The sequence below is a fragment of the Phaseolus vulgaris genome, chromosome 2, assembly GCF_051622355.1.
Source record: "Phaseolus vulgaris cultivar YP4 chromosome 2, ASM5162235v1, whole genome shotgun sequence".
NCBI lineage: Eukaryota > Viridiplantae > Streptophyta > Magnoliopsida > Fabales > Fabaceae > Phaseolus > Phaseolus vulgaris.
In genome coordinates this window covers 1,274,962-1,392,913 of record NC_143499.1, presented here as the reverse complement: position 1 = coordinate 1,392,913, position 117,952 = coordinate 1,274,962, and the positions used below count along the sequence as shown (strand labels likewise).

At 32.0% G+C, this 117,952-nt stretch overlaps 13 protein-coding genes across 36 annotated transcripts; 6 read left to right on the top strand and 7 right to left on the bottom strand.

Annotated features, from left to right (window-relative positions):
- The first annotated feature begins 4,287 nt into the window (after nucleotides 1-4,287).
- LOC137810031 (protein SHORT-ROOT) lies at nucleotides 4,288-6,939 on the top strand. The gene is made up of 2 exons (XM_068611151.2): nucleotides 4,288-6,624; nucleotides 6,760-6,939. The coding sequence occupies exon 1, from the start codon at nucleotides 5,146-5,148 to the stop codon at nucleotides 6,601-6,603; it is 1,458 nt and encodes a 485-aa protein (XP_068467252.1). The 5' UTR covers nucleotides 4,288-5,145; the 3' UTR covers nucleotides 6,604-6,624; nucleotides 6,760-6,939.
- Nucleotides 6,940-9,163: 2,224 nt separating this feature from the next.
- Nucleotides 9,164-13,299, bottom strand: LOC137810029 (uncharacterized). Its single transcript, XM_068611148.2, has 3 exons — nucleotides 12,845-13,299; nucleotides 11,600-12,215; nucleotides 9,164-10,377 (listed from the first exon to the last, which is right to left on the bottom strand). The coding sequence occupies exons 2-3, from the start codon at nucleotides 12,152-12,154 to the stop codon at nucleotides 9,526-9,528; spliced, it is 1,407 nt and encodes a 468-aa protein (XP_068467249.1). The 5' UTR covers nucleotides 12,155-12,215; nucleotides 12,845-13,299; the 3' UTR covers nucleotides 9,164-9,525.
- Nucleotides 13,300-16,372: 3,073 nt separating this feature from the next.
- On the bottom strand, nucleotides 16,373-19,159 carry LOC137810030 (uncharacterized). Of its 2 annotated transcripts, none has more exons than XM_068611149.2 (9): nucleotides 18,922-19,159; nucleotides 18,588-18,769; nucleotides 18,113-18,388; nucleotides 17,943-18,001; nucleotides 17,800-17,836; nucleotides 17,629-17,700; nucleotides 17,378-17,528; nucleotides 17,112-17,279; nucleotides 16,373-17,028 (listed from the first exon to the last, which is right to left on the bottom strand). In XM_068611149.2, the coding sequence occupies exons 1-9, from the start codon at nucleotides 19,099-19,101 to the stop codon at nucleotides 16,678-16,680; spliced, it is 1,476 nt and encodes a 491-aa protein (XP_068467250.1). In that variant the 5' UTR covers nucleotides 19,102-19,159; the 3' UTR covers nucleotides 16,373-16,677. The 2 variants fall into 2 exon arrangements, with proteins under 2 accessions (XP_068467250.1, XP_068467251.1); XM_068611150.1 differs by having other exon boundaries at nucleotides 18,588-18,753; nucleotides 18,922-19,157.
- Nucleotides 19,160-27,329: 8,170 nt separating this feature from the next.
- On the top strand, nucleotides 27,330-30,417 carry LOC137810033 (ADP-ribosylation factor-like protein 8a). Its single transcript, XM_068611152.2, has 6 exons — nucleotides 27,330-27,792; nucleotides 28,585-28,666; nucleotides 28,755-28,787; nucleotides 28,899-29,020; nucleotides 29,875-30,036; nucleotides 30,185-30,417. Exons 1-6 carry the CDS (start codon nucleotides 27,755-27,757, stop codon nucleotides 30,300-30,302), a joined length of 555 nt encoding a protein of 184 aa, XP_068467253.1. The 5' UTR covers nucleotides 27,330-27,754; the 3' UTR covers nucleotides 30,303-30,417.
- Nucleotides 30,418-31,586: 1,169 nt separating this feature from the next.
- Nucleotides 31,587-36,885, bottom strand: LOC137810028 (telomere repeat-binding factor 2). 4 transcript variants are annotated; one of them, XM_068611146.2, is made up of 7 exons: nucleotides 36,625-36,885; nucleotides 35,657-35,932; nucleotides 35,319-35,548; nucleotides 34,734-34,818; nucleotides 33,249-33,332; nucleotides 32,504-32,853; nucleotides 31,587-31,890 (listed from the first exon to the last, which is right to left on the bottom strand). In XM_068611146.2, coding segments are annotated over exons 2-7 (900 nt in total). In that variant the 5' UTR covers nucleotides 35,807-35,932; nucleotides 36,625-36,885; the 3' UTR covers nucleotides 31,587-31,889. The 4 variants fall into 4 exon arrangements, with proteins under 4 accessions (XP_068467247.1, XP_068467248.1, XP_068467246.1 ...); XM_068611147.2 differs by having other exon boundaries at nucleotides 36,785-36,857; XM_068611145.2 differs by lacking the exon at nucleotides 31,587-31,890 and having other exon boundaries at nucleotides 32,500-32,853; nucleotides 36,785-36,853.
- Nucleotides 36,886-39,534: 2,649 nt separating this feature from the next.
- On the bottom strand, nucleotides 39,535-51,324 carry LOC137810027 (putative amino-acid acetyltransferase NAGS1, chloroplastic). Of its 9 annotated transcripts, XR_016518321.1 has the most exons (11): nucleotides 46,436-46,979; nucleotides 46,211-46,298; nucleotides 45,632-45,840; nucleotides 45,362-45,513; nucleotides 44,298-44,718; nucleotides 44,086-44,183; nucleotides 43,863-43,960; nucleotides 42,937-43,048; nucleotides 42,675-42,834; nucleotides 40,113-40,185; nucleotides 39,535-39,814 (listed from the first exon to the last, which is right to left on the bottom strand). XR_016518321.1 is itself a non-coding variant. In XM_068611140.2 (10 exons), exons 1-10 carry the CDS (start codon nucleotides 51,202-51,204, stop codon nucleotides 39,658-39,660), a joined length of 1,821 nt encoding a protein of 606 aa, XP_068467241.1. In that variant the 5' UTR covers nucleotides 51,205-51,324; the 3' UTR covers nucleotides 39,535-39,657. The 9 variants fall into 9 exon arrangements, 8 of the variants coding, with proteins under 8 accessions (XP_068467241.1, XP_090154157.1, XP_090154158.1 ...); XM_068611140.2 differs by lacking the exons at nucleotides 44,086-44,183; nucleotides 46,436-46,979 and adding an exon at nucleotides 50,854-51,324; XM_090298031.1 differs by lacking the exons at nucleotides 44,086-44,183; nucleotides 46,436-46,979 and adding an exon at nucleotides 50,854-51,303 and having other exon boundaries at nucleotides 45,652-45,840.
- A 3,488-nt stretch (nucleotides 51,325-54,812) lies between these two features.
- Nucleotides 54,813-62,444, bottom strand: LOC137810025 (transmembrane protein (DUF2215)). Of its 6 annotated transcripts, none has more exons than XR_016518320.1 (11): nucleotides 62,277-62,444; nucleotides 61,477-61,699; nucleotides 61,083-61,240; nucleotides 60,710-60,855; nucleotides 59,580-59,642; nucleotides 59,392-59,488; nucleotides 56,457-57,965; nucleotides 56,268-56,371; nucleotides 55,591-55,769; nucleotides 55,194-55,476; nucleotides 54,813-55,120 (listed from the first exon to the last, which is right to left on the bottom strand). XR_016518320.1 is itself a non-coding variant. In XM_068611137.2 (11 exons), the coding sequence occupies exons 1-10, from the start codon at nucleotides 62,377-62,379 to the stop codon at nucleotides 55,226-55,228; spliced, it is 1,482 nt and encodes a 493-aa protein (XP_068467238.1). In that variant the 5' UTR covers nucleotides 62,380-62,444; the 3' UTR covers nucleotides 54,813-55,120; nucleotides 55,194-55,225. The 6 variants fall into 6 exon arrangements, 3 of the variants coding, with proteins under 3 accessions (XP_068467238.1, XP_068467239.1, XP_090154149.1); XR_016518318.1 differs by having other exon boundaries at nucleotides 56,457-56,618; XR_016518319.1 differs by having other exon boundaries at nucleotides 54,813-55,117; nucleotides 56,457-56,618.
- Nucleotides 62,445-67,385: 4,941 nt separating this feature from the next.
- LOC137810022 (heptahelical transmembrane protein 4) lies at nucleotides 67,386-70,635 on the top strand. Of its 3 annotated transcripts, none has more exons than XM_068611131.1 (4): nucleotides 67,386-67,686; nucleotides 67,751-68,009; nucleotides 69,121-69,355; nucleotides 69,781-70,635. In XM_068611131.1, exons 2-4 carry the CDS (start codon nucleotides 67,777-67,779, stop codon nucleotides 70,432-70,434), a joined length of 1,122 nt encoding a protein of 373 aa, XP_068467232.1. In that variant the 5' UTR covers nucleotides 67,386-67,686; nucleotides 67,751-67,776; the 3' UTR covers nucleotides 70,435-70,635. The 3 variants fall into 3 exon arrangements, with proteins under 3 accessions (XP_068467232.1, XP_068467231.1, XP_068467233.1); XM_068611130.1 differs by having other exon boundaries at nucleotides 69,121-69,397; XM_068611132.2 differs by lacking the exons at nucleotides 67,386-67,686; nucleotides 69,121-69,355 and having other exon boundaries at nucleotides 67,868-68,009.
- Nucleotides 70,636-81,698: 11,063 nt separating this feature from the next.
- LOC137810019 (galactomannan galactosyltransferase 1) lies at nucleotides 81,699-85,429 on the top strand. 3 transcript variants are annotated; one of them, XR_016518317.1, is made up of 4 exons: nucleotides 82,061-83,617; nucleotides 84,505-84,657; nucleotides 84,765-84,911; nucleotides 85,006-85,429. XR_016518317.1 is itself a non-coding variant. In XM_068611126.1 (2 exons), the coding sequence occupies exon 1, from the start codon at nucleotides 82,218-82,220 to the stop codon at nucleotides 83,568-83,570; it is 1,353 nt and encodes a 450-aa protein (XP_068467227.1). In that variant the 5' UTR covers nucleotides 81,699-82,217; the 3' UTR covers nucleotides 83,571-83,617; nucleotides 85,006-85,429. The 3 variants fall into 3 exon arrangements, 1 of the variants encoding a protein (XP_068467227.1); XR_016518316.1 differs by having other exon boundaries at nucleotides 82,055-83,617; nucleotides 84,505-84,911; XM_068611126.1 differs by lacking the exons at nucleotides 84,505-84,657; nucleotides 84,765-84,911 and having other exon boundaries at nucleotides 81,699-83,617.
- A 407-nt stretch (nucleotides 85,430-85,836) lies between these two features.
- Nucleotides 85,837-86,831, bottom strand: LOC137810021 (uncharacterized). Of its 2 annotated transcripts, XM_068611128.2 has the most exons (4): nucleotides 86,641-86,831; nucleotides 86,507-86,570; nucleotides 86,252-86,434; nucleotides 85,837-86,155 (listed from the first exon to the last, which is right to left on the bottom strand). In XM_068611128.2, exons 1-4 carry the CDS (start codon nucleotides 86,710-86,712, stop codon nucleotides 85,998-86,000), a joined length of 477 nt encoding a protein of 158 aa, XP_068467229.1. In that variant the 5' UTR covers nucleotides 86,713-86,831; the 3' UTR covers nucleotides 85,837-85,997. The 2 variants fall into 2 exon arrangements, with proteins under 2 accessions (XP_068467229.1, XP_068467228.1); XM_068611127.2 differs by having other exon boundaries at nucleotides 85,837-86,434.
- Nucleotides 86,832-93,543: 6,712 nt separating this feature from the next.
- On the top strand, nucleotides 93,544-94,296 carry LOC150028927 (VQ motif-containing protein). The gene has a single exon (XM_090298022.1). It carries the CDS (start codon nucleotides 93,649-93,651, stop codon nucleotides 94,045-94,047), a length of 399 nt encoding a protein of 132 aa, XP_090154148.1. The 5' UTR covers nucleotides 93,544-93,648; the 3' UTR covers nucleotides 94,048-94,296.
- Nucleotides 94,297-99,663: 5,367 nt separating this feature from the next.
- On the top strand, nucleotides 99,664-102,154 carry LOC137810024 (uncharacterized). The gene is made up of 3 exons (XM_068611136.1): nucleotides 99,664-100,418; nucleotides 100,635-100,822; nucleotides 101,261-102,154. Exons 1-3 carry the CDS (start codon nucleotides 99,866-99,868, stop codon nucleotides 101,948-101,950), a joined length of 1,431 nt encoding a protein of 476 aa, XP_068467237.1. The 5' UTR covers nucleotides 99,664-99,865; the 3' UTR covers nucleotides 101,951-102,154.
- A 2,758-nt stretch (nucleotides 102,155-104,912) lies between these two features.
- Nucleotides 104,913-109,575, bottom strand: LOC137810023 (ACT domain-containing protein ACR1). Of its 2 annotated transcripts, none has more exons than XM_068611133.2 (8): nucleotides 108,944-109,575; nucleotides 108,323-108,452; nucleotides 108,132-108,177; nucleotides 107,188-107,302; nucleotides 106,889-106,956; nucleotides 105,852-106,496; nucleotides 105,556-105,663; nucleotides 104,913-105,475 (listed from the first exon to the last, which is right to left on the bottom strand). In XM_068611133.2, exons 2-8 carry the CDS (start codon nucleotides 108,391-108,393, stop codon nucleotides 105,089-105,091), a joined length of 1,440 nt encoding a protein of 479 aa, XP_068467234.1. In that variant the 5' UTR covers nucleotides 108,394-108,452; nucleotides 108,944-109,575; the 3' UTR covers nucleotides 104,913-105,088. The 2 variants fall into 2 exon arrangements, with proteins under 2 accessions (XP_068467234.1, XP_068467235.1); XM_068611134.2 differs by having other exon boundaries at nucleotides 108,323-108,447; nucleotides 108,944-109,359.
- Between the last annotated feature and the right edge of the window lie 8,377 nt (nucleotides 109,576-117,952).

Sequence of the window (117,952 nt, the reverse complement as noted above, 5' to 3'; positions counted from 1 at the left end):
CAACAACTCAATTTCTTAAATGTTGAGTGTGTAAGTTTATTATACTTATTTGACTAGACAATCTACTTTGTATTTTTATTTGTTATGCATCAATATTATTATTTTTAAAAATTTGTAACTAAAATTTTGACTTGTTTATCTCTCTGAACTTTATCTTCAAACTTTTTGTTAAGTAACAAAATAACCTAAGGTAATAACTTGTCACATTATCCTAAAATTTGATTGGATAATCATATAATTTTATTATAAATTGTTTTAATTATTTGTTAAGTAGTCTAATGTCAATCATAATTTTATATATATATATATATATATTTTTTTTTTTTTGTTAAATTTCTAGATAACATGCCAAATTAGCATAACGTTAACCTTGGGGAAAAATCCATTAAAAAATAAAGGTCACATAGATTTTACAATACAGAGGCTAGGTTAGAGCATTAATATTTCTAATAAAGGCAATGCATACTCAATTAGAGAAATCAACTTAACAAAAGTGTCAGCTGTTATGTATATGACTACTTTAATGATAAAAATGTCTTTTTTATCAATTTCTACATGTTGACTTCTAGCATGTAATATATTTACGTGTGTTAAATTATATATATATATTTACTAAAAAATTGGCTTTTGAAGAAGAATTAGATTGATAGAACAAAAAAAGTAGGCATGTGTAAAATTGAATGAATTAGTTGGTCTGACTAAAAAAAAAGAAATGTGACATATATAACCAGACCAACACGTTTCACAATCTCTGAAATGTTCCGAAATCGACAAAGCTAGAAAGATAACTTTAGCATCATGATCTTAGCTTTGCCATAGAAAGATTGTAAAGGTAAGAGAAGAGGGTTTCACTGCAGTTCAAAAATTCTGCTTTTAGTGAACTCGATTCTCATAAATCTCATTCGTTTGGTTTGTTTCGTAAAGCCTCCACTTTTGCTTACTCATCATCATCATAACAAATAAACACACAAATCTCTCTCCCTACAAAATACCATTTACTTAATTTAGGGACTTTTGATTAACAGAGAATTAGAAAGTAAGGAAATGAAAAGGAAAAGAGAAAAATAATTATTACTGTGAAAAAAATAAAACAAAAATAATCAAAAAATAGATTTTTTCTCGTCGAATGGTTGAAAAAATCGAAAGAGAGTGAAAATCAATAAATTTAATGGAACTTTTTTATATTAATTACAATGTTTTATAATTTTTTTCTTAACATGAAATTTTGTCAAACTTTTCGTTTTTCGTTAAGAGAGTTTTTTTATCTTTTAAAGAATTTCAATAGAAGAGAGGAATCATTCTCCAGAATGCCAATTTAAACATCAGAACGTCTGTTTCTTAGGCTTAATTACTTTTCTATTATTAATTTATTTTTTAAAATTTGATTTTTTATTAATAAAATGTTGAATCAAGTTTTTTTCTATTTCATTTTCTTTCACTCAACTTTTATAAACAAAAAAAGTGTTAGAGCAAGGATAGTAATGACTATTAGTAATTTGTTAAATGTTTAATAATTTTCCAACCATATTTAGAGACAATTTTGTAGGAACACATTTAGTAAACAGTTGTTAAATATTTAAGTGTGTTGTATTAATTTTTTAATTAGAAGTTCTTAGTATTCACTCTTTTAATAGGAGACATTTAATCAATTGTTTTACGGGGCTTTTAAGGAATATTGCATATTCTACGATCGAATCTACGAAACCCAAATTGGTATATTGATTTATTTTTTTGGTATAAGACGACAACGGAAAAAATAAGACAACATTCACCCAACCACATCTGCAGTTGAGAAATTCAGTACCATCACTATGCTACAGTTGTGACTGTTATAAAAAAGAAATCCAAAACAACTTGAATCTTTTGCACAATGGTTTATTTACATAAAAAAACATGTTAAGGTAAAAATTATATACCAAAGTAACACATTATACTCTTTCATGAAAACATATTTAATCGAGTAAATGACTAGTTTGATTCTTAAAAATATATAACGTCGCCACATTAATATTTCAAATTAAGAACATTTTAAATAAGTTTATGAAAGTACAATATGTTAATTACACTCATTTAAAATAAAGAATGCCCTCTTAAATGACAATACTAATTTGTGTTATGAACCAAAATAACAGATAATTTTTTTTTTTTTACAGATTAAGATTGCACACTGTACTTTCAAGACAACGAAATTAATCACTTTAAATATACTTTTTATAGAAATCCTCATAAAATCAATAATTTATGATAAAATGATAACATAAATTTCTTTGAAGTTCTTTTTATATGATATAAACGTGGAGATTTGGGTTTAATCATAAGAAGGTTTATTCATAAGAGAATTTAGTTTTGTGGTTTTGTATAAGGTTGACATATCTTTGAAATATTTTTTTTATTTAATTTATTTGTTTTGATAAAAAGAAGTGGGAAAACTAGATATTGTTACAGTTCATTGGCATGTTAACGGTTGAATAATTAATAATTAATATATGTTTTAGCAAATAATATAGTTTGTGTTTGTGAGATGGAGAATGAGTCCAAAACATGAAATAAGTGAAAGAAAAAGGATTGTAAAAATATTTTGGAGAATGCCCCTGCGTTGCACGGGGTCCTTGAATAGTAATTGTCACATTTCATAACTTGTTTTTTTCTTTCTTAAGATTGTTGAGTCGAAACTGTGGTGCAGAGTGCGTCCCATGTGTTAAACTATCATAGGAAACAGCACAACAACAAAACATCCACCAAATACATCATTAAAATCATCTTTTACAACAATACAAATTAAGAACAACTGCTATTTCAAGAGGAAAGTGAAATAAAATTTATTTTTCTTCAGACATTGTTAAATTAAGTGTGAGTAGTGTATTGATGAAATGAAAGAAATAAAGTATAGTACTTACGATAATTGAATTTTGATTATCTTTGCTACAGTCCAAACGAAAATAAACTAGTATTTTATGGTTGTGGCAGTGACATAGCAACTATAGGCTTTCTTACATGTGTAACAGCTTTTTAATGAAAAGAAAATGGATATGGGGCTCACCTCAACAACAGCAAAAAGAAAGGATAAAAGCCGCCAATTATGCCTTCTTCTGCTGTTCTTTCTACTTTTTTATTTATCTCTTCACTTCTACTAAATTCATCAACCACTTCTTTTCATGGAACTCATAATTTTAATAACATCTTCTCTTTTAACTTTATTAAATTCTTAGAAATGTAATACAAAATTTCACTTGTTTTTAACTGGTTTATTCACTTTATTAAAAATTAACTTTAAGTCTAACTCAATTTCATAAAACTAGTTTATGGGATAAGTTTTGCACCACTTATATTCAATGAATTGTTTTTATCTCTAGTCGATGTAAGACTCGTGCGTGAGACAACATATTATGGGTGATCCAATAACGAGTGACACCGATATCATATTAAGAGATGAACTTTAAGCCTAACTCAACCTTATAAAACCGATTCATGGAATGAGGTTTATCTCACTAATATACAATAAATTGTCCTCATGTGAAATTTCAAACACTTCTTCACATCTAAAGTAGTTGGACTTACCGTTATGGTTGGTTGAATTAAGAATATCTATTAACTATATATATATATATATATAATCAAAGACTAATTAATGACAGTGAATTGGAAAATCCTTATAATGTCGTGGTTGAGGATGAAAGCAAAAACTCCCCACCAATTACTGATAGAGGAAACAAGAAAAAGAAAGGAAAAAGGAAAAGGTTCTTGAAACTCCCTTTCTGTTTATATCAATGGATTTCAGCAGGGCTAATATCTGTCTCATCTTGTCGGGAGCTATGGGATTGGAAGAAAGGAAAAGAACATTAGCGTACAAGGGCGGCATAAAGTGAAGTGATTAAGCTGAGAGAAGTGATTTTTTTTCCCATAATGATTGACGATTAAAGACTTCCGAAACAAGAGCCTCCACATAATAATGAAATGGCATGATTAAGAAAAACCAGTTTCATTACACGGCAAACGCGTTGTCTAATAATAAATTATAGTGTGTAATTAAAGAAAGCAAACGTGAAGCCCCTGGGAACAGTACACAGGATAATCGCAGACGTGGTTTTATAAATAATATAAATTGGGAAGTCAATTTGTGACGAGGGAAGGCTGGGCCACAAATGGAGAAGTAATTTTATTGTAATCTGAGGATTAAGGATTAAAGAGAGTGAGAAGAAGGTAAATATTTGAGGAGAAGAAGGAGAAAGAGAGAGAGAGAGATGGTTATAGTGGTTATATGAAAGGGTGAAAGAGTGGAGATAAAGTGGGAAGGCATGCCCTAGAAGTTAGAGAGAATAATAGTATGATGTGTGGGATTATGTAAATGGTTATAGAAAAAGAGAAAAGTTGGTGAGAGTTTTGGGAAGGATTAGGATTAGGAGTGTGAGTGCGTTATGGTGATGAGAGAAGATAGTGAGTGGGTTTGTTTGTTGTTTGTGTTGACGAAGATGATGATGATGATTCACGCCGGCAGCTTTACCCTCTCATTTCTCTCTCTACCCAATTGGCACTTTGGCACGCCTGCTCCCACTCATCAAATACTCTCTCAAACAATGAAAAGGATCTCTTCTCCCTACCTTTTGCTCACACTTTCTTATTTTTCATCTTTTGTCAGACACAATTCTATTCTAAGCATCACCTAGCCCACAACCCCTACACATTACCTTCTCACACTCTCCATACCCATTTTTATTTTTATTTATCATCAAACAAGCTCCTCCCAATAAAAGAATAACCTAGAAAAGAAACCCAACCCCACCTCCATCTCCCCAGCACATCGATTCCACAAAAAGGAGAGAGAGAGAGAGAAAGAAAGGTTAATTACCACTCCATTCAACTTTTATTTCCACCTCACCCCCTCAAAATTAACCCACATACATAGCATTAACAATTACGTAACTTTGTACACACATAGAGAAGTAAGGTTATTATGTAGTGTATCCAAATCCAATCCATTCACAATTTCCAATTCCACGGCGACACACCAATTCCCACCGTTCAAAATACACGTTACGTCGTCCATTTCTCTTTGGTGGGTTGGTTGGTTGAGGTGGGAGGACGTGAGTGAGTGAGTGAGTGAGTGACCAATTAATATCCATGCGAGTCAAAGGTTAATAACCTTAAATGGATACAACGTTGTTTGGAGTAGTGAGATTCCAACATCAACTACAAGCTCAAGCTCAAGCTCAAGCTGATCAAGATCAATCCCTCAACAACTCCACCACCACCAGCAGCTCTCGATCTTCCAGACAACAAAACTATCCCTGTCCACAAGAAGACGAAGAATGCTTCAACTTTTTCATGGATGAAGAAGACCTATCCTCGTCTTCTTCCAAGCACTACTATCCCTATCAACCCCACCCTCCCTCCACTACACCAACCACCACCACCGACCTCTCCTTCTCTCCCACCCGCGACGCAGCCTTCCCTTTCCAGCTCTCCGGCAAGTGGGCCCACGACATCCTCCTCGAAACCGCACGTGCCGTCTCCGACAAGAACACCACGCGCCTCCAGCAACTGATGTGGATGCTCAACGAACTGGCCTCCCCCTACGGCGACACCGACCAGAAACTGGCCTCCTACTTCCTCCAAGCCTTCTTCAGCCGCATCACTCAAGCCGGGGACCGAACCTATCGAACCTTGGCCTCGGCCTCCGAGAAAACATGCTCCTTCGAATCCACGCGCAAGACGGTGCTGAAGTTCCAAGAGGTCAGTCCCTGGACAACCTTCGGACACGTGGCGTCGAATGGTGCCATCTTGGAAGCCTTGGAAGGCGAGCCCAAACTACACATAGTTGACATCAGCAACACCTATTGCACCCAATGGCCTACGCTCTTCGAAGCCTTGGCCACTCGAAACGACGACACTCCGCACCTCCGTCTAACCTCCCTCGTCACCGCCGCCTCCGCGCACAAGGTCATGAAGGAAATCGGCGCCAGAATGGAGAAATTCGCCAGACTCATGGGCGTGCCCTTTCAATTCAACGTCGTTCATCACTTAGGCCAACTTTCCGACTTCGATTTCAGCGCCTTGGATATCAAAGAGGACGAGGCTTTGGCCATTAACTGTGTCAATACTTTGCATTCGATCTCCGCCCTCGGGAGCCACCGTGAAGCGGTCATATCCTCGTTGAGGAGGCTGCAGCCGAGGATCGTGACGCTGGTGGAGGAAGAGGCGGACTTGGACGTGGGATTGGAGGGGTTGGAGTTCGTGAAGGGGATTGAAGAGTGCTTGAGGTGGTTTAGGGTTTACTTCGAAGCGTTAGAAGAGAGCTTTCCGCGGACGAGCAACGAGCGGTTGATGCTGGAGCGGGCGGCGGGGAGGGAGGTGGTGGACCTGGTGGCATGTTCGGCGGCGGATTCGGTGGAGCGGCGGGAGAGGGCGGGGCGGTGGACGAGGAGGATGCATGGTGGTGGATTCAATACGGTGGCGTTTAGCGAAGAGGTTTGTGATGATGTGCGAGCGTTGTTGAGGAGGTATAGGGAGGGATGGGCAATGGCACAGTGCTCCGACGCCGGAATATTCCTTTCGTGGAAGGACCAGCCGGTGGTGTGGGCCAGTGCATGGAGGTCCTTGACGTAGTGTAGAGGAGAATGACTTGACGTGAGTAATGAGTTGAGGGACTGAATCCCACGTGCTCTCTGTTCTCAAAGCACGTGCCCCTGGCTCAGCTGAGGGTTTTTTTTTTTTTTTTTCTTTTCTTTTTCTTTAAGCTAATTCGTGTCTTTTTTTTTCCAGTTTGGTACGTAAGACAATGGGATTAATCGGAGGGTATGAGGATGATAGCTGCAAGGGGATTTGCCTGTATTATTCAAAAAGGAATCATTCACTTTATTTTCACATTTCCTTTTCATTTTTAAGAATTGTTCTTCTACACACTTTATATATATATATATATGGCTTTATGTTTTCAGTTTATATATCTCTAAGCAACAACAAAATACCATTCAACTATTTTAATTACTTTATTTCAAGCACTCTTATCCCTCTCTCTAGTAAATAAATGTCCAGGGTACAATTCAAAACAAGATCCTGTTGCTTCCTTATTCCAGCAGATAAAATCATAAAGAAATTACATTCAATGAGTGAGAATCACATTTCATGCTTTCTTACTTGTCTCCTAAAATCTGGGACCATTTCCAGCTAAAAAGAACGTTCGTGCGTGACCATTCAATAACTGGGAGAAATAGTAATGAATTGTCAATGATTGTGAAATTCTATATTTCTCTCGTCGAGTATTTTGTTATTAATAACAAATTGCTAACTTATTCTGCTAAAATATAACTTATTGTCGCAATCCAAATTTGTAGGTTCAAGCGTATTGATTATTGACTAAGTTAAAGTATGTGGTAGTTGATAATTGATATAATATATATTATCTAAGCTGGTCCAGATTTGACCAGAGATGAGAAGAAGCATAATTGTTGTGCGTTTAACTAATCGTGAAGGCATGAAACATAATTAGTTAAGAAGAAGAATTGTGTGATAATGTTGTATTTTACAATATATTTAAGATCATCGACAGTGGTTAGACATCCCTGGCCTACCAAAACATTGAATTCATATTGGAAAATGACAATTAGATTGAAAAGAAAATGGGATTTGTATATGTTTTTTTTTTGCGTATGAACATGATTTGATGAGGTAGAAGGATATATTAGGAGTTGAAAGTAAAAGTGAATGAAGATGGAAGCATAAATAAAATGAGGTATAGAATCTTAGGACGGCCACCAAGTTGGGTTATTGGTTGGAATATACATGTCATTAAAAGGTGTATAGTGATTAGTGGGTTTAAAGGTTTTAGTGGCAAGCACGCTGTCTTTGAATTGGTCTTCTTCTTTTTTATTCTCTCTCTCTTTTTCTTTCTTTCTCTTGCTCTCTGAGCCTAAACTATACTAGTATCTATGTATCTATGATCTTTGTATATGGCACCTGTTTTAACTTTAGCCTCTGAATGGCCCCCACAAAACCCTGAGCTCTTTGATGGAGGTAAGAAAGATAAGGGGGGGGCTCATGAGAGACTCCTTTTTCCTAAGAAAGCCAATAAATTGGTAAGTACATAAACAATGAAAAGGAAATAATATGAATAGTGGGTTCATCTTTTTAGGGTTGCATATCTTGAACTACTGATGAGACTTGCCCCCTCCACGTTAACATATCCACTCTCCACTCTTTCTGCATCTTTTTCCTCCCTCATTTTAAAACATTTATAGCTTCTTTCTTTTGGTTTTTTATTAAAGGGAGTTTGATGCTGGCCCATACCTTCTTCTGCAGGTTTAAGCTTTTGTATCCTTTTCTATACCAATGACAATGACAAGCTCATGTCTTTATATTTTTATGGGGCCAACTTCATGTAGAATGCTAACTTCAGTCCTATTAATTTCAAACCCACAGTACTTCAGGATCTCTGTCTCTCCCTATTAATCCCTTTTCCTCTTCAAAATATTCCTATCTCCCGTAATAATGGAAGACACTATTTTTCTCATACACTATACAAAAACTAACAATAAATATCAAACAATTCAAGACCAACCTTCAAACTCAAATTAATAGGATTTATGGCATTTATATCATTCTTCATCTCTGCTGAATAGGAAACATAACAAGGATCAAACTTGCAATTAAATTAAGTTAAATGGATTCATGGCATCTATGTTTTGTGTAGTTCCTCCTACTCATTTTTTCAGCTACATGTATGTGGGCTTTTGGTTGCAACTGTAGTTTTTTGTGTTTTCAGAGTTCACACAGGATGATACGTGTTTGACATATAAGGGCCAGCTACTAGGAACTATATAGAATTGGACCCAGTGTTAGGCCTTCACGTGGCCCTTATTACCATTAACTCGCCACAAAACTTTCTATACTATACCCCTTCCATTTTCTATTAAGAAAAATTCTCGGGCTCTTGGCCGCAATACAAACTGTGAGTGTAACTATACTTCAAATTTGAGCTTCACTTAGATCATAATGATAATGATAGAAACAAACTTGAGTTCCCCTAATCATGTTTTTATAGATCCTAATATTGCGATTAACCTGAAAAATGTTAACCGAAAAAGTGTCCTTTCCGTGAAAGAAAATAATTGAGCTAGAGGTGGATCATCTCATGATGCCATTAAATAACCAATTTATGACATCCACGTGAAACAATTCCAAGCAGGTGGTAACCAAGGACTATAGAGTGGTAAAAAGTACACACGTGAAAGAATAATTTACATAAGTAACAAATAATCACATGATGCCGTGAAACGACTGATCAACAATGCTGGATTATTAGCAAAATTCCAATGAAGTGGGTAATCTTTCTCAGTATAGATGCGCTCCCTCAATCTAATCTCAACTTTCCCTAAGTTAAAGTGAGCATGTTATTGAGACTTAGTTTCCAAGTCCGATAATCCTCAAGAAGTGAGCTTTCCAACAAGTGCTTGTCATGCAACACGGTAAGGTATATATATAACCGTATATCAAATCTTTGTATGTGACAATGTACAAAGAGAAGTTACATTATTTGAAGCTGCTCCAGCCGTGAGGCAGTGTCCATTTTCTGTGCCAATAGATAGACACTCTTGACCACAAAGGGAATTCAAAACTGTAATCCAGAGGCTGATCAACAGATCCTGCCACTATCATTGGCAACCACACATATCTTGAGTCTCTTAAGTCTGCAGGATTCCACCGATCTGCCATGAAAATAAATGAACCGGGGAAGCCAGGTAGAGGTAGCACAAAAGTGCTCTGAGCAAAGAAGGTTGTAAGCCTAAACATTTTGTTTCCTCCAATGCATGGATTCCCAATTGTTTCCCAAGGCCCCAAAATGGACTCAGCTGCATGAGCCAGCGCCTCATTTGGAGCCCATCCTGTGCAGCCGGACGTGATCATGTAATATGTGCCCTGATGCTTGAACAAAGCTGGAGCTTCTCTGTGCTGTCCCACAAGAATTCTTCTCATGACCGATGTCACGTTTAGGTAATCTTCGGTAAGGGGTCCAATGTGCAGTTCACTATTGTCTTCGGAGGAGTAGATTAGATATGCCATGCCATCATCATCTTTGAAAACTGTCATATCCCTGCTTTCATATCCATGGGGTCTTTGGCTACCAAGATAATCAAATGGCCCATCAGGTGTGTCACTGATTGCTACTCCAGCAGCTGCTTTGGTATAGTTGGCGTCATCAATATGCATCCACATCACATACTTTCCGGTCCTCTCATTGTAAATAACTTTTGGCCTCTCAAGCACATTAGATGTGTGCAGATCATGCGTTTCATTTGTCTCCTCTGCTGCCAATACAATCCCCTCATGTTTCCAGGTCCACAAATCCTTCGAAGAATAGCAACCAACTCCAATAATGTCCACCTAGTGCAGAAAGAAGCAAATTACTTGAGTTTGCAGATAATGGAAAGTGAGATTGTAAAGATCATGAAAATTATTTCAAAAACATGCAAACTTAGAGACCATACTGATTTACAGAAAAAACTTTACTTTTCATGAAGTTGAGGGAGAGAAAGCAAAGGCACAGATAAACACAAACCACCATGTGCTGCTAACGATATATCTTTCATATCAGCATCTATTTGGGCGTGGAGAAAAAAATTCTACATGAGAACTGACTAGTGAAACAATATGTCAATTAACATGGTGAATTCCAAAACATGTAAAGGAAATTTCCCTAACTATTGCCATCACCTTAAAGTCTTACCAACTGGATGAGGTAAGGGAACACAATGTGGAAAGTAAAAAGTCTGGATCATTTCATTTCTTTGCTTTTGAATACAGGAGCCAAGTAAATTTCTGACTCTAACTTCAATAAATTGGACTATTGAGGAGAAATTTTTTTAAGGATTACTAAATTGCAGAAAAACTTCAATCTCATGGAAGTATAAACTTTTTACTCAGTGGCAAGAACCATATTCAATAGAAGTAACAATACGAGTTCTGAGCATTGAATATGTAATTTCAGCTGTAGCAGGTTTCATTTTCTATGGAAGGAACCACCAAGAATTCCATCTTCAAATTCAAACTATTACATGAACTGCATCTTAAGGAATCAAAATCCATTAGGTTAAATGTCAGTTAAGATGACCCTTTTTTTAAAATAAAAGCTTTTAAGATCTTTGTATTTGATCAAAACTGAGAAGACTCTTACATTTGTTAATATCTCCAACATTCGTGCAAATGGAAGGACACTTGTACATCCCATTATCATAGACCAACAAGAATACGGAAATTATGAAAACCGTAAGCATATTAAGAACAAAATGAGACCTCTGAAACATGACATTGCTCTGCCAAAGACTGCAATACAATTACTAAGGATGATACTAGGCATGTTCAGAAGCTACAGGAGGCAAAGCAGCATTCGATGCAAATACGAAAATCAAACATGCATCTCTAAGCTACTGAGTTCTGGTTAACCATGCAAACATTGCCCTTACACAAAAGATAATAGCCACTTTCACAACCATTAAATGTTAATAAATTATAATAGTGAAAAATAAGCTACATAATATACTACAGCAAAGACAACAATTATTAATTTACAAACAGAACAGAAGTTGTATTGAAAGAAATGAATTACCCGAGCAGCTCCTTTCTTGTGAATTTGGTAGGTAGGCCCATCTTTATATTCACCGTACCAATAGTATGTTCTTGATTTTTTATCATAGAGAATGCCGCCTCCATGAGCTTGAATAGGATTTCCATCGGTATCCAACCAAATTCTCCCAGGGTAATAGTAATAACTTTCATTCGCAGGAGTCTGTATTGGATCTATAGTCTTCTTATGACCAGGAAAAAACACCTGTCTCAGTTGGGAATTTTCGTCCAGGAATTCATCAATTAGTGTTGTTGTCCGCTTAGGTCTGCGTTTTGCTGCACGAGGGGACCTCTTTCCCTTTGGTGGGGGAATTTGAATATTTTCCTCTTCAACCTCTTGAAGTTCAATGAATTGGGGATGATGGTTCAGGCGCAATGGAGAATCTCCACCAGTTCTATCTGTGTGATGGACATAGGTATATAAATGAAGCAAAAACAAGCATCCTAACAAGCTCAATGCCACAACAGACGTTGAATATCTGCTCCCTGCATTGCAACCTAATGTCGTAGGTTTTCTGTACTTGTTCCTCATCCTCATTTTCTCTTCCTTTTTATCTTCAAAATGAAGCTGCAGTTAACCAAATGCAACCTATGGAAACCTGTTATATAACACGACCAGATATAATAGAAGTCACAAACATAACTTCCCAATACGCTAGCAATTTCACAAATCAAAATCAGTTCAAAATGAAACTGCAAATGATGATGGCAAATATACCTAGCTGGGTTTATCACTTTATCCCCTACACGCTAAGAATTTCATAAATCAAAACAGGTACAAAACAAACTGAAACTGAAAATGATGACACCAATATCTCCTAACTAGGTTTATCACTTCATCCCTTATTTTTTTTTAATTTTCTTCCAGTATCCTCTTTGGAAGACAATCCAGTTCTTGATGTTCAGTTCGGAAAAATTCTATCCCTTTCCAATTTCATGAACTGTAATACCGAAACTAAAGTGCAACCGGTTTCAACGCTTGATTGGTTACAATAAATTACCCACTCTTCCAGGTTTGTTAGAAGTAATTGAAGTTGAAACCACTATCTTTACCCTACTCTGTATCTAAATACTATAACATCTGCCACCAATTAATCATTCAAATCAAGAGTTACATCCTGGTGTGTCAGATCCATTAAGAAGAAAAACCTAATCGGTACACAATAAAAGCAACAGAATAATTAGTAAGCAGGGAACAAAGGCAAAGTGTAAGAATAATGTCTCTGACCTGGTACCACCCGAACTGTGAAACAAGCAAAACACCCCGTCATGCGGTTTCGTTGGTGGATTTTGAGGGTCACAGACACAGTAGCATGACGCAACCACCGAACTAAGCTGAGTCCAAATACGAGGTAAGAGAGAGAAAGCAGAAAAAAAGAAATTAATGAGATGATGTTGGGTAAGAGTAGTTAAGTTCGGATGCAGTTTGGATCTGAGTTTGAGGTTATGACATTGATTTGCAACCAAAGTTGTGCTTCTCTGTGTCTCTTGGTACCGACCCCAGCAACAGTTCTATTCTAGAACTTCTCTTTTACCATAAGTGTGACCATCTTCCACTCTTCCCTTTAACCAATTTCTTCTCTCCGTTTTTATTAATTGTCTCAAATATGGAACCATTTTATGCCATCTATGTTCAATTCTTCACAATAAAACTACATTTTTCTTCTTCCACAGTGACACCTCAGCGTTTCAATTCACTTTTTTTAATAACCTTAGACCAAAACGTGATAATGATTGGTAATCTAACTCCACTCATCTTTTAACTTTTCCGTGCTGTGAACACCACAAGAGATGTTCAATAAATTGAACTTTGGGATGAAAATTTTGTTATTATGGTGAGACGTTGCTACGTGATACTAGCATTAACAATGGTGATAAGCAATAATTAGTAGTCACAGAAATTATAGAGAAGAAACTTTTTCTATTAATCTGAGACTGGCTTGCTTAGATTTAGATTTAAGTGAAGTTTTGCGGTGCAGTGCAAAGGAAAATTTTAAATAATTAGCAAAATACGCGATAACTATACTTATGTCAACTTATTTATACACAACTTTCTCGCCAAATTTAGAGTTCTGTAACGTAACATGTTCGTTAAGGGAGTGTTCATAACATAAAATCACAGTGTGTGTACTATTTTTAACACTATCTCATTCTCGTAAAAAAAATGTATTATTTTTGTCTCGTGATGACTTTTTGGTATTGGTTGAAAACGCACATTTCATGTGCAATTGCTCAAGTCACTTGATTTAAACAGTGTTAACATGAGGTAGTTACGAAAATAATTAAATAATTATTAGAAATTTATAAGGAAGGTATTAAAAACTATGGAATAATATATTGTTAATGTATCTTAATAAAAAGAATCTCCTTAACACGGAGTATTTTTTACCTCATTATAATAATAAATTGTTGTTGATAATTATTTAAATTGTAATGCCTACCAACTATGATATTTTTTTCTTAATTATGCTTGAGTCAAATAAAATAACTCATGGTTGAATAAACTGCTTATTACAAAAATTGAAGAAAGTTAACGAAATTGAAGCCGCGATTATGTCTCTGGACAGAAATTGAAACAGATACCCGGAACAATGTTAATGTTGAGATTTTTTTTTTTATCAATTTAGTAACAATATTTGATAAATTAACATTCTCAGATTATTTAAATATTGATATGGATACAAAATTACTCTTCACTAATTATAATTTAAAAATATTTTATATGCAAAAAAGTTATAATAACTATTCTGGGTTTGATCGTTTTTTATTCTTTAGGAGTTCTATTTCAATGAGAAAATTTTAAGTGTTTTTCTTGAATGAGAATATTTACGGGATTTTTTATTTACTTATCTTCTTTAATATATTATTTTCATTTTCATTTTAAATAAAATTTCAATGCGTTTTAAATTAATTTATAAATAATTAAAAATATTATATATTACCATGTAAATTATTTATCATAAATATTAAATGTAAAATATGTTTTATAATATTTATTTATTATATATTAAATTATAATATATATTGAGTATTATAATTATTTATTTATTATAAATTTTAGTTATGCAAACATCTCATGCATTGTGTAAGCTAAAATATTAGTAAAGATGAAAATAATAGATTAAAACAGTTATGCGAGGAGGAATTGTATTCTATGAAGTTCGGATGCTTCTCTTAAATGGCGTGTCCGTGTCTGATATGAGTATCGGATATTGACACTCGTATGACACATATCTGTAAAATGTCAAATTTAAAAAGTATTTGTTAGATTTCTGACAATTTTAATACGGTTCTAATACAATTTTAAAAAGAAAAAATACATTAATTTTCTAAAAAGTTTAACTTTATTGTATAAATTGTTATTATTATTATAAAAATAAGAAACAAATCTGTGTGAACAAGTCATGAAAAACATTTTTCTGCTTCAAAAAATAATATGGAACATACTTGTGCACATAAATCTTTATTATCAATTTATATAATTCATAATTATATAATATATAGAATTGTGTCTCTGTGTCCTACATTTTAGAGATTTTGCATATCTCTGTGTTCGTGTCCATGTCGTATCAGTGTCTGTGCTACATAGATTGTATATGGATTAAAATAAAATAATAGTAAATTGAGATGGTTAAGAATTTTTTTAGCGAATTGATAAATTAAATTGAATTAAAATTCAGATTAATAAAATTAATTAAAAATATATTTAATATTAGATATTAGAATAAGACACGTATTAAATGATAATGATAAATTTAAATAAATTTGTTGGATAAGCTCTTAAACTTTCTTCTTTTTTAAATAAATTATTCACATTTATGGTGTGAGAATGCATGTCTACTAATTAGGATTTTTTTTCTTAATTATGTTAACTACAATACTTAAAGGAAAATTCATTTACGATAAAATCATAAATCAGTGTCACATGGTTGAATAGAACCCTTACTAAGTAAATTTTATAAAAGCTCATCAAATTGAAATTGTAAAAATCTGTCTCTCAATAAAATTTGAAACCAAAAGCTTAAAACACGTGCCATAGAAGTACGAGATTAAAAATACATTATAGAAAACCAACTGTAACTTTTTAATGGAAATATTACCATGAACACTATCTCATCTCAATCTGCATTTTAAGTTATATTTAGATTGAAATTAAATATTTGATAACTTAGACAAAATTATAATTAAAAATAAATAAAATAAAACGTGTTTTTAATTTATAAATTAAATCAAGTTTGTGACAATACACAATATATAATAATTAACCCGTTAAAAATATTTATTAAAAAGTAAAACAGATACATCACTTATAAAATAATTTTAACTTATAAAGAAGTCAACTACATTTTTCTTTTTCATATCTTTCCTTAAATTGGAATTTATGATAAAATTGGTCCGAATACTTTATGAAATTTTATACAATAAACACTACAAAATTTGAATGAAAAATTACATAAACTATCTCTGCATCTCACCATTAAATAAAATTTCAAGAGTCACCATATATTCTCTGAGGAGTGCTAGTAATTTTTTTATTTGATTTTACGATTTTAATAAATTAGTGAATAATTTTGAAAAATGCCTTGATAACATTTTCATGCTTTTAAAATAAAACTAGTAATGTATAAAAAAAAATAGAGCATTTGTATTGTTAACTTCATATAAGTAGAGCAAAACTCACTTCAAAAATATAAAAAGAGCAATGATATCTTTATGTTTATTCTATAAAACAGTTATAAAGTAGTTGTAATTGATATTTGGAGTGTAAAACAAACTTTATTCAAACATAAAACCAATATACAGTCATTACAATGCAATATATCACTCTTTTTTTATTATTCCAATACAATATTCACACTTCAAACAAATCATTTTCAATTATTTACACTATTGTTCAACTTTTGTCTTCGACCTACATGACTGTTATTTTCTTTGATAATTATTAGGCAGAAATTGGGAAAACCATAAGAAGGAAAAAAAAAAAAGGAAAGCAAAAAACTGCATCTACATGTGATATTCTACCCTTTTAAGTTTGAAAATTAATAAAACTTCTCATCTTGATTATGGCGTCCTAGAATATATAGAAAGTGGTCTTCCCCAGCATTGAAGAGCCTTTGCCACCCAGGTGAATACCAAGACTACCATGATAATGGAGAGAGACAACATAGATGACCACAACAATTTAGTTGAAACTCTAATTGGCTTGCATTGATTTGAGACAATGTCAGCAACTTTGTTCTTCACAACTGTGCATTTTGACAGTTTTTGCAAGTCTGGATATATATCCAGCAAATCCTGGATGGATCTGCTGTAGGCATGAGCCATGTTGTACGAGGTTTCAGGAAGAAATCTTCCCTCTTTTTTGCATTCTTCTCCTGTGCCCTCTTCGTGACAGGTGAACTTTGCAAGAATCTAAACCAAAACGCGTTTTATGAATTATGAGTATGGTGTTGCAAAAGTAACAAGAGTAAAAATACGTTTTAGTGAAGACTTACTTTTGATAAATCACCGATCCTAATGGCATTCTGAGGGCAGCTCTGTGAAACGTAGTTCAGGTTTGAGGATGCAGGGAAAGGGTCACAGATTTTTATGACTCCCATGACTTCTTCATTTTCTTCACTTACTCCTAAGAGCCGATAAATCACCGACATATTAGAATTCAACTGAGACACAAAAACATCATTATATTAGAACATAACAAATTAGAACTGAAACAAATTCATTCCCTTCTAATTCTGAACGAAGAAACCAAATTTTGTACCTCAACTACAACTCTGTGGATGGTGTAGCCAATTTGAGCTATCAATTTCCCAGAGAAAGATTCATTCATGCACGGCAACATCGATCCCAGGCTACTGTTTTGTGGGTTTTTTTCGAAGTCTTCAAAAGCAGAGCATGCATCTTCTGCAAAGCTGCGTGCACAGTTCACACAACGTCGTGAGACTTGAAAAGAGGATTCCGTTACTTGAATCAAAATCTAACTCAACCATGATGAGCGGTTAAGTTACTTACGTGTGAAGGAAAAAATCAAAGCCAGTCAAGAACCAGCACAGGCTTGCTAAGATCCAAAAGCAAAAAATAATGCTGAAAATAATGCAGAAAATATAATTCATACGATGATGTAACGCAGATTGACTACGCTGTTAGTTAAGAAATAACGTGGAAAATGATACTCTGTCTTACATTATAAACCCAGGACGCCAATACAGTAGCATTAGAACTGAGTCAAAAACAGCAAATTGAGCAAAGAATTAATCAATCTCAACCAATAGTTTAAGGAAATTAGCCAGGTATAATATTATAACCAATTGTTCAATGATTAGTACCTATTGCTGCAACCAGTGTCACCAAATTGACAGTTAGAACAACGAAATGCGCCACATACCTATGTCACATTAAGAGTGCGAGATACAAAAAAGTTTAAATTAGTAGAGAGAGCAAGAAACACAATCAGCATATCCAAAATTAAGGATGTTGAAAGGGAAAACGTATATACGAAGTATGAGTGGCCTGGTCGAATGATTGTTCACTTCTGTCAATAAAACGGCGTATCACACGCGAGTTAGTTCTGAGGTCTTGAGTGGTGGAATTCAAACTCGCACATATTTGCGGATTGTACGGAAGCAAAAGAAGCTGCATTTGGTTCGTGGTTTTTATGACTCTGCCAAGGGTCCTAAGAGCATCTTCTCCTATCCCTACCACAGATTCTTTCAGTTTTTCTGTCCTCCGCAGGGTCTTCTGACTCGTTGTAAGGACAAAACTTGAAGCAATTCTGTCAAACCACCCAAATTGCCTCAATCGCAGTTTTGTACAATAATGTTGGTTGTACAATGGACAAACTTATTCTACAATCTAGAAGTATCACTAATGGATTTTTATGTGACAAATTTTCAATGAAGACTGTGATCATGTTGAAACTACAGTAATTTTGGAGAATGTAATAATGTGGCGAGTTAAAAAAGGAGACTTACATGGCGAGAGATGTGAAGAAGAGAAGTAGAAAGAAAATATGGAGACAGTAATGGTCCAAACAAGTTAATGAAGAAGAGCCACCGCATAGACACTTCACTAGAAGGAAAATGGCAAAAACCATGCCACATAGCAACCAAACGCAGGCAAATGCGTATCCATGGACTCCTGTAAATGCGGCAGACTGAAAAGGATCAGAAAGCAAGTGTAGTAAACATACATATGATGATCACACACACGTTATTTGTTTTCTTTAGACTAAAATAAACATATATATAGCACAGGCTTTAAGAAATGGATAATAGAGAAACTGGTTTGAAGTGAAAAAGTACTCACAGCCACGTAATGCTTGTTTCGAACGTCGAAATCTCCATTGTAGTCTTTGAAATGTTGCAAGGGATCGGGTCTATGGAAGGTGTTTTGACGAACGGGGGACCCTGAGGCTAACCATGTTTGTTGAAAGACGAGGAAGAAGAACAAAGGAAGAAATAAGAAGCGGTTGGTTGAGTTGAGCATGGTAGAGTTAGTTTATTTTCTGGTTTTTTAGCGAAGGGGAAAAGAAAAGACGACATTTGGTGGGTCGAAATTGTGACAACTTTTTGAGTGAGAAATGTGACTTCCTAGGTAAGGTAAGAATATTACAGCTTGTGGCATGGTTTAGTGCAACATTTTTGTTAGAGTGAAGGAAGGACAAATGGAAGTGTTAGAGAAGGAGGTAACGAATCAGAAGCCGAAATAGTTGGTTCGTCAAGTGGAAGGAATTAACCGCTTTTAATGGTTTGCATGCATGCATGCATGCTCTGTTACCCTATGTTTATGCATCCTTGTCTTTTATTTCTCTCTATTTTGGGTCCTCTTTTTTCAACTACCTAGTTTCAACTATACACATCACAGAATGAACAAAACAAAGTGGTTTTTTGCATATATACCTTTCTTTCGAATTCGCACCAGACACCCCGGCACCCTTATTTAAATGGATGAAAATTTCTATAAAAATTCTCTTTTATTGTTTTAAATAAATAGCTTGCGTTCTGCTTAAACTTTCACAGAGATGCTTAGAACGAACAACTCAGATTATATATTGGTCTAATTGGATATGTAATAAGAAATACAAGACATATACCATGTTTTAGAAGAAAAATAAATATTTTTATAAATTAAAATGAACTTATGTATTAATTAATTTGTAGAAATATTTTTCATATAACTTATCTACATTATTTTTCTTATTATAATTTTTGTGTATGAAATTTTATTTTATTTTTACCTTTTTTCTAAATATATTTATGAAAAAAAACTTTTGTGAAGGAAGTCATCACACATATATGTTTAAAATAGGATCTTAATACGTTGACATCCAACATTTTTATACACCCACTTTACAACTAACAATACTATTACTTTAATATTTTTTTTGTATTATTTAATTACAAAATTATTCTTGATTATATTTTTTTTCTAAAACCATCACATCAAGAATTGTATACAACTCTGTCAAAACATAATTTTCCTTTAAAATATTGTTTATTTCATAGTGACAATAACTTTAAATTGAGATTCATCTAAACAAAGTCCGTCGCCACAACTCAAACTAAGAGCGGAGACACATGAAAATATATTTCTCTCTTAAGCCTTGTATAATTTTGTAGAAAATGGAACAAATTTCCTTTCTCTTGCTTTGTATTCTTTGTCATAGTTTTCCTTTGTTTTTTAGGCATGTTTAGAACTCATCAAAAGGAAAGGAGAGGCTTCTAGAAAACCTAACTTAGGAAGCAAGCTAGGGTTTCCAAAAGGCATGGATGGCTAGGTTCCACAAGTGGTACTTCTTGATACTCTATTTGAAGTTGTTGTTTGAATCCCTTATTATGTGCAAGTGAAACAAGTTCTAGCTAATGGTAAAAAGGGAACGTGGGGGTTGTTCTTATTTTACCATAAGGTTTTGAATTGGCACCTCCTGATAGGCAATTTGTCTTTTCAAAACTATCACACTAAAAAAAATATTCTTGTAGTAAGCCATATTCCTGGTCAGAAATATAATGAAATCACCTTTTCTATTTCCCAAAATCCCACTAGTAAAAGAGATTCATTTCTTAAAATATCCTATATGTAGGCGGGAATAGGAGAAGGGGACAAATTTATCTTGATGGGAGCAAGAGTAATAATAATGTTTATAATGCTACAACAACATGTATAGTAAAAAAAAAATCATATGAAAAGAAAAAGGAAGATATGAAAGTTAATGTAGCTTCACTTGCAAGCTACCTTCCCTTCCCAATTCCTATTATAAATAGGATTGCGTCCTTATTATATATTCATACTTGATATATGAGTAAAGAAACTCTGAAAATCCATAATTGTTGTTCTCTTTTCTCATTCTCTCTTTTCTAAAATTCAAGAACCTAGAGTCAGGGAAGCCAAGTTTATTCTTCTTCAACCTTGAATGTGCAACTCTTGCACTTCCTCCAATTCAAATTTATTCTTTCTTCATTTGATATCTTCCGGTTCGGTGCAAATCCTCCAAGCTTCCTTCAATCAATTCACCTTGGAATTTCATGGAGCAACTCATCCTTTGCTAGAAGTCATCACACGCATACATTTAAAATAGAACCTTGATATGTTGACATTTAACATTTTTTCTACACTCACTTTACAACTAATAATACTAATGTTTTTTATATTATTTAATTACAATTTTACTTTTTTTAATATATATATTTTTTTTCTAAAACCAATATATCAAGAGATATACACAACTCTCAAAGCATAATTTTCTTTTTAAGTGGTGTTTATTTCAGAATAACAGAAAGTTTAAACGGATAAAGTGCATTTAATTTGGATGATGATATGTTGACACAATCACACTAATAAACATTCACATGACAATGCAATAAATTAATATTTTTATTTAAAATATTATTATAATGAATTGTCAAGTATATATATTTTAATTTTTAGGTGTCATACAAATATTTTCCTATTCAATCATGTCAAGCAAAGATTTAGTGAAATATTATATTTTGTTAATAAAAAATAATATAAACAAAGTTTTAAAATAAAATATTAATATATTTGATTTTTAAGTAAAAAAAATGTGTGTTAAAAGTACACAAAAACATAAATATACAAAAAGAACTGACTAGGATAGAAGAAAAGTGAAAAAAAAACAACATTAATTCTATGAAGGTGCCCACTAAAATAATATAGGGAGTTCATCTTCGAGTAGATAAGATTATTATCACAATAAAGTTTTTTTTCTAACTATTTAATTTAACAAAAACTCATTATTATTATTTTTTTCATTTTCACTATTAACTTAGGAAAATGTCACTTTATTTTCACTTTGGTTCCTAATTTTAAAATTTCGTATTATAAATAGTCAATACTACTTTTTATTATTTTTTTACTTTCTTCTTTTTTATATATATTTTTTAAACAGGAAAAAAAAGTAAAGTAAAACGAAATAGTATTTTATCATTAAAAATTAAAACAGAAAATAAAAAATATTTTCTAAAACCAATGGTTCCTAATATTTGTTTATTGGCTATGATGAAATTGTCAAGAGCCAATTTGGATCCATGTGCCAAAATGTTTTGCATAGATATATAACGTGTATATATATAAAGAAGAGACTTTTTTTTTAGTTCCCACAAAAAGGTATTTCTATAAAAGAAGGTTGAAAAGTATTATATCTATTTTTTCACTCTGACTTATTAGAAATTAGGAGAAGTCACACTGCGGTAAAGAGAAGGATGAAAGATATTTTTTTAAAATAAATAAGTTTACATTTTACTAAAAGCTTACGAACATATATGTCAATTTTGTCTATATATATGTTTGGTAATATATACATGCTTTGAATAAGGGTCTTTCAAGCTAAATAGACGCATTTCACAAATGTGAATGGGGCTATTGAATTTTATCGACTAAATTTTTCCTCACTTCCATACTTTTTCGTACACTTTTTTATTAATAGTTAAAAATTGGTTTTAACACTTAAAAAAAATTTAAATAATTCCAAACAAAACATAATTTTACATTTTTAAATAATCTCGAGCAAGAAGTGTGTCTTTGGTTTAGTGTGTTTGAGGGTGTTAGTGTGGATGAGGGAGTGAGACGGTTTGTTACTACTCATAAAAGTGAGAAGATTTGCGCGGATTACACTGGGCATAAGAGGTACAAATGCAATTTTACTTTCGTACCCTTCCATCCATTCTCAATATATTAAACATAGTGTGGACAGTTCTACATGCATTTTTTAATGGAGTTTCTTCTTTATCGTAATGAGAGTGCTAGCAATAGTGCAAAAGACAATCTTAACCAAAAAGTTGTAGAAGAAAATCTTGACCAAAAAATTATAGACATGTGAACTTTGTTAGTGTTTATTAGTTTATAAATAAAATTAGGTTTGTGAGAATTTTGCTTGCTGTGAAGTTTGTATTGTGAGAAGTTTATATCTCTCTTTCAACCACATATCTCCCTTTTAGTTATAACACTTTCATTTTTATCCAACCGTAATATTTGAGAGACTAATTTGAACGTGTGAGATGATTAGTATTCAACATTTCTCAAATAAGGCCAAATTTATTTTTGAGTTTTGTACTCAATTTTTTACTTTGTTATTTTTTTAAAAAAAATAAAAAAACAAACAAACAAAAATACAATATCACTAATAAAAATACCAAAAAACATATCACAATTAGTGATATTTACCACCAACCACCAGAAGCAATCAACTTCTACTTCTTATAAATGAAAGAAAAATATACCATACTATTTATCAAAGGATGTTTTTATAATTAAAAAGATGTGCAGCTAGAATTTGGCTTTCTATTGAATGGATGAGGCCCAAGAGCGTGGCTTCATTCGTGGACCCAAATTTACCAATGTTCAACTATGCACCGGATCTTCATCTTATCCGAATCATAGCCTAGTTATTTTTGTCGTACTAAAATTAAGTGAAGTCGAACCCAAACTCAATGTTAATCAATGCAGGTTTCACTATGTCGAATACCATTGGTGCGGTGGATATGATTGCTGTGGACCCAAATGACTATGCCAACACAATCATTGTCGAGAACATGTGATTTCCACGACAAATATTATTTATCCAACAATTTATATCATTATTAAAGAAAAAGATGTAGCAGATATAATATATAATGTATAAAATAATGGAGAGAGATAAGAACGTAAAATATTATTCTAATTAGAGGCTTAAATTGGGTCGGTGGTCAGTGTTGTATAGCGATGGTTTAATGGTTTGTAAAATTTGCTTCTCGAAAACGTCGTAAACTTATGGGTGTTTCTTTGGCGTGACCATCCTTTTTACGACAATGTGATTTGGTTTGGTCGCTAATCTATTGGTTCATGCTTTCCTTTATCTGCTTCCTATAATTTGACAAATGATTTATAGTAGTATCGTAGAAGGCATATGTATCATATTTACTATTATATATATTTTGAGTTTCACTTTACGTAAGTTTTTGCTAGATTTGTTATCTATTATGAGGTATGATTATTTCGTGTATATTAATGTTTTATAATGTTAAACATATAAAAAAAAGCGATATACTTTTGTTTTAATTATGGTTTAAATAGTATAAATTAAAATATAAGATAATTTATAATTATTTGTGCAAAATCTACCCTCATTTGGAACTAAAATCAATGTGTACATAAAAAGTATTTAGATTGATTTAAATATTAATTTTTATTAAGATATATTTAATACAAATCTTATATAAAAACATATATGTAATATTTACTATCGGATATTTATTTGAGTTTAAGTCTACATATTGATTCTGAAGTATTTAAAAATTAACAAAATAGAGTCTCTAGAATTAGTTATGCATCATGAGTTATGATTATGTTTTTTAGAATTATATATTAATTTTAATGTTTGATAATTTTATTTGTTGAACGATTTTTTATTGTGATTGTATTTTATATAAGTGCAGAGACGACGTTGTAAGTTAAATAAATCATTATTAACCTACTTATGAATTTTGTATGTAAACTTTTATATACATGTAAATAAGTTATAAATGGATTGATTTTAAATTCAAATTCATATATTTTTTATTTTAAATCTAAACTAATAACTAGATTTAGATTGGATATAGATTGAATAAGCTTTTGAATTTTAAAAAATCAAAATCGAAGAATGTCTCAATTGTATTAAGTTATGAAACAGTAGGTTGAGTTAGACCCAAGTAAGGTAGTACTAGATTGGGCTTAGGTCAAGTCGAATAGATTCGAGCACACATCGAGTCGTCCCAGAAAAAAGTCGAGTTGATTCAGTCTAGACCCAAGTCAAGTCAAGTTAACCATGATCCAGGTTGAGTTCAGTCGACTCATGTCTATGTCAAGTTGATTCAGCTTGGATACACATCAAGTTAAGTCAGCCCAGACCTAGGTCAAGTCTTTTTAGAGTCAGACCAAGTTCAGGTTGAGTCAATTTGTCTCGGACCCAAGTCAAATTGAGTAAGCCCGCCTAGGACGAGTTGAGTTAGAACCAGTCCAAGTCGGCTTAGGACTAGGTCGAGTCGATTTAGAGTCAGCTTGGGCTCAAGTGTAGCTCACGCCCAAGTTAAACCAATTAAGCTCGGTCCCAAATTGAGTTGAGTTAGAGTCAACTCGAGCTGAAGTCCAACTCATCCCTGGATCGAGTTAAGTCGACTCAAGGCCAAGTCAAGTTGAGTTTAGTGAAAGTCAGTATGAGCTCAAGTCTAGCACAAACCCTGGTTGAGCAGAGTCAGTATGGTCAATTCAAGTTGAATCCTTATTGGATTGCGATATCGAGCTTACATCAGGTTGATTCAATGGAGTTGGCCAAGGTCTAGGTAAGACTGAGTCTAATCGACGTGAGTGTAGGTTGGGATCAAGAAGGATTGGGCTAGGTCAGGCCAAGTCGAGTTGAGCCTATTTTTTGGCGGAGACATCGAGCCCATGTTGAGTTGGGGTCATGTTAAGCTAAATTGGGCCAATCCATGTCAGTTCAAGCTAAGTCGACCCATTCCTAGGTCTAGCTAAGTTGGTTTGTCCCCACTTTCAATCAAGTTGTGTTGGACCTAGGTCAGATTAAATTCAATCAAAATTAGGTTATGTCGGGTCAAGATCGACTTGAGTCCAACTAACTATAGGTCAAGTATGACTCATGTGGGATCAAGACGGAATAGGGCAAATCAAGTTGGATTTATGTCCAACTGATACACATATAAGATTGATTACATCAATCACACCTGAAATTTAATCTAATTTACAAAGTGAATTTAATTTAGATATAATCCAATTTAAATTGAATTAAAACAAATCAAAATTAATTTAAGTTAAATTAGATATAAATTTTAAATCTTTAATCTATTTTATTGATTTTTTTTTTCTGGATTTTGAAAAACCCAATCGTTAACACCCCTAATTTTAATGGACGTGTCTTATATCCTGTCTTACAATTTGTATCTAAAAGACTTTATATTAATGTTCTATATTTTTTTTTGTTTTGGTGAAGAATTATAATTAAAAATAAATAAAAAACTATTAAAATTTATATTATTAGAGTAATATAAAATATTATATTTTAAAATAAATCTCCATATTGTTTGGAAATAATATTTTTTTATAATGGATAAGGTTTATAAAAAATAATGTGAATTTCGTAAAACGTACATGAATATTAATAAATAAGGAGAATATTGAAAATATGTAAAGTGTATTCTGGATGCTTTTATAGGGGAATTGTTACTATTATAATTTATCTTATATAACCAACCATACTAAGTTAAGAAAGACACTATTTCTAATCTCAATTAGAAAAAAATAACAAATTTTCTATATATAGTGTGAATATCTTTAACTCATCATATATCAATAAGGCAACGAATAAGCGTGCTATTATCCACGTAAAGAAATTTGATATTGACTAATCATTAAAAAACTTTTATAATTTTATATATAAATTACATTTGTAGAAAAGTTTGAGAAAGAGTGGTGATGTAATTCTTTATACTAATTTGGTTTTCTATTGCACCTCTGTAATCACATGGTGTGAAATTAAATAAAATATATTTGATTAAGTGTTTCAAAGTATTTAATAAGTTTTCAATTATTTATAGTAGAAAAATTTATGTTGATCACTCATATATATATATATATATATATATATATATTAAATAATGAATAATATTATTAACTAACAGATATTTGGTTGTGTCTCGTAAGAAGTTAATTTGGAATTCAATTCTATTTTATTTGATTTTTTATATTAAAAAGTCATATGAATTAATCATAGAAACTATATTTGGTTTGGATTGGTTAAATTTATTATAAAATTCAAACTAAATAAATAAAAGGATAATATTATTTTTATTAAATTAGTATTATTATTATTTAATATCAGAATAAATTAGTTATTTTACTGAAAAAAATAAAAAAAAATTTGAAGCTTATATAAATATTTTTAACAATATTTTTGATAAATCAAATAACATTGATATTTTTCTTGGAAATAAAATTCTCAGATCATTCTCGTTTTTATTGGATGAAATTGGTTAATATTGTATATGTATATGATAAAGACGTATTAAATTTAAATAACAGTATGTGACTTTGATAGAAAATAAGAATATTATTTGAAAATATAGAGATAACGTTTTGGTATGTATTTTAAGTTGAGACAGTGTCCAGCACACAGTTGTGACGATTGGTTATGATAATTTAAGATAGTTATTATTTGGCATTATCCGAAGATGGGTTTCCTAAGAATTTGGGTATGGTTGATTCGTGGCACTGCAACACAGGGTCTAATTAAGGATATAACTGAGTCACAATCTCCTGCATTGCGTAATTATGGAACTCTCCACAATCAACCGATATGATTGACTGAAATATTTGCATCCGTTAGATCTTGGAAAATACTAAACGATAAAATGAGATTATTAAAGATATTATATTGTTGAAGATTAAAGATAAAGTGCGGTTCGTATATTTGGTATATAAGAGTTGTATAGAGAGTGGAAACGGAGGGAAGAAAAGGTTTGAGGGAGAGAAAGGGTGAATTGGATTGCATTTCTTTCTCTCTCTAAGTGCTCGACGAAGAGGGGAATCGTAGATCTCATTTGTTTCTCTCTTTGCATAATTTTGCGATCAGAATTGTTTTCAACAAAAACCAATGGGATTGTGGGAAGCTTTTCTCAATTGGCTTCGCAGGTAATTCTTTTTAACCAAAGTAGTCAAGTTCTTGTTTTTTATCGCATTCATTGGCTCTTTGCATCACTCATCGCCTTTTCATTTTCAGGGTTCTGGTAATTGTGTGTGTGTTTTTTTTTTTTATAATTTTAGTGCGTTGATAGTTTGTAATGTGTATTCTTTATGAATGGCTCTGAGGTTTTGTTATTGTTCAGAGGGAGGACTTGTTTGTGGTCTTATGTTTTCGACTACTGATTTCCAATATTTTTGTATTCAATGTAAATGTTTATATATCATGTGAGTAGTGTTTTCAAGATTTGTAAATGTTTTCACCTTTCATATGCTTCGGGAATCGTTTTGTTTCAAACGAGATATTTTAAATCCTCTAGTTATTGCCTTCTGAATTTTGGATAAGTGTGGGGAACTGCTGGATAGGAAATTTGTGTTCGTGTGTGTATGTATGTAGGATCCTTTTTTTTCCCCAACTAATTGAGAAGAGTATTTTCTTGACATTGTTGGAATAAAGGTAGATATGGAAATCACTGGTGAAAAAATGATGGAAGGTAATTGGTATGGAAGGCAATCACAGAGCACTTCAAAAATACGTTTTTGTGTGAAGCACAACTTTTTTAAATTGCTTTTGATTGCCCTAATATTGCTTTCTCTTTTTAATGACACAAATTTTTACTTTTAGGTTCACTTGGAAGTTGAATTATATATTTTTAGGTTTAGGGTCTATGCACATGATCTGAACTTCGTGAATTACTTTCTTCAAGAAAACATGAGCTTATTATGTTGTAAATTTGTTTGCAGCCTATTCTTCAAGCAGGAGATGGAGTTATCTCTGATAGGACTTCAAAATGCTGGAAAGACTTCCCTTGTAAATGTAGTCGCTGTAAGTACAATAATCACGTTGGCTTTCACTTAGAAAATTTATCTTTGGGGTTGACTCACTGACAATATCTTTTTTTTTTTGTTTATAGACTGGTGGCTATAGTGAGGACATGATCCCTACTGTAAGTGAACCAAATGCTTTCAGTTCTTGCTATCCATTTATTCAATTTTACGGACATTTTCTATGTATCGTGGGCAAATAACATTCTGATCGATTTGCTCTCTGATTTCAGGTGGGATTCAATATGAGGAAAGTGACAAAAGGGAACGTTACAATAAAGTTATGGGATCTTGGAGGGCAGCCTAGATTCCGCAGCATGTGGGAACGTTACTGTCGTGCAGTTTCTGCTATTGTGTATGTAACAAACTTCTTATCTTTTTCTGAATTCTTCTCTCTCCTTATGTGCTTGCGCCCTTGCATGTGTTTCTCTGAGTATAATTTACATGCCTATACTAATACAAGCAACTGATAAGTGTTTAATTTATAATTTTAGAGCTGTATTGGTAATGAACATGTGTGTGTGTACATACAGTGTTCATGTTGTCTAGTGATCAACATGAGGTCTATTCCTGTTTGTTGCAGTTCATAGTTGTTTGCTAATCACAGTGCATAGTCTTGTTTGATGATAAGTGGTGGTTAAGATTATTTCTTCTTCCTTGAATGCGAACAATGTTCTTCATTTATCTATGGCAGCGATGCAAAACCACTTGTTGCTTAGATGACCTAGTAAAGAGCTCCTCCCTGGCGTATTTGTATATATATAATAATAATATTATCTATCCATGAAGGGGTGTAGTTGATACCATTTGTGCCTTCTACAAGCAATATGTCTTAATCAATGTCTTGTCATTAAATATTTTGGTATAATGATCAAATAAATATGTACAGCAAGCAAGGAAGTGTGTAGATTATACCTTCTTGAGACTCTGCGCAGACTTTGATTATCCTTTAATGATCATAGGTCAAAGAGCTAAAACTTTCATCTGTATGCTCTGCTACTGTCTAGTTCTGAAAAGACTTCGTTATATTTCAATGCAATTTTCATTGGTTGTTTCAAAAACTGCTGCTGCTAAGAATTCTCTCTTATATCCATTGTACTTGTATAATTGGATCGCATGCTCCTTGTTTTAAATTTACACTTTGAGCTAGCAGTCTAATGCTGAATCTATTCAACTTAGCAACTTCTCATAATACGATATTTTCTGCAGTTATGTTGTTGATGCTGCCGATTCAGATAATCTTAGCATATCAAGAAGTGAGCTTCATGATTTGCTGAGCAAACCATCATTGAGTGGCATTCCTCTGTTGGTATTGGGGAACAAGATTGACAAACCGGGCGCTCTGTCTAAGCAAGCGTTGACTGACCAAATGTAAGACCTAATATAAGTATGAAGCAATAAAGGAGTAAACTAATTGTAGAAAGTTACAGAATGAAATTGTTTAAGAATTGATTTTCTACTTCAATTTTCTTTCCTATTTGTTTATACTACTTTAGTGCTGAAAAGGACTGTTGTGCAGGGAATTGAAGTCAATCACTGACAGGGAAGTTTGCTGCTTCATGATCTCGTGCAAAAACTCGACCAATATTGACACTGTTATAGACTGGCTTGTAAAGCATTCCAAATCAAAAAGCTGAAAACCTTCTTTCTATTTTGAACTCTAGTGTAATTTATGGTTGACAAATTTCTGGATTTACTAGAGGCATTTGCATGTCTAACTCAGTTGTTGATTAATTTATTTTTCCTTTGTCAGATGCTTTGTAATATAATATCATTCTTGTCCGATAGGTAATCAAACGGGATGACATACATGTGAAGGATTACATTATGAGCAAATCACACTGTGTCATAGGTTTAGCCACATCATTAAAATTCATTTAACTGCGTTCATTGTGCTGTCAGTCTGTTCACTTATTTGTTTCGAAGGTTTAATTAGTTGGAGATTTATTCATAATTTTCGTTGCTCTAATTTCATATTGAATGATGGCTGAAAATGAAAGGTAGGTTTATGCGTTAGTTTATAAACCCAAGCAAATTTCTAACACATTGGTTGAAAAATAGCTGTAAACATCCAGCTCTCTACATATTCTAAACGAAAGTAACTCGACTTCATGTATCATGTTTGGCGAAAAAGCATGATCAGCAAAATACCTCTCAAATATACATTAACTACTATGCCTGATCATTAAGTAATGCTTATCATAAGTGCATCATTCAATCCTCAACTATCGAAAGGTTGTAAACCTTGCTAATCAAGCACCAATAAAGTCTCCTAGAACTGGAGGGAATTTTAGCGAAAGGGGTCAGCTCTTTTACAATTATTGAATTAGGTAAATATTTTTAAAAAATTACATTTTGAAACCAATATTTTTAGAAGTCGTTTTTTAAATCTTTATTTTAGTAAAGTTTCCATTGGTTCACACCTTCACTGTTGAAGTTTTAAATTAAAATATAATAATTCATTTTGTTTTATTTTAAAAGAAGAAATACTTCAAAATTATATTTTCAAATACGACTTTTTTTAAATTGTATTTTTAATCACTATTCGCGTTATTAAAATATGAATATGGGAGCATATATCCCATTATGTCGCTTTTGCCAGTTATACCACCGATATGCGAAACTAACATGCAAAAAAGCCGGATTTTAAAAGTTGTTTTAATAATTTTAACTTAGAAGTAGTATTTAAAGTAAAATTATAAAAATAAAGCTGATTCACACTTTCGAGTTGAAGCAGTAAATTTAGACCACAAAACCAAGCTCTCTGTAGAATACCACCTATCTAAGTTTCACTTCTAACAAATCTCAAAAAGAAGTATTAGTAGAATATAGTTGAAGTAATGAGGCAACAACTTAAAGAAAAGATTTGTGTACAAATGATGACCTACAAGAAAGTGACACTCAATATTGGCACTGGAAAATTCTAATAAAAGTTGTATTCCATTTACTATTAGAGGATGTCTAGCACCCGTTCCATCATAACACTCAATCACTACTTCCACTCTTCCACTAATACTTTGTATTCTAGCCTCATTGTCTTTCTTTAAAATAAGATAAAAAAATAATAAATAATACGCTAAGGACTCCTGACAAAATGTTTCATGGATCAATCCCCGCATATTCCAATTTACAAACCTAAACTATGTACAGTAATTGAACACATGCAGGAAGTCTAGCAGCAGAATTATGAGCTGGTCATATCAGCAATGCAGAAGCTGACACCATCTGTACACATTTGCAAGATCAAACTGTTAGCTAAAAGAACTGACAGAAACCAATTTTCTGCAGGACAATAATAATGTGGTACTAATGAAAGCGAGGAGAAAACCTTTCACTCGTATCGTTTTACTTAACAAAACTGGGATCTTTTCACAAGACACAGGGTTTTGGTTGGCAATTATTATAAGGAAGATTAAGATCACTAGTAATTAGAAACTGGGTCAAAAGAAGGAAGAGATTTTAACTATTAACTAAGACCTTGTCACATGCTATTCTAAGGACAACCCTGGCACAATAATAAAGTTGCCCTTTGTGACTAGTTCGTTGTGATTTCAAATTTGGAAACAGTCTCTGCATTTACTAGGAGAAGGTTGATTACAGTAATCCTCCCCCATACCTTTGGGATGTGAGGAGCCTTCAGGCACGGGGTTTGTTAATTTGGATAGACAATGAGAAATAATGGACAACTACAATAGACATAATAACCACTGTGGGGTTTGTTAAATTGAATAGACAATGGACAATTACAGTAGACATAGTAACCACTGTCCGCAAGCAGGGGAAATGAATCTGTAATAGGCATTAACTAATTTTTCCTGGTAAGAAAAAGGAGGTTTACCAAATGTGAAGCGTCTTGCATTTTAGTGCCTTTATTGCTGCTTTTGCAAACACTCGTGCAGCTTCTGCCTCGGCTTCTGCAGCATCTGCCTCCCTAGCTGCTGCCTCAGCCTCGGCAATGGCAGCTTCCGCTTCAGCAACTGCTTTTGCAGCAGCTGCTGCTGCCTCTTGTGGTGTCACACCCTTCATTTTTGATAGCTCTGCATCAATTTCGGATTTTGAAAGAATGTTGACACCAGTCTTCTCAGTTTTTGGAGAATCTTTGGGCCTCCCTTCCAGTAGTAACAAGGAAGAACATCTTCTTTTCTCAGACATAGTTAAATTTGTTGCAATCCTGTACTTATGCTTTACCTGTCATTACGCGTTAGATATGTCTCACTCAGATCAACTTACCAAATACTGGTTTTAATCACATACCCAATATTTACCTAACAGTAATTTAGTTAATTAAATGGAAATATTTTATCAATTCAAAATTTGAAATAGATTTTTCACACTTGTCAAAGAACTGCTAGATATGCACAGTTCAACTGCTACAAGAGAACAGAATTCTGTTATAACATTGAGTAAATAACGTCAACATGTTAGTAAAGTATCTCTCATTCAACACCAAAAAATTATCCAGGCTGACTCTGCTTCATTACAAAGTTTTTCAAGTAAAAATGCTGCCTATTGAGAAAATAGATTCCAATAATTCAAACAAAATTCTGTCTTTTTAATAAGGATTTAATTAATAGTAAAATCACCTTCATTAATTTTCCACTTGCTACCATGTGCTTCAGTTTTGTTGACAGTAACTTTCTGAGGGTAGGCGTAGAACAGTATTGATCCTGATGAGCACATAATGAATTTTTTTAATTGATACTATTTACAGCATTTAATAATTCTACAAACAAATCAGGTATGTAAAAAAAGAACAATAAATAACAAATTACTATTGGTTGAACTATGTTAAGAATTTGTGAAACATGGGTGGACAAAATAGTTAGTAACTTTTATTGCTTGCCATGTGAGACCACCTATTTGGACCTGGAGTAAAGAAATATTTACAAGCAAAAATCTTTTGATACCCGCAGAAAGAATTCGGAGTTACATGTCATAGCAAGTTGAGATCATTAATAAACAATGAGTATGTTTGGTAAGACCAATAAGCTAATTACAAGTTTATTTGACTAGCTTATAAGCTAGTTTGACCAACACAAAAAATGTTCAGTGAGATACCTCAAAGTAACTTGTTTTAAGAGCTTCTAGCTTATAAGTTAGAGATTCCTTTAGCTAGTTTGCAAGCTAGTTTGACCAGCACAAAAATGTTCAGTAAGATAGCTCAAAATAACTTATTTTAAGAGCTTCTAACTTCCTTTAACTAGTTTGCAGTTTATTTAATTTTCATCTATTACTATTCCTTATATTTTAATACATTACCTATTTTCAAATTTTACATAGATGATTGATTATTGCACAGTTTTTAGTATTTGTTATGAGTTACCTTCTAAATTTTTCTGTAGTTCAAGTTAAAAAAAATTTAACATTACAATTTGCAATTTGAAGTAACCAACGTTTCTTTACATGACGCTATTGGAAGATCACATGCAATGAAAATTATAAAAAAGAAAATCAATACGACAGTAATTTAAATTAAAAAATAAATACAAAATATTTTAAAAATAAATACAAAAGCACTAAAAAGTTTAATAAGAATTTAATTATTTATTAAAAAATCTAAAGTTATAATTATATAATAATATATTTTTGTCTAAAAAACACAAATCTTATTTATACAATAAAATCAATGTAGTTATGTTCATTTACAAGTTGGCTTATCAGATACTAGTTAGTTTTTGCTAAATACACCCAATATATAACTCTATGGACCACAGAGAGAAATACTTCAAAACTTATTTCATGCATTTTGTGTGTGCTGCAAACTTAATTAAGAAAACACGGGTACTGGTACATACATATCCTTTGTCACATAAGTAATAAATCAATCAATGGAAAAGGTCTCTATGGAAAGAGAGATTATTTGATATCAGAGTAATGAACGAAAACAATTTACTCCCTAATTTGTAAATCTATCCATGAGAAATTAACAGGAAGAATAAGCCAAAAACAGAAGAAATTAAATAGTCTTTTAGCATTGAAGTTTACATGCACTAACACTTTGATCATCATTTGTTCCCCGAGATGTTTAGATTCTATGATCATAAGTGAAGGAATTGAAGTACAAATACCTCTATATATGAAGCAATTGCTGCCCTGTCAGAACCCTTTGGCTCCTTCAACTTGATAATAGACTCTAATATAAGAGTATCCAACCTGACATTATTAAAAAGCAAACAGATGCTGTCATTGAAATGCACAATGTCATGATTAACAGTAGTTTCAATATTTCAGCAAAATTACCACAAAATTTGACGGGATGTTGCCATCAGAAGTAACAACAATAGAAGATAACTATTTACCAATAAGCAACTGAATAGTGAATCATATTTTCAGTGTATCTTTGTCTTACTTGTTTCAAAGTCACACCGTGAAATTAAATAAACAAAAATCAATAGAAAATGAAGAATCAAATTACAAGATTCCTCATGGAACATGGAAAATAGCTAATTTCTAGAAACTTGGTTTAATTTTCTATTCATTAAAAAAGTTATATACTAGTGCACTGCATTATGCAATCTTAGAACTAATTACTTGTAAGGGAAGTATAATATAAAATTATACAAGTTTCTTCATACAGTTTTCAAAAAAAGATTAATGCAACTAAGCCGAGTAGACCATTTATTTGTCAAGAGTAAATGGCAGATATATTTAACTGGAAGTTGTTCTGTGGCCTTGATACTTTTTCCTTTGAATTAGGAGATATTCCACCAGAAACTGCCAAAGGCTTGGAATCTGCAGCTCCTCTGTCGCGTTGAACTACAGTACTCAAGGCCATGTGATTATTGTCAATTTTGGGGGATGGTAGTAGGTTCTTTTTAAGAGCAAGCTTTGCCTTCTGCCTTGATCCCCATATTGCCGTCACATTTATGTTCCTCCATTTGTCCTGTTTCACAGTTTAAAGCACACATAATTATACACTAATACAACCCAGTAGGCTCATATCACATTTGCAGTAGTAGTAGTAACATTCTAGGCCCACAAAAAGATTTACCTTGAGATCAACATTAGAACGCATGCGCAGAATGGAACTGAACTCGGGGTCGGTAAGTATGGTGCGCCATTTTCCAGCCCCATGTTTGACAACTCCAGCTTTCAATGCCGCTTCTTCCTCTGCAGTCCACTTTTGCTTAGGAGCACCCATTAAAATAAGTCCGCGACCTTTCTATGAAGCAAAATCTCTGCTTTTGTTTTAGTGGAAGGCTTGGAAGTTGAGTGCTGCCTTCTTCTGCATGTCCATCCACCAACAAAAAACTCTCCCTTAACTTACCTACAAGGCATAAGAGTAAAAAAAAAGATAAATAAAATAACAAGACAATTTCATACTTAAACGCATTTCCTTCTTCAAACATTTGAAAAAAAAAAACAGAACCCAAGATCTTCCTCATCAAGCATTGACTTCAATTCCCAATTAACTTCAATCTCATCCACAAGACATCCAACTTCTGAAAAATGAACAACTCCGGAACACCCAATAACCAGCACTTCATATTATTTATCAGGAGAAATGTTATAAGTTACAACATTGTCAGAAGCATCTAGACCAGGAAAAAAACTGGGCATATTTGTTGCAATGGCAATACAATTAGAACGGTCCTTGCAAAAATAGCTATGCAGCACTGCATATACCCACACAGAAAGAGTTACACAACCAAATACCACCTTTAGTTACCTCTAATTCTACATCTGATTCCATAATTCTCATAACATTAGCAACAGTACGGAATTACCTCCAAGGGTTATTGCATCGCCGCCTCAAATAAAAACCCAAGTGATGCTATTGTTTCGGTTTCAAATTCATTATGCACGCGTAAATTTTACATTAATTAAAGAAACACAATGACCACGAAAAGTGACAACTCTTCAACTCGCACAGGTCACGATTAATGAAATCCGAGTGAATAAAAGTAACAGAGAAAATAATCCGCGATGCATAAACTATATCCGTGCACACTTACTAACCTGGAAATATAGATGGCACAAAATTTAGTTGACTTGGGAGAAAAAAGGAAGAAAATTAAAGAAGAATCAGCGGAGGAAGATGTAAAGCATCGAAGAATCGCGCAAAGATGTGAATTGGGAGACGTTGGAGTACATACACGCAGATAAATAGAATTGGTACCTGCGAGGAACAGGAGAATAACGAGAGAAAAAATAATTGATGTCTTCTGGTTTATTTGTTTTAAGATTGTTTTTTCTCAGACAAAAAACTTGCATTTCCATATTTTTTTAAATTGCTAAAGGATCCCTTTATTTTATGGAAATTTATTTTGAGCTGTCCCGTTCTTTCCCTCTTTTACTTTCCTTTTGGACTGGATCTGGATCCACCCAACTCTATAAAAGATTAACCACCATGGGTGCTCTACTACTCCAGAGTTTAAGCACATTTTAAAGGTGGTTTTTCAATTAAAAAAATATAATAAAAATTGAAGGTAAAGTAAAATGTATTTCTTTATTATTAGTAATTTATTTTATTTATACTTATTATTTTAATTATTTTATTGTAATGAAAAAATATAAATATTAATAAGTCATGTTATAGTTACTTATAAAAGATACAACCGATTATGTAACTTTCTATAGAAATATTTTCATATTTGTATGCAAAATTCAAACTTGCATTGTAGGAATTATTTCCATAACATGATACGATCATTTTAAAATGAAAAAAAAAATGTTTTATCAAATTTAGTTGGCAAGCCCTACAACCAATCACGTCTTAAAAATGATATCTTGGTGACATGATGATATCGCATTGCTAAAATTAGAAGGTCCAAAATCAATATGATATAGTATTTAGTGACTTTAAAGTAAGAAAAAAAAATCATTTTAAAGGATAAACCATCGATTAGATATATATTTGTAATATATAATTATTTAAACATAATTATAATAGTCATTTATCGATTTATTTTTGTTTGTTTACAACTGCAAAAAAGTATATCGATTAAAAAAAAAGTATACATGTTAGAGTTATCAGATATGAATGCATGAGATCTTCTCCTTTTCAACATATCAGCAATTGAAACTCAATAAGGTGTTTCATACTTGTGATGAAAGTTGAAATTTACTCTACTACAACAATTGCAACTCAATAAAGATTTGAAAAGCATAACGTCAACTTGTCCCTTCACTTGGTATTTTTCTAAGTTTAAATGAGTATTATAGAATTCAGTCTTATTGTTGAGAATTTGTTTCAAACCGTATAGTTACATTTCAAAAAAGAATGGTGTTCATTCATGCTAATAGTTATTAGCCAAATTTATAGGTTCATGAAAGGAAAGAAAATTCAATGTACTATGGAACACGAAATCTAACATTTTACACAATATAATGGCAACTTTATAGTTGATCGAAAATCCTATTGGTTGGATTATATAACTTAGGAGATGTTGATCAGAAAAATTTCGAACTCTAAATCTTAAGATAATGAAGGTGCAAATTTTTTTTCTTATATATTGTTCATCTATGTTCAATGTAAAACTCTTAACCCTATATTTGAATTCCTCACTTGAAGAATCAAAATTATACTATAATAACTTATAATTATCCTTCTAGTTGAAAATCACAATTTTACAAATCACACTTGAGAAAAGAAAGAATTATAAGTATATTATTTTAAAATGAGGAGATTAAAACTAAATAAATTAACAATAGAAGTTTACAAAATAAATTCTATAGAAGAAATGGAGGAAAATGTGAGTTTTAATAAGTCGGAAAGACATAGTGAAGTTTTAAGAGGAGTTTTGAAAAGTTGTATTTTAATGAGTCTTTTTTGAAAAAATGTCTAGATCTTATTATGCTTTGAAGATGAATTTGAAAAGAAAAAGAAAGTAAAAAGTGGGGTTGTTTGAACTAAGGAAATAAGAATGAAAAGTGAGGAAGGATGAAGAGAAAGTTTACTAGTAACGTAATAAGTGATTGATATTTTTTTTTTTTAATTAATGAAATTGTAAGATTACTGTATTGGACAAAGTGCTTAGTGCTCAATATTTCTTAATCTCAGGGTGCATGTTAGGACACGTAATGATTAAGTCACGTGCATTGTGGAAAGATAACGTTGCTCCCAAATGTGATTGATACCATTTTTTTTTGCGAGACTTCTCTTAATGTTTTTGTCATCAAAACCGTGTTGAGATGTTTTGAGTTGTTTTTTTAATAAAAATAGTTACCTTTTAACTTGGTATGTCCTATTGGGGCAAATTAATGAAAAGAGGAGATTTGGGAGTCTATTGTTAGGAAGTTCTCATCAAAGTTGGCAGTGTGAAAACATAAGATGTCTTCATTTGTGGCTAGGGTTTGTCGTTTTAATTTGGTTTTATCCATTTTGTTGAGATTAGAGGAAAAGTTGAACCAAAGTAAAGGGAAATGATGAGTTCTCATGATTGTGTTGTGGAATATTTAGTTATGCAAAATGAATGAGATTTTAATTCAGGAACATCATAGACAAGATCCTTTCTTTTGCGTAGTCTTGGTTGAGAGACTACATGGATTCATTTATTTACACAACTAGTCAATGTTGTCTTCCTTGATATTCTGTTTTATATTTAAATGAGATTAGCCTTGTTTTTGTTGAGCTAGGTGTGGTCACTTGGTTTGCTGTACTCAAGTTGCTATAGCTTTGGACATAGGGGTTTTATGTCTCTTTTTCGCTTACTGTATACAGGGATCAAAGTATATTTGTATGGTTACTTTTTTCTTTTTGTTAAGTGTTTCTTAGTTTTATCCAGGAAAAGTAGGGTTTAGGATTTATGTTTTATGGCAGATATTTCTTTCTTTACATGTAAGTTGGTTGTGTAATTTTGTATAGGTATGTCTTATGCCCTTTATCTAATATATTGTTTCTGCTGATAAAAAAGAAGTAGAAACTTAATGCTACAAATGGACGACCTGCCTGAGATATATACTAATAACCCAGATTCCATATTGTTATGTCTATAAAATTTCCTAATATATTGCATCCAATCAATAAGTTAAAGACAACATAAAGTAGTTCTAACTTGAAGCAGATTTTACACGAACAGTAATTCCACTTTTATTTGGTAGAAGTTTCTTCATATAATACTTAGAATTGCGAGAAAGATTGATCATTCTCCTTTTCTTTTCAGGAATATAATCAATTGAACATTCTGAAAATCCACGCCTCACAAACCTGTCAAAAAGTTAGGAATCAATTGCCATAATTTGTATGCATCACAATTCACAACTAATTCTTTCAGGAATTCCATTAACCTATCAACTTTGTAATTCCACTAAGGTACATTTTTGTCAACACAGTTTTTAGAATTGGTAGAAGAAACATGCAAAGACATGCTAAACATTAAATTACTAAAATAGGATAACAAACAATAAGCAGTGTCTAAGAATCAGTGAGTATGCGACAAGCCAAAGTGAAAAATGACATTTATTACAATCGAGGCTTACATGACATGTATTAGGGAGTTACTTACCAATCTGCTGTACGTGTTGTTAGCAGGAAAAGCATATTCAATCCAAGATGCGATGCTTTCATCTCCATATAATCTGCATATATTTTATAGTATAATTAAATAAATCTTGTGAAAACATGTGGCACGCATGATTACAGAGCACCGCCATCAATGATTAAAATCATACAGCTGCCCAATAATATCAAAATCTGAACCCTACACCACTTAATCTTGACACAAACATGTTTAAAATTTCTAACACTTTACTTGAGAGTCCCGAGAACTTAGTGAGTCATACACTATCCACGGATGTATAAAGGAAGGAAATATTTTTTTTTTTATAAAAGCTGAGCAATAGATAAAAGCACCATTGTTTTAACTCTACCCCTCAAGCTAGAGGGTATAGATGGCATGCAGCAAGCATGGAACACATAAATTGAATTCCAAATCTTCCCAAGGATTTAGTTAAAATATATACCAATTGATCACAAAAAATGATAAATTCAGTCAAAATCTTCTTGGACAGCACCTTCTCTTGAACAAAGTAACATTCAATTTCTATATGTTTAATTTTTTCATGACAGGCTGGATTGGAAGCAATATGAGAAGTTTTCTTTATCATCACATTACAATTTCGTTTGAGTTTGGCAGAATTGCAACTCTCGAAGGAATTGTTTAATCAATATAAGTTCACAAGTAATTAATGTCATAACTCTATATTCAGCTTATGCAATGCAACTCTTGAAGGAATTGTTCAATCAATACAAGTTCACAAGTAATTAATGTCATAACTCTATATTCAGCTTCATCAATAGACCGGACAACAACATTTGTTACTTCCACTTCCAAAAATTAATATTTTCACCTATAAATACACAATATTCAGTAGTAGAGCATCTACCTATAGGATATCCTATCCAATCAACATCACAATATCCATAATCCCTTATCTAGAAACCTAACTGTTTCCCTTGTCCTCATAAAATAATCCTTCTCCAAAAAAGGCTGTTTGATACATCTTAAGAATGCATATAACAAAATTTTGATTCAATGAAGGAGAGAAATTAACACGACAAATTCCTCTAGAAGAAATTTTGGACCCATCTGCTAAGGTAACAAGTACCAGTTAAGTGATCAAAAGCACGTAAGTCAAGGATCCATGGACTTTTAGTGGCCATTGATTGAGAAACATTGGTTGTTGAAACACAAGGAGTAGATAATAACTCTAGAAGAATTTTCAGCCTTGGATAGATTTTGTTGTCTTTTCTAGAAAACCATGAAGAAAGTAGCCTTTTTCTTGAGTATGACTCGGCCTCTTGCAATAAGAACACTAAGGACAACCACTTCTACCTCCTTCGACTCCACAACCACCTCTACCTCTAATAGACATCATTGCAAAAGCTTTAACATTTCCAGCTGAATTTTCAATTTTTATTTTGTGGGAACACGAAGTTTGGTAATCAAGTTGTCCATTAAGGGGACTTCATGACCAGTTAAGAGTTGGCCAAGAGCATTATTAAAATCTGAGTGCAAGGTTCCTAGAATCAACGCCATATACAACCTGCCAAGTTTTTTCTCTAGTGCTTCAGCAATAAAAGAAACCATATCATGATTGGTTTGTTTGAGGAAGACTAATGTTTGGGCTGCATCATTCAAACATGGAATATCATGTGTAAATGATTCAAGTTTTCTTCCAAAAGGAGCAAGAGGTTCTAAAGGACGTTGGGTTTTGTAGATTGTCATAGCAAGGCCCAAGAACCAAAGTTCCATAGAGTCAACCCAAGATAGATAATTTCTTTTGTTAAGTTTCTCAGTTGTAATAGCAGAAGTCGCAAAAATAGCCAAAACAAGGTCTGTGAAAGCCATAAAGAGAAAGACCGCCATTTCCCTTTCCTACGGGAAAGACTAGACACACCTGTTTGAGTAGTAGAATGAGGGAGTTGAGATCAAATTTAAGAACAGAAGTGGCCAGTGAACCTTTCTAGGCAGGTGTGATGGTGTTGCGATGGGTGGATGAGGTAGTGTGGGCTTCATACACTAGACAAGGAACTCAACCTCGTTAGAATGTGACTGTGATTTTGACCATGCAACTTGTTGGGTTAGGTTGCACTGGTCGAGGGGCACAAACAATGTTAAACAATGGTTGATGGAAGAGACAATGGATTGTAACTCCTCTACTATCAACTTAAGATTTATAGAACTTAGTGAGTGTTACACTAGTCACTATGTATATATTTTATAAAAAAAAGTGTACATGAGAAGGAAATATAACACAACCTATGACCCTTCGAGATACAATAAAAAAACTTACAAAAGTCAAGCAACAGATACCAGCATCATTGTTTAAACAACTTTAAATTAAAACGTTGCTCCTGTTATGATTTCATTAGCTATAGTTATTACTACCAATAATACATTTACCTAGGAGTTCTAAGGCCAAATTGTTAATATAAAATAATGATGATTACTGGCAGTCCTGATCATAATTTAGGCATACATAACACGGACTTTACACTTCTACTAACTCATGAGGTCTCAATTTGTGTTTACCATCAAATGAGTATACAAATAGAAACAGCATACCAAGCAATTTGTCACCCTGCCCTTGGCCACGACAATCAGGAGATACTGCAATGCAAGCAACCTCTCCGCACTTCTCCTCAAAGTGAGGAAAAAGGGCAGCACAAGCAATTATGTGACCTTCTCTTTCCACAACAACGAATGAATCCAATGTTTGCAAGAGCTATAAACAGACAATGGTTAAATTGTGAGAAATCTTGATAAATTACCACGGTAATGTAACCCACAGTATCCACGACATAAGAAAAGATATAACTAGGAAAACCTCATTATCAGTCCGCTTAACCAATATGCCAGATGCCTCCAAAGGCTGAATAAGTTGTTTTATTCCAGATATATCTTTCACCTCTGCTGTCCGAGTGCCTTCATAAAGGTCACTGCAAATTTTTTATTGAAATATGAGGGAACGAAATAAATGGAAAGGAAAAAAAAGGCTTTATTTAGCATAATACCTTCATGAACAATATGCTGCAGATAGTCTAATGCTAAGTGCATAGGAAGCGCATGAATATCATAGACTTTGGTATTAATTTAATTTTGTAGTGATACAACATATGTCTGTTTGATGAACTTCTCTATAAACACTTCTAAGAGAACAAAGTAAGAAGTAAAAATTAAATAAACTTCTCCATAACCTAAAATTAACTTATGTGTAAATTGATTTGTAGAACTTCTCTCATATTAGCTTCTCTAAAATCAATTTCTAAACTCATGCATAAGCTTGTTTTAGTTTATGGATAAACTTATTTTACCTTTTTCTTCCTTTTTCCCTAGAATTGCTGATGGGGAACTTTACCCAAATAGACCATATCTACTTATAAATATATCAAGTAACACCTATTTATAACTTGTGTACTCTTTAACATTAACATAGTTATTTCAACTAATCCTCCAATCATTTTTAACGAATGGTTCATAGAAGAGAAAAAGGGAGAATGCTCAGAGATGGAGTTCAGATCCAATCCACGTATTTTCAGCCTTATACAATCAGAATCTCAACAAACAGCAATGTGATAATCAGCTACCCATAAGGGGTTATAAATAAACCTGAATCTCACATATGTGGCCTGTATTGCGGCCTCACCATACCTTACCACCTGTTTCTCTTACCAAACAGTTATCAACCCTAAAAAATAATTCAGTCATAGAATAAAAAAACTTAATTCAGAGGATTTCATGAAGATTGCTTACCTAGCCACCATTGTTCCCATCCCGTCTCTTTTAAACAATTCCAACAACAAAACTCCACTAATAGTTCCATCCAGCAAGTGAACTCTTTGAACGCCACCCTGACAAATGGCAGTTGGTATTATTAGCAACATGCATCAACTGCAATTTTCAACCATAATTTACTATTTCAATTCTCAAGAAACGACTTGTCAAAGAATTTTGAAAGTCACTCCAAACCAACCACCTTACAGCAGCAATATTTTAAGAGAGTCAAAGTTCTGAGATCCTTCCATATACGATGTAGTTGACAAACAAATGTACACACAATATGTAACTCCTGGCCTGGTCATGATTTGAGAAATATTTTTATTCTCTCAATTGCCCATATACCAATACAGACTTAAAATAAGCACAAAACAGCACGTGTAATAAAAATAAGGTAATCCGTGAACTCACTCTGCAAACAAAAGCGGCAGCAGCCAACTCTGACAGGTAACCATGCATTCGACTTAACCGCTCTTGACCTCCAATAGCAAAACCTTGCTCACTAGATTCTAAGCCATTTCCAATTTCAAAACCAACACCATTATGGAAGGTTGCATTATGCCATTCTGTAAAACGCCCAATAGGTGGTGATTTGACTATTCCATTCAAATTGTTATATTCAAGAGAGTTGAAACCTTCTTCATCAACAACTTTGACATAGTTAGCAGCTGCTTCACTTTGCTCAGCCCGTTTACGAATTAGCATGTCTGCTTCTTGAAGAGGCAAGAAACGAATTAAGCGTCCATTCTCATCAAGTATTGGACCATCTATCAGGCATATCAACTTGTCTGCTCCTATAGCCAAGGCACAAGCTGTTGCGACTTCATAGGTGCTGGAGGAAAAATAAATAATTAATAAATATCCAGGATTCAAGCTTTTGTCAGATTCAAGCCTAGCAACTCATGTGTCAGCAAGCAAGAGAAGCAGGTGATGCACACATGGTTTTTACTGTCCATTTCTTCTCTTTATTAATATTATATTTTCTGTTTCATTATTAGACCATATCCAAGTACTACAAATTACAAAATAACATACAATAAGGGGGGGAATAGAACTCATTGGTAACACTAGCAGCATTCTGATTGACATACTTGCCAAAAAGTCAGTAGTACCATTAAAAAAAATACTTGCCAAAAAGTCAGTACCATTAATTTCTCAGTATTTGCTCCTCCACATCTCACTTAATAAAACCTTCTATTCAACTCCTCTTACTTTTTCCTTGAGCAACCAAAATACTTTTCTGCTTTTACTTCTATCAAAATCCTCACGAGGCTGCTTTTACAAATCTATTCACAAGTCTAATTCTTAAAAAAAATCCTAGAAGAATTTAATTTTCAGGTGGAATATGGATACTTGAAAGAGACTGAATAATCACAAATTACAATAAACATTAAGATAACAGTTTGTATTTCAGCAAGCAATCGTTTACATTAAATTATAGAAATCAATCATCAGAATAAAGCTTCAAAGCATACTTGCAATTTAATACTTCTCCAGTGCTGGAGTAGCCCAAGTTGGTTAAAATAACTACACAACCACCATCAAGTCTCTCACGCATGCGAGATACGTCTACTTTTTTAACTTCCCCAGTTGACCCAAAATCAATTCCTTTAATCACCCCTCTTCTCTGCCAAAACATAAAAATAACAAGATGTGCTAACACATTAATAAAAACATATAGGGAGGGACAATTTCACAAAGACCACCGTCACTGTATAGCAGTGATCAAATCACAAAACTCAAACCTTGGCTGCAAGAAAGTTACCACTGGCAACACTGACGCCAACTTCATGCCATCGACTATTGTCACCATGTCGACGAATATTGCATATGGAAGGTCCAGGAGAAAGTTTTGCTTCGATCATCAATCGTATTCCCCCAGCGGCTTCCATCGCAGCTTCTAGAGATTCTTCATCAGTTATCCTATATCTACCAACATACTTAGGCTGGCACCCTACGAATACAATAATAAGGTCAATCACTGAGACATTGCTCTAGCTAACAATTTTCCATTTTCTCTTCTTGGGGAAAGGGATAGATTGGGCTTTGCAGGGAACACTACCCAAGGTTAAAATTAACACTGATTTAATCATTTCCACTGGTGTAAGAAAACTAAGCAACCAATTAATTCGACAAAATTTAGCTCCTCTAAAGTAAGGGTAAAGTTAGTATGAGAAAACCACTAAATTATATCCGAACACATTCGTAATTTATGTATGTTCAACATCAAAAGACCGTTTGTTCGTCGACAACTAAGATTACTTAGTTTGCCATTTAAAATGAATTTGCTTACTTTAGAGGAGCCTGATCCTATTTTGACAAACCTCTCTCATTCAGAAGCTTGTCTATCTGCACATGTGTCCCCGGAACAAGAACAAACCGGATTCCTAGGTGATGAAGGAAAGCTATATCCTGCGCCCAGAATTAGAAAACATGCTTTAAGTTTAATGCATACTTACTATATAGGCATAGCTAATAGTTAATGCATCAAAGACAATGCTAACAGTAAACAATCATGGTTCTGTGAAGATAAAATTTGAAATGCGTGCCTTGAGAATAGGATCTAGGAAAGGACTAGAAACAATTTCTCCAGAAATAATGACAACGAAGGTGCTGCCACGATAGGCCCACAAGTAAGGCCAGGCCTCGCGAAAGGATCGCACGAATTGCTTATCTTCCACCGACCCATGATACGCCTCTGCGTCTACACTCCCATAACCATTCGCTCCTTCGCTCAACGCAGTAAGCTTGCTTGAACTTCCCTTCTTTCGGTTACCAAGTGGCCGCGCTTCTGGGTTCCAACGAGCCTTAAATTGCGGGTTTGATTTTGGTGGGTGGAAACATAAATGGTAAGAGGAAGAGTATAGTTTGCAGAAATCAGAGAAGGTGGAAGTGTTCGGAAGGGATGGGCATAAGGAACGTGCCATTGAGAAGAAACTGATTCGACACCGTGCCGGTGATCGCGGTGGCCGTGGCAGAGAAACTCTCAAACTTTAGCCGCCAAGCCACGGAAATTATTGGTCTAGTTCATTCCCATGAAGCGTTTTTTTTTTCTTTATTCCTGTGTCTCGCGACTTTCAAATTTAAACGAATGGAAAACTTACCAGAAGTTTTTCACTCAAATAGTACTTCCTTAGAACGAGGAAATGCAGATATTTACTCTGCAGGAGTGAAACACGAAAAACATAATAATAAATAATAAAAAACACTGAAAACAAAACCATTTACACGTTTAAAACTTTGTTCTCGTTTTAGGTTTTAGGTAAGAATTATTAAGAAAGTTATATATATATATATATATATATATATATATATAATTATTTATAATTTACTTCATTAGTCTTTATTTTAAACTCAAACTATTATTATTTTTATTTAAAATAGGATTACAATTTAAATATAAAGAATATAATTAAAATTATAAAAAAATAATTATTATAAAATAACATAATTAATCATATTATATATATTAAATTATAAATATAAATAATAATAATAAATATACTTTTTAATAATAAAAAATAAAGATAAAAATAAAATTTTTATTTAATATACAAATAATTTTTTATCAAATATTTATAATTATAAATATTTAAATTTAAATATAAATAAATTTATAAATTTATATTTTTATCAATTAAAAAATATAATTTTAATCACACATACATCAATCATAAACTTTTTGTAAATTCGTAAATTTTCTCTACATCTACTACTCTATTTATCTTAATCAAAATAATCTCAATCTCTTTTTATTCAAATCATCTTAAGTTGCTCGTATTCACACCCTAATTCGCACAGCATTAAACTTCCAACAAATTCAAAATGGACTTTCCTTCTTAAATATTAATTTTTTCTTTCTAATTTATGTTTTAACTAATTACTTTCTTTGTTTGAATCAAAACAATACATTTATTAAAAGGTAAGATGAATAAATTTAATAAAACAATTTAAAAGGTAGTATATTTATTATTATTTGTGAAAAAAACTTGCGGAAATGAGAGGGAGTGAGTATGTTTTTAGTCAAAACAACAATGCTAATACTATTAGTCAAGTTAAATATTAAAAATATACTATCTCCTATAATAATAATCTTTAGTCTTTCTTTAAAAAATTTATATGTTGTCATTCTCACAATCCGAAAAAATTATGTAAGAGGTCATATTAGTAAGTTATTATTAATGAGTGAAAAATATTATTTTATATATATATATATATATATATGTTAATGTAACACGATTTATTTCTTTAAAATTGTATTAATGTGGTACGACTTTCTTAAAAATAGTGTAGTTTCTACACGATTTTAATTATAATAATAAGACGTCTAGGGCTAAGACAATTTTGTTTAAAATTTTAATTAAAATCTAGACAATTTTGTTTAAAATTTTAATTTAAGTGGAATCCTTTCAAGGGGAAAAGATTTCAATTGTTTACGTTACTATAAAATAAATTGAAATTCAATTGTTTCGTTCTGTTACAACATTAGTAAAACAATTTCTAAAATGTTTTAAAAACTTTAATTACCACATTCTTTCGAATTTGAAATTCAAATGGTACTGTTTAGTAAATTGTATTTAACATAAAAAGCAAATTTATTATTGATCGAATGCCACGAACTAGATGACAACAAATTTATTGTAGATTCAATACCACTAACTGAGTCAAACATTGGAACATGGTATAGCAATTCATCGAAGTACTTTGTGTTAGGTTATTATATGCAATTGTCACAGCAATCAAAAGAGAAATGTGAAATTCATTTTACCTACATTATTTAATGCCTCCAATATATGTGAAACCTTAACAAACTTTGTCATTCTATATATAGTTTACGAGAAAAAAGGACAGAAAGAGAACGCAATAATAGATATGACATATAGTAATACGATGAAAATTGGAAATACGAAAATAAAATAAAATTGGGATAAGAATAAAAGAAAAAAAATTATGTCACTTTCAGCCGACTTATCTATATACCCTACTTATCTATATAAGTAATACAAAAAATTATCATTTCAATAATAATGGACTAAAATTACTCCCTTTCACATAAATTTTCCTCGCAACCCTCCTTTTTAAAATGATTTAATAATAATACAAAATTATCACTGTTTTATAGTTTCGAACTAATTTATGTAGTATATACTCAATGCTTTCTATTAATGAGAAATAATTAATAACATTAAGTTAAAAAAGACTTTATAATATCTAAAATTGATTGTTAAATATATAAAAGGAAGAATATTATGTTAAAAATTAAAAAAAAAAATTAATATATATTTTAAAGATAGTATTAAAAATTCTATATGAAAAAAAGTAAACCATAACTTATGAAGTCATTGTTTGGATATGAGTTGATTTAGTGTTGAAGCGAATTTGCGAGCAAAAAGTGAATATATCGTTAAAGGTTAGACTTCAAATTTTCCGTTACCTTTCTTATACAACCAACTTTCCCTCTTCCTGCTATTTCTATTTTCTTTTATTAACACTAACATGCATTACCCATTATCAAAGTAATATAATACATTTCACTTTCAAAATAATATGCCTTATCTATTTAATAAAATATTATATTAATAGCAACTTATAAATATCTTATATTAAATAGAGACTTATTTTTTATAAAAACATATTAACCTTAAAAAAATCAGTAAATGATATTTTAATAAATCAATAAATTATATAATTAAATTTTATTTATTTTCCAGTCACATCAATTACATTAACTATCTATAAATTTTTCTTTATTTTCATTTAATTTTAACTCACTTTTCGTACATCCAAAGAATCTCAATTTTATTTTTTTCTACTTTCCTTCACTTTCGTCCAAATGCTAATAAAACATACAAACTCATTCTCGACCACTAATCTGACACCTACATATTAATAGACATTCCTGTTGTATTTGATTTCAATGATTACAATTCATAATTTTATGTGAAAAAATATTACAATTCATTTATTGAAAATAGTAAAGCACACGAATAAAGTTAAAAAAAGGAAATTTTCTATATGAACCTAAACTGAATATAAATTGAAGTTCTCAAAGACATATTTTAAAAAGGAAATTTTGAAAGTGAAAGGAGAATATCAGTGTTGATGATAATAATGGTTTCTCCACATTTATGTTGTCCTGACCTACTTGTATAAATTCAGTTTTAATTTATGTTTATTCAGCTTTAACTGCAAATAAAATGAAAAATAATAATTTTAATAAAGAAAATTTAATACAGGGTGGTAGAGTTGCATCTAAGGGATCGTCATGCATGTAAACTTAAATATATTTTTAAATTAAAATGACATAAAAATAATTTTATATTGTTCTGATTACCTTTTTATTCAAGATCGTATTTACCTCCCTCCTAGTAAAGACACGTCACTTCAACGTGTGATGCCAAATGCGACACGTGGTTCTACCATCTCAGTCTAGGATACAATAATATTTTCTGGAAACTACCTTTTATTTAATAAAGTTTGAGTAATATTTGTTTGCTAACACTAATCTTTTTTATTTTTTAAATTTTCTATAAAAAAGAAGAAGCCAATAATTTAACATATTTGTTTCAAATGGTTACTCATATCTTAACCATGATTAAGACTTTTTAAAAGGAGTTAGATATTTATGCTGCGTCTTCCGAAGAGATTAAAGGGGGATAAAATAAGAGAGAGAGAAATAAAATAATGTCCTTTTTCTTTCATTGATGAGAGAAAAGTGAAAAAATAAACAAGAGTTGACTTCAAGAATCAAAAGTTGAAAAAGAAAACTGTTTTGAACTTGAATTTTTTTTTTCGTTTTTCTGTTTTTTTTCCTATAAAATATCTTACAAAATCAAATATTAATATTTTGTGTGAGCATTGTGGGGGACATTTTCAATAATGAATCAATTGCAGAAAAGAAAAGGGTTTGTTGAGTTGACAGGGATAGAGAGAGAAGAGTGAGAAGAAGAGAGGGGCGATGTGATACCTTGAGAATAGGATCCAAGCAAGGGCTGGCAACAACTTCTGCAGATACGAGCAAAACGAAAACCCTGGCGCTGTGCACCGAAAAGTAGGGCTGAGATTCCCTGAGAACCTTGACGAACTCTTCGTCTTCTTCCGAACTGCCGAAGTCTTCGTCGGCTCGACTCCGGTGACAGCCGCAGCCTCTCCGCGAAAACGCAGTCGTTTTGGTGTTGTGTGGCCGGAAAGTACAAGAACGGCGAGGGAGGGTTGCAGTTGCGAGTGGTGATAGAAGATGGAAGAAGTGGCAGTTAGGAGTGGAGGCATGGGAGAGGAAAGGCACGGATAAGGTTGGCTTGGAAGTGGTGGTGGCCATGGTTGTTGAGCTTCTTCTACCTTTCCCTTTGTATATGATCTCAAGAAGAAGAGACTGAGAATCGATTTTGGTAGTTAGTTAATAATTTATGTGTGTTGTGACGTGACTGTAACCAAGAGCTTTGCCTTTTGAAGCAAATAAAATAAGGACACAGCAGCGCAAAGGTCGACTACGAGCCGCCACGCTACCCTTCCATACAGACTCACACAGGATCAAATACACTAATACTTTAATTTATATATTCGAAATCCACTTTTCATTAATTTTAATTTTAGCTCTTTAATAGTACATATTAATCATATCAAATGAAAAATATATAAATAATGTACTACACATAAACAAAAGGATTCATAATTAATAATTAACGGATGAAAACTGTTAAAACTTATGATGAATATCTTACAAAACTAAGACGTATCGGTGGGGATACATTGGACATCGACACTTGTATGATATTCGTATGATGCGTATTTGTAAAGCGTTTAATTTAAAAAATATTTGTTGAATTTTTTTATAATTCTAGTACGATTTTAACACAATTTTAAAAAAAAATACATTAATTTTTTAAAACTCAAACTTAATTGTATGAATTTTTATTATAATTATAAAAGTAAAAAACAGATCATTTCGAATCAGTCATGAAAAATATTTTTTTCTCCAAAAAAATATTTGTAACATACTTATGCACATAAATCTTTATTATCAATTTATATAATTTATAATTATATAATATATATTTGTGTCTCATGTCTTACCTTTTAGAGATTATACATATTTTCGTATCTGTATTACTATCGTTTGTAGAGATTATACATTTTTTCGTGTCTACAAGTAGTTTGACACTAATATAAGTTAAAATATTGCAATAAAGTAATTATTTTATTGGAATTTTAATATCTTCATTTTCTTTAAAAAGTATTATTTATTTAATTACATAAAATTGCTTATATTTTTAATGATTTGAAGTTCGAAAATTTGAGTTGTAACATCTGGGTCGTGTATGTTGTGTTTGGGTAGGACCATCAATTATTCTATTGTTCTACTTTTTACATAGCCAGTTATTTCAACAAATTAAAGCATCCATGACATGACAAGTTGAAAGCTATTGGAGTAAAGTACTATTCTTTTTTATAAATAATTATATCACTCGATTCAAATTTTGTTTTATTTTATTTTAATACCTATATGCATTTTAACATGAAAATGGAACGACTGAGTTTCACTATTTCACCTTAACATTTTATCTTTATCTTTATTTTATAAATGTAAACTGTTGTCTCGTTTTTAATTTTATTGGAAAATTGTATACTCGTACATGTTCATTTATTATTTTAAATTATTATTTTATATAAAATAAAAATCACAATAAAAAAATATAATATTATTAAGTATTTAATATCAAAATAATATATATTTTTTTCAATATCAAATATTGAAAATAAAATTACAATTATATAAATATCAGTATGAATAATAATTAGATAAAGATCAAATAATTGTAAAAAAAATAGTGAAAATGATTGAGTATAACACTTAGAAATAAGTTCTATGTTGACTCATTGGACATAAGTTTAGTTCTCTCCGACCGTTTGTTAATAACATTAATAAAAAATATATTAAATATAACACTGAAGTCATAAGGATTTTTTTTATTAAATGAATTGTTTTTCCAAATATACTAAAATAGATAAATTTTTACAAAACTATATATATAGATAAGTCATATTTTTTAACTACAACTTCAAAGTGGAGAATTGGTGATTTCAAAATAAAACTCTATATATAATATATAATGTTCTTCTGTTATAAACATTTATTTTTTCATTTTATCTTTATATCAATATTTTATTTTATTATTTTAGAAATATATATTAAGATTTTTTTTTTTGGTATTCACTCTTATTTTTTTTTATTCTATAATCTGAAAACTAAACGTAACTTTCTTAACAACTTCTCATCTTCCTCCTTATATAAAAAACTTTTCACTTTTCTTTTTATCAAAAACTTTTTACCTCTCTCTTAATCTGTTACAATATTAATGTATCTGAAACCTCACTCCCCCTCCTCTCACATCCTTTTCTCTTGGAGACACACTTTCTCACTATTCTTCTTTTCTCTTTACTATAGATACTTACGTAGTCTCATCCTCATTTTTTTTTTCTCTATTTTGTCTGGTTTGTTCCAATTGTCCATCTTCTTTACATGCATTGTGTTTTTTTATATAGTTTTGTATTGGTTTACCGTCGTTGTCATCCAGTACATGAAGTTTGGTCCCTTTGTTGAATTAAGATGAGTGATTTTTCATCCAACACGCTCTCTTCTCCACTTCCCCTCACTCATTGTTTCCTCCACTCTCAAATGCGTTTCAGATATGCACATGGCGTTGGTTTCTTATTTCTTCACTATTTTTCCCCTAAATCCTTTTTCTTTTTATTAAAGACTCAAATGTTTTTTTTTTTCTTATCAAGAACACTAAAATGATTGTTTTATAAACATTTTGTGTTTGAAGATAATTTTTTTAAGCCTTTAAAATTAAAAAAAGATAAATGTTTTATTAAGCTTATTTACATGTTTCTGTTTTGTTCTTAGACTTATACGAAGGTGTAGAAGTCATTAATCTAAAGAGGTAAAGAAAACCCAGAGGAGAAAGCACAAAAATGAAGATGAAAACAAAAGTGCTGATTTATTTATCCCCATTGATAAGAAGGAGATGATTACTGGAAGATGATGCGATCATACATTTGAGATGTAACATTATCAGTGACACTAAAGTTATTAAAATATTATTTCTCATTTGTATATTTAATTGATGGATTTAGTTTTATTAAATCTTATTAAATATATAATAGATACATATAACCTCTTATATTCAATTTTTAATATTAAACATAACTATATATAAATAATAAAATAAAAAATATGGATACACATACACAATAACAACTGTGTTTCCACTAGTTTAAATAAAAGTTGTGTTTCAAATACACTAACCGTATAACTTTAAATGATGATGATGAACTTCGTAAATTTTATAGTGACTTTGTTATACACTAGTGCAAAAAAGGTTAAAAATGATGGCTATTTTAAATGTAAAACAACGACTTTCTAGTTGTTGTTAATCAACGTGTAGTCTTATGTTTTAAAACAAAGAAGATGGCTATTTAGCCACCTTCTTAGATTCAAACGAGGACAACTTTTAACAAAGCCGCCATTTTACACCTCCCTATAAGATGTATATATAATATATGCATTATCAATAATTTATATTAAGTTAGTTGTTAGGTTAGAATAGAAGTGTATGAAAAGGTAACGGTGGTGGTGAAGAGCGACGGCAACGGCAGGAGCGACGACAACGGTGAAGAACCAACGAAAACACAAAGAACAGTGTGCAAGACAATGAACCAGTAGAAATGAGGAAAAACTTTCACAACAATGAGAGAAAAGAAACAAATAAGAGAAATAAAAAAGAAAAGCATTGGTGAAAAAGATGCAGAGAGTTCGAAAGAAACTTACACAATGGATAGCAGGGTGTGGTCCTACTTTTTATTCACATTGTTATGTATATGAATCAAACAAAAAACATCTATACGTACCGGAAGAAGTAAAAATAAAATAAAAAAATGCAAGGTTAAATACTGAGTCATAGAATCTAAGTTTTACTACAAAACGTATTCTTAAAAGTAAAAACGAAGTGAATACATTCTACCCATTTCAAAATTAAAACTACATTTATGAACCGGTATGGTCACCGTTGGATGCAAATTCAAACATTTCCTAGAAACTTCCCAGTAGACAAGAATTGAGAAACCACCAGCGTGGAATGAATATCTATAGTACACCCTACAAAACATTAGTTATCACAAAAATTTACAATATTTAAGTTTGTTATTCTACATTGCTCTTCTGTTTGAACCTTCTGCAAAGAAAAAACAACCGTTAGCCCAAAGGCAAGAAATCCTGTAGGATTTTATCAAGTACTTCGATCAAACCTGTCATGAATTTGTGAAGAACGTTAGGTGCCTCAAGCCCACAACAGCCATCTACGCCCACGATCAGTTTTCGTGTTGGGCGTTACACTTATCCTATCTGCATTGGTGGACAACCATTTACTGAAATCAGGGGATGCAGCAAGTTCTTCCAAGGCTTTTTCAGTTGACTCCTTTGTGAACGCATCCCATTCCGCAGCTGAATATTTTTTTCGCTCCGGCGTGTTGTGTATGATGGACGGGTATAACGCCTCCTTCTGTGTTTTAGGTAGTGTCCTAATGAAACCTGGAAACGTACATGTTTAGCGTGTTAATCACCACTCATCTCAATGTTTTTCTTTTCTCCATTGATCAATCGCGAGAAAAAAGTTGTCAAAAGGTGACACTTTTAAAAGCAAACCTGCAGCAGAAGATTTGCAAGGCGACAAGGTAGGGCTTTTCAGTTGTGAATGAAAAAGTGGAGAGGCCTCTTTGTTTTGCACCTTGTTATACATATGTTCATCGTGTGAATCATCAAAACGTGATGAGTCAGGAACCTGAGATCTCCTTCTGTTTTTCTTGGGTGATTTAAACAAACGCCTGCAAAAATTTTCCACAATCAATACAAACCAAAACTCGAAGAACGTATTTATTGGATCAATAGTCATAAGAAGAAACTCTCATGACGACAAAGTGTAGCAACTCACAATAGGGTATGGGTAAAAACAATTAGAAAATGTAAATCTGCACATATATTTTTATATTTAACAAAATTTGCAACATCCTACTGAAGATTAAAACACAACACGGTTTTAGAAAGGGAAAATGCAACTGGTAGGCCTTGAATTTAGTCTGTAAAAGGCATTGACCTTAGTAAGCTATTTAGGATAACTTCTGAAAACAAGTTACAACTTCGATGAAAACAGTTTAAACCTTACTTCCGCTTCCATTATAGAAACAACTTGAATTGCCATTGACTGATTTGATATTACTTTCGCACTAATAACTGAAATCACTGCCTAATAATGCTAATGTTATACTAACAAATGAATGTTATATATTTGAATTGTACATATAATTAAGAAATTGTGGACTAACCTGCGTAAATGACGAAGGAATCTCACTCTATGCATCCTCTTCAACAAGGAGAGGAGTGATCCACATAATACAGCAAATGTTCCCAACAGGGGATCCATAGAACACTAGAGACAACATCTTATCTTATGTGCTTATCTTGAGCATCAACAACATAATAGAAATGTTGGGGAAGCAAATAAATAAACAAACCTGAAGAATCATAATCACAGCCGAAATCCGTATAGCCCACGCAACAAATTGAGCAGTGTTTATGTCCACCGATCCATCTTCAGTCAAGACAAGCTTGTGGACCACCCAGAACCCCAACCAAGCTCCAACTATTGCAACAAAAGTCAGCAGAAACAGTGCCAACTGCAGTTGACATTGCATAAGTTAAGCGTTGAAAAGATCCTCATATTTGAGTATTTGTACTTTGGACAAATATAACCAACTACACAACATATACAAGAATAGGCAAAAAAAAAAAAAACTAATAAGCAATGAATACCACAGAAACCAGGAAAGAAATGACAAATTAATGAGAAATTGCAATAAAATATTCATTGCGTACAATGGGATCAACTCTAAAGTTGAAGTTGTTGTTCGATAGCTGAATATCCCAAATTCAGAGCCCATCTTAACCATCTAGTTTTTTTTTCAAGATGGATCCAACTTGTATTGCATACAATAATATATTTACTCCCTCGAGATCATTGTACCCACTATCCATAGCATCTTGAGACTCATGACTAAATTGCATCAGGAGGTATACTAAAATTTAAAAATACAATGTTTAATTAGTGACCACCAAATTTCGCTAAGGAAAGGTTGCAAAAGCCTAAATATTTTGAACTGGTATGCAAATAAAAAACACTATGGTAGAAAGGCTTGCTGCATTGGGTACTGTGCACTCACAAACTAAACCCATTGGAGAAATCAATAGTTCTCCCTTGGTAGAGGCAATTTTACAACTTAGGTTATATACTTAGTATTAAATCCAAGTGTTCAGTATCTTTTGTTTTCCTTAGGATTTGAAGATCCACAGACTACATTTTTTCCACATTGACAAACCATTCTCTTTGTGAAGTCTCACATTAGAAATATAGTGTTCTTTCAACACCCCTTCCATCTCCTTTATAAGGAATCAAATTATATATTAAAGCCCTCACTCTTGACTTCTAATCATTCATATCTTTAGCAAGTCACATGCCATCCTTTACATCCAGCATCTCTTTTTTATTCTCATTAATTTTTCTCTCTTAAATGGGAGAAAAAAATGAGATCAATCTGACTTCAAATTTTAGCAAAAGAGGAGGAATGTCACTTGGAAGTAGAAATGGAAGAAGATTACAAACCATAGGTTTCTATGTTTAGATATCTAAGATAAATATTACAAAATGATGGGATCATTGGTAATAACGTGTGATGAGCATAATTTTATTCACATTTTAAAGCTTTTAATCATAGATTCTTGGACGGTAAAAATGAATAAATTCATTGTTTTACCTGAGATTCATATAATTACGTTTATTTTGACCATAACTGTTATTTCTGTTGATTTTGTGTTTTTAGCCAAAGTAGAGAGTCTGCCTAGACGGTCTAGCGGTTACACGCAGTAGACGGTGTGATAATAGCGTCTGACTAGACAGTCTCAAGAAAGTGTTTACCATTGTGAATGAGCCGAATAACACAAAAGTCCAAGTTGCTTCTTTGATAAATCTGAGAAGAATAATAAGATAATAAAATCTACAAAATCTCATAAATAAAATTGGAAGCAAATGTTCAACAAAGATACGAAAAAATAGAGTTATGGTCTTGTTGATAATTCAATTTTTTTCTTTAAGAGGAATTCTTGATTAATTTTGCTTAGTCTTAATCAATTTGTTGTTTGCTTAATTCAAAAGGTACAAGATAAATATCTCACAAGTAGACGTTGAAACCAGTGAGATACTAAATACATCCGGTGGACGCTTGTTTTGCTCATAAGTTACGTTGAATTTGATTGACGCTTGTTTGATTAAGTTTGACACTGTGTGAAGATTGAAAGAGTGAATATCTTAAGAAAATCAATGATGAATTCATTGTCGAATAAACTTGAGAGTCAACATGTTTTCTTTTACTATTTTTCAATTGTCTACTTTATTTTTTTCTGCACAACAATCTCAACCTCCATTTTATTTTCATTGTTATACTATCATCTTTTTTATGTTAGACGGTCTAGCACTACGCTAGACAGTCTTCACTAAAATCATTTTAATTTGATGGCTACATGACAACTATCAATGTGTTACCCACAAAATACAAGTGAGATGACTAAAATGGAGAAAAGCATTGTGGGTTATCATACTATATGATAGTGTATCTTGAGATTTAGAGTGGCAAGAAAAAAAGGTGGGAGTACAAAAAAAGAGCATGTTAAGATGGATCACGCAAGAAAGGACAAGATACAAAATGAAAGTATACAAGAACACATTAATGTGACACCAATCGAAGAAAAGATGAAAAAAATAGTTTAAGGTAATTTCGGGATTCATGTATGAGTAATAGGGCCTGTAATGGATGTGAATGGTTGCAACCACAATGTACAAGCATAGCGCAATGTACGTTCCAATAGTGGAGGGGGGTTGTAATGGCATGAAAGAGCCACCATCATACCGTTAACAACTATGACTTTAATCACATAACTTTATTCCTCCTGGAGTGCACTTTCTAATTCTTATTCCTTTTGCTGAACTGAACTCGGGCATGTTCCTAACATAGTATTAGCAAATTTAATTTGTCTATTATTCCTGTCATAATATGGTGATATAGTTTTATAGATGGCAGGCAACCAAATGCCAACCTTCCTCTATGACCTAAACTCTGGAGCAGTAGTGAGAAATTAAGTTTTTCATTCTTCCATAACTTTTAATTTTTTGGATGAACTAACAAAATTGCAAAAACTGGAAACCCAGCACAATCATTTGTTATGGAATTTCTTTAAGGTCATACACTCGTCGATAGCTAGCCATTCAAATTTACAGACTAAACAAGTGAGACCAACCAACACTACCATAATTCCGAATACATATGAATAAGTGAAAGATATTTTTAACCAGCAGTCTGATGTCTAAGCAAATCAGCAGAAAACATATAGGTGACTTACATACAGGATTATACATCTCTTCATCAATTCCTAACTCTGTAAGTAGGGAACGAACTAAGCCAGGTATGTAACGAAGGAGAAAAGTCCCAAAACCAACCTGATTTAAAATAATACCTGAAATTGTTAATTACGTGATCCACATTGGTTAGTATAAAGAAGGAAGAGAAGTGCATTGAGGATAAACTTACAGCACTTGAATACATGAATATAGCAAGGGAACTCTTGCGACCAGTTGGAAGAAGTTTCATTCCCTGTCAGGTTATAAGAGGCAAATTCCACGTTAATGTCAACAAGAACTTTTCAATAGATACTTAATACAAAAATTAGTTTGCAACTGAGAAGTCAAATTAATATAGAGAGAACAAGAATTTTCACCTCAACATCCACACCACAATATACTTTTTAATTTAGATAGGTATAATCCTCATTAGTTGTTCTACTCTTTTCTTTTACTTTATACTGAACAGAGTTTCCTTCTAATATGAGTCCAACTTTCTTGAGTTGGGAGGAAAATTTAATCACATGAAAAGATCACATCACTCTCTATCTTTCTTTCTCCTCTTTCTTTCACATATTCCCTATTTCTTCACTAGTGGCTCCACTGTGTCATATCTCTATCTGGAGGTAGCACTTCTGTGCACAGCCTCCTTCAACCACCATGTAGACTACCTCCTATGGATTTGCTGGTAACAGGTCTCACCCCATCTCCTCCATCTTACGTTTTCAGATAAAGGGTCTTTGTATTCTTTTTCATAAGCTCACCCCCTTTTTTTGTGTTTCCCTCTGCTTTTTCAATAAATCTTACAAAAAATATTTTGCTGAATCCATGTATCTTGAGAATTTCATATTTTACTTCAAATGAGGTCCATGAATTGACACTAATCATCACATAGTTTCATCTTATTTTCCATTTAAGCTTTATCTTATATCACTTTATTCTAATGTTAAAACAAAATGCTATTAAAACACTAAAAGAAAAATGTAATAAAAGGAAAGAAAATTGGTTTGCTTTTACATTGTAGTCACTTTCTTGATTTAATTAATTTAGATCGTTTTTTTGGAATCATGTGTGATATTGCTTTATTTAATTAATTATGTTGCTATGGCCACTGAGACCACAGAAGATGAAGAAAAAACAAAAGACAGCATCATATAAGATAATCTACAAACAAGGCAAAAGAATAGTTATCTTGAGAGGAAGAATTGAACTTTGAATGTATGATTCACTACTCAACAAAACAAAAAGATTAATCAGAAACAGAAAATGAGATTGGATATAGAAAATTTCAAATTGAAAATTGAGGAACAGAAATGTTACCTGATAAAGAATAATCAATACAACGAGAATTATTCCAACGGCCATTGCACTGCTATAATAAAATACTAATGACTTGCTTATAAATGACGCCAAGCTCATCAGAGTAATACCCAATATTAATAACACAATTCGATATACAAAAAATTCTGCAAAGGAGGGGAAAAAATATTATTAGTGCTGGATGTTACTGTTCTTAAATGTGATCAACAGAACTTAAAAATACTGAAACTCATCTTCATCAATAACAAATTCAACACGCACACTTGGATTAGATTTTCTTTTCTTTACTTCCCCTTCCTAAAAGAGATTTTGAAAAATAAAACAATTATTTTCCAAAAATAAGATGAAACAAACCCGCACAAAGAAGATTTACCTTCTTTGACAGAAACCTCAAAATTTTCCAGTGTGGAGCCAGCAGTCCTTATGTCTAAGATCTTGTGATCAAAAGGAGACATTGATCGAGTCCAAGAACCCTTAGCAACCTTCTCCCACTGGCCATGCGAGCACATCCCGGCTACAAGAGACACATTCCTGAACAAGACGTATAGAAATGACTTATTCCAATGATTATTTTTACAATTCCAGTTTCATAGATGACAAATAGATATAAAACAAAGTGATAGTCCTTGAATAACCAAATGCACAAAGCATAGAATGAATGACTGTTCATCGGGTTCACTCACCAACTAAATACACAATAAGACCCAAGGTCATAGATAGTCTCATACACCACACACGTGTACAATGTATGATGTATAAATACTCACCTATGGAAACAGACCTCTATGTTTGGCAGGCGAACATTTGAGTATGCAGGCAGTGGCAACACATTCACTTTAAAGGAATGTGCAAATTTCCCCAGGCTTTTAAACCTAGGCAATCCATGTATATAAACTCTTTCAACAACCACAGTAGCACCAGGCTTAGAACCAGGAGAATTTCCCACAGGCAAGCCAGGTGATAGCTGCAGTGAGGCATTTTGTGTAAGAGCTGCAAAAGGACATAAGGAGAAAGATAAGTGGAATTTCAACATTTGCATAATTATGATACCAGATAACATTATATATAACATCAAATCCAAAATTCCAACAATATACAAACAACAATCTACGTTACTTGAACGACAAATTCGTACAGAATATTGATATTGATTTTTATGTTGAAAGGAAAAAAAATAAATGTTGTGATCAGATAATCACCAGGAGTTTACAGGTTATCGTAACATAAGAAAGCTTAACCACATAAAATAACTGTGTAGAACGTGTTTTATAGTTTTGTTGGAAAGGGAAACATAGAACAGATATTATTGGCTTGTAGCAGTTCCAAATACAACGTTTCAACATTTTAAACAAATTTAGGGCATCTTTCTTTCCACCTTTCGTTCCCCATCAGTAATGGAGATATTATCCTATGCTATCCAGCCAATATGCTTCAAGTTCAACAATCAAAAGTGTAACCAAACTCTCGGGGAAGAAAAAGCACAACCAAACCAAACCCTATATTCGAATCCATAAAACAAAATAAATATAACAAAATTAATCACGGAGGAAGGAGAAGAATGGCATACACAAGGAATGTTGATCGGCGAATACCAGAACTGCAGAAGCCCAAAGACAAAGCAAGTGAAGAATCCAAGCAGACTGCGGAGTGTGAGAGCCCGCCATTACCATGTCAGGGTTGGCAATTGAGAGAAAAGGAGAATACAAGGCACGTCTTCTAAATCTGCAAAAGGTTGAGGGTAATTCTGCAATTTCATCGAGCATAAATTAACTAACATTTTTTCGGCAATTGCTATTGGTCATCCATGGTTTCTTCTCTCACCTCCTAAAATGGTACAGTTTTGGATTATATATTTTTGAAGGTAATTTTGAAAAAATATATTCTGGAATTGGGATTCTATAATGCATTTTTTAATTGATTTTTAATCTGAATCGTATATTCGAGGACACTCTATAATACGATTTAGAGTAATTTAGAGTAAAGTATCGAGATATATAAGCACGGTGTAATTAGTCTTTAAAATAACTGTAATGTAATGACACTTAAGTTACTAAGGAGGTGTATTTTTTATAAAGAATTTTACATATTTACAAATATTTAAATACTTTAAATATGAATTAATTTTATTTTAAATTATTTAAATAAAAATTATTACATTTTAATTTTATTATTTAAATATAGTATTTCAATTTCTACTAAATATAAAAATTATCATCAAATAACATTCAACGTAGAGATAAAAAAAAATATCTTATAGATATTAATAAAGAATAATTATTAAAAAAATTATTTAAAATATTATTAATATTAACAAAAAATAACTCTTCTCAACGTTGAGGAAAAAAAGTCCAACTTATGTCAGTTAATATGTCACACAGGTATCTTTTGTTAGGTTTAACCTTGCAAAAGTTACAGTGAAACTAATTTCATTATCAATAAAATTTTTAAAAAAAAAACTATAAAAAAAAGGGAAAACGAGGTAGGTTGATGGATATTTCAACCATGAATGTATGGGTGGAATTATAGGAAGATGTCCTAATTTCCATTATATATTTTTTATAATATACAAATATATAACAAAATAAAAACGAGGTAGGTTCATGGATTTTTCAACCATAAATGTATGGAAGGGATTACAAGAAGAGGTTCTAAAGGTCTTAGATTAAAAAGTCTCACTAATGAAATAGTTAATAAAATAAATAAACAACTTATAATAAATGTCGAATAAGACATATATATATATATATATATATATAATATTATATTTGAGGTACAAATAAAACTTCTGAACCATGTATCCTTATGCCTAATAGTTTTTTTTTTACTTTATGTTATTAAGTCTTTATTATCTGTTAATTTTTTATCTTCAATTTTTAATTTATTTAGACGTGATTTAATTTTTTTTTCCTTTACTTTACAAATCGCTCTATTATTTTTTAATAATTTTTTTATAAGAGTTTTTATGTTAAATATCATCATGCAACTTTACATTTTAGACTAATCTTTCAAGTAACAACAATAATCTGCAATCACATGAAAAAAATATAAAAATATGAAGAATTAAATCAAAACTCATATGTTAACAAACGATATTTAAGTAGACTATACATATTCATAAAGAATTTTAAGAACTACCTAGATGAAAACATATTGTACCAATGAAATGATTCTCTATGAATAAATCATAAATTAGTCAACTTATCAACACACACATTCTCTTTATGAAAAATATGAATAACCTTAAACCGGATTTTCCCACAGTAATTAAACACAAGTATTCAATCGATTACAAAACATCTATGGAGCATTAGTCATAACAGTAAAATAATACAAAACAAGACAAAATTACATTCAAGTTAAACATTAGTAAACTTCATCTTTTTTATAATCTAGTTATGTAATTTATATTTTTGTAAATCTTCTTCATTTAATTTTTACACTATTTTAAAGTTATATGTATTGTTTATAATTATTAGTTTTTGTCGATTAAGTTAATTTAAACAATCTTTTTCTATTTATTGTAATTACTTTGTTCTTTAGTTTAGTTTAACTTTTTTTTTCTCTTAAATCTTAAAGTTTTTATCATAAAATTATTAAATAATAAAATTCGGTTATGTTTCACTTATATCTTTTTATCAAAACGACGAAATAATAATAATATAAATATAAATTTTGATTCTTATTTTAACTCATATTAAAATTAGTTGCCTTTCTTGAAATTTATAAAACCTCAAAGAATAATCATAATTTAAATTGAAAATGGTATGTCATTGTTAACCTAAAAGAATAGTATAATACTTATAACCTAAATAAATAAAAAAAGTGACTATCATTTTTTTTCAATATATTTAATATTTATTTATTTTCACCAAAAACAACTTTACAAAATCAAAGACCACAATAATTAAATTCAATTGCAGGTGTCAACCAAATATACGTTATCCTCTTATTCTCCTAAAATGTTTTTGTTTTGCATTATGTGTACAAGTTTTCCAAAATATAGTAAATATTACCAATTAAAATTAGTCTATTAGAAGCAACTCGGTTTCTTTTAGAACTTAAAAAAAAAACGAATAAATAAAAGATATAAAAAATAGTCATAAGATGAGTTTTTTTTTTTTCAACACTCTATCATCAAAACAATATAAATGAAAAATTATAAAGCTAAGTGAAAATAATAATTCACATTGTTTAAAATAATAATAAATAAAGGGAAAAAATGAAATATTTTCCAGAAAATGCACATCACCACCATGAATACCACAAACTTGTCCATCAATCCACACTATAAACAATACCTCAAATATTAGCATGCAAAACGTCAAAAGAAGGTTTTAACATAAAAATTGTACAATTTAATTTTGCAATTACGTAAATAAGCAAAAGAAACATATTATGAGATTGGATAAGTCATATACTCATACAAAACTTCATTTTTTTTTCATTTAATATTAAAGTCATGTTATTTATGCACAATTTTAATATTATTTTTAACAAAAATCTTTATCATTATATGATTTTAGTTTCAAAATTCATCAATGTTAAAATCGTTTTTGTTTATCACAATTTTTTTATAAAATTGTGTTTTCAAAATATGATTTACGAATTTTTCATATAAAATTATATTTTTGGAACACTATTTATTTAATTTCATAATAATTTTTATTATCCATTCTCATAATTACGAGATAAAATGATATTATTTTGATTATAAAAAAACTCAAAAGAAACCTCCTAGCTTAATCTATTGTGTGTGTAGAAATCTGTTATAAGTTTGAAAATGGAATCAGACACAATATATTTGTTACATGGTCAAACATTAATTAACAACAAGTGGATGTTGTTTGTGTCCTTGTAAAATGTGGGTCTATGACAATCCTTGATATAAACATCACTACCTCACCGTTTAACCGTAATCATGAAAGAGAAAGAAAACAAGAACAACGGTCACATTATATATTCGGTCAACAACTATAGTTTCATCAAGCACCACCCATTCCCTATTCAACCCATAGTTTTCATTTGAAATACTCAATTAATTTTCTTCACACCTTCCTTTATAACATTTTCAACTAATTCAGAGTTTTTACTTGTTTGAATTAATTCAGATTTAATATCAATAAATACCTATATTCTCAAATTAAATGAAAAGGGATAATTAATGTTCTTTGATTAAATAAATAAAATATATTTCTCTTAAAGATAAAAACTATTTTCTTTATTATATTTTTTAATTTTTTGAGTACATCATTAATTCAAATGTAGTATTTATTTAAGTATATTTTTTTCTATAATCTTATCTTAATTTTCTTCCAATTTTTATTTTATTTTTTTGTGTAATTTTAATTTTTTTTATTGTCACTTTACATATTTAACAAAATTAATAATCTTAGTAAGTATCCGTCGTTGGGTACTAGAAGCAAAATTGACATGTTTAGAAGAATAAAGACAAATTCAAAAAACTCTATACTAGAATAGAAAAGGTTTTTTTTTTCAAGGAACAAAAGTAATTTGGTTAAAAAATATTCTGAAAATCATTCCACTCTTTTTTTTTTTTTATCTAAACATGTTTTACTTTTAAATTTAATTTTGAAAAGTAAAAGATTGAAAACTTACTGCATCCTGAACAAGACAAATATTAGACATGTGTTGTAATTAATTATTGACAATTAAAACTGTCAATAATTTTCTTAATATACACTATAAAACTTACATTTATTTGTTAATCTTCACATTAAATATTATCTTTACTGTAACTCATCATATTTATTAAATATTTTCTTGACATATTCGTAATTGTAATAATTATACTAAGGTAATCTTCATTTTAAGAATCATTTTATGACATCTTAATTTATTTTTAGTAGATGATAACTAGTTATATCACCTTTAAGATTTTTTTATAAACTTTCTTTTATTTAATTGGAAATATTTTATACAAAATTACTTTTTAATTAATACTTTTAATTGTTGAAGTTTTAAAGATAATAATAATAATAATTTTTTTATGATTAAAGTTTTTATTTAAGATCACGAATCTTAAATTTTGGGTCATTCATTGAATATATTTTACTAAATCCAAATTTTAAACTTATCTTTAAGATGTCATGAGAAAAAAAAATAATTAAAAATGATAATGGTAAAGCTAATATTAATATTATTAATAATAATGAAAATACTAAAAAAAAAAACTAAAAGTAACAATGATTTTTTTAGTTTTAACTATTTATCTTAATTCTAAAATTGATATAATTTATTCTTTTTCTCATTATTTATATATATATATATACATAAAATTGAGGAAAAAAATAAACGTGGTCTTTACAACAACAAAAAGAAAAGTATAAACCAACATTTTTATCCTTTTTCTAAAAGTATATAAAAACAAAGATCATTGACTATCTCCTTTCTTATTATTAATTTTAATACAGACATTAATAAAAGCTAATAATTGTTATTCAATAATTGAATTGCTAAGATTATACTCCATACAAAATTATGAACTATATAAAAAAATTGATATTGATATAACCACCATGTTTAAGTTTAATTTAGTTCCAATTGAATAAGTAACCATGCGTATTAAGTAACGTGACTCATGACGAGTGAGACGTGCAGACATTATCCACACAAAAAAAATAGGACCTAAATAGATTTGAACCGTGCTTAAGTCGGTGTGAGTCCAAACCCGTTGGTGTAATAATATTTTGTGAGGTAATTAATTTGGGGTTTGGAAAGTTGTAGCTGGCGTGGCGCTTTAGGCAAAGGAAATTGTGTGCCTAAACGTAGGAGGCACCACAGCATCTCCTTGAAGAATCTTCCTTCGTAACATCACCTGTTAACGTCCAAATTTCTTGCAACTCTAATCAACTGCGTTTTCCCCAATCACCTTCGTTACATTTCTCGTATCCTCTTTTGTTTTTTCTCCCCTCCCTCCTCACAATTATCGCCATCTCCTCTTTCTTCTTGAATTTCAGGTATCTTTTAATCCTATGTTATTTTTATTTTTTTCGTGTTGGTGTTTAATTGTGTTTGTTTTAGGTTAATTGTCGTGGAATTGACAGAGGATGGGAAGCGAAGATTCGAATTTGATGGAGAACGAAGGGGCGTGTCGCGGAAGGGAAGGGAAAGGGAGGAGGCTGTGGAAGAAGGTGAAGTACCAGCTGGTGGAGTACCACTCTTTGCCCGGTTACTTGAGAGACAACGAGTACATTCTCGGTCACTATCGATCTGAATGGCCCATCAAGCAGGTTCTGCTGAGTATGTTCACCATCCACAATGAAACTCTCAACGTTTGGACGTAAGGATTTCTTAATTCTTGTACATGCGCTGCTTCTGAACATTTGTTTTCGTTCTGGGAATCTGATTTGCTGAATAATATCCCGTCATCGTATGAATAATTCATTATTATACGAGGAAGTCAACCATTTTTTGAATGAGAGATAGATAGAAAAATAAAATAATGAAAAAAATGAAAGAAACGATAATAGATGGAACGATTGAGAATGAAGAGGGATAGAAACAAAATTGGGATGTAAGAGATATAGAAGAGGAAGTATATGCATGAATTATATTACTACATGTATGTTTGTTTCACCGTTCATGGTAACACGAATTCCTGTGTATTTAAGCATAGAAGCAACAAAGGGATTGTTTTGGCAAAAGTAAATTGGAAACACCTCCAACAGTAACCTAGACAAGCATTATAACTCTGCTTCATTTTCCCCAAAAAAGAAAAAGGTTACAGTATCTTTGTTGTTATTAGCTTTCAGAAAGTGATAGCTAGATTGATGTTATGGGCACTCCAGAATGTAGGGCCTTTACGTATCGTCTTCAGCTTTGTTTCAAGTATTAATAGAAGACCCTTTCCTTAAGTATTTGTTATCAATGAGGAAAGGGACTGTAACTGTGAGAGCACAGTTCAATTTGGACTGTTTTATGAGGGAAGCCTAATGTGCTTGGCTCTCACTCTTAGCCCTGTGAGCAGAAAGGCAGTTTCTGCAATCAGAATCCATGATCAACAGTTCACAGAACGTAAATATCAATCATGTCTCTTTTATATTCAAATACTTATTTCCTCTTTTTTGAGATGGAAATATCATGTAAATAAATCTGTCAAATCTTCAAAAATGTTTTAGAAAAAGGTTGTCTATAATTGAATCATATTCGGTTAGCTCTGCCTTTTTCCTATCTGTTTTGTTTTCGTGGTCTTTCCCATGTCTGTCAATTGTTGGTGTTAAATAACTATTGCCTTATAAATTTTTACTTTATATTTTTGTTTCTCATTCTTTGCTTTTTTGTAAGAACATTGGCAACTAGAATTTTGCAACCAATATTTGGATTGAAGATGTATGTTTTTAATTTAGTTCCTAGTTCTCAACCATTAAATGACAAAATGCTATCTTTTGAAGGCATTTGGTCGGGTTCTTCATATTTCTGGCATTGACTGTATACACTGCCATGAAAATTCCGAAGGTTGTAGATCTTAATTCACTACAGCATTTTCCTGACATCCTCATGAAGACCGACCTGCAGAAATTACAATCAGAACTCTTGACGTGTCTCCCTTCCATTCCTGATTTACAAAGACTCAAAGAGGAAATCTCAAATTGGCATATTAAAGAATATCTGTATAATTGTCTGCCTGTAAGATTTTTCAGTAGCAATCATACTGATGTGTGTGTTCTGGTAATTGCTTTACTACTGAATACTTGTATCGTTTCTCTTTTTCCTCTGTGGTTGGGGGAGAGACAGTGAGGGGTTAAACTAGCCCTCTGGTTGATATCTCAGTAGGGTTTATCCTCTCTTTTTCCCTACTTGATGATAGATTCTTTTTACAGATACCCACAATGCTGATTAATAATCAATGTGCCAGTGTACAATTTTTTAATCATATGCTTGAGGAAATTTAAAAAAATAAATTCCTGGACTTAGAAGTTAGACTTGTTTGTTTTACTGAATGATGGATTAATGATGCTAGTTCTTGCATAAATTTCTGCTGTGTTATTTCGCGTAGTTAGACTTGGGATCTAATGCAGGATTGCTTGTTTCTTTGTTGTGATTATGTGCAGCATAGCGTAAAAGAGGACCTGGCGAACATTATAGCACCACTTATAATTAGACCAATTACAAGGTGGCCATTTTTCGCATTTTTAGGGGGTGCCATGTTTTGCTTGCTAGCTAGCAGTGTTTGCCATCTTCTATCTTGTCACTCTGAGCGCATGGCATACATCATGCTCAGGCTTGACTATGCTGGAATTGCGGCCCTGATATCCACCTCTTTCTATCCTCCAGTATATTACTCTTTTATGTGTTATCCTTTTTTCTGCAACCTTTACCTAGGATTTATCACTGTATTGGGTATTGCCACCATCTTGGTTTCTCTGCTTCCAGTGTTCCAAAATCCCGAATTCCGCACCATCCGAGCATCTCTCTTCTTCGGAATGGGTTTGTCCGGTGCAGCACCTATACTACACAAGCTTTATCTATTCTGGGGCCAGCCAGAAGTATTTCACACAACGGGATATGAGATTCTGATGGGTGTTCTCTATGGACTTGGAGCACTGGTTTATGCTACTAGGATTCCAGAACGATGGATGCCTGGGAAATTTGACATTGCCGGACACAGTCACCAATTGTTTCATATATTGGTGGTGGCTGGAGCATACGCTCATTATCGGGCAGGGATAGTTTATCTCAGGTGGCGTGATCTTCAAGGTTGTTGATTTAATAAACATCTATGAACAGAACAGTGGTTGAATACTCTGCTTTGATATTACCAGTAAGTATGTTTAGCATACACCCCTCTAACGATGTGAATTTGTGATTCCAGTAGGGGATCTTTACGCATCCATAGGCATTATGTACACACTTAGAACCCTCAGAACAAATCATTAGTAAGGAATAATAGTTCATTTGCTCTCTCATGGCATTATATTCAGTCAACAACTATAGTTTCATTAAGCACCACCCATTCACTATTCAACCCATAGTTTTCATTTGAAATACTTAATTAATTTTCTTCACATCTCCCTTTATAACACTTTTCAACTAATTCACAGTATTTTAAAACTTGTTTGAATTAATTCAGATTTAATATCAATAAATACCTATATTCTCAAATTAAATGAAAAAGGATAATTAATGTACTTTGATTAAATAAATAAAACATATTTCTCTTAAAGATAAAAAACTATTTTCTTCATTACATTTTTTAATTTTTTGAGTACATCATTAATTCAAATGTAGTATTTATTTAAGTATATTTTTCTATAATTTTATTTCAATTTTTTTTGGTGTAATTTTGATTTTTTATTGTGACTTTACATATTTAACAAAATTATATATCGATGGTGTTACTAATAATTAAAGGTGGTAGGTGGTCATGCATTAGATTTTGGGTAATCTAAATCCAAATATTTGGATTAGATTCATAATCCAAATTCATATTTTTAATAAAAACAATTTGGATCATATTTGGATTGGATTTTAAGTAAAAATTCATATTTTTATAAAAAATAAAATTGTATTTTAAATCAAAAATCATGTTTTCTTAAAAAATTAACATAATATTAATATAATAATATATATCAAAAAGTTAAAATATTATATAAATATTAAAAAAATATAATAAAGTTATAATTTAATAAAACTAAAAAAAATTAAAGATAACATAATATATACATTTTTAATATTAAAATATATCTACCTATAATACTTTAATTAAACTTTGAAAATATTATATTCATTTATTATGTAAAAAATATTGGACAAATAAAATTATAAATAAAATGTATCTAAAATTAGAAAAGTGAATAAGAGGTGAACCAAGAAGGTGCAGGAGATTGAGAGAGAGAGAGAAGAGAAACTAAATTTTAAAAAGTAAATAAGAGGTGTAGGAAAGAGAGAAAACCAGAAACGAGAGAAAGTATAAAAATATGATTTGGATAGAATAGATAATTTGGATTGGAAATCTGGATTTTCTAATTTTAAAGATCCTTATAAACAAAATGGATATCTGCTCTTAAAATATAATAAAATATGGATTAAACTAAAAACTGGATTTAAATAAATAGATTTTTAATGAATTAGTATAGTGCAGAAATGGAACAATTTGATAAAAGTGGATTTTTTGCTTAGCCCTACTAATAATCTTAGTAAACATAGTAAGCAAAATTTACATGTTTAGAAGAATAAAGACAAATTCAAAAAACTCTATACGATAATAGAAAAAGTTTTTTTTCCAAGGAACAAAAGTAATTTGGTTAAAAAGTATTCTGGAAATCATTCCAATCTCTCTTTTTTTTTTTATCTAAACATGTTTTATTTTAAATTTAATTTTGAAAAGTAAAAGAGTGAAAACTTACTGCATCCTAAACAAGAGAAATATTAGACATGTGTTGTAATTAACTCATCATACTTATTAAATATTTTCTTGACATATTGGTGATTGTAATAATTATACTAAGATAATCTTCATTTTAAGAATCATTTTATGACATCTTAATTTATTTTTAGTGGATGATAATTAGTTATATGACGTTTAAGATTTTTTTATAAACTTTATTTTATTTAATTGGAAATATTTTATACAAAATTACATTGTAATTAATACTTTACTTAATTGTTGATGTTTTTAAGATAATAATAATTATTTTTTATGATTAAAGTTTTTATTTAAGATATATAAAAGGATTCTCCTCTTTAACTTTTTTAATTTTTTATTTATTTTATCTTTAAATATTTTATTTTATTTCAATATTATGTTATTTTCTATTTTTTTGAAATTTTAAAATTTAAATTTTTTCAAATCTTAAAGCCTTCTGGAAACATTTTAAATTTTGAAAAAAATATAAATTTTTTAAAATTTCAAACTTTTAAATTTTCAAATTTTCGAATTTTTAAAATTTTAAAATTTTCAAAATGACCTTTATCTTATGGAATTGTAATTGAAGTTTGTGAGCAAATGGAAGGGAAGAACTTAATAAAAGGAGTTCCGGGCACTATCACAACCATCGGTAATTCTCTTTATGTGCATTTCAATTTGTGAAAGACTAATTTGACATTTTTCTTATGAAATTGTGATTGAAACATGTGACCAGAGGTATAAAAATGACTCAACAATAGGAGGCAGAGGGTAAGTGATGAAAGCTTGATCATATGTTTTCTAGAAACAATTTTATGGATTTAAATAAAATCATACAAAACATGACTAAAATATATTCTCATTTTCTCATGTTTTACGGAAAAGTTACTTCCAATATGATTTACTCATTCACAATCTTCAAACATGAAGAAACTCAGTTAGAAAAACTTAGAAAGAGTAAGAATGTAGAAAGAGGAAGACACTTAACCCCAAAACACTATTTCCTGTGGTGTCCTATCATCGTGCTTACACCCCAAGTGCAAGGTTTCAATGCGAAGGAACATTGTTAAGAGCGATGTGTAATATGGATTTGGTGCGTGTTGCATCATTGAAAAAAAGTTGCATGTACTTCTACATCCACGGTAGAGTAGGAAAATGTTCATAGTTTTGTTTGTGAATAGAAAAAATAATGGTTCATTTTGGAATTTGAGTAGGAGGGTTAAGAATAAGAGGGTGATGGTGATAGAGGATATGGAAGGGAAGTAGTTGACAGTGGTGGTAAATGATAGAAACGATTTGACTAAGTATTTATGCGGGTCCAAGGCAAAAAAAAGAGAAACATATTTCATTATATTTTCTTTTTTTATATATGTACCGGTATGGGCGAGGTCGAGGCCCACCTGGCTGCCCGAGGCCGAGTCCACTTGGCCGAGACCAGGGGAACCTGGTTGAGACTTAAGAAGTTTGGCCGGATGACGAGGCCGATGACCCACTTGGCCGAGACCTCAGAAGACTTGGCCGAGACGGCAAAGACCACAAGGATTTGGCCGATGGCCGACCCATACCATGGGAACTTGGCCGATGGCCGAACCCTATTACAATTAACGCTCAAACCGAGATCAGTGAAGCTAATCTATCATCAAGAATTAGGTAATGCAACCCAAAGTGGTATCCACCTCGATAAACGGGCCCAACAAGGTAGGCCCATCACAATAATATAAATAGCGTGCATCCCAAGGAGCAATGTATGTCATTTATTACTGTTCACCTACCTGAGAGCTGACCACCCGCTTTACTGACTTGAGCGTCGGAGTGCCTTCGCAGGTACCCCCACCATCTGGTGTTCAGCCGAAGCCGAGTGCCGAAGGAGAGGCAGGAGGACGAGAAGAATCCCAGCTCACCACCCAGTCACCTGACCGACCGAAAGAAGGAGAAGAAGACTTCAATAGTTCTCTAGGTCCCATCTCCCTAGCAGGAACAATATATAATATTTTTCATGATTAATGTTGATTAAGTCGATGATGAATTTTTGGTTTATTGCTTAATGGTGTCGCATATGTTGTAATGTTAAAAATAAAAAATGCGGATATACCTATATATAAAGGGGATTCCCCTCTTTAACTTTTTTCAATTTTTTCCCTATTTTATCCTTATATTAATATTTGATTTTATTTCATTGTTATGGGTATTGCGTCATTTTCTAATTTTTATTTGAAATTTTTAAATTTTCAAATTTTTTAAATATATTCTCATTTCCTCGTGTTTTATGGAAAAGTTACTTTGAAACTGATTTACTTATTCACAATCTTCAAACAGGGAGAAACTTCAGTTAGAAGAAAGTAGAAAAAGGAAGTAACGTTGAAAGAGGAAGACACTGAACCCAAGACACTATTTTCCATGCGTGTTCCTATTATTGTCGTGCTTACTCCAAGCGCAAGGTTCCAATGTGAAGAAACATTGTTAAGAGCGTGTGTAATTTGGATTCGGTGCATGTTGCATCCTCCGAAAAAAGTTGCATACGTTCCTACATTCACTGGAGAGTGTAGGGAAATGTTGGTAGTTTTGTTTGTGAATAGAAAAAAAAATACACTTATTTTTTTTTCATTTTACTCTTATAACAACCCTTCATTTTATTAAATTATTTTGGGAATTTCGTAATTTCATAGAGAACAGTTTTCAAATTGATTTAAGAAACAATTTTTAATTCCTCTCTACTTGGTCCCTATTGAATTTGAATATCTTCGTATAAACCCACGTAACCACTGGACTTTCCATTTTCATTCTCACTTCCTATTAAGAAGTGGACTTGTCCACTTCGTAATACTTCTTTTTCTCTTTTTATGTTTTGATTAATATTTCTATAACTCTAATTTGACCTTTATATTATGAAATTGTAATTGAAGTTTCTAAGTAAATGGAGGGGAATGACTTAACATATCATTCCATTAATACCTCTTTAGGCGTTGTCTCTATCATTAGAGGGTTTTGCTTTAGTCTGATCCTCATTATTTCATGAATTCTAAAAGAAATGAGTTGAACTTCATTTTCCTAGTAATTCCATTTTGTAATATCTATTGATTGATTTATGCATTACTCTTTAAAAATGGATGTCAAAATGAACGTTTACGACGAGATCTAATATCATTTTTCGCATATCTTCAGAAATTTAGAGTAGGTGAAAATTCTCCTAATTTATTGTCTACCATACGATCTATTATATAAATAGGTAAATGTTCTTTTCCATTATGGATAGCGATTGTATGACCAATCATTGTAGGTAGATGCTTTGGACCAAGTGAATATTATATCTTTTTCCGCTTTTGAGTTAAGGAGAAATTATTATTTTGTACTCATACCGTGTCCATTGAAAAGAATGGAAAAAGTTAGAAGACAAAGCTTTTGGTTCAAGATCTCCATTTTGAGACTTTGGTTCATGTTACCAATGAGAATGAAAGTAATAAAATTAACAAAATGTAATGTTGAAGGAGGGTATAAGAGCAAATACTATACACTAATAATTGTTTTGCATCTATTTTTTTTTTTTTACTTTTACTTTACAAGTCTCATTAATCATATTTATATTTTAGAATTTTTTAAATAATTTCTCCTTTATTATTTTTCTAGATTATATAGCAAAATGAAAAATATAAGTGATAAAAGATTAACACTATAATGAGAAAGACAAACTTGGAGACTAAATATTGCAAATAAAAGATGAAGCATTGAACAAATACTTTACTTCTTTTAAATGACCGAAAAAATGAAAGAAATCTTGAATACTAATATTTATTTGGTGTCTTAGAATTTATTACTACAAAACCATGACATGGTAAATTAATGTTTTCTTCTTTAGTATATATATATATATATATATATTTTATATTTTATTACTAAACTTTTTAAGACTCAAATTCATGGTTAAGTATTATGTTTGGGTATGTAAATTGCATGAGATTTATGTAAATTTAAACAAGAGAATATAAAACAATAACATAAGATAATGTTACAACATAACAAAATAACAAACATACGTTAAAGTTACATATAATTTTCAATAAATAACTTTTATTTTTTTATAAATTAGAAAATTGATAATTTTTTAAATTAAACTATACAAATTTATATTTTATTTATATAAATATTTTTTATTATAAAAAATTATGAATTATTCCCTACACAACATCCCATTATAAATTTAAAGATTGTGAAAAGAATCTCACTTCCACTTTATAATTTTTTTAATGATAAAATATTGTGTTTTCTTAATAAAAATTAATATAAACAAAATTTTAAAATAAAATAGAAATATATTTGATTTATAATTTTTTAATGATAAAATATTGTTTTGTGAAATAATTTTTTTCAATTGAATATTTATTTTAGAAAATAAAATTTAAAACCTTTTAGAGTACTCTATCTGGATTTTTTTTTCTCTCTCTTACTTTTCTTAAAAAAAACATAAGATTTTATATAATTAATTTGACTCTTTTACTATAATATAATTTTAAAATTATTCTATTTTAATAAAAAAAGTATTTTTTAATGCAAATTTATCAATATATTATCACTCTTTCTCCATATATATCACCAATCATCCCACGTGATTTCAAGGTGACTTTTTTTTTTCTTCTATGTTCTTCTCCCCTTCTCTTTTCTCTTACTCCATGATATCTGTGATCAGTCAAATGAAGGCACAATTGTAACAAAGGAAAAAAAAAAAACTCTAGTTTATTCATGTTCCTTCTTTTTTTTTTCATTTACTATTCTTTTAGTTTATCATTATGTTACCGTGTAATCTATATAAATGACTATTTGTTACAATAATAAATAAGAAAAATCAATCATCTTTAAAAAAAACAAACTACGATGATGCAGGTTTATCAAAATAAAACTTCAAAAAAGTTCTGGAGAATTTTTTTTAAAGTTTTTCGATTTTAGAAGACTATAAATTTTATATTTTAGAAAAACATTTTGAAGTGTATTTAAATTATTTTTAAAATGTCAATGTGTAATGTTTATTTTATAATGAAGTCTTTAAAGATAATTAATTCAAAATAATTTTAATTATTTTAAAGAAAGTCTTTTAAAATATATTTTTATAAAAATGTAAGAATTTAAAAAAAATTATGGTTATCATTTTACTGTAATGGAAAGACGTTGAAAGAAATTAGGAAGGTGCATGAAGCAACTGTCCAAAAGTGAATAGAAAAAAGGTTTCTTATTAGGCCCTACGAAGGCACAAAAATGGGCATATGTATTCTACACCACAATATTTTCAAGTTGCACCTCATCAAATTTAAAATTCTAATTTTACTAAAATAAAATATCAATTGTGAGCATTTAATTTTGAGATGTGCATTCTAGGACATTTTTTTATTGTATTTTTTGAGAGTTAAAAGTTAATTTTTTTGTATTCTAAAACAGATATTTCTATTTTAGATTATAATTTAAAATGTATTACTATATAATTAATGCATTTTAGAATGTGCACTTTATAATTTATTTTTAGATTTGGAAATATATTTTAAAGGAAAATTCTTCTAAAACATCCATAGTTTTTCCTACTACTCGTATTTTTAGAAATAACAAAATTGCTTATTTCAAATCTTACTGCAAATTTTATAATATAGAATACAAATTTGATTTTATTTGGGATTTTACTATCTCAAATAATTTTTTTGATTTATATAATAAATTATAAAACTTGGAATACATTTCATTCAAAATTCTAAAATTTATAATACATTAAATTCATTAATTTATATTTTAGATTATACAATCCGTAATATAATTTTTTTTATCCTTAGATGGGGAAGGTGAATGGCTGTAACAACAGTGATACTGGACATGGGAGGTCTTATGGTAGTGACATTAGAGGTGGGAAATATTGCGACGGTGGTGTTGGAGGTGGGAAGCTACTGCAACGGTGAAAGTTGAAGTGGAGATTGTTATGACTAAAAAATGAAAGATGGGTGTTTAGGGTGTAGGTGTTAAAGTAAAAAAAAAAAGTTAAAAATATTATTTTGCTTTTTTTTTGGACATGCAGAAAAAATTGTCCCATTTATACATTTCAGATTGTGTATTATTAAATGTATTAATATATTTCAGATCCTACGTTTCAAAATATATTTTAAAATAAAAAAATACACTGTAGGATGTACAATCCTTAATATTTTTTAAAAGATTCATAAAATTTATATTCCATAATCTGCTATTTATAATACAAAATTGTATTTTCCATAGTGTAATATGGAATACAAATTTCAAAAGGGTAAAATTAAAATTTAAAAAATTTATGAGAGTGCAACTTGAAAAATATGGGGGTACAGAATACAACTGCCTAGATCTGGTGGCTGGAGCGTAGGTTCACGGACCGGCATGATGGAAGTTCATGGTCCCAATAGGCCCGTACTAGGACCACAGACCTACGGTCCACTTGTGGCCCAATATTGTGTACGGATAAGAAGTCAATCAAACGAGGAAGAGTGCTGGAAAATAATACAATCCCTAGGATATCACTTCAACACGATTTTTTATTAATTAAAATTATAAAATTAAAATATACTTATTAAATATAGTGTGTGTTCAACAACTTTTGCGATTTTAATAAATTTTAATTAATAAAAGAGAGTATACTAAAAAACTATTTTTAAGTCATTTTAGTTATTTGACTTAATCTTAATTGCAGTCATCTTTGACAAAATAAAATGAACACACAATCTGCACCAATGTCTCAGTTCAAGTTTTTTTTTTTGTCAAAATCCAATGGCTAAATACTGGCTTATAAAAGATGTTGAGGTTGAATTCCTCAACAAATTTTGTTTTCACCTGCATTAAACTTCAGATTTTGATCATACTTCTTGGTCATTGTTTCATTTTGTAAATACTCTAAACACGAGTATTCATAATTAGTTGTTTTTAGATAGAGATTTTAAATCTATTTATGCAAATAAAATTAATAATAATTTAATTTTTTTTGTAGTTAGCATGAAACACACATTTTTATTATTTGGTTTCCAAAAACATTATATGCTCATTTATCAAATTATCCAGTGTCATGATTTCAATAAGCTAAATTAATTAATAATTTATATTTATATATTATAATCTGTATCCCACATAACTATAATTATTTTAAATAATGAAATATAAGAGACTATGATCAATCATAATAAAAAAATAATAATTATTAAATTATACATAATAATTATTGTATGTAATATTATATTGTATACTCAATTATATATAATTAATTTATAATTATAAAATCAATCTCATGATTAGCTCTTATCTAATTAGATTGAAATTACTAGTATAATATATATATATATATATATATATATAAATAAATAAATAAATAAATAAATAAATAAAAATTTATTAAATTTTTTTACCATCTTCTTACGTGTACAATTTTCTTATAAATTATGATTGTGTAGATCAAATTCCTATAAGTTGTTTAATGTTTACATATAACTTTATTTTTCAGTTCTTTTAAATACTTTTGAGAAAATTCCATATATTATATTTAGCTTATGTTAGTTTTTTCTCCTAGGAATATTAACACGGATTAAAAAAAATTAAAAATTAAAAAATATCAATAAGATTAAATAAAGTATATATAAAATCCATATGAATCAAATTTATATTTTCTTAACCTAGAAGGCTCAAAGTGAATCTGAATTTTCTGTTGGAATCAGTTTAAATTGATGTAATAAGTATTATATGTATTTGGTCTTTAAGACTAAGAAGGTCCTTGAAAGAAGCGCACAAAAAGGGCTTGAAGAGGTGGCCTTTAATTAGTGCATGATTGAAGGCAATTACTTACGTAAAACAATCATTTCATCGCCCTATAAACTGTTACGTATCAAAAAGATTGGCTCGAGGAGACCACGTAGTTACGTTCTTTTTCATCGTAAGAAAAAGGAAACTGAAATGCAGCACAATGTCCCTCACCTTGTACCCAACCACATCACCCTTTCCTCGTTTTTGACCAAACTGAGAACCTCAAAAAGCGACAACAACAACAAAAGATGCACTCATTAATTATTTTATTTGCGCCTTTCATTTATATCTTTTGCAGATATATGAATTGCTCTTCATACTGATTTTCTTGTATAGTCTACCATTTTTCACACACCCTTTTGCACATTGATTCCTTCTTTTATCTAAAAGAGTTATTGTTGACTCATTAAAGTTAAGTCTTAGCTTAAATGCCGGAAGCATCTCATCATTAATGGCATCGCAAAAGATAATGCGATAAGAATTTGCATTATAAAATTGGATATGTAGGATAAAAAGAAAATTTTGTTCGGTTTTGAAAAACAATAGTTAAAAAAAATGATTCTGTTTTTCTCCTATATCAAACACACTAAAGTAGTTACTTTCTTACAAAATACATCAAAAGTGACGTGGTATACTGAAAAAAATATAAAGAATATAAGTCTTTTTTACTTTGATCTGGCAGTAGAAGTTAAATCGCGAGTGTGAGTGCCGCTACAGCAACATGTGATTATAAGAATGTGTATTGTTTTATTTCAACTGTAACCGGTCAATAACCAATACTGTGTCTGGCCCAGAGCAGAAATTCTTGAATTGATTGGAAATACTTGGACCACAGATTAACAGTTGAATTCTTTCCACTCAGAACTGTGAAAAAATATATAAATAAATTTTCTTCCTCGCTAACTTGCATGGTAAAAATGAGAAAACCGACAAAAACAATTTCACGTTGAAGATAACTGTATTCTTGGTGTTTTAACACGTTTGAGATATGGAGCATTGTTGTAAAACATCCTAGGTATATAGTGAGATGATTTATAGTTTTTAAAAAATGCCTAATTACTTTACAGAGAATATTATAATTTGATAATGTATGCGCTTTTACATGAAGTTAGTTGCTTATTCTGTTATGTTTGTGAATGTGAATAGCCTTAACTGTGAGGTAGATAGAGAGGGATACTGGGAGAGGGGAAGTTGGAATGGACTTAAGGAGTTTTTGGCGGGACCAACGTGTCGGTCACATTCCACGTGTCTATAATATGATGAAAGGCACGTGAATTGCAACGAAACAAAGTAAATGTACGTACCCTACTTCGGTAATCCCTTTGAAAGGGAATTAATATCTGCAGCGGAGCAATATGCAAAACAAATAAATGGTGCAATGAACTCGCGTTGAGTCGATCATGTGATAGAATGAATTTAATGTTTGATATCTAGAGTTAATAAAAAGATTTAATTTTTTTTCATAAAAGGAAAGTGTGTTAATCATGGAGATTGACTAAAATTGTAATCAATTTAAAAATAAATTTAAAAATATACTTCAAAACAAGATGATGACAAAGAGGAGAAAGAGGAGAACACTATATCTTATATAAGAGAAAAAAGATAACCTAACAAGAACAACACAAGAACTAAAAACTATTATTTTTGACTGTATGTTTTAATAAGAACACTGGTTAGAATAACTACCATAACCACCATTCTGTGATCTTACATAAGTAGCATTATACCTGGCTTGGGTAAAGAATAAACGCTTTCTACTCCTATAGTCTCTTTAATTTGAAGTCATCAGCTTCAATCACGATAAATTTATAAAACCAGTCAACTTAGCCAAATGGTACTGTACATGATTTAAAGCTTTCACATGTTCATCTCATTATCTCATCTTTCTTCGTCCATCACTATCCTCCATATATACGTGCTTGAATGAAACAGTCATCAGAAAAGAAATTAGAATCTTGAAGATCAGTTTTCTGATTCTTTTTTAATAAAAAGGCAGAATAAAATGTAGATGCGTAACATTAAATTAAATTAGAGCAAAACAAAGTCTGTAAGTTAACGTTTAGAAAAATGTCATTTATTTGTTTGGTTAAGCTCCTTTAGTTGTTTTTACTTTTAACTTTATTTTTCTGAGTTCTCCCATGCCGTAGATGGCGCGCTACCTCTTTCTTATAAACAGCAACAATGCCCATTAAGATAGTCCCAGGGAGTTTCCAATGTTAGAAACCTATAGTATGCGTTACTCTTTTGCTTCCAGTCACAAACTCTGCTAATTTTATTGTAACCAACACCAGTAAAGTGGCCAGAATTCTGCGATATCCCACCAGCACGCACCGTTTCCAGTTTCCACGCTTCACTAAAATGGTAACATCTGACCTCTCTAATCATCATCATCACCACAACCACAATAGCATCAATTCTCCTATGGCGAAGCCCAATTCCCGAAACAAAACCTCCTCTATATTCCTCTCCGACGGTTGCCTCTTCCTTGGAGGAGCATTCTCCGCTCTTATTCTCGTCTGGGGTTTCTCCTCCTTCACCACCTTCCCGAACGACACTCTCAACCTCGAAACCCTTTCCCAAAACGACGCCGCATCACCCCGCACTCCCGACTTAACCTTCGACCCTCCAGACAAAACCTTCTTCGACGACCCGCAAATGGGGTACACCATTGACAAGAAAGTCCGGAACTGGGACGAGAAGCGTGAGGAGTGGCTCAAACTCCATCCTTCGTTCTCTGCCGGAGCAAAAGAAAGGGTTTTGATGATCACCGGGTCGCAGCCGGAGCCTTGCCGGAACCCTATCGGCGACCACCTTCTCCTGCGGTTTTTTAAGAACAAGGTGGACTACTGTCGGCTACACGGGTACGATATCTTGTACAACAACGCACTCTTAGACCCCAAGATGTTCGCGTATTGGGCCAAGTACCCTGTTGTGCGGGCCGCAATGATGGCCCACCCGGAGGCCGAGTGGATCTGGTGGGTTGACTCGGACGCGTTGTTCACCGACATGGAGTTCAAGCTCCCTCTGGAGCGTTACAAGGGGCACAACCTTGTCGTTCACGGGTGGCCCCACCTGATTCACGAGAAAAGAAGCTGGACGGGCCTGAACGCCGGCGTCTTCTTGATCCGAAATTGTCAGTGGTCGTTGGACTTCATGGACTCGTGGGCCAGCATGGGCCCGCAGACGCCCAATTACGAGAAATGGGGAAAGACGCTGCGGTCGACTTTCAAGGACAAGTTCTTCCCGGAGTCGGACGATCAGACGGGCCTGGCGTATCTGATCGCAATCGAGAAGGAGAAATGGGCGGACAAGATTTACCTGGAGAGCGACTACTACTTCGAAGGTTACTGGAAGGAGATAGTGGGAACGCTCCAGAACATCAGCGACAAATACAAGAAGATGGAAGAAGGGGTGCACAGGTTAAGGAGGCGGCACGCCGAGAAGGTGAGCGAGAGCTACGGTGGCATTAGGGAGGAGGATTTGAAGGATGCCGGGTTCGGGTGGCGGAGACCTTTCATCACGCACTTCACCGGATGCCAACCCTGCAGCGGAAAGTATAATGCCATGTATTCTGCAGACGATTGCTGGAACGGAATGCACAAGGCTCTCAATTTCGCCGATAATCAGGTCTTGCGCAATTACGGTTTCCTCCGCCCCGATCTACTCCTTAACTCCGTTTCCACTCTCCCTTTTGATTATCCCCATCCATGACATCATCATCATCATCATCATCATTACGACGATGATCATGACCCCAGGTAATTTTTTAATTAATCCACTAATATTCCTCACCATGTCAACTAATATTCCCTGTGCTGTTACTCTGAACCATTAGTTTCTTTATAATTATAATATTTTATTCCAGTTTAAGTGATAATTCAAATGAAAGGGATCATTTCATTCTTCCCAAATCCCTAAAATCTATTACTTTACTCGGTGCTTTGTTTGTCCCATATTCTTTGGTAATTTTGTCTCCATCACTTTTTATTTTATTTTATTTTGACTAAACAAATGCTCTTTTTTTATTACTATTATCTTGATGCTTGTCATGAAAATTACAACCCAACTATTGGGGTTCTAAATGAATCCATAAACCCACGCTGAAATATCCTCTCAAACCACCGTTGAAACGTGGAAAGCATCCGAGCGAAATCCTCTGTAGTCAACAAGTTTTACATTTTACAGCTTGACTATTCTTCGTATAGTTTTAAACTTTTTCTTAACTATCCTGCAAGTGAAGTATTAATTTTAATACATTGTTATCAATTATTGAAACCAACATAACAGGAGCATCTTGTGAGTATATGAAACTTAGATATGGAACAATTATTATTAGCAGAGTATTATTTTGTAATGAAAAATGGTATTTCATTTTATCTGAACAACATCAGTCGTTGTAGAGATAAAATAGTAGTTTTAGTTAAACAATAACATTAACTGTGACGTATTTTGTAATAGAAATCAACAGTTTTTGCGAAGATACTAGAATTTTGAAATTATAAAAAAATATGATGAAAAATATATTTTGAAACAAAGTAGGTTTAGCGGTAATTGGAATACTGAACCCAGGATTTTCGTAATTGCATTAAAAAAGCGTATTAGCGAGCTGTTCGTGTGGCTATGATGTAAACATTCACCGTTACAGTGTAGGCAAAACAGTAGTGAAAGGTGAATGAAGACAAATTGGAAGAGGTGAACAAATGAAGGAACTTGTGTTTGCGCACACTGACAAGATTTTGATATTATATGGAATGGGGCAATCGAATGAAATGATACCTTGTATCATTGCAACATGCGGGTAGGGTGCCAGTTACATTGTTGATTGTCGCTCAACCACCATGATCTTCAATTATTTAAATCCAAGGAAGTCAATCTACAGTAGCCAACCATGTTTTTTTCCTGCAGTATTGGTTCTGACAATCATGGCATTGGCTAAATGGCCAATTTTACTAATTGTTTGCATAAGTCTGCGCATGCACTGATACAGTTGATAAGCTGATTTTGAAGAACCCTTTCTTTATTTTGAATTTTGAAGCGTTTAAAGTGTGCAAGGTAATTCCAAAAAATGGAAAACCTTACCTTGTTTGTTGTTTGTTGTGGAAACATTTTATCGTGGATCTAATAAATGCTAATTTTGGATCTGCAGTGTGAAGGACCCAGTGAGCTTGGATGCATTTTACTTCGGACCACTAATTAAGATGGATAGATGATCAGCATGAGCATGTGCCTGCGTACAGAGCTTTCTTTCATCGACCTGTATTATTATCGGGGTTGTGGGGTCACACTCACCACATATACCATATAGTACCATACCCACCCATGTCCAATATATTAGTTACTATGGTAACGGATACCGCCACTGAGGTTTACCTCACAGTTTCCCTGTTTTTGTTTCCCTTTCTTTTCCCCTCCCCTTTCCTCACCAGGCTAGTGGCTTGAAATGTTACATATATACAAGTATAGCAAAATAACAGTATTAAGCTTTGTGACGTTGTTATGGCAGATGTTTTAGTGTACCCAATATCAACATGACCCAATAAACGTATGGACTGTGACGTGCATTTTTGGAATATGAGTTTCTTTCTCCGTTAGCAAACCTCTAAACCCATTTCTAAATACACTTTCAGTTATTGGATGGACATCAACAACAATGGAAAAGAAGATCGGAATAGGTGAGAGAATGAAAAATTGAGAGGAATTGCGAAACTTGTAACTGCTAGACGTAAAATCATGCATAAAATAGATTACCATCTTAAACCAGGAGGTCAAGCATGTCACCGAGAACATGCAGGTTAATAAAGGAACCAACATTACAGGACTTTTCCATTTTCACCCCATGGATGCAAGAACTGTAAACCCCATCAAATGCGTCTACCACTTACTCCTCTCGTCATCTATGATCTATTTTATACATTCCCTACATAAATTGAGGGGGTAATAAATGAAATTATGAAGTAAACCACAATCAATCACAGAGTGATGCTGATAACCAAGGAATTTTTTTAGTTACAACGAGATAAATCGTTTTAAGACAGCCATCCAATCGAAAACTACTTCAAAAAATTAACCACTATATTACGGGCTTAACTGTAGTCTAAAAAATGACATCTCTAAGTTATGATTGTTTCCAGCATATACTTATAAACGAGCTTCTTTGAGGTCCTCAGCGGAACTTTGATTTGTGTTCTCCGCACTAGAGGCATTTCCCTTTTGTTTGGCAAGCCTTTTTGCCATCCTCCGCTGCTTCAGTTTCACTGATTTACCACAATCCGCCTCATCACCTAAACCAAGGTGTGCTGCATAAAAGTCAGAGACAACATACATAACGCGATCAGTAACATAACAAGACATTGATAAAAGAATAGCATTTGATCGAACAGGTGGAGCATCACGTGCAACATGGGTGGAGGTCAGAGGCAACAGCGGTCCAATAAGATTTCCGCGATGAACGGCTTCTTCCTTTAGCTTCTTCTTCCGAATTTTCTTTCGCTGAGCCCTGCTGAGCTTCTCCGCGTCCGAGTCACACTCTTCGTTGACGCTGGTCGAGGAATTGTCGTAACCATCATCCAAATTCCCTACATTTTCAACAACGTTTCTTTCAATTCTTACGATTGTTAAAGCATGGTGCCTGCTGTCCAAAATCGTACCTGAAATAGCGTCAGAAGCAGAGTCGTCGATCAAGGGTTCCGCAGGTTCCAACTCTCGTTCGCGCTAGACGACGACAAAAGTATATTGTTAACCTTTGAATTGAAAGAAAATAATGAGAGGCAGAAAGATATACCTGAGGAGAGGAGGGATAGAGCATATTAACGATGGCTTCATTGAACCTGCGTTTTCTGTCATCAGGGTTCATCAAACCAACGTCAAAATTTGAAATTTAATTGCACGCTCGAGAAGATGGATCTGCTATACAGTGTCGAGGGAGGGGTTCCTTTCAAATTAAGGTTAAGTCTTTCACAGTATTTTAGGGTCTATTTTTCTTTAGTACCAAAGTTTTTTAAAATGTTCTTAAAAAATTACGTTGTTAGTATCCAGTACACCAGAGACAACCTAAACACGGACATTAATACGATACGGATACACATACAAAGATACGTATAATTTAATGTAAAACACGGATCTATATATTATATAATTATGAATTATATAAATTGATAATAAAAAATTATATGTATTCTAGATTATTTATTGAAAAAAAATATGTTTTTTAGAACTGGTTCAAAATGATTTGTCTTTTATTTTTATAATTATAATAAAAAATTATACAATAAGTTTGAGTTTTTAGAAAATTAATATTTTTGTTTTTAAAATTATGTTAGAACTGTACTCAAATTGTCAAAAATTTAATAAATATTTATTGAATTTGACACTTCACGAATATGTGTTCTACAAGTGTTATACGTGTGTTGGTGTCCGAGTATCTGACACCATTAACACGCCATTTAATAGAAAAAGTCTGAGCTTCATAGTTAGTAACTTTTTTAACCTATATTTTTCAACAGAATATTATCATCGATGGGGATGGAATGCAGAAACTCTCACAAGGCTTGAAATTTTTTAGTCATATTCATAATGACGTTTCTAAAAATCAATGATACGTACTACATACATTGTAAGATTGTAAAAATGTTTTCTACGAAACATGATTAGTGATATATGAATAAATTATTTATAATAAGAAATTATTAAAAAATCATAAATAAATATAACAATATAAATCACTCTTCTTTAGACTGTAATTTTAAGGATACAGTCATATACAAGTATGGAGATGAAGGGTAAGTTTATTTTGTCTTTTTTAAATAAGTTCTTTAAAAATAGGTTGACACAGACAGTGATCCACCAATCAAAAGTTGGCTAAAATCCTTGACTTGTTTCACTTAAAGGATGAATTGACAAACTGACAGGGAAAAAATGTTATAAAATTAATTTAAATAGAAAAGTTTAAATAAAAAATCTAAAATATATTAATAAGCAAGTCTAAATATTAAATTTTCACAATAAAGAATTAGTTTATAAAATAAATTAACAATTATATATTTTTTAAGAAGACTAAATCTTAAAAAAAATATAATAGAAATCTTAACCTTCGTTTTACACATGTCTTAATCTTAAACAGATAATATGATTTTTATTTTTTATTATTTCAAATGTGGTGGCCTAGTCCAACCTTATCATCTCTAGCAAGAAGGTGGTAAGCAGAAAAAATAGAGTCCAGGCTGCTTCTTCCTGCACCTCTATACCTTCTTCTCTCACCTCCATAGATTTTCATATTTCCAAAACTATTCCTCTGTAATATTCTGGATTACATAATTTGGAAGTCATTTTTTAAATTTGTAATTAGCTTCCGGATTATATAATCCAGAAGTCTTTTTTTCAAATGCATGATTACTTTATGGATTACATAATTTGGAAGTCTTTTTCAACTTCCGGATTATGTAATCCGGAAGTCTTTTTCCAAATGCGTTTCCGGATTACATAATCCAGAAGTTATTCTATGGGGGTAGCACAAGAAGGATAAAAATGTATGTTCAGGTTGTGTATGGAGGGGCCAGAAGAAGATATGGAGGTGAAGGAAGAAACAGTCTAGAGTCCAATGTAAGAAGCCCAGCTGAGCAACTAAGAAATGTAGCTACACAAGACCCATAAATTGCTAAATTTGAAGGCCCTCTAGGTCTTAAACTTCGATTTGTTAAGGTTTTGCTTTCAGTACCCCAATCAATTCTAACCTTCACCTTATTATTCTAGTGAAAGGTTAAAACATTCCCTTTAGTTGTTAAATAAGGTGGATGTTTTAATTCTCTATAGCATAGCAGTTGTTAAAAATAATAATAATAAAAAAAAATAAAATAAGGTGGATGCAGGTCAGAATATATTTCGAATTTATTATTTTATAATAAAATTCTTGATTTTCGTAACATTTTTATGGATTAAGTTTCTTTTAACAACTTTCAATAACAACCGTTTTTTTAATGTTTTTGGATTTATTTTTCAGATGTTTATAGATTTTGTTTCCCATAATCTATTTTTAGGATTATTATTTAAAAGTCAATATTCTGAATTTTATAATTTAAATATTATTACAACTTTCGAATTTTATAATTCGAAATACAAAATTATTATTTTTTTCATAATTTGAAAGTTATTTTAAAATTTTAAAATTCATAATACAAAGATTTCTAAATATATAATTAGAAAATCATTTTTAATTCAAAAAATATATTTCGAATTATAATTCAGAAGTCGATTTTATCTTCGAATTCTAATTGGAAAAATATTTGTACTTTCAAATTCAAATTTTAGAATTTGAAATATGGTGAAAGATATAAGGACTTAAACTTAATTTTTATTTTATTAAGGATAAATATAACTTTTTCACCAAAATATTGTGGTGGAGGAAGAACTATGGAGATGGAGAAAGAAATTTGCTAAAAGTATCATGTACGTTTTATCATTAATATAAGGATTTATTCATCTTCATTTGGGGAAATTGACCACAAAGAATATTTCCGACCCCCTTTTCAACTACATGATAACTTGTTAGATTTTACATCATAACCTTCCAATCTCATTTCACTCCCTTAGTCAAATTGTTGAAACATAAAAGATATATTTATTGCTGTTTTTATTTTCTAATTAACGGAACTATTGTTACTTTTAAGTTATAATATAATGATTAAAAATTATTGAAATCTATTAACTAACTTTATTGAATATAATTAAGTTATTTTAATTAAAACAATGAATTCTTTAATGTTTAAAACAATAAATGGTTTGGATAAGTTAAAACTCATTATCTCCATTTACAAAAGAAAAAGTTAAAAGTCAAAAAGCATGATGTCTGCGCGAATGGCGGATTTGAAAAAAAATTGGTGTAATGACTTGATGTTATTTTGTTGACTCGTCAGAAGAGGACGACAAGATTATGAGCTAAGGAGTGAAGAATAACATAAGATTCAGCACATAAACATTGACTCACATCATTCATATTCATCAAACATGATATGCCATCATCTAATAGTGAAACCTTTGATGCAAAATATAAAATGTTAGATTATTATTCACACATTTTTTGGATTAAGGAAAAAAAAGGGAAATGAAACGGCAATAAAAAGAAAGTTTATGAAAGTTGTAGTTGATTTGATGTGATGAATGTGATTATTGAAAGTTTAATTGATAAAATATAAAATTCTAATTTTATGATTAAAATTAATTTAAAATAAAGTACGATTAGTTATTTATTCATTTAACTATTAAAATATTATTTTTTTGGATTCATTAGAAAAAAAATAATGTAAATTATATCTTGTGGATACATATAAAATTAAATAAAATTTGAATAATAATAAATAAAATATAGTCAACATTGTATTTTTTTTTAAATTTAATAAAATAAATAAAAAATTTAGTATAAATATTAAATATATAATGAATGATGATAAGTTATTTATATCTACTATCCAGATTTGGTTATATCTGTATTATTTGTAAATTTTACCGACAAAAAATTATGAATTATCTAACACTATTAATACATATAAAAATGTATAAAAGAAATTCATAAAATTAAATTATTATTATTTTATTTTATAATTTTATTTTATTATTTTAAGATTTTATTATTATTATTATATTGTTTTTTATTATTATTGTTATTATTTTAAGATTTTATTATTATTATTATTTATAATTTTATAATAGTAATAATAATAATTTTATAAATTTATTTTAATTATTATTATTATAACTTAATTATTATTATTATTATTATTATTATTATATAAATTTATATATATTATTATATTTTATTATTATTTATTTGAAATTATTATTAACACATTATTTTACATTATTATATTATGTAATTATAATTGTTGTGTTATTTTATATGTATAGCATATAATATAACTGATTATCTGTTATATAATCGATTATTTTCTTAACACGTTTGAGTTTATAAATTTAATAATTATTTTCACACAACACCAACACCATACTAGCTAAAGTTTTGTCATTCCATACTCAATTAAAGTTGAAACCACTAATGGAAGCATGTGAAAACTAACATGAATGGCACTAATGGAGAAAAGTAGAGTGTATCAACAAAAAAAACGAGGCACAGTACAATGATGATTAAATCTGTAAAAGCTCTTCAACTTTTCTCTTTTATATATATATATATATGCAAGGATGATTACAGTGAATCTTCCTACAAATCCGTATTCTATGTTCACCTTAAATCAGCAGAAACAAAAAATATTTTTTTATTCTTAAAATAATATTATTTTTGTAAATATTAATATTTTTAAACATGTCTAATACTAAAGTGAGTAACGAAACTTAACATAATTATATCATAACCTTTATTCTTAACATAATATCATTTTAATAAATATTTATATTGTCAAACATGCAGGCCTAATAGCATGAATTGAATTACATTTGACTCAAGTAAAAGAATATGTTAATTCAACTTGAACTTAATTAATGAATTTGGACTTTCTTATGAAATTCACCCTTACCGCACAACTTTAAAATTATGTTTTAATGTTTAATGGAATGTAGAACAAAATAAAACGAGAAAATAAAATAAAACACTATAAAATTTTCAAAGTTCTTTTTGATAATTATTTTTTTCACAAGTAAATCATTTTAAATATTAAGAGCCAACAACTCACATCAGTTGAAATTTAGAGTATACGATCGATTGGAAAAATCTAAAATAATAAAAAAGACTATTGTAGACTTATGTTTGTGGCATATATGTAAAGTTAAACGAAATGGTTGAAAAGGTATTATATAGTTTTCTTATCTTACCTAGATATACGATTATAATCTTACCTAGGTATTATAATGTATAATTGAAAACAAATTTTACCTAAGTTAGTTTTGATTAAATTAAATTTAAATTTCAAGTGAACATTCATACTTACTTAATCACTTGGTTAAGTTCGTGTTCAGTGGAGATCTTTCCTAGGTGTCACCATATATTTGCTAAAATCAAAATCATAAGTAAAGTGTCACCTCTAAAATGGATAAATCTAAAATCTACTCACATCATCAACCAAATATTTGTAATAACTTAGAGAGGTACAACCATTTTGTCAGCATTAGAATCGAAGAAATTGGTTAGGACAGAGATAGGTTGAGCTTAGTGTATGACATACGACATATTTGACTTAACTTTAACAAAAAGTTCAAAAACTCTAGGTTGAAAGAAACAACTAATAAATATGGTAATGTATATTCCTTAACTTGTATTATGCAATATTACAAAATTAAATGTTTAAGAAATTTTATTTATTATATTGCCACAACATATGAAACGAAACAACTCACTCTTTAAACAAAACTTATTACAATTATGACACTTATCATGAGTGTAACACTTTAACTTGGAAATAGGAAGCTATGATTAAAAATATAATAAAATTAAGATTACATTGAAAAATTCATATAAAAATAAATAAATTATAAATATCTCATTGACAGTAACAAAAGGAGTAAAATTCCATGTTTACTCTTCCAATAAAATCACACAAAAAAAATGTAGCATTATAATTTTTTTTTATCAACAATAAAAAATAAATAAATGGGAATCACTTTAGGGATGGTTCAACCCTTTTACAAGAACACATAATCCAACTCCTAACTTGACACTCAAAACAACAAAAGACCAACCAAACCAAGCGCTAACTAGCTTTACTGAATCAGCTGTATACAAGCCAAAGGATCCATAACCCAACAGGGGTAGGAAAAATAAACTACGCGGGACTTTGCAGAAATCCAATACCACACCTTTACTTGCGGCCGGGACAAAAACTTATAACACATCTGCCACTCCTCCATTAAAAACGACCGAGTTCCTATGTTTTCAAAATTCACTCACAATTCCAACCCAAATTACCCCCCAAACATCATTAACCGAAACAGAGCATTATAATCTCTTAATTCATTCCCTTAACTAAACAATCCGTTTGTTTGAACATTTCTACCTTACACGTTGAAATAGTTTTGAATAATGATATATTGACATCATTTTCTTCCACGGAGGTAGAATGATTGTTTTTACTATTAGAGTATAAAACAAATTGTTCAATATTTTATAAAGTAATTTTTTAAATAAGTCATTTGAATAGTTTTTTTTTTAAATATTTATAGCAAAGCTAAATGAAAGTATCTTTTCATTCTACGAATAGTTTGCTTTCAGTTGACAAAAGAGTGACACCGAGTTATGAGAATAGAATCTAAAAACTATTATTTTTCCGGTCGCATAAATTTAATCTAGTAAAACTTTGAAGATGATAGTTATTTTAACACAAACAAATAACAAAAAAAATCACATGATTCACACATATGATTTGAGAAGCATTATTTTTTTAAAAGAATAAATTACATGATTCAAAACAGAACGTGGAAAGAAGACAACCTTGGAGGGTATATTTTATACATAAAATAATAATATAATTAAGATGGTGATCCATCCAACTAAATTATTTTGACCATAGAATGGGATGAGTTAGCATATGCATTAATGATGATATATTCCGCCGACGGTGAAGACAAAAACCATGTCTGAATCCTGAGCTGCCCCATCTTCAAGTCGTTGTCTTTTATTGACATTCCATGCAACAGCGCACGCTCCTTCATCATTCTTACCCTCATCTATAAATACTAGTCCAAAACAAGCAAACCAACAACGTACTCTCTTAGCCACCACCCACACACCTTAATTCAATTTTAATCATCCACAAAGAAAATCAAACCAACCAAGCTAGTGATCTAAGTTATGGAAGCTTATTCAAGCTCTTACCCTGCGTCCAAGTCTCATTCTCTGCTTCATTCTGTGAGGAAGGCACAAGCAAAACCGTGGAAGAAGGCGCCGGTGGCACCACCGGCACCGACGCCGATCAGAGTCTACAAGGTGGATGCTATCAACTTCCGCGACCTTGTTCAGCGGCTTACGGGTGCACCCGAGTTCATCCCTCAGCTTCATCATCAACTTTTCCAAAGCACTCCCCCAAAGACAATGTTGTCAAGCAGAGACAACGTCGTTGCACCATCCTCAACTGTGTCCTCCACTAACTGGGGGCACCAACCTCAAACATTGGAACTGAATTTATCACCATCCACTTCCTATAACTGGTGCTCTGTCCCTCGTACCTTGGAACCGGGTCGGGTTCTCTAGTTATGTTATAACTGTTTTTGTTTTCTTTTCCTTAATTTAAACTATCTCCTTTAGCTATATATGTTCAATCATTTCGTCTGGTGCATATAGCTTTTGTCCACACTTTGTTTCTTTTGGACTTCAGCTATCAAGATCTGGGATCCAGCAGATGCTAGTTACACCTTTTTTTTTCATGATCTACTCTTATGTATAGATGAAATTATTAAAATATAAATTGAATAAAAGTAGAAATGGTTGATATATCACTAATTACAGGAAATATGCAGATTCATGTCACTGGTGTTAAACTGAATTGAAAAGAATAATGGGTCTAAAATCAAGATGGAAGAGAGAATATAATTCATTACAGTTAGTTTTTAATTGATCGAATTCAAGTGTGTTTTGATACACACATACTATATATGAAGTAAAATCGATGAATATTTAACGAATGCAATAAATGCACGTGGCACAGATAAAACACACTAAAAATAAGAAAAAAATGCAAAAGAATGTATTATAGAAAAACTGTTTGCGGATAAGTTACGAATTCAACGTAATCATATATTCTGCTCATTACATATAGATAAACAAAGCACGTGTTGTTCATTGTTAATGTTTTCAAACTTGACGGGCCACATCCAGCCCAATCGAAATCAAAGATTTCTCTAATCCCTCTCTCAAAATATATGATTATTAGTAACATTAAAAAAAAGTACTAAATTAAAAAATATTATTAATATAATTTAGTAACATTTTATCCAATATAACAAATACTCAAGGTTTCTACATACTTTTAGTAACATTTATACTTGTCATTAAAGATATTTATACAAAAGTCACTAAATATTTTTAATAACATTTATTTAATAAAAAATAACATTTTAAAAATATTACTAAATTTTTTAATGAAAAATAATAATATATAAGTATTATTATAATTTTTTTTTCTAATATAGAAGTGACATTTTAAAAATATTACAAAATATTTTTAGTAATATTGTTTTAAAAAAAATAACATTATAAAAATGTTATTAATCATTTATAGTAACTTTTTTAATAAAGAGGTGACATTTTAAAAATATTACTAAATATCTTTAGTAATATTTTTTAATAAAAAATAACATTATAAAAATCTTACCAAAAATCTTTAGTAATTATTTTAATAAATAAATAACATTTTAAAAATGTTACTAAATTTTTTTAATAATATTTTTAAAAAAATAGAGTAACATTGTAAAAATGTTAAAAATATTTAGCAACTTTTTTAATATAGAAATGATATTTAAAAAATGTTACTAAATCTTTTTAATAATATTTTTAATAAAAAGTAACATTATAAAAATATTACTAAAAATATTTAATAATTTATTTATAAGAAAATTATACTGCTTATTTAGATTTGGATTATAACATATGGATTTAATAATTTATTTATATTTAGATGCTTTTATTCTATAAGTAAGTTAGTAATACAAATCTGTAAATACAAACGTTAATACAAACGTTAATAGTATTAAAATCTGTCATGACAAAACCTTCCCTAGCAGCAACAACATTTACAATTAGTTGGATTGGTTACACAAATCAAATGTGATAATATTTTTTCATAATAAAATATATTGACAACTTATTGATGCCTAAATCCTCCACTGGTTTTAGCTGTGATGTAGTACTGTTGGCAAGTGTGTGACTATTAGTCTTAGCTGATTGTACATCATGATTATGTTTTCCTTCATATGTTGTTATTACAACTTTAGATCATGAAGCCCTTTCAACGTGCTTCCGAACATTGCAACCTGGGTTGTCCACCTGTAAAAGCTCCTCTATATCATAAAACCAAGCATCACCTTCTTTTCCAAGACAACCCAAATAAGGTAACAAAACAAAATATGGGAATGGAAGTTGTGAGGGGCAATGTTAGGAGAGATGGGAGATATAAAAAAACCAACAATGAACTTCACATCATGTCTAAGTCAAATGCCTTAAAAAATTGTCTGTTCTTATTAGACTCTGTCACCCATTTGTTAATAGACAAAGATAAGAAATCATCTCTTCTTTCAACCTATCTGAATTCTCAGTTGAAGTTAGGGTGCCTTTTGTGGTCTTCTGTTGATGGTTGTGCTATCCTTTATAAATAATTGTAGTTACGTGATCCTGAAGAGATAACTCAAGCCTTTTCTTGACAGGGCAATTTGGATGTGTGCATTTGTAGTAACTTCGAGAGAAGTCACTACCCTTTACAGGTTTTTGCCCATACTTCCTCTCCAGTTGTAGCCATCATCATTAGGCTTGATGGTTTAGGAGAGTGCAATTTCTATTGAGAGTGAGAAAAACCAAAGGATTTTGTCACCCCAGAAGTTGGCATTGATGGTGGTAGAGGTATCAACTGCCGTGCAGTGGTGGAAATAGTTGTACGAACCTGTGTCAATGAGGTAGCATATTCATTTGGGGGTGAAAGCAATTCATAGACAACTTTCGCAAACATTATGCTAGGCATTCTCATTTTGTATGACGTCGTAGATAAAAACCAATGTTTACAGCAAACAAGTCCACATACTAGCAACCAGAAAGCACAGTCTTCTCTTGTCTATCCATATAGCATTTTACATATGAATAAACCACTGCAAATCCACTAGGCCATTGTCAATGAATCAGGTTCAGAAAAAAAAAGGAAGCTTACATATATAAGTCTTAAAAATGAATATCAATCTCTATAGTATAAACTATTTTAGGTTTTATTCAAGGCAGAAGGGGAAACGAGATAAAGTTTGCATATTAGCATAGAGCAAATACTCAAGCATTATATCATGCAATGTAGTTATAATTTAAACTTCAACTTACTATCAATAACATAAAAACAGATTATAAGCATATAAAGATCTTTATATATAGCTTTAATTAGATGTTTCAATAACATTTCTACTCAGTTTTGAACAACAGTAGTTTTCTCCCACAGCAAACGCTCGCGTATTCCTCTTCAAGTCATGAAAAATTTCCTTAGCATGGTTAAATATTTTTAATGTTATTTTCAGAGTGAAAACACACTTCTAGGAATTAATCACCTTAGAGTCAGCACACTCCGTAATCATGAACACCAATCAATTAAGAACTTGCCAACTCATTTGATCACGAATAAAAATGACATTGCTTACTCGTAAACTGAAAGGAGAGAAAGAGAAGCGTGGAAAGATTATAAGGTAGACGACACCAATTAGTGTTGTCACAAAGTATGTAAGGTGATCCTGATATATATTTTGCAGAAACTTATTGATTTAATCTACCTTGAGTGTCAGTCTAAAATTTCCTATTTTACTTGCAATTTTATAAATTCTCGAATAACACATACTCTTTTTAGTGTTTAGACTGAATATTCGTTTTAGCTTTTAACGTAATATTTATTGAGTCTTAGTTATTTACTTTTTTTTAATGACATAAAGTAATAAAGTTGTTAATTTTATATATTAAATTAGTTAATTATAATTTATAATTAAAACTGAATATATAAATATTTATGATTTAAGTTATAAGATTATGAGGTATATGCACCTTTAAATACATAAAAATAGTAATAATTTAAATTATATATATATAGTAATTTTAATTTTAATATTTTAACCCTATAATATAATTTTAAAAAATAATGTATCCGCCAAATTATAATATTTTAAGCCCTCTTCAGTAAGGCCCTCTTCGCACTATGTCACATAAAAACCTTTTATTTTTTGAAAGTAAACTCATTTATTTTTCACTTTTCTGATTCGTCTAAATATAATATAAGATTAAATATATTTGCAGTTACTATAAAATAAACACATATATACCGATGCTCATAAAAAAAAGTTAGATTTCATCCTAACGAATTCATGGTGATCGAATTGGTAAAGGAGGAGAGAAACGAAGGCAGAAAGCTTAAACGATGCAATATTTTGAAAAACAAAATATCTGTATATTATTTTAAGTCAATGCTAGAAGCAATTACATGAATAAGAATACAAACCCAAAATTGGGCAAATAAGAAAATGATCCAAAGGCCTCCAACAAGAAACTAAAACCCTTCAACTAGGAGTGTGAATAGAAGAAACTCTAAGCTTAAAAATAAATCTCTTCAATTGCTTAGAGGATCTAATGGGTAGATGATGGAAGAGACCTTGTTGCAATCTTTCACGGACCATTTGAAAATCATGAAAGCTGTTATTATGTGCAAGATGTCTCAGAGACTGGTTATCATTGAATAGGTTAACAGTACTTGTAGTGGTGATTTGAAGATATTCTAACAAATAGGAAATCCATTGTATTTTACAAGATGTAGAAACAAAAGCATGATACTCTCTCCTGAAGAAGGTCTGGAGATCGTGCCTTGTTTCTTGGTTTTCCATACTCTTCAAGAAATATGCAAAACCCAGTCGTGGATCATCTAGTCATGAAGCATGAGGCCCGAATCACTAAAAGCCTTCAAATGTACAATAAAAGATTTGAGATAAAAGATACCCTAGGAAATATATGTTTTGATGTATCAAAGAACACACTGCATGGCTTGATGAGATGATATGTAGATGACCTATGAACATATTGACTATGGAACTGCACGACAAAGCAGGTATTTGGTCGTGTAGCAAGTGTCCTATGGTCATTATGTAGGTAGTGATATCATGAATTTTATCTTTTTAGTTGAACAACTTATCACTTTATTTTTGCATGGGTGTGACGACTTGTTTGGCTCCAAGAATGCTAGTATCTTTCAAAATGTCGAGAGCGTATTTCTTCTTACAAATGTGAATTCCTTCATGTGAACGAACAATCTCCAGTCCTAGAAAATACTTCAACTTTCTCACATCTTTAATACGAAAAAATGCATTTAAGGAATCCTTTACAATGGTAATATCATTCAAGTTGTTTCCATCCTTTTTTTCACTCCCTTGACCACTTGACAAAAGCCAGTAAGCATCCCTCTCCATGTCAGTGGTTGTAATTTGGAGCAAACGAAACTTCTCAAATAATATTTTTCAAAACTTAAAAGAGGTGCAATATTTTGAAAAAAAAAAAAGTCTGTATATTATTTGAAGTCAATGCCACTATGTATAAGCAATTACGTAAATAAAAATAAAAATTTAAAATTGGGCCAAATAAAAAAACGGCCCAAAGCCTACAACTAAATACCCAAAACATCCTTTAAAATTTGAATTTATTGATTTTATTTTTACAATTTTATTCTTTGTGAATTAAATAATATTTTTGTGTAAATATTGGCGATGGTTTTCTTGTTTTGATATCCAAACGCGATCGTGGTTAAAAATGACACCATGAGTTTTACAATAAAAATCCAAATAATTAAGTTTTGGAATGTATAAATGTGAGATTCATAGAAGAAATGAATCAAATTTAGAGCACCTTTAACTTTGCATATGATTTATTTGACCAAATTGAAACATCATCCATTCGTTTAAGGTATGATTAAAAATATTTAATTAATTAAAATATGAAGAAATATAAATGTAAACATAATTAATAATGAAAAAATGATATGTTTTTAAAAATTAAAAGACCATATTTCTCTATTTTTAGTATGAAATAGCCAAAATTACGAATTAAAAGAATGAAAATTGTCTTTAATCTTATTTAAAATGAAAAAAGGTTGCAGAGTTGGAAATAAGAATGAATTAGAAAAAGCTAAAGGGAAATTAGAATTAAAAGCAGATGATAAGATTTGGTGGTTTGGGCAGCCTGAAACGGTGTCGCAGAGCATGGTCTTATCTGCTGGTAAAGGAGGGGAAGTCTTGAGCTGGGAGGAAGTGACGATCGAAATTTGGTAAGAGGCTGTAATCAATCAAACCAAACCATGTCGTGGTTTGCAAGAACAATCGCAAACTCACTCAGACTCGACGACGACGATCTCGACGACGACAATAGCGGTAACCTAAAATCCCCTCCGAAGAAACCCGAATCAGAACCCGTTCAACCCGATTCCGCATCCACTCCCAGTCCCACCGCGCGAGGGGTCAAAGAGGATTTCAACGAGATCACCAAATCTTTTTCCCGCCAGATATGGGGCGTCGCCTCCTTCCTCGCTCCGCCGCCTGATCCCCAACCCCAAAATCCCGTCGCCGATCCCAACTCCTCCGACGAAGAAGATATCATCGCCGGAATCCGTAACGATTTCGCCGAGATTGGTGGCAAGTTCAAGAGCGGGATCTCCAAAATTTCTGGCCATAAGACTGTATCTGAATTCACCAAGATTGCTTCGAGCTTCCTTCAGCTTGGATCCCAAGAGGAATACGATCTGGAGGGCGTTGTCGGAGTTACCGAGGACGTGGTTGCCTTTGCCAGAAGCGTAGCTCTGCATCCAGAAACTTGGCTCGATTTTCCTCTTCCTGACGATGCCGATTCTGATGGTATATCGATTTTCTCACTCTTGGTTATGCAAATTCTGTTTACCGTTCCAATCGAAATTTAGAGGTGATTTATTTTTACTTCGTAAACCAATATATAACAGTTATGGCTATTCTCGTAGTTTGCCCTAATAGGCTTCTTAAGATGTTCATGTGTGTATTTTAGATGATGTTCTATCCTGTCTGATATTTCACTATCTCTGGAATTTTGTGGCTTAGATTTTGATTTGTCCGATGCGCAACAAGAGCACGCTCTAGCTGTTGAACATCTGGCACCAAGCTTAGCTGCTCTTAGAATGGAACTGTGCCCCGGATACATGAGTGATGGTAACTTTTGGAAGATTTATTTTGTACTCGTGCATCCTAGACTCGGCAAAAGTGATGCTGATATTTTATCCACCCCCCAAGTGAGTTAAATTTTATTGGCGTTCTGTTTTCAATATTCGTTGTATTTCTATAGTTTGTGTCGGGCAAATGTGAGTTGATGCCTCATAAGTTAAATGATTGTGTTATTTGGTTTCTTTGTTTGTTTGCTTGTCTTAATATGTTTAACTTTTATCGGGTGCTACTAATGACTGAAGCAGAGAAAATTAACATTATTTCGTTGTTCAGAGGGATAAACATGGCATTGGAATCTTATAATGTAATCTTAAAATCTTGTTATGAAAGTTCATTATGAAGTTACAAGTTATGTGTGATCCCTTTGTATTACTACAGAAATGTGTCCAGCATGCTTCAAAATAAACATTGTCATGCTTGTCACATTTGATGTTAGCTATGTGGTAATTTTGGTATTATTTGTATTGCGCTTGCCTTTGTTACTACTAATGGTGGTATGTCTGCAGATTGTGGAAGCTAGAGCAATGTTAACTCAGGCCTTAGACAAAAGAGGTAAAGAAAAGAAAGAATCGGACTTATCTTCAGAAGGCAATATTCCTTCAAAAGAGGAGGAACAACATCTCTTTGTGCCAAACAGTGCCCCACTTGAATCTGCACCTCTTCAGGCATCTGTTGTTGAAGCAGTCCCATCTATGGTTGCCTCTGATGTTGAAATGGAGAAAAATGCCACTCAAAGTGATGTTCCACAAATTATCGTCAAGTCCGTGGTTAAAGAGGAACCGGTAAAACCATCTGCAGAACAATCAGCATCTGGTTCAACCAATAGATTTTTGGATGAAACCTATGAGGACGATGCCGATGATTGGTTGAAAGAGGAGGATAGTTCTGAAATGGTTGGTCCCAGTGGAACTTACATTCAAACTAGTAATGATGAGGATGTGTCATTCAGTGATCTTGAGGAGGACGATGGTGATGTACATGAAAGTAATAAGAAAACTAGATCAGGCTCTGACTCTTCAACAAAAGACTCCCGAGAGCGAGATTGGGTTCAGTTAGGTAGAAGTTCTCCTAATTCTGATAAGGATAGGTTCTCTGTTGAAAGCAAACGTACTGGTTCTGAGAATTCAAGTTCTCGTAATTCTGTGACCAAGGAGTCCAATGATTGGCTTAACGTTGATGACATTGATGTAATATGACAATGCCTTGGAATATGTCCCAGAGGTAAGTTTTTTTTATGTGATTCCCTTATATTTTGTGAATATCTGCATATAGTATGTCTACTCTACGATTGACATTCTGAACGACTGTCTGTAAATAAAACCAGTCTCCACTGGGCATTCTGCTGTGTATGGTTATTTATTGCACCCTACATAAACTTAATCTTCTATTTGATATCTGAATTTCTAGTTGTTTGAGGTTATTAATACTTTTAACTTACCCAACTTGTTTTAAATGGTCATGATGAATATTTATTTAAAAGATGAGAACAACTACACTTTATATATACGGCAGGTGTTATCTATAGCAAAGTTTCTAAGCGTGTAATGCCATAGTCTTACTAGGGCTATTTGGTTTTAAAATAACTAGAATCCTATATGTTTCTTCTGAGGATTAGCTACTAAATCAAAGAACCTTTCATCACCATTACTACAGACATTAAACATACAGCTGCTGTGCCTAAACGTCATATATCTGAAGTCTCACTACTAGTATTTGGTGTTTCTTGTCATGTTGAAGTATCTGTCTTTCCCTCGTAACTTTCATGCTCTTTACACCTTTCTCGGTGTTTTTTTTTTTAATTTTAATCAGAAAATATTAATTGGTTCTGTTCTATTTTATCGGTAGTTTAAATTACTGGATTAGCTATGTTGACTAGTTACAGCCTAAACGGTAGTTGCATACCGTGATGATAAATAATTCAACCTCTTCAATATTAATAAAAGACATGGAAACAAAATTAGGATTGTAAGATTAGTTGTTATTGGACACCTTATACTATATATACTGACATAATTGTTTTTTAGTAAATAATCAATTTGGTCCTTTTAACTCTCTTATTTGGTCCTTAAAGCATTTTATTGAGAAATTTTTTATGTCTTGTACCGCCTATCGTGTTAGTTCTCTGTTTGTGAAACTGTTCTTGAGTCTGTTAAGTGATAGGCTGACTTTGGACTTTTTTTATTTCCCTTCTCAAGTGTTGTATTGTATCTATTTGATCTTTTCTCTCCAAAAACATAAATGTGGATTCCTCAGGATTAGAAGCAACACAATACGAAATTAGTGTCCTAAAGTTGTAGCATTTGGTCTGAGATGCGTTGTTTAGGAATTTATTTTGCTAAGTATATGCATGTTTTCTTTCTTGATTTTCTCATTATTAATTGTTTAACACGAGATACAAGTCAGTAGATTTTGACAAAACTTGGTTTTAATGACCAATAATAACAGTCCAATTTTGTTGTTGTTAAAGTTCATAAACCTTAGGGTGATTATTATACTTAAATATTTTAAGAACTAAGTAAGAGAGAGAATGATAGCTCGATGCTTAAATTAATGGTTTACTCGATTGTTTTGTATTCAAAGTCGACATTACTTTTAGTTAAGGAGCTATATGATTTTAGAAAATATTTTCCACTTTTATTTATTTGTTTATTACAAAATATGATGTATTGTTTTATTTTGTTCTTTGTAAATATTTATAGCAAACAAATTAATGAAAATAATTGTATTCTTTTCTGTGTTTATTTTCTATTTTCACCGTTTTCTATATGAAGTTTTGAAAACAAGAAATAAAATAAAATAAGTGACAATTTTTTTAATTAACAAATGAATACATTTTCTGAAACTAAACGGTTCCTAATTGTTACCAACTTTAGTTATATAGATGAGAGTGGCAATTGTTGAATGTAGTATCAATATTCATTGGAATATTATTGATGATAGCTATGATACTTAACGTAGACTTCGCGCATTGTTAGTTGTGTGGTAGTGTTGCAATAATTTTAACAACTCTTGTCGCAGTTTTTATGGCTGACTGTTATGCAAGTCAGTGTGCAGCTAGACACTAATTAGTATGATATTAATAAATTTCCAGCATACACTTTTTTAGTTGTGTTCATTATTGGGTCCAATTTACCACATTTACCTAGCAATTAGTTATTCTTTAGTGGTTTTTACACGAGTTTTTATAAGTCACAGAATATGTTCGTGCCATTCGTCTCGGTATAAAAGAATTTAGCTGTTGTAAATGTCATCTTGTTTCTTGTTCTCCTTCAAATGTTTCTTGGAACATTTTTCTGAGTCCTCGTCTGTCGTTATTTCTCTAGCCGCACATGCAAGTAGAAATCTGACTTAGATTTTATTTTCGTAGCAAGGGTCAATAAGAGTAGGAGGATGATAGCCAGAACCATTACGTTTTAACGAACTATTGAAAAAAAAGCTGCTGTTTGATTTTCTTCATTAGTCATACCCACGTAACTTCATTAGCGCGTAAAAATAAGACTGCTTGCTTTGGAAATGGTTCGTAAAGGCGGGAATGTCAAATAGTTCAGGTTTGAAGGATTGTGTATATCTTCTCATAACTGAGTTTACTGTTATAATTATGAAGTAATAAATGGTCATTATATGATCAATTTAAATATCGTTACCTACCAAAAAAATTTATAAGTATCAACTCTCTAGAAAAATACAATTTATCCTATTATGCACCCTTAATTCTCATATTATTACACATTTATCATTATTTTTGTATTTTTATTTAAGCATTGAAAAGTTTTTTTTTTATTTAAGTATTGAAAAGTCTTTTTTAGTTAACATTCCTGGAGACCAATTAAAAACATACTTAGTTAAAAACATATTTAGTGAAGAATATCTTCGTGGTTAACAAAGTTATTAGGAATAATGTTTGATATGGATTAGAAATCACGGTGGGATATGCACCTGCCTTATAAAGACAGAAGGGAAACTGTCGAGAAAAGGAGATGAAGGTTGGTTTTGTTGGCTGCTAGGCTATATGTTAAGATACTAACTAATTTGGAAAATTTTATCTTGAGAGTTAAAGATAGTTTTTTTGATAAAAGAAAATACATTGACAATAAGTCGCGCATGAAAGAAAGTTTAATAGTGCCCTTTTTAAATTAAAAAAATATAATTATGAAATGGTTTTGGACATCAATGTGGCTTGGATACTGATATGAGAAGAATATGTACAAAAGGCGTGAAATGAAAACTTTAGCCAGTCACTCACTGTTTGGAAGTAAAAGGAAAAAAGTAAATGAATTAAAAAGAATATTTTGTACAGCGAGATTCTTTGAAGTAGAGGAGAGGAAATAAGGTTGTTAGGATCTAATGGGTCCGAAACCGCTGGAAAGGCGTTCTAATCGAGACCATAGCAAGCTTCCGAGTGAGAATTTTTGCTTGGCTTCCACTGTGTCTTTGCTTTGGTTTATAACAGAGGAGGAGGAGGAGGATGATGATTGATGTAGCCTATGGGGCGACTTGTGATCAATCACCACGGATCCACCCGTCTCTTGTTTCACCAGTTCCACGATATTTGGGTTCACTTCTTCACCTGAACAATCTCTCACAAAGAATGATCCTTCCGCTTTTCCTCCCTCCGTTTCAATCTCCACTCTCGATATGGACAATCCATTTTCACGTAACACCCGCGTCACATTCGATAGTAGCCCCTTTCTATTTTCAGTCAAAATATCCACCCTCAATCCCTGCACCAGTGCACCACTCATACACATTAAAAATCTAACATCTCAATTGTTTTTAAAAAATCTAGGTAGAACATACATACATGCGACACTCTGCGCTCAACTGCAGCGATTAAGCATAAGGTGAGTTTTTGCTTCTCGCTTTCGCTGGGAAAACCTGCACTACCCATGCTGTGCCTTATGTAGTACTCCTATGTATAACAAGAATTCGTATTAGGATAACAGTCCCACTAATCACAAAGTTATTATATTTTTTTTAAATAATTTGTTGAAACTCAGTTGTTAGAAATAAAAAAAATATATTTTTAAATGGAAGAATTTGATCGATAAATTTGTTAGAAAGTATAGTAAGGATGTCACGGGAGAGATTATTACGTACCTGATTAGCCATGGATCTCTTGGAACTGATGGCGGCGTGGAAGACCACATACTGCATGTCCGTTAAAACGCAGACGGTGTCGAACAAGAGCTTAGGACGGTCCCTGCTCCTGACGTTAACCATCAAGTAGCCTTTGTCCTCGCATCTCCCGACAGACACGTGGGTCCCATCACACTCCTTCTTGTGTTCCCCACTACTGTCCCCGTCACACGCACGGCAACTCTCGTAATCCCTGTCCGCGTACATCAGCTGGTGGAGCCGCCGCTCCCTGTGGGTGTGCCCCGCCCCCAACCTCGTCACCCTCACTCTCTTCCTCTCTCCCCTATGCGCCGCCACCACATTCTCCAGCTGCTCCTCCACTAGGCCCAACCGTTTCGGGTCGCTTATGGGCCCACCTTTGGACTCGTCTTCCACCAATATAATACAGGCCACCCTGTCGTTGTGGGTCCATGCAGTTGCAGCGGTAACGATGCAGCCCAGCTCAACCAACATTCCTGATAGCTCTGACAGTAGGCCCGTTCGGTCCATCCCACTCATCTCCATCGCTGTTATCTCCCTTCCCACCACCTCTTCCTCTTCTCCTTTATCACTTCCCCCTTCTCTATCCCTTGAAATCTCCCCTTTACTTCTTGTGGCGCACAGTTCCTGCACCATTCTTATTTTTATTTCAATTTAGTTTCTCAACTTTAACCAATTTCCCTTTAAAATATTTCTTTTAGACTAAATTCATCCCTCTTTCATCACTTCCCTATACTAGTCATAATAAGCTTCTTAACATAAACAAAAATAATGTCTCATCATATATGTATGTCAATCAAAACTTATGTATTCTTTCAAGAGAAGTCTCAATGCTATAGCTAAAATGTAATTTAACTCTTCATCCAAAAATTAAATTATAATTTAGTGATAACATTCAGAGATTCATTTTTGACGATAAAACATGAAGTAAAATGTATTTTTATATTTTTCTAGCAATTTGAAGTGTGGAGTTATTATTTTTCAGTGCGAATAATATTTGTAGAAAGAGACAGAATGACCTGCTGGATGTGGAGCATGAGCGTTTCGTCTGTGAGCTTCTTGCCAGCTTCATCAGTCACGTGGAACACTGAATTTTGCAATAAAGAAAAAGAGCCACAGGGCATGGATCAGAACCGGATTATTGACGTACGTTTGCAGATAATGAGAGTGTCCTACCAAGTTATGGGGCTTGGTGTTACATGACGCATGCATGTTAAAAAAAAGTAATAAGGTATTTAATAATTATACATCATTTGGGTTGATTGCGGAAAATGCAGAAAGCTGAGGAGTAAAAGGGACTGGTGAGGGAGACACTGACCGTCCATAAACCATCCACCATCAGAGGAGATGTATGATTTGGAAATGATGAGATCAAGATCTGTCAACACTTGGACCATCTCCAGTAATATCCCCTTCCTGTTTGCACTGTCAACCTGCGTTTCCACAACACACATTTTAATAAATTAATCTTCATTTTCTTAAAGCAAAATTAATTCAAGGTCTTTTAATTCGCACGCCCAAAACCTTAACCATTTTATTCTTTTTGGTTGATTGCTTCACGCAGGTTCTGCCTCTGATTTCCATGCTACTGTGTTTTTTTTTTTCAATTGTATAATTCATACAAAACATCTTATATGCTTTCTGTAATATTAGTTTTTCTCTCTCTATCGCTCATATCACATCTTATCCCTGTTCATCTCTTGTACACAGAAATTATGCAAATATAACCCGTGACACTTTTCCTAATCGATTACGTCATTTTGATAGAATACGATCAAAATTTAGTTTTCTTGAAGAAGAGGAGCTTTTTCTTCTTATAAGATGACAAAAAGTAGACTCCTTTTATCTTTTTGTCATTCATATCCTCTTGTAATGGTTAAAAAAGTAAGCACGTATCACAATTTGCATTGGCTTTTGGTACCAAGTGTTAGAGCCATGACAACTCAGTTTCTTTGCATCTAATATAATAATATAATATAATAATGATTAGTTATCATACTTAAGCGCCAAGTGGTAATGCGCTGAATGGACATTAATCTACCATCATGTATCATGTTCTTCCCATTTTCCAACAGTAAATAGTCAATGATTATCCGCAGAAGTAGTAATAGTACATCGTAGCTGTGGGTGATGATGTGATCATTGAAAGCCGCAAATGACGAATTGGATTCAAGCATGATTAAACAGTCAATTACTAAAAGAATAAGAGGTTAGATTGATAATTTAATATATGCAATTTGAATGTAGAGAATTAAATCTAACCTTCACCACAGTGCAGTCTCGGCAAGAATCATTATCGATGCACACCCTGCCAACACATAATCAAATAGGTTTAATTCATTAAGTAATCAATCCACAACGATTCGGCTAAGCCAGAAAAACAATGATGTCTGTCTAGTTGAACAAGAGTAAGAAGACAACAAGAAATTGCCAGAGAGGTTGTGCAGCAGTACCTGGGAGGATGTATTCTTTTTATGAGCGATTCAATCTCGCGATCGATGTGGGCGTGGTACCATATTTCCATTCTTTCTTTATCAACTATTTGAGTTTGGAGGCAACTGGGAAATAACCCCAGAACCTGAGCTGGTATCAGTATAATAAAGATTCACAGGCTGTTAACTTAAAAAGTTTATCCGTGAAAAAGAAAAATAAAACTTGTTTAGAAACTTTAGGATAAAGAAATCACGTTTAAGAGGTTGAAAAAATAATAGCTTTCAAAAAACGTTAAAAATCAAGTGTAGGAGGTAACACCAAACAAGAGAATCCCAACATGTATAGATTAGAAGCTTTCAAAGGAATGAAAAAAAGCGCGTGTATATATGAATCTGTGATAAAAAGAGAACGTGGGTATAAGGAGCGCTGTATATATATATTGTTTCCAAAGCGATAACACAGAAGTTACGACATGTATCATAAGAAATGATTTGTTAAAAAGGAAAAGGAAGTTGTGTGGAAATTGAGAGGGTTTGCCATTGATGGTAGCAGCAAAGGTTTGAAAAAGTGATAGATAAAATTGTTTGCATTATAAGGAATTTAAAAAGAGATGAGAAATGTGATAGGATTAGGGCGATTACCTGGTGTAGAGGAAGGGATAGCAGCAGGTGAAATTCATGGAGTGGAGGTTTCGGTTGAGAAAGAATTGGAGAGAGAAGAGGATGAAAGAACGGGCCAAATCCTGATATTTTCTATCTTTAGCAGTGCGGTCTGTATTAGGAAAACCAAGTGCTTTCAGTTTTCACACGTAGTGGTATAAGCTAAACCCCGCGTACCCTTAATAATCGGAAAATGGAAACCCAACCAAAATGCAAAAATTCTGGGTTCTCTCCTCTTTGCAATCTTGTAGTTGTTGGGAGTTGCGTTTGTTGGTGGCATCTGGAGATACGACACAGCACTGCTACTAATAACAAGAGAGACTTGGTCCCTGGCTCGGAAAATGGGAACAAAGAGTAAAATAGAAAGGAGAAGGTGCTGTGACAGGGTGAATCTAGTAAGGGGCACAGGTAGAGTGTGAACTATTATATATTGTGGTATGCCACGTGTCCTTTGTTCTGTAGGTGTGCACTTCTGGTACATGATGCAGTCAAATACTACTGCCACTCGTGACGTTGCGGTGGCATCACTGAATTATATCCCCTCCCAAGCGGAATCCACGTGTTTGCTTTAGACACTCACTCTCGAATCCTATCATACCTTCTTTCCAACTTCTACTTTTCTCTTCTCGAATCCTATCACAAGTACCTCTTTTAAAGCAACTACAAACACCCTTGACTCTCTTATTTTTTTAGGAAGTCATTTACAATACCTTGCCTAAAATCTTTAACTACATTATATTTTTCAGAAATATTAAGTCAAATATATTTTATGTCCTAAACTGTTAAGGAAAAAATAAATTGCATATTATGATTATTTTTTACATGCCACATTCAATTGTCAATCCATATAAAAAAGTAGACATATTATATCAATTTGTTTCTAAAAATGATATAAAAAAGACGTTTTCTACATATTTTTTATAATCAATCTACAAAATAAAATAAGCATGTCAAAATTAGTTAGAAGTTATGATAATTTTATGTTTTGAGTTATTATTGAATTTTCTTTTTATTGTATTTTTTTAAATGACGAGTGACTTTAAATTCTATACTCTTTTATTTGTAATGAAAATAATGTGGATATAAAATATCAGCTCAAAAAGTTATAATTACTAATGCTTATGAAAAAAAGAAAATAAAATGACTAGAAATTAAAATTATTCAAAAACTCACAATGATCAATCAACATCCACCTCCATTGGGTCGTCGTTAGATCCCGTACTCTCCTCTCCAACGGTGGTGCTCTCCTTCCCGTAAGTGTGTTTTACTCTCTAAATTGTATTTGATCTCGCAAAAATAATTATTGTGAATATCGATTGAAATCAATATGACCCTCTAAGGTCTCTAATTACTAAGAACATTTCCTGAAAAATAAAAAATATATTTAAAATGATTTATTTTTATTAAAGAAAATAAAAAAGTATATTTAAATTGCAAAAGAACCAAGATAGAAATAAAAGTTTCCGAAATCTCAAGTCAGAGAAAGACCGACATTATATGCAATTAATTTAATAATAATAAAATCCCATGATGGATCCGTACCTAATTACCTTGTAATTTGGAGAGAGAAAATCTCTTACACTTATATATATCTTTCTTTACAAGTTAAGGAATTAAAATTCTTATAAAAAAAGAAATTAAAATGATAAAAAATTTAAATTATTCACAATCTCAAAATGATCAATCAATGGGTCGCCGTTAGAGGCGGTGCTCTCCTCTCTCCAACTGTGGTTCTTTCCTTTCAGTGTGTGTTCTGCTCTCTAGGTTGCATTTGATCTCGGAAAAATACTTATCATGAATCGTGAATATCGATGGTAATCAAAAGGACTCTCTTAGGTATCTTAATATCAAGAGCATTTCCTGAAAAAATAAAAAATAGATTTAAAATGATTTATTTTATTAAAGGAAAAAATGTAGATTTAAATATCAAAAGAACCAAGAAAGAAAAGTTTTCAAAATATCAAGAAAAAAAAAGAATTCTTCTTTATCAGAGAAATACCGACATTATATTAAAAAAATAATAATTATCAAATTATACGTAAATATTATATGCAATATTGTACGCAGCTATATACAATTAATTTAATAATGATAGAATCTCATGAATAGTGGATCTCTAACTAATTAGCTTGTAATTTGAAGAGAGAAAGCAATGAACAATTCAAATTTAAAAATAGGACAACAAATGGATTGATTTATAGGACACAACTAGAAGGAATATTGAATAAATTTGACAAACAATCAAATAGACACTCAACAAAAGGTAGCACACAAATTGAACCTAGAGAATGACATTAGAATTGATTATAAAAAAAAAAGAGTACTACACTGGAAATTTTTAAGTACAAAAAGCGTGACTTATAAAATTTATGCTGAGCAAATGAGAGTGTCACACTTGCAAGAAGAATTTTTGAAATGATTTTCCAGATTTTTGAAATGATTTTCACCAGATTTTTGAAATCATTTTTAGATTTTTCAATCTCATCTTCAAGTGATTTCACTCTCTTTTCCAGCCAGCTGTTAAGTTCTTTCAATCGGTTGTTTGAAAGAACCAATTGATTAGCTTCATCATGAGTTTCTTGAAAAGCTTCAAGCAATTCACTATAATTCTGTTCATTTAAAGAAGCACATGAACTTACCTCACTTGAGCTACAAGATTCATCATCTTCTTCAGCTATCAAACAGATGTTTGCTTTCTCATCTTCACTTGATGATGATACCTCATTTTCATCCCAAGCTATGTAGGCTCTCTATGTCTTGCCTTTCTTTTCCTTGTAGCTAGGCTTTTTCTCCTTGCTCTTGTTTGGACAATCTGCCTTTATATGACCTTGTTCACCACAACCAAAACAAGTATAGTTATTGGAATTAAAATCATTTGATTTCTTGTTTCCATACCTATCTTTGTTGTTGTCCTTGTTGTGGTTCCTCTTCAAGAATTTTCTGAACTTTCTTGACAACAAGCTGAGGTTTTCCTCATCACTATCATCACTGGATTCTTGCTTTCCTTTGTGCTTGGAAGCTTTTAAGGCTATGCTCATTACGTGCTTGTCTTCGCTTTCTTGAACATTGAGTCGATTCATCTCTAATTCATGTTCCCTAAGCTTACCAAACAAAGAAGCCATACTCAAGGGTGTTAGATCTTTAGATTCGGAAATAGTAGTTACCTTGGGTTGCCATGCTTTATCAATATATTTCAAGATCTTGATGTTTAGCTCTTCCTTTTCAAAGGTCTTGTCAAGGCTCATGAGATGATTGATGATGTGGTTAATCTTTTCTGCACCTCAGCAATTGTTACACCTTTGAGCATTCTGAACATCTCATACTCTTGGATTAGAGTATGCTTCCTAGCTCTCTTTACCTCATTTGTACCTTCATGAGTTACTTCCAAGGTGTCCTACATTTCCTTTGATGATTTGCATTGAGAGACCCTGAAAAACTCATCAGAATTTAAAGCAGAGGTTATTATATTTTTGGCAATGCAATCAAATTTGGTCTTCTTGCTTTCTGAATCAGTCCATTGAGACCAAGGCTTTTCAAAGAAAGATCCATCTTTTTCAAACTTTGGGACAAAAGGACCATTTTCAATTGCATCCCAAATTCCTCTGTCAAGTGATTCCATAAAGATTTTCATTCTTACTTTCCAAAATTGGTACTTCAAACCACAAAACAGAGGTGGTCTGTTGCTTGAAGCACCTTCCCCAAAAGGTAGTCTATCAGCCATTTAAAAACAGTTTTAGGATCAACTTGAATAACTTTCAAGAACCAAGCTCTTGATGCCAATTGTTAGAATGAATGACTTTAAACTAGAGGGGGGGGGGGGGTGAATTGTTTAAAGAGGGATTTCGCAAACTTTTAAGTCAAGAATGAAATTATCTCAAGAAACAATTGATAAGGAATCCAGTTTGCCAAAACAATAAGCAAAAACAACAACACCAGAAAAACAATCGGTTGTTTCGCAGAAACAATCGGTTGTTTATACCAGTAAACAAATATCAAAGTTGATTTTAAAGAGATTAAGGATAGAGAGAATGCACACAAATGTTTATACTGGTTCACCTCTAAACCCAGAGCTACATCCAGTCTTCTCAGAAACCACTGAGGAATTCCACTAAGCAATCAAACCTAGATCACTTACACCACAACCAAGAAAGTGACATTGATCCCCTCAAGACACACACTTCTCTTGGCCAACACACCAACACTAAGAATGCTGATCTTGATCCCCTCGAGAACACACATCACTTCTCAGCAAACACACAAATAAACTTGTTCAATAGAATACAAGGATTACACTTGTTACAAAAGAAAATCTGAAATCAATACAAGCAGAAATCCTATCTCACACTCTTTGATCAATCTCAATCTCTAAGCAATCTCAACTCTTTGAAAATAAGAATCTTGTTTTTCTCAAAAGATTGTTGTTGTTAAAACTCAAATATGTTTTTCTGAATTTATTCAAAGATGTTTGTTATCAAATCAGCCAAAACTCAATAGACAAAGTGACGAATGTCTGGTAAAAATTTCAGACCAAAATACCCAAGGAGTAAGGCGTAGTACGTCCAAGACCGAGAGTGAACAAAACCGGTTTTCCGAAAACAAAATATCCTGGATTTTCTTCCCCGTATCTTCTTTTTGTGATTTGTTTATAGACGTGCCTCCTTGCCTGGGTGCAAAAACCATACGAAAGTGCCTGTGTGAATTTTTTTCAGCGCAATACGAACCCAGAATGAAATTGCAGAAATTAGGCCGAAATTTCACAAGTTTCGGTAGAGGATAGCCTTGGTTTGCACAAAATTTCTGAAAAATCCTTCCAAAATAGTTTTTTCCTGAAACCCCACCCAAGAATCTCCACTGAATTTAAGACAAAACGCGACAAATTGCAGGTCAAACAGATGAGTATTCACCCAAGAAAAAAAGCAAACAGTTTCACCCACAAACGAACCTTCCTTTCAGCCCTGGCAGTCCTGGAAGTTACGAATAAAAAATTTATTGCCAATCTTGTGGGACGAATCTGAGGCTCAAACCTAAGCCAAAACTCGATAGACACAGTGACAAATGTCTGGTAAAAATTTCAGACCAAAATACCCAAGGAGTAAAGTGTATTAAGTCCCAAACCGAGAATGAATAAAACCGGTTTTCCAAAAACAAAACGACTTGGCTTTTCTTCCCCGTATCTTATTTTTGTGATTCGTTTATGGACGTGCCTCCCTGCCTGGGTGCAAACAACATACGAAAGTGCCTGTGTGAATTTTTTCAGCACAATACACACCCAGAATGGAATTGCAAAAATTAGGCCAAAATTTCTCAAGTTTCTGTACAGGATGATGCCTTAGTTTGCACAAAATTTCTGAAAAATTCTCCCGGAATAGTTTTTTCCTGAAATTCTACCCAAGAATCTCTAATGAATTAGGCACAAAACGTGACAAATTTCAGGTCAAACGGATGAGTACTCACCCACGAAAAAAATCAAACAGTTTCACAAACAAACGGACCTTCCTTTCATCCCTGACAGTGACGAATAAAATATTTATTGCCAATCTTGTGGGTTGAATCTGAGGCTCAAACCTCAACCATAACTCAATAGACACAGTGAAAAATGTCTGTTAAAAATTTAAGACCAAAGTACCCAAGGAGTAAGGCGTAGTAAGTCCCAGACCGAGAGTGAACAAAACCTGTTTTCCGAAAAAAAAACGTCGTGGCTTTTCTTCCCCGTATCTTCTTTTTGTGATTCGTTTATGAACGTGCCTCCTTCCCTGTGTGCAAACAACATACGAAAGTGCCTGTGTGAATTTTTTTCAGTGCAATACAGACCCAGAATGAAATTGCAGAAATTAGGCCAGAATTTCACAAGTTTCAGTAGAGGATAGCCTTGGTTTGCACAAAATTTCTAAAAATTCTCCCATAATAGTTTTTTCCTGAAATTCCACCCAAGAATCTGCACTGAATATGGCACAAAAGACGAAAAATTTCAGGTCAAATGGATGAGTATTCACCCACAAAAAAAATCAAACAGTTTCACACACAAACAGACATTCCTTTCAGCCCTGGCAGTGACGAACAAAAGATTTATTGTCAATCTTGTGGCACGAATCTGGGGCTCAAACATCACCCAAAACTCAATAGACACAGTGAAGAATGTCTGGTAAAATTTTCAGACCAAAATACCCAAGGAGTAAGGCGTAATAAGTCCCAGACCTAGAGTGAACAAAATCGGTTTTCCGAAAACAAAACGTCCTGGATTTTCTTCCCCGTATCTTCTTTTTGTGATTCGTTTATGGACGTGCCTCCTTGCCTGGGTGCAAACAACATAAGAAAGTGCCTGTGTGAATTTTTTTCAGCACAATACGGACCCGAAATAAAATTGCAGAAATTAGGCCGGAATTTCACAAGTTTGGTAGAGGATAGCCTTGATTTGCAAGAAATTTCTGAAAAATTCTTCCAGAATTGTTTTATCCTGAAATTGCACCCAAGAATCTCCACTGAATTTGGGACAAAACGCGACAAATTTCAGGTCAAACGGATGAGTATTCACCCACGAAAAAAATCAAACAGTTTCACACACAAACGGACCTTCCTTTCAGCCCTGACAGTGACGAATAAAAGATTTATTGCCAATCTTGTGGGACGAATCTGGGGACTCAAACCTCGGCCAAAACTCAATAGACACAGTGACGAATGTCTGGTAAAAATTTCAGACCAAAATACCAAAGGAGTAAGGCATAGTAAGTCCCAGACCGAGAGTGAAAAAAACCGGTTTTCCGAAAAGAAAACATCCTGGATTTTCTTCCCCGTATCTTCTTTTTGTGATTTGTTTATAGACGTGCCTCCTTGCCTGGGTGCAAAACCTATACGAAAGTGCCTGTGTGAATTTTTTTCAGCGCAATACAGACCCAAAATAAAATTGCAGAAATTAAACCGAAATTTCACAAGTTTCGGTAGAGGATAGCCTTGATTTGCACAAAATTTCTCAAAAATTCTCCCGGAACAGTTTTTTCCTGAAATTCCACCCAAGAATCTCCACTGAATTTGGGATAAAACACGACCAATTTCAGGTCAAACGGATGAGTATTCACCCACGAAGAAAATCAAACAGTTTCACACACAAACGAACCTTCCTTTCAGCCCTGGTAGTGACGAATAAAAGATTTGTTGCCAATCTTGTAGGACGAATCTGGTGCTCAAACATCAGCCAAAACTAAATAGACACAGTGACGAATGTCTGGTAAAAATTTCAGACCAAAATACCGAAGGAGTAAGTCGTAGTAAGTCCCAGACCGAGAGTGAACAAAACCGGTTTTTCGAAAACAAAACGTCCTGGCTTTTCTTCCCCGTATCTTCTTTTTGTGATTCCTTTATGGACGTGCCTCCTTGCGTGGGTGCAAAAAACATAAGAAAGTGCCTGTGTGAATTTTTTTCAGCGCAATACGGACCCAAAACGAAATTGCAAAAATTAGGCCGGAATTTCACAAGTTTCGGTAGAGGATAGATAGCCTTGGTTTGCACAAAATTTCTGAAAAATTCTCCTAGAATAGTTTTTTCTTAAAATTCCACTGAATAATCTCCATTGAATTTGGGCAAAACACGACAAATTTCAGGTCAGACGGATGAGTATTCACCCACGAAAAACATCAAACAGTTTCACACACGAACAAACCTACCTTTCAGCCCTGGCAGTGACGAATAAAAGATTTATTGCCAATCTTGTGGGACGAATCTGGGGCTCAAACCTCAGCCCAAACTCAATAGACACAGTGACGAATGATTGGTAAAAATTTCAGAACAAAATACCCAAGGAGTAAGATGTAGTAAGTCCCAGACCGAGAGTGAACAAAACCGGTTTTCTGAAAACAAAACGTCCTGGATTTTCATCCCCGTATCTTCTTTTTGTGATTCGTTTATGGACGTGCCTCCTTGCCTGGGTGCAAACGACATACGAAAATGTCTGTCTGAATTTTTTTCAGCGCAATACGGACCTAAAATAAAATTGCAGAAATTAGGCCGGAATTTCACAAGTTTCGGTTATCGCCTTGGTTTGCACAAAATTTCTGAAAAATTCTCTCGAAACAGTTTTTTCTTGAAATTCCACCCAAGAATCTCCACTGAATTGGGGACAAAACGCGATAAATTTCAGGTCAAACGGATGAGTATTCACCCACGAAAAAAATCAAACAGTTTCACACACAAACGGACCTTCCTTTCAGCCGTGGCACTGACGAATAAAAGATTTATTGCCAATCTTGTGGGACGAACCTTGGGCTCAAACCTCAATAGACACAGTGACGAATGTCTGGTAAAAATTTCATACCAAAATACCCAAGGAGTAAGGCGTAGTAAGTCCTAGACCGAGAGTGAACAAAACCGGTTTTCCGAAAACAAAACGTCCTGGCTTTTCTTCCCCGTATCTTCTTTTTTTGATTGGTGAATCTGTTTTAAATGTTTTCTAACTGAATACGCTCCTTCATTAATTGCTTTGACCAATCTTTTGAAGATATAAATAGTTCGTTTTATGTTTTCAAAAGTAAGAAACATCTTTGAGAAATTCAGTTTGACAGAATTGATTTTGAGATTTCAAGATTTACATCAAGCTCCTGGTTTTCAAGAGAGAGTGGAATATGATTGTTGTTGTATTCAATTCAGTTTGTACTGTGATCAGGTGTAATCCTTTGTAAACCTACTGTATTTCTGGTGTGGTGTTTTTAAGGATGTGTTCTTGAGGTGGTCAAGATCAATACTCTTGGTGTAGTTTGCCTAAGGTAGTGTTTTTCTTGAAGGGTTCAAGGTCACTACTTTGGTAGTTTTGTGTTTGTGTAATCTGGTTTTGATTACTTAGTGGATTACCCAGTGGCTTCTGGGGACTGGATGTAGCTCTTGGTTTACGAGTGAACCAGTATAAACTGTTGGTGTATTTCTCTCTTACTATAAACTCATTTAAATTCTGTTTTAAGCTTTGCTGATATAAACAACCGATTGTTTCGAGGAAACAACCGATTG

Excerpts from the sequence above, each read along its gene's own strand:
- LOC137810031 (XM_068611151.2), top strand. The coding sequence starts at position 5,146 with ATGGATACAACGTTGTTTGGAGTAGTGAGATTCCAACATCAACTACAA.
- LOC137810029 (XM_068611148.2), bottom strand. The coding sequence starts at position 12,154 with ATGAGGATGAGGAACAAGTACAGAAAACCTACGACATTAGGTTGCAAT. Across the intron at positions 10,378-11,599 it reads ACAAGAAAGGAGCTGCTCGG|GTGGACATTATTGGAGTTGG; the intron begins GTAATTCATTTC and ends TTTCTGCACTAG.
- LOC137810030 (XM_068611149.2), bottom strand. The coding sequence starts at position 19,101 with ATGCTCAACTCAACCAACCGCTTCTTATTTCTTCCTTTGTTCTTCTTC. Across the intron at positions 17,701-17,799 it reads TGGCGTCCTGGGTTTATAAT|CATTATTTTTTGCTTTTGGA; the intron begins GTAAGACAGAGT and ends CATTATTTTCAG. Across the intron at positions 17,029-17,111 it reads GGATCGGTGATTTATCAAAA|ATTCTTGCAAAGTTCACCTG; the intron begins GTAAGTCTTCAC and ends GTTTTGGTTTAG.
- LOC137810033 (XM_068611152.2), top strand. The coding sequence starts at position 27,755 with ATGGGATTGTGGGAAGCTTTTCTCAATTGGCTTCGCAG. Across the intron at positions 27,793-28,584 it reads TTTCTCAATTGGCTTCGCAG|CCTATTCTTCAAGCAGGAGA; the intron begins GTAATTCTTTTT and ends ATTTGTTTGCAG. Across the intron at positions 30,037-30,184 it reads CAAGCGTTGACTGACCAAAT|GGAATTGAAGTCAATCACTG; the intron begins GTAAGACCTAAT and ends ACTGTTGTGCAG.
- LOC137810028 (XM_068611145.2), bottom strand. The coding sequence starts at position 35,806 with ATGGGTGCTCCTAAGCAAAAGTGGACTGCAGAGGAAGAAGCGGCATTG. Across the intron at positions 34,819-35,318 it reads AGGCCACAGAACAACTTCCA|GTTGGATACTCTTATATTAG; the intron begins GTTAAATATATC and ends TAATAATGTCAG. Across the intron at positions 33,333-34,733 it reads CAATTGCTTCATATATAGAG|GATCAATACTGTTCTACGCC; the intron begins GTATTTGTACTT and ends TGTGCTCATCAG.
- LOC137810027 (XM_090298028.1), bottom strand. The coding sequence starts at position 46,813 with ATGGCACGTTCCTTATGCCCATCCCTTCCGAACACTTCCACCTTCTCT. Across the intron at positions 45,514-45,631 it reads GTAACTTTCTTGCAGCCAAG|AGAAGAGGGGTGATTAAAGG; the intron begins GTTTGAGTTTTG and ends ATGTTTTGGCAG. Across the intron at positions 39,815-40,112 it reads ACAACACGTACAGCAGATTG|GTTTGTGAGGCGTGGATTTT; the intron begins GTAAGTAACTCC and ends ACTTTTTGACAG.
- LOC137810025 (XM_068611137.2), bottom strand. The coding sequence starts at position 62,379 with ATGGTAATGGCGGGCTCTCACACTCCGCAGTCTGCTTGGATTCTTCAC. Across the intron at positions 60,856-61,082 it reads TGAGGTTTCTGTCAAAGAAG|AATTTTTTGTATATCGAATT; the intron begins GTAAATCTTCTT and ends CCTCCTTTGCAG. Across the intron at positions 55,477-55,590 it reads TTGCAAATCTTCTGCTGCAG|GTTTCATTAGGACACTACCT; the intron begins GTTTGCTTTTAA and ends GTACGTTTCCAG.
- LOC137810022 (XM_068611130.1), top strand. The coding sequence starts at position 67,777 with ATGGGAAGCGAAGATTCGAATTTGATGGAGAACGAAGGGGCGTGTCGC. Across the intron at positions 68,010-69,120 it reads GAAACTCTCAACGTTTGGAC|GCATTTGGTCGGGTTCTTCA; the intron begins GTAAGGATTTCT and ends TATCTTTTGAAG. Across the intron at positions 69,398-69,780 it reads ATACTGATGTGTGTGTTCTG|CATAGCGTAAAAGAGGACCT; the intron begins GTAATTGCTTTA and ends GATTATGTGCAG.
- LOC137810019 (XM_068611126.1), top strand. The coding sequence starts at position 82,218 with ATGGTAACATCTGACCTCTCTAATCATCATCATCACCACAACCACAAT.
- LOC137810021 (XM_068611127.2), bottom strand. The coding sequence starts at position 86,712 with ATGAACCCTGATGACAGAAAACGCAGGTTCAATGAAGCCATCGTTAAT. Across the intron at positions 86,571-86,640 it reads TCTATCCCTCCTCTCCTCAG|CGCGAACGAGAGTTGGAACC; the intron begins GTATATCTTTCT and ends GTCGTCGTCTAG. Across the intron at positions 86,435-86,506 it reads TGCTTCTGACGCTATTTCAG|GGAATTTGGATGATGGTTAC; the intron begins GTACGATTTTGG and ends TTGAAAATGTAG.
- LOC150028927 (XM_090298022.1), top strand. The coding sequence starts at position 93,649 with ATGGAAGCTTATTCAAGCTCTTACCCTGCGTCCAAGTCTCATTCTCTG.
- LOC137810024 (XM_068611136.1), top strand. The coding sequence starts at position 99,866 with ATGTCGTGGTTTGCAAGAACAATCGCAAACTCACTCAGACTCGACGAC. Across the intron at positions 100,419-100,634 it reads TGACGATGCCGATTCTGATG|ATTTTGATTTGTCCGATGCG; the intron begins GTATATCGATTT and ends TTTGTGGCTTAG. Across the intron at positions 100,823-101,260 it reads ATATTTTATCCACCCCCCAA|ATTGTGGAAGCTAGAGCAAT; the intron begins GTGAGTTAAATT and ends GTATGTCTGCAG.
- LOC137810023 (XM_068611133.2), bottom strand. The coding sequence starts at position 108,393 with ATGGAAATATGGTACCACGCCCACATCGATCGCGAGATTGAATCGCTC. Across the intron at positions 107,303-108,131 it reads GAGACTGCACTGTGGTGAAG|GTTGACAGTGCAAACAGGAA; the intron begins GTTAGATTTAAT and ends GTGGAAACGCAG. Across the intron at positions 106,957-107,187 it reads TGGTGGATGGTTTATGGACG|TGTTCCACGTGACTGATGAA; the intron begins GTCAGTGTCTCC and ends TGCAAAATTCAG.